This window comes from Nesoenas mayeri, assembly GCF_963082525.1.
Source record: "Nesoenas mayeri genome assembly, chromosome: 1".
Lineage (NCBI taxonomy): Eukaryota > Metazoa > Chordata > Aves > Columbiformes > Columbidae > Nesoenas > Nesoenas mayeri.
Window position 1 is genome coordinate 93,055,730 of NC_137541.1, and position 144,179 is coordinate 93,199,908.

The 144,179-nt window shown below is 42.2% G+C and overlaps 2 protein-coding genes across 3 annotated transcripts; both read right to left on the reverse strand.

Moving 5' to 3' along the window:
• Positions 1-16,087: 16,087 nt before the first annotated feature.
• PLCXD2 (phosphatidylinositol specific phospholipase C X domain containing 2) lies at positions 16,088-81,675 on the reverse strand. 2 transcript variants are annotated; one of them, XM_080363446.1, is made up of 4 exons: positions 81,509-81,675; positions 67,433-67,893; positions 66,062-66,303; positions 16,088-16,211 (listed from the first exon to the last, which is right to left on the reverse strand). In XM_080363446.1, the coding sequence occupies exons 1-4, from the start codon at positions 81,648-81,650 to the stop codon at positions 16,196-16,198; spliced, it is 861 nt and encodes a 286-aa protein (XP_080219572.1). In that variant the 5' UTR covers positions 81,651-81,675; the 3' UTR covers positions 16,088-16,195. The 2 variants fall into 2 exon arrangements, with proteins under 2 accessions (XP_080219572.1, XP_080219571.1); XM_080363445.1 differs by lacking the exon at positions 16,088-16,211 and adding an exon at positions 61,106-62,549.
• Positions 81,676-91,697: 10,022 nt separating this feature from the next.
• On the reverse strand, positions 91,698-119,330 carry CD96 (CD96 molecule; the record flags this gene model as incomplete). Its single annotated transcript, XM_080350650.1, has 15 exons — positions 119,236-119,330; positions 117,356-117,781; positions 113,061-113,170; positions 111,367-111,589; positions 107,035-107,090; positions 104,669-104,759; positions 104,147-104,323; positions 102,888-102,941; positions 100,979-101,023; positions 99,989-100,063; positions 97,181-97,258; positions 94,889-94,969; positions 94,147-94,236; positions 92,875-92,998; positions 91,698-91,806 (listed from the first exon to the last, which is right to left on the reverse strand). The coding sequence occupies exons 1-15, from the start codon at positions 119,291-119,293 to the stop codon at positions 91,698-91,700; spliced, it is 1,797 nt and encodes a 598-aa protein (XP_080206776.1). The 5' UTR covers positions 119,294-119,330.
• Positions 119,331-144,179: the final 24,849 nt, after the last annotated feature.

A 144,179-nucleotide genomic window follows, 5' to 3' on the forward strand; every position in this document is an offset into this window, starting at 1 on the left:
TTTCCAAGTGCATGTATAGTGTCAGCTTGGTAAGGAAAACGCCAGCGGTGAAAGATTCGAGCCAGCCTGGAGGACTGTGCTCAGGGCAGCGAGCCAGAGTATCCTGCATAGTGATCGTGTTTCCTGCTGTGTGGCCTTGTCGCTCTACCTTTCCCCGTTTGTTTCCCAAAGAGGAAATTTGGGGATCGCAGCATGTACCTGCTGTGCAGTGGTCCCAACGGAGGACTCAAAGCTCACACGACCCTCCGCAGATGTAAACCACTATCGCTATCACTGACTTTTCCCATCCACCACGGGGAAATGGGGTTCCTTGAGATCAGGTTCCTGCCTTGTGTATTCCCGGGGATATTTTATTTGGCTAAAACCGTTACTTTACCACAATAAAACCTTTGTAATAACTCATTAAATTCTGAAATCTGTATAGTAACAGTCACGGTACCGGAGAATATTAAAAAAAAAAAAAAGGCCTCATGTCCTAATTTACACATAAATAGATAAAAATACAAGCTTTTGAGACTAATTACTTTAATAGGCCAGAATCTAGATGCACTCTTCTTATGTGAAGCCCCCACAGATGTTTGATTACTTCATTTACTACTAATGTTGAACCTGGCTCTTCTGTTTTGTTCACTGAACAAGCAAGAAGGATTGCACACAGTTAAAAAAATAAAGGCATATAGGTGTAACAAATGCAGAGTTAAGGACATGCTCACAGCTGGAAGAAGCGAGATTGACTTTGAACCCTGCCACAGCCAGAGCCAAAAGCAGCCAGCCTTCTCTTCATCTCATGTGAACTTCCTACTCCTTTTAAGTGGGAAAACTGTAAGTAATAATCTGCAAAAACCTCCCTAGGGAAAATGATGCCTAATAGTATGAAAGGAGTAACTTAGCACTTGTGGTTAAACTGTTACTCTGAAGGACTTTCGATATGCTGGCTGAAATGTTCCTTTAGTTAGTTTCTACATAGTAGGTGAGGTGACAGCAAAGCTAGATCAGGGAGAAATATGTCTGTACCTCATATTTGTGCACTGGGAAAATTTTATTTGAGTGACTGTCATCTGTTTCTTGACAGCAAAGGAAAGAAAAATAAGGAATAAAGCTTATTTCTAAAATAACAAGAGGTGCTCAAAACCAGCCATAGCTGGGGCCCTAAAATAACTTGATAAGATGGAATGTCTAACAGACAAGAGTCTGAATATTAAAAACAAAAAAAAATACTGTCTTGGACATTTTATGAGTAGAAAATACTTAAAAATTGACAAACAAGTGAAACTCCAAAAACTAAAGAGCTGAAAACTCTTGTTGGAACAAAACCAGCAACACTACTTTTAAAGAAAGTCAGGAAAAAGATGGTGGAAACTTGCACGAGAGCTACAAGTCGTAGATGGGTTCAACAGTCCACCTAACTGGCTTTAACTGTTTTCATGGCAGTTGCATGGCTACCTCAAGTGTACTACATATCATAGCAGCTGAGTATGCAAGCAAAGTATGCAAGCAAAAGTTTAGTTTCCATGGTAATTTGTATAAGTAGAAATCAAATGTTGGAATGCTTGCAAAAAGTATGGTTTAATCGGGAGCATTGAAAATGGTAAAAAAAAATACTTCAGCGCCATGCTTCTGTAACAGGGAAGGAGAGATCTCTTCAGCCACTTCAGGACTGAGGTCACCTCTGAACAGGCACGTGCAATCACAACCGCTGCACTACCTGGTCCCTCACCTTTGCATATTTTATCCCCATCAGGTGCAGACATGACTGCATTTCTGTCGAATGAGCCAAGGCCCACTGTTGGGAGTCGGCTCAGGCTTTATGCTGCCTGCAGGAAGAGAGACAATAGCCAACCTGACAAAGTCAGTTGAGATAAAGCTACCTGTTTATGGCTGGGTGTAGCTACACCCAGTCTTTTCTTTGGTGGCAAAACTGGTCTGGTTTCTTCCCTTTCCTGCCTTAACTATTCATTTGGGTTCCCAGTCTATAGTTTGTGACCTTCTTTGGTGGCCTGACGCAGTTATTCATGAAAACCAGATAACAATTCAGGTGAAACTTCTTCCTTCCCTGCACTTCTTCCCCTTCTGAAAAAGGTCCAACAAGTAGTTGCATTAGAGTGGTTGATGAGAAGAGGAACAACAGAGATCTGAGCAGCTGTGCTTGAGACTGAGCCTCTCTTTCTTGAACTGGTGTCACCAGTACACCAATGGATTATTAATTTGCACTCTTTTTGAACAAACATGTCGCAACAAAAGAAGTTGTAAGGATTCAGTGCTTTCCAGCGTGTCACCAGAGCATTCTGAACCACTGCCTCAGTGAAAAAACACAGCTGTTGCTTGCCATTGCAGAATAAAACTACACAATTGTTTATAGCTTGAAAAGAATAACAATGGTCACAACCAGAACTTCTAGTGAAACTTCAAAGCAAGCAGTAACTTCCTCAAAGACATTTTGAGGCAGTGTACCAGGCTGGATTCTAGGTACTGAAAGAAACTTCATTATTAAGACTCATTGAGAATCTCTGCACAATAAAAAGGCAACCTGGAGCACGACTGCATTCATCAGTACCATTCCCATGGAAGACTCCCTCCCAGTAGTTACGCTGGTCATCCAAGTTAAAACCTAAATGTATATTAATGTAGCACACAGAAGAGAGGTATATCAAATAGTAATAAAATAATGTAAGCTGAAGTTCAACCAGTGGAGTGTTCTTCTGCCTTGGTCCAAAACTTTCTTAAATTGTCACACAAGAGCTATCAAGAAGAAACTGCCTTGGGAAAATAAGTTACATGAGTAATCAAATCTCATGCTTCAGGGCACAAGTCAATTGCTGGAAGGGTCAAGAAAGGAATTTCCTCACTCTCTTCCTTTGCACAGTTGTACACAATTAACTAGGTTGTAATTGCAAGGCAAGAAAGCGGTTAGGTTCTGCATTCCCCTGAATCATCAAGTGCTGGCTGCTTTTGCAGCTGAATTCAGAGCTCAAGGGACAGGTCTGGTAGGTGGGTTTTAGTTGCACTCCTGTGAGGCTTTGCCTGGATTTGCAGCATGCGTGTGAGGTCTGCTCTTCCTTCGATGCTGACTGCCTAGCTCAGAGTATGGCTGCATTGCAGAGCCACCATTAAAGTGAGGACTCAACTGATTTAGGTGGTTAGTTTTCTGTTAGTAATAAGCAGTTACTTTAAAAATGTCTCTGTCGATAAATTGCACAACTTGTAATGACTCATTTAAGTAGCAGCAATGTTGTAGCCGTAATTGCCTAAAGATATAAACAAGACAAGATTTGTTGGAAAGGTAACCATATTTGTTTAAGCAACTAGTCCATTTAGTGCAGTGAAAGATCATGCTATTTCTTCTTTAAATAGAACATTTTAGTAATCAAAAGGACTTTTGCTAACACAGGCCAGGTATTACTCTGCTTCAAATCACAAGAGCACTACCCTATTAGCTCATGTACGGCTATCTGTCTTTGCAACTGATTAATTGCTTCCCTTTGCTAGAATCAGCATGCTTCTGTGAATGGGGGTGGCTTAAGTGGCTTAATTAGCCAACTCTGATACTGCAGCTAAACTTGCCACAGTCTTACTAAAGTTTTTCTGTATACAAGTACATTTTTGATATACAATCTGTGAACAAACATCTTGAAAACTGCAAGCACGAGGTCTACAGGTAAAACCTTAGTCCATGCTCTTCACAGACGTTAAGTCAGTCGGCAAACGTTTGGCAGAAGACATGGTCCAAATGCCACAGCTACACAGGTTTACAACTATAGTCACAGATTAAGGCAGCTAATCATTTTCGTACTCTCTGTGGTGAGATGCAAGGGTGTCTTCATCTTACACTTGCTCTTCTTTTTTGCCAGCAAGCAATAAGCTGATTCCTAAATGCCCATACACACCTTAGTTTGGGGCCTTATGATTTGCCTCTGATGCCAAGTTAGGGAAGTTTCCTGTTCTCCTTTGGTCCCTATCCTTCTTTATCAAACCTGGATGCAGATATATATATCGAACAATGAACAATGTGATGGGTTATGTCAGTGAGATAGTACTTTCTTTAGTAGGGAATTAAATCTAAGAGCATTTAAGCCATTTGTCCAAGGTTACACAAGAAATGTCAGTGGGAGCAAGGTGTGGAACACAAGAACGCAAGATACTACTTTAATTTCACAGTTAATCTGTGAAAAGATAGATCTCCGTGTTGAAATAAACTCCTTTGGTTTCTTCCTCCTGCAAAATATATTCTGCCCCTTCAGGTCAAACTCATTTAATTGGTACAGAGTCAAAAGAGGTAAAACAATGCATTTCCACCAAAAGGATAGATGGTTGCCAAAACTTACTTCATTCTGTCCAGAGTCACTTGGGCTGGAACTGATGTAGTGGCTTTCATAAAGGAAAAATCTCCGCCTAACAAAGTTTAGATAAAATATATCTTCACAACTGATTTATGAAGCTGCCTTGGCTGACAAGTTTTTATTTGTGCATTAAGAAGGGTTCTAGAGGTTTTTTCTCAGCAGATGGCCTCCAAATGTGAAATTAAGTCCCATTAGCAGCACGAAGGATGACATGATATAGCTACTACTTTCTGGCATTAATAGGGACAGAATAAGATGCAGAGATGTATTTTAGCCTCAGCTTTGGGAAATTTTTCTCCAAATAGATGTGGGAATAAAAGCGACTGAAAAACATAAATTATAACCATTTTCTCCCTGTGTAGCCCTTACTCAAAACTGTCTTATGTACTTAGACAAAATGTACAAAACCCAAAGATAAACATCCTGAAGAAGCACTAATGCCCAATGCAAAATCAACCTAAACCAAAAGAGTAGGCAAGTGACAACCCACTATCTAAACTCCCCACTGTACCTTCAGCAAAATCCTAAAAATACAGCGAGGTAAGGGAAAGGATTACAGAATCAAGTGTGTTCAGCTCCTGTCAGAATGTGCAGGAGAAGGGGAAAGATGGACCCACACCTCCCTGCAGGTTTTTTAACTGATGTGTGCTGTAGGAATCTGGCTGCTGCAGCCAGGACAGCTTCTACCCTGGAAAGCTTGTTGGCATGCAAGGCATGATATGGCACATACACCTCCCATATGCCCACTGCCCAGAGAGGTGGTAGATGCCCGATCCCTGGAGACATTCCAGGCCAGGCTGGATGGGGCTCTGAGCAACCTGATCTAGTTGAAGATGTCCCTGGTCATGGCAGGGGGTTGGACTAGATGGCCTTTGAAGGTCCCTTCCAATCCAAACTGTTCTATGATTCTGTATCACATTCTTCCCTTTTCCCTTTATGTCAGGCCCATTTTGGGTTACCCTGGGGAATAACAATGGATCACCCTACAGGTAAAGCTTGTTGCCTGTGCCCGCTATTACGTATGCCACCTTCCTCACGGGTGCCATCAGCACGTCAGTAACACTATGGGCCTCTGGCAGACAGGGCAGGGGCTGAAACTGTGGCCTCCACCCCTTCAGGGAGGCTGCAAACTGCTGGAAGAGTTGTTGGCACCGCGAGCTTCCTCTAAAGAAAGTAAAGCACTTGGGTACTTGAGATTCAAAGCTCCACATGTCTCCAGCTGCCCAACCTGCAGTGGCCACAACCCCTGCGTTTTAACCAGAAGCTGAAGCTTTGTGGTGCAACACCTCAGCTAATGGTATGACGGTAAACTGTAACACAAACAAACTCAGCTATTGGGGGAATATGAGAGGTTTGGAAGCGCTATTTTACAGGAGCTGGACCACATAAAGCCTGCTGATTTAAACTCATATTGTTGTCTAAGTTGCTCACCCCAGAGCATCCGTCTCCATCCCGCAGCGCTGCTCCCGGCAGCCCAGGCAGCCTGTGTGTGAAGGAGCCCTAGATGTGCTCTTCAGCCTGGGCTTGCACCGCTGTGGCCACAACACCACGCGCTTCCAATGAAATTCCCACTGACTGATGTAGGATTAAACCCACAGGAAGCAATAAAATATGCTTGCTGATCCCAGAGTATCACAGGAAATTAACATACAACAATCTTTAACACATTGTTTTAATAAATTGTAATTTTGTACTGTAGTTTAAAGACCACTGTGAAGTCTGAGATAGCAAGCTGGGGGTGGTCTCGCTTCTTTTTTATAATGCCTTGTTTGCACGTTGTTTTTTTTCTTCCTTTCCCTTTGTACTACCGAAACCTCAAAACAGTCAGGGAGGCATCGCAGCGTTCATGAGCAACAACCTTCATTTTGGTTGCAAGCTCCCCAGACTGTCCTGTAAATGACAAACCCATTCTAACAAAGAAGAGAAATGCGCTATCTTGGTGATGCATTTTGCAGACAGGGCATAAATTAGGCAGCAATATGAAATGGGGACACAAAAGTAGCCCGTAGGAGCCAGGAGATTAATGCATAAAGAGAGGAGAGGGATGACAGCAGATCCTCATTAGACATAGGAGCAGTTTGGCATTAGCGGTGCTTTCTTAAACCTCTGAAGTTTAACAGGAGAAAAATGTTTCTTTATGCCTCAGATCTCCGCTTTAGTTAACGGAGGTTTCAGGTTCCCCCTCCCCCCTTCATTTCTGGAGAGGCTGCCAAGTTTTCCCAGAGCTAAAAGCAACAACTTTCTGTTAAACGTTACTTCATGCTTCTGGTATTAATCTAATAGCAGGCTAGATGGGGAGGAGGGGGAAGCAGCAATGAAAGCTGATTTCCTGCCATGCAGTGGGAAATCCATAGAAAATTCAGATCTAACACTAATTTTAACAGCTGGATGACTGCTTTGGCTTTTACTCGCCATAGGAACATGCAACTGCATACTTTTTTTTCTTTTTTTCTTGTTATGAAAGGAAAACAGACGTCAAACAAAAAGGAAAATAAAGAGAAAGCTCGAAATTGTAAATACCCTGATTAAATGATCCTATTCAACTATTCTAGAAATATCAACACATTTTGCAAATTGCCTCTCATTTCTGTTAACATTTCGAATAAGAACATTCATGGAAACAGAAAATATACAAGGAAATCATATTGCTAATAAGCACTTCAACAAATATTTACTCAGGAAGTGCTCCAGCAACCACTTTGAAAAGAGTCTTAGCAGGCTTGAGAATCACGCAGTCGAGACATCGAAATAAAACTCCCTGATGGAGGTGAAAAAAAAATCATGGCAAAAAGTGCAGATTGCGAACACTCCACATGTCAGAGACATGGCCATATCTAACATACCCTGAAGGACTGTTAGAAGCAACTCTCTCAAGCATGCAGCATGCCGGTGGGTAACTTCTTACATTCAGCCTCCATTTTCTGGATAACTTCTTTATTAGGAAGGGCTTGACTACTTGTTCTGATGATGATTGTTGGGAGGGTGATGGCCACAAGTGTAGTCCTTTATCTTGGCTATTAAAAAAGTGGGTTTTTTCCTCCTTCTATGTGTTTTGCTCAGCTTTTGCTCCACCTGTTTCTCAGACGCCATATGGCTCAAATCATGACATATTGCTGGTTTTTTTACATTGATGCAAAGAAAGCTTAATACAGTACACATGCTGAAATTGTACCCTGTTCTGTAGGTAAAGCAGGGCTTTGGCTTATTTGTGCGTGCTGTGTATACTAGGAAGGATCCTTACCGCAGATTATCTTGATGATAAAGCTTTACCTGCCCACTGATGCGTGCAATCCACAGAACACGGCAGCTGGTTTTTATGTCACTAGCTGCAGCCAGCTGTTAGACTGAAAGCGTTAATAACCATTTTCCTCAGTCCCAGGCTTGCATTAAACAAACTGGAAGACTCAAAGAGTCTCAGGGGTAGTAGTGATGGCAGAAAAACGCCAGAAGCTAGCACCCGAAACACGAAGTATAAGCCATGCTATGTGAGACGGGAGGCTTCTCATGGGGCAGATAAACACAAGGCTGGAACATTTGATAGCTTGAAGTACTGATGGGCAGGAGAGGCGAAAAATAAAAGCCTTGAAAACAAGTCAGAGAATGAGAAAAGTTGCAGTGGATATCACATTAGAAAGACGTTTAAAGAGATGGAGCTTTTTAGGGGTGCAGTACTGCTAAAAAGGCAGAGACATATAAAAAGAAAATTGTTTCCAGTTTCTTTATTCTGTGTTCATAAACCCCAGGACATTATGCACAGTTTTTAAGTCAACAGGACCATTGCCATCACTCCCTCTGTACTCCAAAAATTCCAGCTGGTATCAGGTTTTCCTTGTAATGGAAACAAGCTGGCAGAACTTCAAAGACTTGATAACAGCTTATACAGAGAAAGGACAGCAGTAGTTAGTTATACTTCACTATTAAAAATGTTGTCTTTTTTTTTTTATGAGAAGTTGGATTGATTTGGCCATGCCTAAAATAGTGCCACTTGTGTCTGCTTGCAGCTCAGGAAGAGAATGTGAATATGTAGCTGCACTGGATTTTTTTAGGGAAAGGCTGTCTAACAGCTCAATTTTTGTCAAATATGCTGTGGCCAGAGGCTACGAGCACCATGAAATAACCGAGCTCAGTCAGACAGCTTTTAAATGACTGAAAAACTGAAATAGGAGTTTTGAAGGATAGGAAAATATGAGTACCCTATTTATTTCTTTATTTGAAGGTGCAGAAATCACCCAACCCTGATAAGCATTGTCTTAACAGCACAAACACTCAGAAGAACCTAGGAAAGTGAATGAAAAAAGTTTGAGTAAGTGGAAATAAACCTTTAATTTATAATTGGATATAAAAAATTATAAATTTGCCATTGATGGACAAATCCAGTTCAAAAAATTGCCCCTCAGTCTTAATGTTACATCCTTTTCTTTTCACCACGGTAGGATTCTAGATTCAGTTTCAAGACTGTCCTCACTTTCCATGTAGTGCCAATGGCATCTGTACTACATTAAAGTGATGAGATCCATGCCACTTTTCAGAGGTTTAAGAATTATGCTGGGGCTCACAGTAACCAGAGGCTGAGTATCTATATAAATAAGGCATTTTTACTTCTCTAGAAAAAATGTTTCTCTCTTAAAAATATTACAGTCCCTCATTTTTTTCCTTCCTCCTCCTCTTCTTCCCTGATCATATGCAACTGAAGAAATGGCCTTTGTTAGTTTTTCTGGGCTGGCAAGAAGCCCAAAGATCCAGCTGACAAAAACCTCAAGTCAGCAAATCCGATGTGAGGAATGTCCTTTTCAGAGTCCTCAGTTCACAGTCTCGCTGCCACGGAGCATTTCAATAGCTCCACACAGAAGAGCCTTGCGTGGCTCTTCTTTACAAGGTGAATGATCCTTACTCTGTTCCTTGTCCTTAAGTAATTAGCTCTCCTTACCCACCCATTGCTGCCCGGCGTTTGCACGCTGAGCTCTAGGGGAAGAAGATGCAACAGCATCTGTCCAAAAAGAAGCTCCCATCAACGCGTTCAGGGAGCAATTGCAAAGCTCAGTGGATCAGCTCCTGTCACTCCCACCCCACATTATACCTGTGATATAGCATCACATACTTCAGAGGGAAGCAGCCCAAGATGGCTCTGTCGGCCTGGACAACGTACGATCAGCAAAAGGTCCCTGAGTTGAACACGTGTGTGCTGCTGTAAATCCCAGCCCGCTGCCAGATCACTTGAGTTTGCACCAAGATTTCTACCGTGAAACAATCGAGGACTTCACAGAAATGGCTGGATCATAGTGATCAGTAGTCAGAAAAACAGGTGCTGCAAACAAACTTAAGCGTCTATCACGTGCATTAGTTGGATAAGATGAATTTTGAAAATTTTTCCCCAAAGGAATTCAGTGCTTTTTAAGGAAATGAAGAACACAGTAAATAAAGATCTAACCAGGCAGCACAGGAAACTGCACTATGGCTTCACAGTGCAGAAGTGGTTCATCCTGGAATCAGGGCACTTCAAATAATATCAAAATAAGCACCCACTTCTCACGCAGTTTTTTTTCCTGAGCCTTTCCTTAGCTGACACAACAAGCAAACACTGCTCTTTCTGTTCTTTCTCCTCCCCTTTCCTCAGTAGCCCTTTGGTATTTACCTCCTCTTATTTTGGATTTCCTGTCTGTACCCTAGGGAAAGGATTTTCCTGTGAGAAACAAATGTCACACTGCTGATCTGCTTGGATGCCAACAGACCAAGCCTGTCCTCCATGGGAAGCAAAGCTTTTGTCTACCTGCTATCAGAATAGTACTACCGTCAGATTATTCTCTTTTTTTTGAACCCATTTTATTTGTAACTAAGTTTTGAGGATTAGCTTTCTGGTACCTAGTAGAGTCACTGTTTCCATGTATGAAATTAACAAGGATGCAACTGTTTTGGGTGAATGAAGACCTAGACTGGAAGAAATCTCAACATTACAACCAAGCATTAAGCATTTTGAAAGCATACCTACTTTCTATAGGGTCCTGCGTAGCACATATCTTTTTGGTTACTGTATTTAACATTTTGGTCTGAGAGGGTGAGAAAAGCAAGGGAGAATGCTCTATATCTCTTCTTCACATGTACAGAGAGCAGGGCAGAGCAACTCTTCCAGAAGCATCCAGATATGGAGATACTGAAAATATGAAGCTGTTTCTGAAATTACAGAAGGTGTTTTTTTCATGACGGGGTGCAGTCTTCCTGGCAATTCACACCCAATTATTCAAGGAAATGCAGGAAAAAAAAAAACAAAACCACGACTGCAACTGAACAGTGACAGTCTCAGCAGATGTGTCTATTCAGATGGTTGAGACATAAAACTTGCTTCACCTCAAACACAGTTTTTGAGCTTTTGTCTTTCCCCAGCGATCAAATAGAGCAGTAAACCATAAGCCTCTGGGCTGGAAGATGGCCAAGGCTGATGATCCCCCAGGCAGCTTGCTGACAGGCTTTGGAAGTGCTTGGGAAGGACAAAGGTGCCACCTCTCATCTCTGGCTCTGCAGAGGCCAGAAGACACAACACAATTGCTTTGTAAAGACAGAAAAGTAATTTCTGGAAGATCACTGGGGAATGTGTTTATGTGCATGCATGCTCAAGTACAAGGTGTGCATGTTATATTGAGCATATGTCATAGCAGCAGAGTGCAAAAGTCTGGCCAAAGAATGCGGTAGGATAAATTACTTATTGCATTTTCATTTAGAGGTCTTCAGGGTGTTTAGAGCTTAGGATGCTGAAAATGCCTTAGATGTCTTTGCTATCCTCTTGTGATGCACTATAAGAAATGCTAGTTTGCCATGATTGCAACAGCCTCACTGTGGCAAACAACAGTCTGTGGCTTTGAATGGGTTGTACTATATATCCTCAAGATGCTGTAGAGCACTGGGGAGTGTTTTGTGGCTTGTGGTATGTGCAGAATGGGTGATTTGTAGACCTTTGGGGTCTAACCAGCTATTAACCCTGTGCTTGGGAGGCACTGGACTAGATGACCATGGCGGTTTATTCCACATACAGCGTGTAGTACATCCCACTGCTTGCAATTTTGTGAGGAATAAGTAATTGCCTTCAGTATACTCTCACTTCAAAAGTTGACTAAAAAAACTTCTTTATTACATGTGAAAGGATTTCTGCATCCAAAAGTCTCAAGATGGGGTAACGCATTCTGGAAAGTTCAGAAAAGCCAGTGCTCCAGCCAGTGCACCACCAGAGACCTAGCTGCGGTTCAGAAGAATGCAATGCAATTATGTACAGCCTTCCTTCAGTTTTACCTTAAGCCCGTTTGCTTTGCATTTTCTGCAATGTAAGCATAAGAAGCGCCTAAACCTACACTTAGTGAGCATTCATGGCACTAATGAAAGTCAGATTCAGACAGTGCTTTAATAAAAGTCAGGCTGTTGTACAGGAAATTACATGGACCCTGCAGACACTTTCAAACCAGAGGAACTATCTGTGGAAGGCACTGTTTAGATGGTCTCGAACGTTGTCTCAGTTTCAGCCAAAACTCATAACGTTAGAAATATCTTAATGTCATGCTTATAAATAGACCATCAAAAGTCTTTTTCAAATAAAGATATGAGAGGCAACCTTTCTGTCACAGCCAGACAACTCATTCACATACTAAATCCAGTCAACAAAGCAAACACTGTGCAAAATATCTGATTTCTTCTAAGCAATGAGATAGATGAATAATGAAGAAAAGTTCATTTGAGGGAGCATGTGGGGGACACTGTAGTAATCAGAAAGATGAGTAAAAGTTAACTGTGATCAAGCTGATAATGCAATAAAAAGCAAACTTCCAAACCTAAGTGCAGTCTCACTTTGCTAAGTTCAACTCTGTAGCAAGTAAATATTCCTATGGGGAAAGCTCCAGTAGAATTTACTTAGGTCAGGTGGGCCTGGTTTGTGTTTTATTCTGACCTGGCCTTTCCCTTCTAATTGATGTCCATTTATGTTTTCTACACTGAAATCTGAAGTTGCATTCCCTAGAAAAGATCTACCTGCTCAATGACAGCTGGAAGTGGAGATCCCTGTTTCTTTGCCACTACAGTAATGAGGAGATCCATCAATTATCACGTTCTGAGCTGGTCAATACTTCTGCCTCATTTCTTTCTGGCAGATGGACAGATGATGGAAACTAGTACTGCTTTTTTTTTCTGATACAAAGTCTTCTGATTTCAGAGCAACTACTTAAACAGAAGTTCTCACTTATCAGTGAGAACTTCAGAGCTGGTAACACCTTGCTTGCTCGGAGCTCCAGGTGCCTCACCTCTGAAAACTCAGGCAGCAAGTATTTATTTTTGCTGGGACTTTCTTGATGCCTTCTCTGCGTGCTGATCTGATGCCTTTCTCGTTTCTCTTCCACGTGAACAATATTCAGCCACCTGCATGTTAACTCAGCCTGTTATCAAACCTTCCACCTACACAGTACATTCTTAAACAGCTTTGTACATACCCTCATTTTTGGGGTGGTGTCTCCTATTGTTTCAGCTATTTATTCCATAAAGCTTAATTGCACTTTACAGTTGACTGAAATGGAGGGTAGTTGTTACACCCACTACCTTCAGCAACACTTCATGCAACTGCCAGCCATCACAAGATGTACATTTTTAGTACCCAGGCAAGCCGTTGCATTTATGTTCCTCAGAACTATTCAACAGGACACTACCTACCAACAACAGGCTTTCTTGAAAACACAGATCTCTTCCCATAAAACTTATGGAGCTGCAGACCACCTTCTGCTATCTTCCTGCAGCAAAGAAGCCCTGTATTTAAATGCAGCAGCTACCTTTTCCTTGACAGAGGTAGTATCTAAGTACTACAGGGAAACATTCTCTTCCACTCTTCCTCCTGCCCTTCAAATCACTCTCCTCTTCCCAGCTAATTCCCTTTTCCAATTAAATCTGCCAATGGGCTGCTCTCTTTGCTGCAAGAGCTGGATTTTCCTTTACTGTAGACTTATAACTTTGTGGAACACAATTCAGAATTAACCTGTATTGTCAGCTAGCCTCAATGTGGTGAGAGACAGCATAGCCAGAATATCTTGGGAAAAAAAAAAAAAATAAAAGGGAACTTTTACCTTTCAGTCATAGCTGGCATTTTTGGCAATGAGTAGAAGCTGTTTTCATACTCTGGAGAGCTCTTGGCAATGCTACACCCATGTTCAAGCTCCTACTCTTTAACTGAGAAGATCTGGGGTTAAAACCTCTGCTCCAAGTTAGGCAGAACTACCTCTTTAAAGTGGGATGCATCCTTTGTCAAGTCAGTGTGTGATACCACAAAACAAATGTTCACAAATTAAAGCAATGCATTAGCATCCAAAAGCAGACATTAAGATAGCTAAGTTAACAAGAAAAGAAGTGTGTGTAAAAAAAAAAAAAGTAACATTTCAAACAATTGTCCTTTTACTCCTGCGTGGAATAAACACATGTCAAACCTCCAGCTCTGCTAAGGAGCAAGCATCATTCTCCAGCAGTAACAGAGCTGCAGCACTGACAGCAATGGAGCTCAGGCAGAAACCTTTAGGATTCCACTGTTTATACACTATTTCCAGACTTTTGGAGGTGCTTCAGATTTGAATCTCCTATGAACTGACTTGTGCCAACTTGGCACTCCCAACTTGTTCAGCTTTTTTTAGTGCCTTTGCTTCCTGGGCAGAGGCCTAAGGGTGATGAAGGGAGGACCACTGCCCTTTGCAAGAGCCTCACGAAGCACAGGATGATGCTCTGAGCACAGCAGCAAGCTCTCCTCCTTGTGGCATGGCTGATCCCTCACTGTGATCCTGCCCTTTGCAATCATCTCCTTTAGCACAGCTTCCCAATGCTCACCTCTAGGCTGGGCCACTTCCCAGGCCGAGGAACAATCTCTGTTTACCTAACAACACCATCCTGACTTAGAGAATGATGTCCTTTCTCTGGCCCATTTGACATGGAAAAATTATCAGTTTTGGAGCTTTTCCACTTAAAACAAAGAGACTTGTGTGAGCACCACTTGCCAAGACCTGCTCCATGGAGCACACAAAGGAGCACAGTGTCATGGAAATAAAAGAGCTGCTTCCTTGCACAAGCACAGTGGTATTCTTCATCCTGACAGTCATGCCCTGGCGGGAACCTCACCTGGCACCTATTTTTGTCAACCAACAGGTCATAACCTGAAGGCAAAACACTGTTGAAAACAAACACAAGCTGTTCACAGGAACAAAGAAAACTGAATGCATGAGCAGGCTTTGGAAATCCCATGGAAGATTTATCTGATGAGTGATGAGCAGATTGCAAAAATGCTTAAGTACTTCTGGGAAGTACCAGGTCCCACAACTGCTCTGTCCCAGGAAACTGACTCATCATTAGGCAGAAAAGTCATGCTCTCTCTTGCTGTCTTTCTCTGTGGCTTGATGACTCTTCCTTCCTTTCCTGGCCAGATCATGACTCCACATCAACAGGTGAAGCACAGGGTGTCTCCGTGCCAATTCATTCACTGAATAAGCCAATTATCCTGCACACAAGGTGTAAACTTGAGCTGTCTTAGGTGAGGAAGAAAGCTCATGCTGAATTGATAGCCTTCACTTCCTGGATGAGAAGTGGGCACTGCTGTAACTCAGAGAAGAGCAAATCCTCCCTGTATAAAGAAACAACACAGGTGCCTGTGCCCAAGGCGTGAATCCTGATTTCAAGTGACAGTTTACTTCAAAATGGTGAACATGCGCTCGGCCCAGGAGTGCACAGGAATATTTTGCACATTTTTGTTCTTGTCAACAGCCTTTCCTTGGCTGCTTGCTCTCTCCAGTAGGCCACGGAGCCCCTTTTTGGGCACCTGGACCAAGGCTGGGTGTTGCAGCACAAGCACTGCATATTTAAAACTTATACCTGTTGCAACTGAGTGTTCCTATACCTGAGCTGCTGTTGCTTGTAATGGCTTGTGCTGCAGTGCAAACCCACAAAGGATTCACACAGGTAACTGCCAGCTGGGAATTTTTGACATTTCAAGTGCTCAGCTCTCTTTTGACATTTGTTTTTGCTTGTTTGTTTGTTTTGTTTTGCTGTTTGTTTTTTTTTTTTTTTAAACACAACTTGATATGTTTCTAAAATAAAGTTTTAAAAAGTATGGAAATTATATCACATGGGAATTTCAGACCTTAGTACAGACCTCTAATCCCTGGGAATAGTGGTAAAATATGCCCGTAAACCAATGTCACATCTCTGCTTTAAAGCATAAGGTACTAATACTTCCCTCTGAAAAGGTTCAAATAATTTGTATCACAGGCATGTGTATTTTCCAACGCAAGTTCAGTAGCCCTTGGTGAAGTGTCCCATAAAATTCACCTTGAGGCAAGCATCCCATTTACTGAGTAGCTCAGCCTTGGCTTTTGAAATTGATAACATCCTAAACAATGAAATGGAGCCCTGAATGCATATGTTTGTACCTGCTCTTTCTACAGGAATATAGTGCTCCTCAAGGAACAGCTGATAAAGCATGGATCCTTACTACGCCTTAAAAATAGACAGTCCAGAGGAGAGTGAGCTTTTGCTATTCAGTCACGCGCAAGCTGGCAGAGGAGTTAACAAAACAGGCTGCTCTACCTAGCTGGCCCATCAACACATCGTCCCCATAACTAGCTGTGCCCTCTGCAACCTCTTGTTAGCCCAGATGGTCTAAGAAATATCAGCATCTCTTCAGAGCTGAAATGTAGAGAGTCCCAGTCAAGAAACAGCATGAGCTCACCTTCACAGCAATGTGGTGATCCTTGGTGTGAGTGACCCGTGCTCCTCGAGTTTAATTGTCACCTTCTGAATGCTGGGGTCAGGATGCAGGACTACATTGATGAAGACATACTAAACCCTCTCCGGCTCAGAGCTCACACACTGGGGCTTCTGGAAGGCAGAGCAACCATACAGACGGAGCCAAGTCACACTGATATTCTATGGAGACTATTTGGAGGCTTGGCCTCAATTAGCATATAAATGAAGTGATACACGCAGTCGCAGCTTGCCAGAACACGAGACAGAATAATCTCCCCAATTTGGCAGCTCTCTAGAGCATTTAGTTTGTGAATGAGGAGCCAGGCACACTTTGAAGCCAAGCTGGGTCCACAGCTTACAGCCAATTGACTTTACATGGCGAAAACAGATCTTGAGAAGTGGTGAAGCAGACCAGCACTTTTTCTGCTCTTAAACTAAGTTGCTATTACAGGAAACTGACTTTAAAGATACTCATCACTGTTCCAGTAGGGTGATAGCATTTCACCTATTGCATCCAGAGGCCCAGATGAGCTGTGGTATGGCCCTCTGGCTGCAGGCGTCTGGCCATGAACAGAGTGCTTGATTTTATTCCAAGTAAAGGAGAAGGAACTGAAAGTTCACAGGAAAAATGATACGGAGGAGATGTGACCACGTAGCTGCCGAGCTTAGACACAGACAGAAACTTTACTTGCAGATCTGTATTTGGGAAAGAATAAGGAGATGAAATGGAAGCAAAGACATTCAAAACTGATGCACAGAGCATAGATGGAAGGAGTACTGATGTTTATTTGTATAGCCTATGCAAGCCTTTTAAGGTATTTCAGTTAAGACAGAGGGACGAAGGCTTGTGTTTTTCTACAAATGCCTTTCGCATTTATTAGGGTTTATTTTTCCTTCTTTAAATATTTTCAATTGTCAGGGGCTCAGTTCAGACGCAAAAGCAAGGAAAGCTAAGCACAAAGGCACGCAGATTTTTTCCAAGAGCAGTGCAGTCTTGCTCCTATAGCTACACAGTCTACTTTGGGGAGGATCAAATTTCTAGGGAAAAAGCAAAATCAATTTAAACACAGGTAAAACGTAAAAGGAAAATCAGTGCGAGGCTCCAATAGTCTTTTTTCGTCAGACCTTTTAACTCTGCTTTAAATATACTGACTGGAAAAAAAAAAGATCCATTCTCCAGTCACATTAGCAACCACAGTCAAGCCTAGCTCAACTATACATGTTGCTGTGTCTTGTTTTCCATCCTGGGACAAATGTTTCTCTTTAAAAGCTTAAAATTACAAGAAAATCCTACATGTCTCTTTTAAGAACCTCTTTGCATCCTTCAGCTAGCTTGTAGTTTCTTTGTGCACCAAATTTGTTCTTTCCCTTGTTTTTAAGCTCCAATTTAGTGCTTTCCTACAACGCTGTTGCAGCTGCAATCTGGAACTGCATAGCTGGCTCATTCTTTGCAAATGCCCCTTGCCTGCTGTGCAGCTGGGGTGAGGTAGGTGCTGCGCTTCTGCCCGTTTCACCTTGGAGGCATCTGAACACATGGGTTCCTATAAAATCCATGAAGTCTCTACCTGGTCCTGGACTTGCTTTAGCGGTCAGGTAGGTACAATCCCATCTGCTGTTCACAGCTAGGAGAGCCACAATCTGAATATCCACTTTTTCTATGTTGCAAAATAGTGAAACAACCGTAATGAAAAGCAGGAATGACAATCTGCTTGAGCAAGAGCTGGGAACTTCAATAACTTGGATCAAAGAAATATGTGACATCCAGCTTGATTCGATCCAAATGAATTAATGTCACAAGACAAGAAACCTCAAAATATAAATACCCCTTAAAAAGCACCCCCCTTGCCCATTTCATTAATGTTACCCACCCCTAGGCAATCTACTTTCCTGGTAAGCCATTTCTGGCACAGCTATTGTGTGAAGGGTGGTTTCTGATATTGCACTCTGGAAAATATCCCATTCAAGTTTCAACAAGGGAGAAGTATTTCATTGAGGATTTAGCATTTGTTTAACCCACCCTAACAAAAAAAAAAAAAAAAGGAGAAAAGTGGTTCATCAAAAATGAGTGTAGCAGAATGAAATAATCCCATGAGTCAGGGTTGAACCAGAGTTATGATGCAAATCTACTAGTGACTCCAACTTGCATCTGTTCAAATTAAAGGGCAAATCTGCTCTAATCTTGTTAGGTCTTGCATATTCTAACAACACTACCTGAACTGGAACAGCAACATAATTTTCCAGTTGTCTCCACACTTTCTTGTGGTCAGAATCTAAGAGCAGCTCTTACAAAAATAGAGGGCTGCTTCCCAAAATTTTTGCTTTGTAAATACACTTCTTATTCATGCTTCTAGGCACATAATATCACCTCTAGGATCATGAACCTTTTATGACCATGACCTATAGTTTGGAAATTACAGCTTATTATTAAATGAAGATGCTAGCTCTATCCTGAACTCACCCTCAAAAGGTGCTATGCAGATTACTTCATTAAATCATGTCTCTGTTTCTCTTCCCCTACCTCAAAAAGCAAAGCAATATAGTTTAGTAGAGCAACAATAAGGAATATTCCATGGAGCTTTTGCTTGGTTTGTATTATCTCAGTGCTGCAAGGCCCCAGCTGTGCTCACAGACGAGGAGTCTTCAGGGGACCAGCTCTGCTTGGCTGAACCCTTCTGCATGCTCTGTAGCAAAATGTGACCATGCACCACAAACATCGTTGCATGGGTTTAAGCTACCTGTCTCAAATGAGTGAAGTATTAGGCTGGAAAAGAAGCCTGGCACTGAGCTACAGATACTCTTTATGGACTCCATTAACAAGCAAACAACTAACAACCTTCACAGCCTGGAGACATGTGCGCCTCATGGGTGTTGCACCATGGACAAGTGCCACACACGTCTCTCTTGTCTGATGTGATTTCCAACCTCTGACTCATGCCAATTTTAGTGGCTTCCCTTGCTGTCCAAGGGCAGGGAAGCAGCAGAGGCATGCTGCCAGGATTTGCACCACCATTCTAGGGACCACCACAGGGGCAGCAGCCCACCACACAGTCCCGTGGGTCATCACCTTCCTCTGCTCCCCTCAGTGGCTGCCAGAGCTGCCTCCAGTCCTGACCCCAAATCCTGCCTCTGGTGCAGTTTCCAGTTAGTAAAGTGTACGTGGCAAATGGCTGCAAGCCTTAAAGCCCCAGCTGTTTTTATTGAGCCTTCCTGTACCTATTGCTTGTAGAAATCAGCATTCAGGAAGGTCAGGAACAAGGTTGATTTCTCATTCAAAAGGAACTAATGTGCAAAACAAGGAACTTGGAGAAGCTAACAACCTTCTGTGAGGTTCAGCATGAACTACAGAGACCAGCTGCAAAATAACAGTTGGATTTCAGCTGTAAACAGACTGAGTTTTACAGCTAGTTTATATATCTATTTTGGTGAAGTTATTTATTCTACAGGAAAAATGCTATTTGTAAGGCCCCGGGACAGCAGGGGGACAAGAGGAGAAGAGGAAGTCCTGCTTATGTTGTTGGAAGCAACTTCACTTCTAGACTCAGAAAGGGACTTAAAATAAACATTTCACGAAGCTACAAATTTGGAGAATCTTCAAGAAAATAATGCCTTTTTATCCTTTATTTAAAAGAAAAAAAAAAAAAAGTCTCACAGCTCTGCCATCAGGATATTTAAAGCAACTTTCCTGCCTTTAACAGCATACCCTGTTTTTTGTTTCCTGGCTGGGAGTGGGGAAAAAAAGCCCACAGAGATACAGAAATTACAGCCCAAGGTAAATAAGAATAGCATGTGTTTTAGTATCTCTGTGAGGCAGTGAGGTAAATGGAATGAAGACTGGACTGAATATAAATAAGAACAGAAGAAAGAGAAAGACTGTCCAGGTCAAAGAAGCTGTAAATTCTGTGCAGACTTGATACAAACTGTATCTTTTAAATGAATTAATTTCATGCAGTAAGCTGCTGTTTAAAGGTAAAGTCCCCATTGAAACAAGGGTGGCCCTAACTGAAGGAAGCTTTTAAGTGAAAACAAGTGATATCTGCCATCTTCATCTAGTGTAAAACAAGAAATTACTAAAACATGCCATTTCTCATGCTATCCTATACTGTCCTTCAGAGAAGTCCATCTTCTTCCATAGTTAAAAAATGAAAAGCAGGCTCATTTGGTTTCTATAAAAACATTTCAAGTGAAAAACAAAAGATGAGGTATTTGGTTTTTATTCTCAGATTTCTCCAAAACACAAATGACGACAAAGCGGTCTGGAAACCTAATCATGAGTAACAGGCACCCAAACACCACCAAGACATGAAACATTTCCAGAAGCTCTGAAGCCTGTAGGACCCACGGAAATCAGCACAGCTTCACTGAAAGACCTGACTCATTCCTTCCTAAGATGAGTTTTGGGGCACCAGGAACCATGAGCTATACGTCTTAAGACTATGCCAGCTGCTGATTTGTCAGCTACTTGGTTTCCTCCCCTACCATGACCTTTACCACAGACATTTGCCTTTAAAAACAAACTAACAAAATACAACAACAACAAACTTTTAATCAGATCAAACAGTAACACAATAGCAGTAAGGAAATAATAATGAAAAAATAAAGAATCCTTTGCTCAACACATCCTAAGAAGGTGCTGCCACCTCAGTCATTCAAAAAAAGCCAGCCATTTATTCACAGCACAAGAGGAACATGCTGATAAATGTGCATTCCCCCCTCTGAGGGTTGTTATGAGTCACCACATCATCAAAATATATGTTGCCCCTAGGTGAAATTCTACCAAAATTAAAACTACCTTCATGTCTTAAAGTTCACCCTACAAGATACCAGGCACTATGCTCACCTTTCTTTAAATAGTTACCTGGACCTTAACAGGGAAGACTAAAATATATTTCTACTTCACACCAGAATTTTGCATCATAACTACAGAATTTAATTTGCAGTGTGCATATTTACAATTTCAATCAGCATATTTCAGCTTCTTAAGGTTTAATGACAGCCAGTGACCAGTACAAGTCCTATCATCAGCTTTTTGCTTTCAGATCCCAATTTTAACAAACGCCGCATTATTTTTGCCTCTGCCAAAGGCAGGAATGCTTATAGCAAACCAGGTTCACAGAAGTTCCAGAAGTTCTCCTCTTTGCACAGTCCCAGACTCAGTGTCACAAGAAGAGGTCATAACAAAATCACAGGAGTACTATGATTTTGAAATCAAGGTTTAATGAGCTTCACAGGCCAATAAAAACATTTCCCTATCTTTTTATTTATTCAGTACTGTAATTTCTTCTGCACTATTAGATTATTTATTCAGAGGAGTCTGTGATGCATTTTCCACCTTCAAAGCACCCATGCAAAGGCAGGCATACAGCTACATTGGAGTAACACAGCTTGGGGCCTGGTGAGAAAAGCTCTAAACCTTCTGCCTTGCAAGATAAAGTTTTGATGTTTAATTTGTCCCTTTATTTTTTGCGACATGGGGCAATTTAGGAGATAGGATTTGCACTTAAAGCATTTATTATTCCTTTAACATTAATTTAGGCTAATATTTAAAAATCTAATATTGTGTTATTTCCTCTAATTCTTGAATTTATTCTCTCTCTTGTATTAAAAATGACCAAAGTATTTTTCTTATTTAACATACAATAAATACCACATATAAATTGCTTTATTTCTGTCATTTGTGTTATACACTATATTTAATAATTAACCCTGGAGCATGCTCTGCACTCCATTAAATTTGATGCATAAAGAACATTATTTCCTTAGTGTTAGCAACAGAAACGAATATTAGAGTAGCATATTGAGAAATTTATTCACAGAAATACAAAGGAACTAAAAGCACTAAGTAGCAGGTTGTCCTTTTAGAGATTGATCCAAAATAAGTAAAAATGGTAATGGCAAAGTGTTAAAGTCTTCCTTTTCATTGGTTACTACTTCTAAGGCTCTATGCCTGCAACTGGGCTGTTAAATCTAATTTAATTAATGGTATATGATGCTTCCAGTGCCTCTCCAATAAGGAGCTTTTTGGTTTTGTAAACAAAGGTTTCCACTTACTGTTAAGTTTCAGAAAGTGTTTTAGCAGGATGCAGCCAGCATCAGTCAAAACATGGCTTTATTTTCCACAGACTGCTCTGCACTTTGTTTCAATTTGAAATGATGAACCGATAAACATACATTTTAAGACTAATGTAAGCCTTTTAAAAGCTTAATCTGAGATTATTCATCTGAGATAACTGGCATCTTTTAAAGTCACAGAAAGTACCTAAGCAATATTCAGCTCCCTTGCCTGAACAGCAGTATAAATATGGGTTAGATATTGATTTCTGAATAATTATTACAGATCTGCATCAGTTTGAGTAAGGAACTTAGACCTTATCAGTGTAATGGAAAAGAGTCAAAACACTTTCTATCACTGCACAAAATGTTTTCCCCATTTTCCCCATTTAGTCTCTGGCAATTAACAAAGTTTAATTAATCCCAAATGTCTTAGACATCTTTGTAGAAAGCCAAACATTTATTTGAACATCTTGTGCTCAAATGTCACATCTGGAAAAGACAGTATTTTGAAGTCTTGCTACACTTTACTTAGTTTTTGATTTGTGATATACTAGAAACAATCTAGATCTGCAGAAAAAGATTCCCTGAAGTCATCATTTAACCAGACTTCTGATTATGATACCCAAACCAAAGGCTGGGATTTTCTTCGAATTCAGTCACAGCAAACAAGTATTTAAAAAAAGGGTGGGAGTCTCTTTGCATTGTAAGAGTTGGAAGCATTAGTGTGCTCCCATTGCTACATTACCTACAATGACAGTAATGAATTTGAAAGACTGACAACTTCTACATCAGTGGTGACATCAACAGAATTATTCCCGGAAATTAAAAGATGAAGAATTTGTTTTCAAGTGTTCCAGTCCATGTTTTCTAAAGTAACTGTGAATATGGATCTCTCCAACTCTGGCAGATGCAAAACACAAAGTAGCTCCAAAGGCTTTGGTTTTCAGACAGCACTGAGGATTTCTCATCTGAAAACCCAGGCCCTACATGGCTGTACATACAGACTGGGGAACAAGAGGCTGGAGAGCAGCTCTGCAGAGAGGGATCTGGGGGGTCTGGTTGATGGCAAGTTGCACATGAGCCAACAGTGTGCCCTGGCAGCCAAGAGGGCCACCCGTGTCCTGGGTGCATCCAGCACAGCATTGCCAGCCGGGCAGGGAGGTGATTGTCCCGCTCTGCTCTGCACTGGTGCGGCCTCACCTGGAGCACTGTGTGCAGCTCTGGGCAACATAGGATAAAAAGGATATAAAGCTAAAAGAGACTGTCCAGAGGAGGGCCATGAAGTTGGTGAAAGGTTTGGAGAGGAAGCCGTATGAGGAGCAGCTAAAGTCACTTGGTTTGTTCAGCCTGGAGGAGACTGAGAGGAGACCTCATGGGGCTACAGCTTCCTCACAAGGGGAGGAGGAGGGGCAGGTGCCGATCTCTCTGGTGACCAATGACAGAACCCAGGGGAATGGCAGAAAGATGTGCCGGGGAGGTTTAGGTTGGACATCAGGAAAAGGTTCTTCCCCCAGAGGGTGGTGGAGCACTGGAACAGGCTCCCCAGGGAGGTGTCACGGCCCCAAGCCTGACAGTGTTCAAGAAGAGACTGGACAACACCCTCAGACACATGGTGTGAACTGTTGGGTTGTCATATGCAGGGACAGGAGTTGCACTCGATGATCCTTGTGGGTCCCTTTCAACTCAGAGCATTCTATGATTCTGTGGCATCTTTTAAAACACCACCAATGGGAAGACAACACCCATAGTCACTTTAGAAAATCATACCACACAATTTCAGACTCTGCCTTAAGCAGGGACTTCCTTGTGATCACCCATGTAAGGTTTGGTCACTCTACTCAAAGTAAATCTTAAGCAGCGTTTTTCAGTGCCAAAGGAGGGAAGGAGTAGTTGCACCATCTAACTGAGATACCTACCACAGGAGGTTACATTACAGGATCAATCCCTTCACGCACCCTCTTTCATCTTTCATATCAGGGATATATAAGCAAATGACACCAATAAACCTTTGGAAAAAGGACAAGGGAGTATCTGGGAGCTGTGTCATGAGAAACCTCTTTTGCTTCCTTTGTGAGCTGCCACATAGCCATCTGACATCCCCATGGGATAGGGGCAGCTCTGGTCCAAGAGAAATTTTAATTCCTTGGGTGAAGCAACAGCATGAGGTGGCCACCTCTGCAGATCATCGATGGCACAGGTTGCCTGGGGCAGCAACGGCCTGGACCCTACAGATGACCCCCATAGGACTGTTGGCTACCATGAGAGTACTCACCCCTAGACAGCTGCTGCAACAGCTGCTGACTGCACACCACTTCTATGATGTGGGGAATGGCCAAGTCCTTTACTCAAGCAACACTCTTGCTCCAAGCTGCCTGCCTGAGGAAAGGCTTTCCCAGCCTTGCCCCAGTGTTTTGGTAGGATGAGTGCCCTTGGAACTCAGTTGGATGTTGTAAAAGCTCTCCAGACATCCAGCCTGAGTCCCAGATTTTCTGGCCAGCTGACATTCACCTTCTGGAATGCTGTCAACCACCTGTCCTGGTTTTGTTAAAAAAGGTTTCTCTTTTAGTGAATTTGCCTGTAAGCTAAAGCTTTCATATTAGTTGCATTTTCCTGGAAAACCAGATACATGTTTTGGTAAAGCTAGCAATGGAATGCAAATGTCTCACAAGATGGGCAACAAGAAACAGGTGACCAAGAAACTGACCAACAGAGTATAACATCCCATTCACATGTATACTTCATATAAAAGTGGGAGATCATGAGGATCTCATCCCTTTTTCCTTATGGCTGACAACAGGAGAAGACCTTGCACATCATCCCTGCAAACTGAGGCCTAGTGACAGACTGAATCCAGTTCTGGTTGGCCACAGGATCCACTCCAGGATTTCGGGTGCCAGCCCAACATCTGCCAGAGCAGTTGCCAGGACTTTCAAGATTGGTTTTGTATATTTTATATTATTTTCTCTATTTTGTCAGTAGCATTCATAAAACATTTTTAATTTTTCCAACTCTCTTCTCTCTGTCCTTCTTCCCCTCCTGATTGCCTGTCCTCAGTGGGAAGGGGGGAGAGAGGAGGTTAACAATGCCACAGTTTTATTGTCACCCCGCAATCAAAACCTCAACACTGTCACACCATCAAATGTCCACAGAGATTTACCAGGTATCTCAGCCTCTTCGACCACCTCTCATGTCTGTTCTACCTTCTCATCCTTGCGGACAACTCTTGCATGCCCATGTCCTTCAAAATGACAGAGAAGCTGTAGAGAAGCCAGCCATGGACATGGGTGCACATGTGCATGTGGTGTCTTCTCCCAACTCCAGGACAACCCTGCCTTGTAAGCCAGGGGAAGAGTGGGAGGGGGCTGCTCAGCCACCTCCCTTTTTATTTCCCCGATATACCAGGGCTTACCATGTTTGCTGACATCAACCAGGAGTCCAAGTAATATGGTCAGACATGTCAAAAAGATCAGGAATATCTTCTGGAGGTGCAGAGAAAGGAGGTGGAGTGAGAAGATTCAGGTTAAGATAAATGGATAAGTGTCAGTATGTAAAGCTGGCTAAAATAATGAGATTCAGAACTGAAAACTGATCTTGCATAAGCTTTTCCTACACAAAAATCATCTGTCAGCAGAAATAACCTATGGAATGCTCCTATTGGTTCAAACCCTAAATTGGCAGCAGGTTTACCATGCAGGCGTACCTTAAGTTCTTTTAAAAATGAAAAGGTTGCTTTTATGATTGATTCTTTAATAATGGACAATACATTAATTGATCAGAAGCAGTCATGCCGGAGGCTGGGAGACAGTGGGCAGAAGTTCAGCTCACACATGCAAGGGATCTCAACTTCTGATTGGTACCAGAGAAGCTGGAGATAGACAATGTGAGCAGGCAATACTTTGCAGTACCAGACCAAATTCAGCCATAATAGAGTCCATCCTCACTCTTCTCTTCAGATTTTACTTTATTAATGAATAACAATGACAGATTAAACATCTTCCTCCAGTCTGTTTATTCCCTGTGCCAGTTACAGGGCTGCTTAAGCTCACAAATCAAATAGTCTTGGAAAACCACCTTCAAATACCATCTAACAAAGTAAAATAATCACATACCTATGCCAAATGAGTCAAATACACAAAATCCTTTCCAAGCAGAAGTAATGGCTTGCCAAAAAGACATAATCCATTTTAGGTAAGTTCTACTGCTTCTTAAAGAGAGGCACATATTCTCAAAACTGATGGCACTGGAAAGATTGAGACAGTCATGTAATTACCTCTGGATACCAGTCACTGTGAGAGATGGAAGATTACTTTTTTCCCCTCAGTGCTAATATCTTCTCCCTCAACCATATCATATACCCTCATGAAAAGACAGCTACCACCTATATATCCATTTGCCTTATTTACCACCTGCAGCAGCAGTATTCAGCATGAGGCACTTCAACCCATGTGGTCAATGGATCATCAGAATTCATTTGCAAAATGATCCATTAAGACAAAGCACTGCTTTATAAGACATAGAATCACATGCTTAACTGCCTTCTTTGAACAAGCAGAGGTAATTGTGAAGTATCTTGTATTGATGACTCCTCTACACATAGGCCAAAAAGGAGAAATGAGTCTGAGATGCATTCAGTATGGAACTGCAGAAAGCAGTGACTCTGCAATCAGAGCTGTTTTTCTTATATGAAAAAAAGAGATTACTCAACCAGTGCTGACTGTTTAAGAAGCAAAAAAGAACTTCACAGAGCAAATGAGCAATACGTTCAGCTGAATGTTGTTGCACTCCAGTGGGGAAGAATGAAGCTTTTACTATTAATTGCTTAATCATACAATTTGCCCCTCTTGTATAGCAAACCATTTGCATGGACCATTCAGAGACGGAGCCATTTGCCTACAGCCGAGACACAGCAGGAGAGTTATTATGCTCATGTGCATTAGACATTTCCAGAACATCATGCAAAGTTGTACAAATATGCAAAGAGGTCTCAGCTAGGATAAAGCTTCATTTTATTGCCTGATATTATGAAGCTGTATTTTCCTCCTTGCATCAGAATAGCTGTATTTTCCTCCTCAGGTTAGCAGGACCTAACAGCAAAATGATTTTGCTTTCCACAGGCTACTAAAGGACTTATGCAGTTACATAGCCTGCTGAGCTTGTATTTCAAATAATTAACCCCAAATTTTAAAAGCCACACAAATTAAAGAAACACCCCAAGAAGCTACGCAGCTAAAATTCTTGCAAAGTTTTGAGCCTGTGCCTCTCTGTTGCCTCTTCCACTCTTAAAGTCTCCTTGGGTGGTCATTAGATCCATTACTTGCATGCCAAGGGATGTGCAAGACAGATGTCACCTGTTTCTGAACTTGTTAAAAGGATTTAGGAAAAGCAGAGAGTATCTTGAGCTCTGGGACCAAGAGTGAGAGCTCACAGCTGAGGATTGAGAGGCAGATCCATGACATCTCAAGCTCTCTACAACCAGCCACAGATGACCAATGCTGCAGGACCTGAATGGTCTTAATTAGGATTTCTTGGACAAGTTGCATACCAGATACTTCACATGTTACTGAAACTGTCTGAGCTGATGACCATCTCTTTCTGTTCATGCACAAAGTGCAGGGCCTGGAGCTGCTGCTGCTACCAGCAGCAATACTGGTGTAAACCAGTTTGGGGAACCACGCTTCTAAATGAAGATCTGTCACCAGCGATGAATGCTTGGGAGGTGGTGGAGAGCAGAGGGAGTTCCAGTAGGAAGATAAAGGATTTATGTGGGAAGGCAGTGCTTGCTGATATGAGGCTTGAGAGCTGCCTGGAGGCACCAGTCAGGAGCTACCTGTGCTTTGTGCACCAGCTAGTAGGACAATAAGAACAACTGCCAATGCCAACAAATGCATTTCTTGCACTAAGTTGACATCACATGATAGCAACCAAAAAAAAGCAGCCAGTGAAGCAATTTGAGCATGGCCTTGCTTATGGCAGAGACCTCTAGAGCAAAGTGCTGTACAGCAAGGCAGTAAGAGAGCTCCCTGCCTCACCAACCCGAAGGCTTTTAACTTCCTGTAGAAAATTATAGCCTGTGACAAACACAAACTCCTGTGGCTAGTGGCAATTTCCTCAAATACAGTAGCATGGGATCAGAAAAGACAGTTAAAAAGAAAGCACAATTTAACATGGCTTTGTTTGTATTAGTTTACCAGACCACAATATTAATTGCTTGCAAATATTTGGAGATTGCAAAGTATTTATAAAATTGGTTGTGGCTACTAAAACACCAATCAATATTAACAGAATTATGAAATTTGGAATGCCCAAGTTAAGTGCATTTTGTTTCTTCCCCTAATAGTCCCTCTAGTGTGTTTCAGTCATATATTGTGGAACAGAAATGGCATCATTAGGATTACTAAATGAACCCCAGAATAAGAGTAGTAAATAATCCAAAAAATACTAAGCAAACTATATATAAACCATGTTAAAGTGACTAATGGCACATACATCTGAATTAAATTAGAGTTAACTTGAAATAATGAACTAAGCAAGCCAGGCCAACTTCATAGTCACTGTTATTTGTGGTGGCCAGCAATAGCAGCAGTCAAAAGATACATCCTTATTTGTATGCTCCATTTTTTTAGTTGTCACTGCAGCTCTGTATAATGAATTCTATCACATCCTACATCATCCAGACATATTGCCTAATACTTAAATATAAATTGCCACATTTCTTCTCATCTCTCTCCCATCCAAATCACATATCTCCTGTGTGCAGCATATTATTAAAACTTTGAAGGCAAAAGTTAATAACTGGTTTCTCCATAGGAAAACATTTTCTGCTATGAAGGGATGTATTATCTGAAGTCAAGCAGGCTGCAAAGTTTGCTGATGAGAAACAACGCCTCTGCCATACTCAACAATTCTGACAACTGTTAAATACAGATGATGACACACTTGAAATACCTAGTCTGAAACAAGATAAGATGAGTACCTCATATTAAAAACTTTCTTGTACTAACACCTGGTTTTGCCTGTATTAGCACCAATAGCAGAACAGCACTTGATACAGAAGAAAGTAGAATTGGACTTGTAACCTTTAACATGAGTCAGATGTGATTCATAGCCCAAGCTATGTCATTCTTATCTGTACTTGCTTTTTTATTATAAACAAAGGACCCTTCAAATACTGCCTGATGTGAGATCCTCAGTCTTGCAGTTACACACTGGCACTGCAAGCCTAGGACGGGGCATGAATGAAAAAGGCTGTTGCTGCTGAATAGGAAGGCTTGGTAAAGGCATGCCCAGAACCCCAGCCAAACCCACAGTGCGCCAAACACAAGGATCTCTCTACCTCTCCTGGCTTCCAGCCTGAAGCCACTCTGTTTCCTTCGCTGCCTTTTCTTTGCTGAGCCACAAAGCCACTGAACCGGGTGAAGGAGGCAGGCTGGAGGTTCAGAGTCTGCTCCAGCTCACAAGTCAAAATCCCCACACTCAATGGTGAGACCTGCCCAAGTTGACAACAGCTCTCCCGCATCCCCCTCCAGGATTTCTTCATGGACACAGCAACCTGCAAATAAAGCCCTAAAGCATCACAGTGAACAGACTTGTAATTGACAATATATTAATACCTCAATAATGTGACAGAAGAGGGTGATATGCAAGCAGAATGGAAGCTTTGTATGTAGCTTGCCAGTAGTCTATACAATAGCTTAAATGAAGTGAATATTGACAAGAAAAAAAAGTTTTGAAAGGTCAGTGGAAAGTCTGGGAAAGACTAAGAGTAAAGACCAGTAGCTTTTACTGCTCTAATGTGTTTGTGATGTAGCATTTTATAGGCAAGTGGAAAATACCATTCTGTCTTCAGATAGACCAGTGGTGTATTAGCAACCCACCAAACAAAAGCTGAGAGACTTTTTTGGTACCATGTGGATTTCTTTAACTCTAGCTTCCAGGCTTGCCTAGCAAAATGAGGGTTTTGCTTTGATTCAGATGATCAGTATCTCATGAACATTACAACACATCCAAGCAACTGCAAGCAGAGTCAAGTGCTTGCTAGCAGTCAGTTACAGCAGAGCTGTGAGTGTTGGTATTTATGGGATTTGCCTCTAAAGGCAATCGCAGGATGCTGCTGCACAAAGATGAAACCACATTGTTAAAACCAAAACACTTCACAAAGCTGCTTCCAGAGCAGGGCAGCATCTCAGAATTCTGACTTCAGAAGACTACTATAGCTGGTTCAATAACTGTGCAAATTCAGTCTAGAAAAGCAAAGCAAGTGATGAAGCAACAAAAGAATGTCACTTAGCATTTCAATGACAACCACTGGTTTTCAGCTTTACACATTCTAGCCCAACAAAACTTGGCGAATACCGTGGATTCCCTATGAAGCTCACAGCTCAAATGGCAGCACAGACTTCCCAAAGTCAATTTCCTAGCCTTGTAGTGTGAAAATTACTAGTGTTAGATCAACAGCAGAGCACACCAGGTTTTCTATTAATTGCCAATAGAAACCTTCTCAGGCAGGGGAGGGGGCTCCACATCAGGGGGCATTGCAAATTGAAGCCCACTGTCAATACTATTTTCTGTAGACACACTTGTATTGGTTTCAGTTAGACATTGTATAAAATACTCTTACAGGCAAAACTGACACCTGTTTGTCAGTTCAAAGCAATACGATAAGGCATCCCCAATTCTGCTCTAAAGCAGACAGAAGAAGGGGTGGTCTTTCCACATCACTGCTCCTACTCAGCTACAGCAGCATCACAACCGTGCCAAAGCAGATACAGTATCTTGTCAACTGCTGAAAAATGAGACAAAGAGGTTCCTGTCAACTTCTCTCACAATATAACTAGCAGGCACACTCAAAATAGATGAAGTTACTAGGGAGGGGAAGAAAAACTGTAAATGCAGGTTCATTCACAGGCAGCTGCACTCTGATGTTTGTGCCAACTAACACATGTTCAGGTAAAGCTAAGATTGTGACCGTATCTATGGTGTAAGCAGTTATGATCTGCACAAAGCCTGGCATTTGTTAAATGTTAATTTCCAAGTGTCTTGTTGTTTCCCAGTAATTGATTTCCAGTTTGTGGGGAAAGGCTAACATGTCACATATTCATCCTCCATAGCAGCTGTTGCCCATACAGACAATCTGTATTAAACCCCTCCTGAAAGAATTTTAAAGCTTTATTTCATCATACTTAAATCTCAGCAAGTAAATGGAATAAAATGCTATTTCTGCCCTGCCTCTGAGATGTGCAGAAGCAGCTCTTGGTCTTTTTGCCTGTTTTCCCCTCCCTCATGCAAGCTAGAGCACTGAGCCTTTCCCTACAGCCCCTTAATTCAAACACTGGACAAGAGTAATCACATTTCACACTTCATGGTTTAAACTGATCACCATATGGATTAGGAAAGAAACTGTGCCTCACTGCATATGCGACTATCACACAAGTTCATCGCTCTATTAGTGGTTTCTTTGCTGTAGTCTCAAGAATTGGGTATTTGCCACAGCTGGAGACATGGATGCTGGACACGCACATCTTCTCCTTGCTGCTTTATATTGCTGGCTCCATATTTTTGAAACTTGTCCAAAGCAGAAATCAAAATGACAGTTTCATTGCTCTGAGCTGAACATACTTCGTAGATATTTAACATATTGCACTTTCACACACTAATAATGACTTGCTAGGAAATTCCCTTGCTGTGCTAGTTAAAATGAACTGGAAGAGCGGCTTTGATCCTCTTCAGAGCTATTCTCCTGCATTTAGTCTTTGGGGCAGATTTATCATTTCATATTAAGACTTAACACAGTTACTATTAAGACCTTTAGCCATTTGAGGTATTGTTTTGGTGGGGTTTTTTTGTTTTGTGGCTCTTATTTTTTAAAGCACAATTTTTGTGTTTTATAACTATTCTTAGGGAACCTAAAATCTTAAAATTAAGCTTTTTTTTTGCATAGTGCCCCCTCCACAGTGTACCTGCCCAGGTGGCTGCCCTTAACAGCTCCAAAAGATCCACTGGGTAGAACATCTGGGGATCTTCTTAACAATTCCTACAGTTTTGGTGGGGAACATAACCACAGCTTCCAGGGCCTGAATCCTCTTCAGCTGCTGCCAGGCCACAGCAGTAACAGCAAAACTGTCTGAAACAGGGTAGGTGATATGAATAATTATGCCCCTTTTCTCCTCGCCAACCAAAAAAGAAAGCAGGATTTGGCAGAAACTTTCAGAAGCACACAGCAGCAGAGAAATGGAAGAGGAAAAGGGCATTGGACCCACTTCAAACATCTGTGTAGTCTTGAGTGCTTCATCTAATCAGCTCCCAAGCAACAGAGCCACCACCCCCCTTTGGAGAACATGTACAGAGGGAGTCACTCAGCTTCATACTCTACATCCTTGGCCCCTGTATCTCACCCCCTCCCCAGCAATTATTGTTCATTTCATCTCACTTCAAAAACTCCAAAGGACTCTCTCTCCAGCTTCATTGCTCCTTTTCCCAACTAGCTGTCTCCTTCAGCCCTCTTTCCCATGGCTGGAGTTCATGCTCCCTTTAGGAAGGCTGCACATACATCTCACACAATAGGCACCATCTCCATGACACTGTGTGCTGTCTGCACAAGGAAGAACTGCAACTTCACCACATAAATCCTACCATGTAATCAATTTGCATGCCAACATTTCTGGGTCACAGCAAGCACTCCTGCTCTGGGGAGCCTTTCATAACCAAATGACTTCAGATTACTCTGCTCTGAATAATCTACTCTGACAATGGTTATTGTTTATGCTTGAAGCTCCAGTCCAAACTGGAGCCTCACTGATTGCAGATAAACAGGCAGGTAAACACAGCCTCTGCCTGAAATGACTTGCTGCATAATCTATGTCAACAAACAGGCAAAGCAAAGAAGAGGAGTCTGAGTTCAGGAATGGGAAGCATGGGGTTGAAGAAAGGCAGAAGACAGCACTAGCCAAAATGTTGCATCACCACAGGTTAAAGGTTTTTCCATGTTTTTCTCCCTACCATTTGATAGCAGAAACACAGAACCAAGTGGGACATCATGAGTTCAGACCACATAGCTGTAGCCCTAGGCTGCACCCACACCATTCCTGACAGACTTGATCTACACGGTTTGAACAAGGATTCTCCAAGTTGCCTGTCCCAACTATTGTTACTCTCAGCAAAATAATCAACACATCTTCCATCTACCATGGACCAGAAAACAAATGCTTTTGTCTTTGCAAACAATTCATTTATTTGAAAACTTTAATTTATTTCAGTCTTACCTTCCCTAAATTACACAACCTTATGTCTTTCTCTGCACAGTGTAGGGCCCTGGCCTTTCTTCTTATTCCTTCCAAGCCCCTCCAATTGGTCTTGCTGAGGAATTACCACTATTATCTGCACACGGAATATGCAGATATATGCATGTCCTGTCACCTCTGTCTGCCTAACCTTGAGGAATAACTCTTTTTCACTATAATATATTCTCTCAGTCACTGCCATTTTTTAAATCATTTTCTGCAGAACTGCAACATGTCAATTTGTTTCCCACCTTGTAACCAACTGAGTGATTGTTTGCTACAATGCAGAAATTCACATTTATCTTTCCTGGACTACAATCTATTTTCAAATAACTCTTCCAGTTTCTCTCAGTTATTTTGCATTGGAAGCTTGCTGCCTGAGCCCTGTCCCCTAGTCTGAATTTTCTGTTATCAAATATATCCAATCATGAATCACTGTTCCTCCATCCAACTCATCAGGGAAAATACCAACTGACTTCAGGCCTCTGATGCATTCCTTCACTTGGATGATTATCCCCTGACTACCTCAAGAGCACTTTTCTGATCCACTCTTCTATTATACTGTATTTCCCAGGACCTATCAAGCAAGACAATACCAACATTTAGGTGGAAGGTTTGATTAATAAAGGACATATTCACACTGACTTGATCTTTTAAAGACTGATGTACATTAGTCTGGTGTTGAAAACAGACAGTTAAAATGCTTCCCTCAGCAGACTACTGTCAGAAAACAAGCAGATTAAAACACCTTCAGGAAGCGTGGATTTACCCAGTGGAAGGGGGAGAGTGGTAAGTGTCCTTTGCTCTCTCTCTGAAGATGTAGCCATCTTTTGCCCTCTCTTCCAAGAACCTATTCCCTAGTATCCGACCACGAGCCCTCTCTGAAGCAAATCATGTTAGCTATTGCTCAGCTATTTCAACCACACCCTCAAAGAATAGGCCTCATGATGTTCTTGAAGAGGACCAGAGAGGTTTCATTTGCTGCAGGCTTAGGGTACAACCAGTTTCAACAAAGCTAGGATCCAAAAAGAACACTAGAAGAATAGGAAAGGAGCAGGGACAAAAATACAGTGCAGCTCAATTAGAAAAACATCAGCTGATAGTATGAGTGATCGACATAGTCTGCACATGGTCAGTTTTATTTCCCATTAATTTCCAAAGAGAACACAACAGCATGATGAAAGCAGAGATCTAAGATGTCTAGATCTAAAATTATCATTTGACACACACAAAAAGCATCACATGAGTCAGAGAAACTTGAAATCTGGATTTCCAAAACTGCTAAATTAAACCCATTTGCAGCAAAATTCTGGTTTACTGCTCACAGTTGTACTATTCTCTTCGATGGTCAAGCAGGGCATTACATAAACTAGTCCTTGTTGACTCTAATAGCACCGTTTCTCATTAACACTGGTCAGTGGATCTTTGCCTTTGAAGAACCAAATCGAGCATGGTCATTTGATTTGCACAAGAAACTATTATCTTTGCCTTCAAAAGGCATTTAAAGCTGGACATCAAGGGAGGCACCTTGTCATAATGAAAACTTTTAGACCATTACATTCAGTTTCAAAGAGGCTTAAAAACTGTTTACTGTGATTCCCTGTGACTGTTTTTCCTTTGCTTATAAACTTCAGTGTTTCATAAATCTTACTATTTTATTAAAGCCAAAAATTTAACACCATTACATATTACTCCATAAAATAATATGACTGGCACATCACTTCCACAGTATAGGAAATGAACCATAAAGCAGTAAGTTGGTCTTTATGAGAGCCTTTTAAGAGAGCACAGCTTTTCCACAGTGAAAGTTCTCAGCAGCAAAACTGCCACTTCCACTGTGCTGCTTCTCTAGCAGGATTTCCTGCCGAAGCAAAGTATTCCTATTTTGGCCATCATCAGGAATACATGAGCTCTGCTTGCTAAAGAACACACTTTGCGCTATTCCGTAACTCAGCCACTATGTTGTGGGGTACCCTGAGTTCACTCTTGTTGAGCATCATCCCAGCACTGTCACACATCCCCACCCTCAGACAGGCTACAGAACACTTTGAAGCAGGTTTCTTCCCTGAAAGCACAAAGATGAGACTTAGATCAGCCATCAGGAAGAGGAAGTACCAACAGCAGGATCATCACCCAGCACTGAGCCTGCTCCACACAAACCACTGCAAAGCTTGCAGGAGTCATTTTTCAACCCTCCCAAAGAGTTGCCCTTTCTCACTGTTTATCTGCAGTCACACATGCCACCTGAAAGCAGCCACACCCAATCCCTGCAGCAATAAGAGACAAGAGCTCTGAAACCAAGAACTGCAATGAGATGCTTGAGAGTCAAGTTATGCAGGACATCTAAATTGCACTTCTCCTTAGCAGATCTGGGAAACAACTCCATCTAGCACTGGGAAAGCAGTACTAGGAAAAGTGTTCAGAAATGTGTTATAATTTGCATTTGTGAAACACAACCTTGTAAAAGGCATGTTCTTCCCCCTGCGCCTTTCACATTTTTCACACATTCACAGAATTTTTAAAGACGAAGGTAGCCTGAAGTCTATCCTTTTCCCCAGAAGATGGGCCATAGAATTACTATTAATAATGTTCATTAACTTGATGCATTTATATTAGATTCTTTCAGAAAGACACAGAGACATGTGTCTGTAGTTGCAGACAGCAAGCAGTGGAGAGCCCAGAGTCTCTGCAATAACCACTTCATACCCTGAATCACTGGGGTGGGGATTTGAACATCTTGACTTCACATTTGTTGCTAGAGGCACAATTTTTGCCCCCTGCCTTGTTGCTGATAGGACCCTCAGACAACTGAGCAATCTTAGCTCTGTGCTCACAGTATTTGGGGTATTACCTTTGGGCTTGCATGGAGGGGACAGTGCCCACCACCATTGCCACACTCTGCCATCTCCATTCCCCAACCAACAGGGCTCTGCCCAGCACATCATCACATGACTACTACAAATATTTTGGGTAAACATGCTAAAAGAGTAGAGCCTGTCCCCAGTACAAAGGTGGAAGGAACTGCCTGCTTCTCTCTTCCCCAACTGGTATGGTGACAAGGTGGGGACAGCACATTCTTGGAGCCACCAGGCAGAGATGTGGGGAGCAGGCAGGGATAGCAACAGACCAACTACATGCACAACTGTTTGCTCTTTAATTGCTTCTATTTAATTTTTTTTAATTACTTCTACAAAGCCTTATGGCATCTCTCTATCTCTTCAAGCACTGCCTGTGCTCCTCTCTTGCTACACAGGGATCTCTTAGCTATACTAGAGGCAGTTCCCAAGGCAGTGGGGGCTGAGGAAGCCCAAGGGAGGGGTAGCTACATCCCAAGGTGGCTTTCCCTGCAGCAGAGACATTCACAAGAGCTCCTCTACACAGAATCTCTGGTGCCTGTGAAAGGTTGCAATTGCCTCTAAGCTCTCTCTGGGGGACAGCAATGGCTTCTCCATCCTGTTGTTTGCTTTCATAAACCTTCGAAAAAAGTTAATGACATTGAGTACTTTCCTCCCTCTCTCATGCTTAACAGATGCAAAGAGTTTTCAGGCAGAAAAAGACACGCAGACACAGTAGCATGCCTGATCAAACAGCTCTGCATCCTTAGGAAATCATGTTACTTTTCACTTGCATTAACCACTTTTTGCTGCTAGTTTAACCTTTAAAATTTTGGTGTTATTGGACTCTTCCATACAGCCTTGCCTAGTTCTAGGTACAATATAGGAATCAGTGCTTGATTCACATTGCTTTACAATGCCAAAACATGTTTAAAAATAACTGTGTACTAAAACATTTCCTTTTACACAAAGGCTTGTAAGCCATTCCTCCCATTTCAAAATTAAACCTAAATTACAGATCTAAGCAGTTCTAAGTCACATTTACAAAAAGCTGGTACATGTGAAATATGCAACATTGGCTGTAACTGGCTACAGACTGGTGCCAGTTTAGAATATTTGAGCAAGACAAGAATAGACAGAGAGAAATAGCTCTCAAACCCCACTGAAGAACATGCCCTTTCCCAGGCCCTGTGTTCTGCTTAAAGCTCAGTCCATAATCATTCTCCAATCTGCTGTCAGCTGGTGGCCCTGCTGCCGGGGTGGGGGCCTCTGCTGACTCCTTCTAAAACAAGGTATGCTGGTCAGGGATTTCTCAATTCCACTCCTGCTTTGTCTCTCACACTTCATTTCCCTATCAAAAACATACTTAAAATCTTTGTCTCATGATTTTTATACCCGACCCTGCTACCCTCCTGGACCACTACAGCATAATCAAACACCAGTGTCCTTGCTGTCCTACCTGTGTTTCTGAGGACAATGAGCATATCAAGCAGACAAAGAGGTGTCTGCAAGAGTGATAATTTTAAAGTATATTCCCTCATGTTGCAGGAAGCTATTAAGGAGAGTCCTAGTCACACTCCTCCCTCTTCCCAGCAACACCTCTAGCAGATGGTGGCATTCCTCCCCTGAGGTTCAGCTCTGGGAAAGGCTCTGCTCTCCACTAAGGTTGTTTCTCCTCCTGCTTTCAGCAGCAAAATGTGCACAAAGCCCAAAATAACAGCTTTACTCAGTGTGAGCTGCACCATGAGGTCTGTACACAGGTGCCCTACAATAATGATAATATAACTATCAGCCTATTCCAAATGTCGTTCACAGAAGAGTGGAGAAGGCAGGTCATGGATCCACAGGGTATCCCACAGGTTGTGTTTCAGTGTTTACAGCCACCTCTTTCCCTCTTCCTCTGTTTTGTGCCTACCACATCTATCAGCCCTAGAACACATAGTAGAGGGGGTGGATCCACCAGCTAGCAATGGCAACCGAGAAGCACAGGACATACCAAATATTAGTACAGTCACACTGACAAAAGTCTCCTTCTGCTATCTGCCTCTCTGTGACCACCAGCTCAGACACGAGGTTTGAGCCTGCACAGTTTGCCAGTGCTGCACCATTGTTTTTTCTTCCTGGAAGTCTACACCAAGTCAAACTCAGACATGCTGGGTGAATTTGGGGCTGGTTATATCTCCTCTGCCTGTTCCTTCTTCCCAGATGGTACAATAAGCTCTTAGTGAAACACTGTGACTGGAGAGAAGGATGCTATTTAAAGTTTAGAAGTTAACAGCCTAAATTAAGTAATTAAGACTGGTGTGCTAAAGTATCTTTAGCAGTTAGGTAGATACTTTAAATACTTTATTGTAGTTAAGGCACTCAAGAATTGGTTTCTGTTCTCAACAAACATTCTGATGTTTTAATACAGTCCTAACAAGAATAAAAGGCTGAAAAATTCCCAATTTTAAGACAAAAATATTTAGTATGCAAGTTTCTAATTTCAGCAACGGGAAACATTGTCTTAAGCATTGTCTTCACTTTAAAATGCATCTTAAAATATCAGATATATTTCGATTCAAGTATATTCTCTACAAGCCTAATGAAGTATAATACCTTCCAACATGGTTGATTAGGTATCCAGCTAAAGTCAGAGGAAACTAATCACTCCAGTTTCTCTCAAGATCCACAATTTCATAGGAAGTGTTTCAATTTTAATAAAACTACATTCTCTAATTTACAGAAAACCTTTCCATCAGAACTTTCCCAAGCACATTGAGCTGTAATGCTGGACAAACCTTCCACTTGGGAAGGGCCTCATCCACAGCCATCAGTTACACCTCTAACAGTGGATACCAGTGTTTGCTGGGAGCATTGCAATTCACCCTTAGGCTGTCTGCATGCTCTTGGCAGACAGCTATTGTGTCTGCATCAATACAGCTGCTATCTGATGATCTAAATCCCACATTATTGTTTCCAAAGGAAAAGCATGCTTCCCCTCTTTCTTCTCATTTCCTCAAAAAGAAAAAAAATCGCCTATTGGCTGATTCAATAATCTAACAGTTAGTTGTTTCAAATTAACTATTCTGGTTGGAGTTCATATCCAATTTTGCTAAAGAATACATTTAATTTTACTACAGAATAAGGGTTTATTTGTATGTTGGACAAGATCCCATTCCCTAAGGCTACCACTCATCCTGCAAGCCCCCCTTCCATACAGCAGGCTGTTCTTCTCTGTCTGACTCTCAGGACTGGCTGAAAAGCAAGTGTTGGGTACCAACTCAGATATTCCCCTGCCAAGTGTCAAGCTTTGGGGCTGGTGCAGCCAGCCACCATCAGCCGTGACACGTTGTCTCCGGTTGCCTTGGGGAGATGAAGCCGTGCCCATCCAAGAGGAAGACGGAAGGGCAGATGACATTAAAAACAATCACTACCTTGTAATTAGTAGCAGCGCAATTACACACACTAAATACTGGTTTTGAGGAGGCTACATGGCTGCTTTATAGGAACCCTTGTACCTGATGAGCTTACGTGCCCAGCTCCAATGCACTGTGCTTATTAATATTTTAAAACAGTAAAGAACTCTCAGTGTTATAAAGGGGCATTGATAATACATCATTCAAACAACCTTCAACTTAGCACAGACACTTTAAACAATTCACTCACGAAACAACACATCAAAGGCAGCTTCTCAGCACAGGTCAGATGCTGAACGGAAGGCACATTCCATCCCATAAACATTTAAGCCACCAGTAATTAACTTATCAGAGGCCATGAGGGCCCTTTGGTCTGCCAGTGCCTCCTCCAAACAGACAGGCAGTGGGAGTGGGTTTGTTGGTATGCGCCAGGCATTTCAGGCATGAATCCCAGCCTTGTCCTGACATACCTCGGTACGTGGGCACAGCCACAACCAGCACAGAGGAAGCCTCGCAAACCATCTCCACGCTCTGAGAACGTGGGCAGTGCTCCGAGTCAAAACAGAGGCAGCACGAACTGCAATAACACCGGTTATCAGATTTCTGTAATACTATGCTAATGAAGCTCACTAAAGAGCCCACAGGGGCTGCAGGAGCAGTTCCGTTTCTGTGGCACGCTTCACCCAAGCTAGATGAATAGATTGGCTCCTCACCAGCTCTTTCCCCTGTGAAATGCCACAAGCCTCTTGCATACTCACCTTTGCACAGATGTATAGTTTCTTCACAGTTTCAGGGTACACAAGAAGATGGAGCAAATCCTACAGCTTGTCTTTAGGTGTAATGCAGAGGAATCATAGAATATGAAGTTGGAAGGGACTATAACGATCATCTGGTCCAACCTTTCTTGGCAAAAGCACAGTCTAGACAAGATGGCCCAGCACCCTGTCCAGCTGAATCTTAAGTGTCGAATGTTGGGAAATCCACCAGTTCCCTGGGGAGATTATTCCAATGGTGGATTGGTCTCATCATGAAAAGTTTCACTCTTGTATGCAGCTGAAATGTCCCCAGGAGTAACTTGTACCTATGTGACTTCTTGTAAAAAGGGAGTCTCCCTCTTTTTTATAGGAGAAATAAATCAAAATCACTACCCTTGGGTGCTTGGCCACAGGGAGCCACACAAGCCACAGCACTTCAAGGGGACTTTGATTACATTCAGCTCTCAGTCCTTCTTGCTTTCTCCAGCAACCTCAGGACTTCAGTCTAGAGCAGGTTCCTGAACAGGACACACATTTCAAAGTTACAACCATCACACAGACAAGTGTACTCAGTCCTCAGCAGTCACCTTCCCCTAACATCAACTCATCATGCAACACTGGTATAAAACCAGCACCAGCTATGACAAAAAGTTGCAGCAAAACTTCCAGGAGAAAATCCCTAACCCCGACATAGAGCCAGAGAGGCCTCAAGCATGACTCAAGATAGTCCTGAACCACCTGCAACTCCAACCAAAGTCATTTATTCCTACAAATGTTCAGATACAAACTAAGGCACTGCAGGAGAGAGAGGGGAAAAAAAATCATTAGCCAGTAGAGTTATGTTGCCCTTTGACAAGCAAATGCATTAGAGTAAGCACTTGGCTTTTTTGTAGCTCTTTGGTCTCTGGCTTTCAAAATCATTTACAGAAAGACTGAGAATGTGATTCACATCAAAAATAGAGGTTTTGTAACACTTCACATGTTCAGAGGTCTGCCAAGACTTTAACCCACACAACACTTACGGGGAACCAGTATTCTCCTCTATTCTACCACAAAGTACAAATATTCACAGCAAGTCTGAAGGCAAGACTCCTTAACTTTAAAATCCCTCTCTTTCATGGGGAATATTTTGAACAGAGAGAGCAGGAAAACCCCAAAGTAACCACTCAGGAAGAGTTTTACTGTACCATGAGAAAATTTTATTTTTCAGTAAAATCCTTTTCTACAAGACTCTTCTCACAAAATTTCAACCAGCTCAAAACATTTGTACAATCCAGGTAGCAATACAGAAACACAAGGAAGCCGTGGCAAATTCTAAATTCTTTATCAAGAACAGATAAAGACAAAGTTGCAGCCATGGTACAACTGAGCCCCCCCATCTGCTTCTGCTCATGATGCAGCTGCACTGACACGCACCATGTCATCAACATGCCTGCAAGCTCTTGTGGCTCTCTTGTGTTCAGCATCTCTAAAAAGCATTTTAGATGCTTCATGTTTTCATCACCTCATGAAGCAATTGACCTTGAGATGCAATGTGTTCTTAATCAAAGCCTCACCAGGATTTAGGCTTTGAAACTTTGGTTCACCTGAAGTCCTACTTAATAGAAAAGTTAAATATTTGCTGGTTTTTTTTTTTGGTTTGTTTGCTGTGTATGTGTGAGCCAAGAACCACCTGTAAGGATTTTGGCCTGTAATTATTTCTGAGGAGCTAAATCTCTTTATTAACTAGCATGAGGAACTAGCTTACAGAGTCCCATCAGCAGTGCCCAAGCAAGCAGTAGGAATAGTTCCACTACCCACTCCTTTTTCCTAACAACTGCTCTGGGCCTGAGGGCTCTCTAACAGCCTCTGCCCATGCCCTTCTCTTGCTCCTGCAAGAATTACCAAACTTTGCTAGATCTAAAAAAATGTTTATACAGTTAATGCTTTATGTAAGACACGCTTTAGTACATCTTTGCTTCTCCATTACTGTCCACTATACGTTCTTCACCTCAGCCCAGGTGTCAACAGGTTTCATACCTAACAAAGCACTGAGGGGCAATATTGTAGTCACAACACTTGTGAATAGGTAAAGTATGCAGCCAGCAGAGGTTTTCTAATCTGATGCTTCTCCCTTTCCAAAGGCTACATTTTTATTATAAAAGACACACCTCAATTGTATCACTTGACCAATATCAGATCCTAAGTCAATATTTATTCCCTAAAACTATGCCTGTTATTTGTCCATCTTAAGGTTTGCCTGCTAGTATTTTTAAGATGGAGAAGAGTTGTTCACAGAGAAAAAAAACCACACAACATAAAAATAAAGGGAAAATATAGCAAAAATGAAAAAAAAGATTAAATAGTCTCAGCTCACAAAAAAGTACTCAACTGTCATTCTCTGTCCTGCTTGGTTCCATTAATTTTTTTGTTTTCAACAACTCTAGCTATCTTGTACACAAATTACTTCTCACTGAAATTAAAACCATTTTCATCACAAGCAGTGCTGGCGCATCCCTCTGCTCCCCCCATCTTCCAATACAGTCACTGCCGAAGTCACAAAGCTCCATGCTGAAGGGCTGCTGTGCCTTTGCCTTTTTAACTTGAGGGACGTTGGGAATCTGCAACTCTGCCAGAAAACGCTCATTTGTTATTAACACAGCCCATATTTAGCCATGTGTCTCCGAATTAAAAAAGCACATACTTTCATCTTAACAAAGCTCCATCTCCACACAGCTGAGTCCTCGGGGACTGCTGGATCCCAGTTTGTATGGCCAAATAAGGTAAAGCAAGAATTTGAAAAATGCAAACCTGGCCCAAAATTGCCCACAGCTTTCAGGAGCTATTTGTGGATTTGTTAACCTTTTGTTAAACAGAGGGTACTGCAAGGCCTTCATTTTATTACTTTTCCCTGAATACTGAACTTCCAAAAACTTTTAGAACACAAGTGAGCTTTAAGGAGATGATGTGGTCGGAGAGCACTGAGAGTAGCAATGGGAATTGATAAGAGTTTCAAAGCTTCATCCAAAATAAAAGTGGTGTGATTTGCCAACAAATACCAAAAGGACATCCCTCAGATTAGAGACAAGCTCTCTCAAAATGCACACAAGAAGGAATCCACTGGTCTACGTAACACTAAATGTCTCCAAGGATTTTAATTCTAGCCTCTTGAACTTCACTACCTTCCTTCTGAAGGAGTGGGCAGAGATGTCTGTTTCTCTAACAGGACAAAGTATTAGGCACTTAAAGTAGAAAAAACAGGATGAATATTCTGTGTCTACATGTGAAATATCTTCTTTGCAAAGACTTCCTAAGGAGGAACTCCAACTTGATTTTCCTCTGTGCCTCTTCAACCATAAATACATTTCCTCTTGTCCTCCAGCTCCCTATGCTTCATGACCTGCCACATCTGAGGAATATGCAGCTGTTTAATGGGAACTCAGAGATTCAAGATGCCCATTATGAATGAGCATTGAGACTACAAGCATCTGTGATATAGGAAAAGCAAGCAGCTTCCTACCATTTCAGCTTAAGTATGCTGACATCGGAGTTGCTTAGCTTTACATACAGCAAGTATGACAAAACCACCATGGAGATAATGAATATAAGGACCAAGTCTTCATTCAAGGAGGTGGAGGAAACAGATTCTTCAACAAGCTGGAAGTGAAAGCAGAAGGTCAGAAATTATTTTTGCTGTTTGTTCTAAATGAGTTATGAGGAGCACTTAGCATTGGGCATTGTGTCACTGAGAAGCTTCTCTGGGCTTTCCTGAGAAATGAAGACACTGTCATACCATGAAGCGTTTTTTTTTTTATCATATCAGTATAATCTTCCATAAGGTGATTTCAATGCTAACTCCACACCTCAGCTGACTGCTCATTTTTGTGGAAGCGCTATACCATTTGAGTTATTTTAGCACTGCTTGCTAGTCTTATGCAGATATTGAGGAAATACCCTGTATCCATGCAGAACAAGCAGTTGAAGATCATTAGGGAGAAGCAGTTATTAACTTTCAAAAATCCATGCTCTACAAGAGATTAGCAACTGAAGCTTCAAATGGGCTAACTAATCTGTTTAAATATTGTCATATTAGCAACACTCAGACTACTTGTCCAAATACAAGGTGAAAGAGCAGCTTTAAAGGCTCTCTTTTTCAGGAAGTGGTTCAAAAGAAAATTTGGCTAAGTAGAAAACCAACAAGTTTAAAAGTGAGGAGGACAATGTTTTGCCACATAGCATACCAGACACCAGAGACATGGGCCAGTTTTAGCTTAGTGTGTGTTCAGACTTCCAAAACTGGAGACCTCAGCATACAGTTTTTTAACTGAAGCCAAGACTGTGGCCTACAGCAAAGAACCAAACAGCAATGCTGATGCAGCAGGACTGTCCAGGTTCTGAGTGACTGAAAGACTCAAGAGAAAACTCTAAGCAAAAAACTTATGAATTTTGGATAAGTCACTATAAGAGGAATTAAGATGTTCTTCCTCTATGAGCAAATAGCGTGGCACATCATGTGGCCCACTTGCAAGACATCTGTTGGTCATGCCAATGAGAGCTTTGAAGTAGGTAAGAAGATTAAGAAGAATGGTGTGATTTTTTTTTTAAATAGTCAAAACCATGAAAACAGAGAAAGGCCTTGATCTGAACACTGCCTGATTTTGGGGTCTTCCTCAGCCAAAATACAGTTCTCAGTTTAAAGAATGTAATGCTCTCGAGGTAAAAAATAATATAATGAGCCATCAACATGAGCCATCAGTGTGCCCAGGTGGCCAAGAAGGCCAATGGTATCCTGTCCTGTATCAAAAATAGCGTGGTCAGCAGGACAAGGGAAGTGATCCTTCCCCTGTACTCTGCATTGGTGAGGCCACACCTGGAGTATTGTGTTCAGTTCTGGGCCCCTCAGTTCAGGAAAGACATTGAAGTGCTGGAGCGGGTGCAGAGAAGAGCAACACGACTGGTGAAGGGACTTGAGCACAAGACCTATGGAGAGAGGCTGGGGTTGTTTAGTCTGGAGGCTCAGAGGTGACCTCATCACTCTCTATAACTATCTGAAGGGAAGTTATAGCCAGGTGGGGATTGGTCTCTTCTCCCAGGCAGTCAGCAATAGGACAAGGGGGCATGGGCTTAAACTCTGCCAGGGGAAATTTAGGCTGGATATTAGGAAGAAATTCTTTACAGAGAGAGTGGTCAGGCATTGGAATGGCCTGCCCAGGGAGGTGGTGGGCTCACTGTCCCTGGAGGTTTTTAAACTCAGATTGGACATGGCACTTAGTGCCATGATGTAATAAACAGACTAGAGTTGGACCAAGGGTTGGACTCGATCTCTGTGATAATGATTTTAATAGAGCTATGAGCCTGAATATCACTCAAAGTTGGAGGGCTCAGAGCTAACTTCACAGTAGACTTCAGCCATGTTCCACTCAGTGTAGGCTTAGAAAACAGACACACAAGAATCCCCTCTGTCCAGTCCTGTGTGATAGAGACACCGCCTTCCTTCCAACCTGATGCTGGTACAAATCACCGTGTCTCACGGGCAGCAGAGGCAGGATCCTTACAGACCCTCTCCCTGCTTCTGGCAGCTTAGGGCCTTGGCCTGCTACATCCTTACCCACCAGGGCCATAGCATGCCAAACTGGCCAGGATGCAACTCTCCTGCCCATGGCCAGCTGACCTACAGAGAGCAGGGCTCCATGGGGAGGCCTGAAAGCTACACTTCTGCCAGCTGGCTGATGGCCAAGGCAGCTCCCTCTCCAAGCCAAAGCAAGAAAATACTAGAGAGACTCCGACTACAGCTTGAAACTAAATATAAAACTATCGAGGCTTCCTCTTTTTTGCAAGGTTTTTTTTTTTAAACTGAACAAGGTCCTGTAAAGCTCTTTAAATCAGCTGGATAAAATTTGCACCTCTGCATCTAATGCAGTGGAGCTCAGGGGTAAAAATAAGGTTGAGCTCATTATTTTGTTTAGGTTTTGACTCACAGCAAGCCAAAAGCAGGACACTTCTAATGAACTGAAAGCCCCAGAGGTGTTGGAAAGCTTTAGCCACAGTCACCTCATATTCTGGAAGCATTTAGATTTTTTTAAACTGAATCAAGCTGAGGAAGACAACCAGGCCATAAATAAGGTCTCATAACATAATCAGTCATTCCCTATTTAGTCTAATTCAGGATATTAAAAATAAAGGCCAAAGGGAAATATAGATTCTATATATAGATTTGGGAAACAGGGAGAAAAAAGTGGATTTGACTTCTCTGGATCTCACATCAGACTCCAGGTCCAGGACAGAGCTGGCCAAGGTTTACAGCAAAACAGGGCTCCACCAAGTACAACCATGAGCTGCTGTTCTGGAAGCAAGCTTGAAGGGAGAGGAGGGGGTGGAGAGTGTTTGGGCAATGGGTGGCAGAAATACCTTCTTATAATTGGGTCATATTTGGAACCTCACCAGGTACGTGCCACCAGCAACCCCATGGGATATCCACAGAAAACTGCCAAGCCCAGTTCTTCAACTTATATTTCTCATCCTACCACATCACATACAACCCTCCTCAGGAAAACCACATCAAAACGTAACACCATCACCAAAAAAAAAGCTAGTCCTACTTCTGCTAGCTGGAGTATATGAAATTAAATAGATCTGATCTTTGTGTACATTTTCTATCTGCTTGCTTCAGTGCAGAACAAAACGTAACTTTATGCTTAAAATCTTCTCTGTAAATCCTATTCTCTTAATCAGGAAGAAGGACTGGAGAGAGAACATGTTTTCAAATGCTGTACTGGAAGCAGGGCTACACACATGCATAAAGTTCAGGGTGTGCTTTGTGACAAGCCTGGGATGTAGACTGACAAATTCTTCATACTCAAGCAGGCTAATGCTCTGTGTGCTTGGCTGAGGCCTGGACCACAGCATCCAAGTGCAAGTTTTAAATTACCCAGTCAAAACAAACAGATTTAGGGTTTGGCTTCATGCATTGTCCAGGCTGAACTTCAGCTGACTTTTTTTGAGACACACCTTCGTTCCCAATGGCTCTCCAGGCTCAGCCCCACTCACAGGGCTTGTGCTCCTCTCCCTTCGCATGCTTGGCCTCTTTCATCCTTGGATTGGGCTTGTCCAGTGAGTACCCTGGCTAATTCCCCACTGCCTGCCTTCTCGTGCGACTCATCACAGCAACACTCTCCAGAAGCAAAAGTGTTCGGAAACAAAACTGTCCCTCTGTAGTTTTCTACCCATCTTTCACAAAGCAGAGATGTGGAGAAAGGAATCGATCCAGAAAGAGTAATAACACTAGCCAAGAGGTATTAAGCACAGGAAAGAGAGAAAACCAGGGAAATGGGAGACAAAAAAAATCCCCAAACCAAAACAACAAAACACGAACAAAAACACACCCACACATCTAAAAGACTATTTTTTCTAGTTTCTGAAAGCACGTTTCTGGAAAAAAAGATCTTTAGCTTTGAGCTTAGAATACATAATGGCCAGCTCCCTGTGTTTGTACTCAGAGTACTTTGGGTCAGGGGTTCTCATACAGACAACTGGCCCGCCTGTGATAGGGCCTGGAGACAACACCACAGCTGTGACACTGGGAATTCAAAGCTCCATGACAAGGGACAACAGAGGAAAGCTGAGGACTGAAGATGTTTGCTGGCCCAGGAAGTTTGGGAAGCAGTGCTGCAGCTTGCAGCCATGCTCCTTCTGAGCAGCAAGCAGGCATGCTTTAGCTCACTGAGCTTCCCAGATGAGTTACAGTTACATACATGCCAGCTCATAGGCAGAGGAAATCCTCCTTTTATGGTTTCCATCCTCCCACTTGTTCCTCCTCCTTAGAAGTTTTCATCCTCTCAGTTGAGCCAAGCATCAAATTATTTCAATGTGGTGTCATGTTCTGAGAGAGCAGGGACCCTGGGGAAGCAGGCAGGGGTGTGGAATCCATGATTGTCACCTTTTCCCTGACTCAGTTGCAGGCTAGTCCAACAAGACAAATTAACTACTTTCAATTTGCAGCAATTTTTAAATGAACAAAGTTTTAAAAATCAAAGTAAGTATTTTCACATTCAACTTCAACAATTAAAGAAAATAGTTCTTTGCTGGTCACCTGAATATGTTTTACGAAGACATACGAAAGGCATTTTATCAGCTGCTGAGTAGTATTTACTCATGAAACTGTTCTAATTGCTTTGGAATGTGCACCCTGGCTGCTGGAACAGCTTGCTCCTGCTGATACACTGCACGAAGTAATACTGGTTTATAGGACACACCACTTTTATACAGCATTCATTCTTCATTCTCAAGGTAAACAGCATGAAATAGAAGGAGAAAAAAAGCAAAATCCACCTCATGAACAATGACTTTCCCAGAGCTGCCCTACATGTTTACAAGAGTATTGACTCATCAGCAAAATAAATCATTGCCATGACTGAAAACCTCACAGATCAGCTATTTAGTATCAAACCTATCTTGCAGCTGGAAATTGTGTGAGTAAAAATTTATTCCTGGTGCCCACTAAATCAGTGCTGGAGTCAATATGTAGGATGGAAGGAGTAGTGTCCCCTGGCCACAAGTAAGCTCTTCCATTAGCTTGCAACCTTGATCTTAGTAGTTAAGTAGAGGAGGTCTTGGTAGATCAAAGATAATCTACTCATTCTTGCCTTAATCTTCTATAACCAAAGTAGAGCTCTGGTCTGTATTACATGTGCCCAGTCTCAGTAACAACCTACAAAAAAGAGTAATAGCTCTATCTGCCTTTAAGACAAAGCAATTCCAAATACTGAGTCATAATTTGGAAGGTGCAGTGGTTTGAATGATACTTGGTCTATCACAAAATCCTAGTGCACTTTACCCAGCAGAATTAGAAAAGCACAGAATAAGTGCTGCATATATACTGATGTCTAAAACATGGAAAATAAAGAACAAATCACCCTGATCCTCCTAGCACCCACACAGAAGGGATCCACCTGTGTATCATCTTGGCACATACACCAAAATAGCCAAGCCAGTCCTATTTGGCTTGGGCCAAATTTTATAAACAGACTTGTAAACACCAAATGCGTTGAGCTGGTTCCATAGGAGGTGGAAGTGTCCCACTCCCACACAAAGCCTGAGCTAACAGAGTCCTTGGAAATAGCAGCTTCAGACAAAACCAGGCCAGACTTGGGGATAAGCAGCCCTGGCAACTGCTCAGAGCCCACAGGCCTGGCCATGACAGCCCTTCTGCAGTACTGAGTGGTCCCACACAAGATAAAAGCTCCAGCACATGTGGTAGTAACCTTGAGTTGTCTTCTGCAGAAAGAATTGACATGCATTGAAGTCTGCGTTTTGTGTGGACACAAGGGCTGTGGCTTTTTAAGAGCATGGTATTTGCTAAAAGGGCAGGTAGGATACCCATTTGGGAGCAGGCAGGTCTTGGAGAAGAGTGAGGAAGGGTTAGAGGCTCTCAGCCGAGAGGCGAGGGGGTTCTTCTCATTTGACTCATCCAACAAGGAAGCCTCTTGAGTTCTCTACCTGACATCCCACCTAGGTCTCCTCCACTCTGTGAGGGCACTGTTTGCAGTTCTCTCTGCATCTCCTCTCCAGATCAGAGATGTACAGGTATAGTCCTCAGCCTCCCTGACAGCTGCTGTCACACCTTTCCCCTCCTCCTGTCAGTCACATCCTGCCTCTCCTGACCAAAGCAGCAGCTCCATGCTCCTCTCCTGTCACCAGGGCAAAGGTAAACATATTCCGATTTCCTGTTTTCCCCTGCCTTCCGTCAACCAACCCACAGTTTACATTTCCTTTTTGTTTTCCCCCTACAGCCATTTTTTGTTTAAACAAGGCTAGTTTATTTTCTTATTGGAAAGCCCTTTCTGGCCTTGAGGCAGCATGAACTTCTCCCTGTTTTCTCCCACTGTGAAGGGACCCGACTTAGAGAGCTTTGAGGCTGCAGAAGAGATCTCCCCACTCAACCTTTTTAATCCTTGGCCTCTGTTGCTTTAGTCAACACCACAAGTGCCTCCTAGTATGAGAATCACCATTTGTTGCTTAGGAATTAAACATTGACTAAACACATCATTCTGCATAGGCCATTGAACTGGAAGAATGTTTAGCGAGTTCAGCAGCTAAAGCTTTATTAACCATCTCTGGTAACCTTCTCCTTGAGTAAGGCAAAGGCAACACTGGGGCTCAATCTCAAACCCTTTCCAAGTGCTCCTTCTTAAACCCACAGTACTTTTAAAGTGCTAATACCCCCCACAAAAAAGGTCTGCCAGCAGGTATATGCTAACTTATCTATCCCACTATGGTATAAAGTTCACAGTTCCACAATTCATGCCATTCCCAGTTCTCTCCAAACCAGTTTAGCACCAACCACAGCACATCTACTGCTTCTGCTGCATCAGTTTGTGCTCCACTCCAAGTTAAAAGGCAGATTCTTTTCCCTCCTTTAGCATACCTACAATGTTTAACAATGCTCTAGAGTACAGGTCATCTAAAGGTGTGTTGAAACAGAACAGCTAACTGACAGGACAGCAAATGGAGTTTTACAAACATCAGCAAATCCACTCATCCAGCAGGATGATACCAGGAGTCCAAAATAACCCCTGGGGGAGGACGCCTCCTCCCCAGGTATCAAAACCAGCATGAAATGTGTCATGTAATGACTATATTTTAAATAGAAGTCTGGAAAACTTGCTGATGTACCAGCTTCTTGCTTTCTGGCACTTAAAAGCAAGCATGGAGAAGAATGACTGGAAAACTCCTTGCATTTTCTGAATTCTCCTTTTCCTTTACTTGACACACAAAGGATAAAAGCACAGGACACAAGAACCTGCATTGCCCTCAGACTCAATGCTAATATATCCTGCGCCCATCAGATCAGGACGGAAAACTTTGAGCATGAGGTGGTCTTTCATGGTTGTTATTCAAGAACAAGAACAAAGACAACACAACTACCTCACTGCAACTGGACTTCGTCCCATTCCATGGCATCTTGCCAATGCTAATAATTTAGTAGGACTGTTAAGTGCTTTTGAAACCAAAAGGCAGCTTTCAACACTAGTCCTAGACCCATCGGCTCTGGACAGAAAAAAAAGTCAGTCTCACTGTCTCAACCTGAAGCCAGAAAGCCATACCTAATCTAATTAAACTCTCTTGGGTAACACGATGACACACACCAACTACCTCTGAGTTGGGAAAACAACAGCACCAGCATTGAGACGACTCACTGGTCAGACAACACATGTCCTGGCTGACACAAATCCAGCATGATGGAGACAAGAGAGATGTCTGAGCATGGGCTTGAGATTCCTAACATGCAATGCTACCAACTTGCCTTTCTTCTCCTGTCCCACCATTCACAGGAATCTCCAAGAAGAATAAGGTGTGGTGTCCTGAAATGTTAGAGATGGTATCTCAGAGTGTATGCTCAAGCCTAGCTTTGACCCTGCGGGTCCACATTCCCCAGGAAGGTGTGTCACACTCGCACCACAGGAAGAGCCAGGTGGGACATGCACCTAGGTGCTTTGCAGAAGGCATTCTCAAGTCTGTACGTGGGAGTTTGGTTTTGGTCTGTTTAGCCTAGAGCCTGTGTCGGTCTACGTATTTGCAGGCCTTAGTAACACCACAAGCGTCCCTCAAGCTTTAATGAACATAGTGCAGCACCTCTGTGATCTGGGCAGGTGTAATGATCACCACTGTAATTTTCAGCATATTAAAAGGTCATCATACTTTTCTTCCAAACAAACATAACGCAAGTTATTTCAGTTCATTGCTTTAAGAATTTTTCTTAATTTGTGCAAGGCTTGAAACCCACAAAGAAAAATCTCACTTACCAGTTTCCACAGGCATAAAGGGTGCATGAAGACCACTAAAACCACACTGGTGAGCCTATGGATCTACTGACCAGTGCCCCTTGGGAGGCTGGGGGCCAGCAGGACATACCTGTCTATTAAATGTTACTGTCTTTGCATCCACTGAAATGTAAAAAAGATTTTCCTTGCCACCTTTTCCAAAGTGGCCAAACCAACAATTCACAGCCAGCGGGACAAGAAAACAAGGACTTCAAGTTGACTGTTTGTCAGCCATCTACAGAAACACATGCATTAAGTGGGAGCTCCAGTGTCCTCACTCTCTGCTAAAAGCATTGCTGCAACAGCTTCTACAGCCTCTTCTGCTCCAAGAATCACAAGATAGTGATAGAGCAAAGAGCAAATTCATTGGCCAATTCTTTCATTTCACTTTTGGGTAAACACAATTTCACTATAATCATAATCTTAAGAACCTGCTTCCCTGGTGCATGTTATTAACACTGCCTGTATTATGCTTCAGCCTTGGAAAGGGAACAAACCTAGCCCCAAGACAGGAGGGAAGGAACTAAATGCAGAAGGGAAATTAAGCTACTCAAAAGTTCTTGTTCTTGGCAATAAATGAAAGAAAATATTGTAATTATCTAGTTTGTTGCCATAAACAAGCAATTTTTAGTAGTCTAGTTTTTAGTATTTTTTTTCCAGAAGATGGCAGTCAAATAACCATCTCAGAACATGATGCCCCTTGTGTACAAAACCCAGGAGACATGAAGATGGCACTGCCCAATCTCTTTCTAGATGGAATACTATGAACACAAATTATTACCTCCTAGGAGTTACCAGAATCCCCCAAATTACATTGACTTGCCAGTGTAAATGGTCTTTGCAGCCACCTTGCTTTTCCTTTGTGGATATACTTCAGGAAACCTAAGCTCAGTTTTGGATTCATTCTGAATCTTCAAGTCTGGAAGGATATGTCTTGGTTTCAAGTGTTATTGTCAGCATACATACCCAGCATACAGGGGAAAAACAGTCCTGATAAATCCCAGTTCATCACTCTATAAACATGTTTGCAATGTACAACAAAGGAGGCAACATGGTGAGACAGCTTGTGTCATTCATCCTCAGACAATCCTGTTACTAAAGGCAGTTTTCAAGACAGATTTATAGAGAGACAGAAGGGGATTATCTTCATAAACACATGCTTTTTTCTTTGCTTTGGCAATGACCAAAGCACGTTTTCCAGCAATAACCACTATCACAAAGGAGGAGTTGGCCACTTCTAATGCTTCACAGTTCAAATAATGCTTCCTCCAAGAAACAAAATTAGAAGAAAACTATCAGCATTTGAAATATTTAGGACTGAAATACTAGCGATTATTATTTATCTAATGAGAAATGCCTGGCACATTGTATTTTATTTGCTGTCAGTGTAGTCTTTCAAAGGATACACTCAGGTAAAATTCAGTACTTTTGTCAATGTGGAGCTGTATTAATGTATCAGGTGAACTTTGTACTGGATGTGATTCAAAGAGTAAAATTCATGTAATAATTTGTTCTGTCTCAAAAAAAACCCAGCCCCAAACCAGCTTTATTTTCCATTCCAAAAGGCAAGTTGTAGCACTGTCTCTACTGCATACCTTTCCTGTTCCCTTTCCACTGCTCCAGCCTCTCTGAGGATGCTTTTTTGTTTCTTCTTTGCACTTGTGACTTCAGGTTTGCCAGTTTCAAGCTGGAAGATGATCCAGGAATACCAAAACCAAACCCTGCTCAGTTGCTATGAGCAGAAAGAAAAAATGCTCAGTAGCATAAAGTTCAAGAAAAATATTTTTACCATCTTTAATTCTCATTTACACAGCTATCACCAAACAAACAAGGTATGTTTTCCTCCACCCAGTCTACCAGATGATGACTTTGATGCACGGAGAAACATCGCCTCAGGCAGTCTTATTTCCCTTTTCTTTAAGTGTATTTGCAAGAAGAAACATGATAGGAAAAACAAAACCAAACCACCCTCAGCTCTCAGTTTCTTCTGTACTTTGCATTCAACCCAAGAAAAATTGGTCTTAGAGTTACAAAAATATCTGAAGTGCCATGGTGCTGTTTGCAGTACAAAGAGAGAGGCTGGGGGCACATGGCCAGGCCTGCTGTTTTTCTGCCCCTCTGCTGAGCAACCTGAACAGTATCTGCTACAAACTGTATCAAAACTTCCTTGTGATTATAACAGAGACGAAACACCAAAGGCATCTACAACTCCGATCAAGCACCGAAACTACTCCTTCAAACCCAAGCACGAGATACCATCTGGGCTTTGCACGCACCTATCAAGCTTTTAGGCCATTTCAGTGAAACCTGCAAGCCTTTGCATGAAGACCAACTTGTTCAGCACCTTCTGAGTCACCACAACTCTTTCAAACGTTCATCCAGCAGCTAAAGTGTCTGCCTCAAGTATTAAGGGACAGTCTGCACTGACATTGTGTCATAGTTTCCACTCTCCACAACTGCTGTCTAGCTAACTTGATGCACTAGTGCCTAATGTACTGCCAGTTGTTTCTTTTCCACAAAGAAACTGCTCACTACAGATATGGTACCACAAAATCACCCCTGTACCAGTTCTGCCTTTAAATTAGAAGCCAGGCTAAGCAATGGCATCCTGCAGCAAACAAGGTTTTAATATTACTGAAAGCAAACAAAGTTATCATGAAGCAGACAGGAGAAACATTCACCTCTCTGAACTACTACCCAATTCACAACCATATGCAATTTCAGCCCATAGGTAATTACACTGAAAACTTTTTAATTCACAAATTTAGCAGTGTAAACAGCTCTCCCACAGGCACATGTTCTCACTGGCTGCTGAAAGGAATAGTATATACTCAGGCCAAATTCTTGTTGAACCCGCAGATACAAACCTACACAGCTACGTCTGATAGCAGCTTCTCCCTCAAGCACACCCTATATCATCCTGTAGTTCTCTCAAGGTACATTTATTTCTACTCCAGATAAGAGATAGATGAGAAAGGACATATAAACAAACAACCATTTTCTACTCTAAGCAACCTTTGCTTTTAATGTAAAGCAAATCTCTGAACTGAGGGAAAGCCGATTTTAAGTGTGATTATCTTAACAGCTTATCCATACAGCAAATTACCTGTAAAGGATCCTGGTCACTTTGTCTTCTCCAGAAGATTCCACTTCGTCTCAACTTCAGGCAATGGCACCGCTATCAGCTGAGAAGAGCAGCAACGAGTGTCCAATTCTGGATCACTGAGAAGAGCAGCTGGACTCACTAACCAGCAGTAGTTCAAAAATCACTTGGTTTCTTTTTCCAGCATTTGCTCACCTAAGAACTTGACAAATCAACCCCACTCGCTCCAGTGCCTGTCAGCATTTTGCTCGCCTTCCAGTTACATGTGGAATGAGAACAGCCAGCACCACACACCAGGTTTCAAGCTGGCTTTCCTTCAGATGGCATGGAAGAGTTTATCCTCCACAGCTAAAAATCTGTGCGCAGGTTCAGCAGTGTCTCCCAAGAGGCAAATACTAAGCCACGTGCAGTTCAGGAATGATTCTGTTTGAACAGCTAATCACAGCTTTGTGGCAACAGCAAAACTCCATATAAAGGGCATGCATAAATTTGTCTTAGAACACGTGTCTAGCTTTTGCAGTCTCATTATACACTTCATAAAAGGTAGCTACTTTGTACATATATGTGCATGTATACACACGTGTGCCTTCATCCAGCATTGCTGAAAGGCACACAGTCTGAAAAAGAAAAAATTCTATTAAGCCCCCTAGGGAAGCAATATGATTAAATCATGCTCACTCTTGCACCTGAAACCCCCTCTAAGGTATATGATTCCTAGCCTGGGGAAATAGTATCTGGAGGTAGAAAAAAAAAAGTAACACTTCTACTGCAAGTTATTTAACCAACAACATTTCTACAGGCTGGTAGCTTATGCTATTCACATTAGCCTTATGCTGCATTGGTACATATTCTGTAAAACCTAGTGGCACACTCCCTGCCTATGGCACATTTCAGACAGACTACTGAAACCACTGGCTACCTGTGTACATGAGTCACTGTTAATCAAGTCTGGCCTGTAAACACTTACCTCAAGGTAGGGACAGCAGTGATTAGGCTCTGAACTGCCAGCTCCACCTTTAGGATTAAACAAACAAAAAACAAACTACACACACAGTAGCCAGCAGTTACCAGTGCCTGAAAGCACAATGGAATTGGGGTCATCCACTCTCCTCTTCTCCCCACCCCTGGTACTCCCACATTCTCAAGACAGGCAATTTGAAAAATAACCCAAAAGAAGGATCATGCCGATCTCTCTGGGTTAGAAGCATCTGACATCAACCTAGGCTCATGGAAACAGTTATCACTATTTTGTTTCCTGATCAGGTGTCACCATGGAGCTTCATCACCTGTAACAGAGCAGCAGAAGCTGCAAAGAAATTGTACTTGCCTTTGAAAATACAACTGGATCCATGCATCAGCATGTTTTTACCCCAGTGCGTTCAGGCTGAGATGCAACTGTGCACACATGCAAGTGCAAGCACAGAGTTTTCTAATCATTCTGCACAACTACTTCCACAGAGAATTTCTCAGCACATCCTAAAAATAAGTATGTTGTCCAGGTCTGACTACCTGGGGGACACAAATGCAGCAAGATGCGGCACCTCAAAAAACAACCTTCAGTGACACTACACTGTATCAGAAAATAACTAAGCAACTGATGTCAATTGACTCTCAATGTAATCATGGTGTAGCAAAACAATCAGCAGTACAGAACATGTAATAAAGATGACAAACTCAGGTTGTAATTTTATTTTCAGGATCAAAACCCTCAATGATATAGATGTAGAATAAAGCAGAGATAAACAGATGTCAGCCCAAGTTTATCTGCAGTTCAAATGAGGTATCCTGGTTTCACAAAACTGAATTGGACAGATCGGTAAAGCACAAACTGCCAAGAGAAAGAGGAGAAACTGCAGAAAAACTGAGAATAGGTAACTCCTCTTCACCTGGGTCCTTTTGCCCCATTCCACAGTATGAACAGCACAAATTTAAGAAGTCCAACTGTAAAATATTTTTAACATTGAGCAAAATCAAAGAACCACCAAAACTGTTTTCATATATGTACTGATCAACACTTTTTTTCAGAATTAAGAATACATTGCAGTTTAAGTGAGATACATAAGTAGTTATCACAGGTCCAAAGGGTAAGAAAAGTACCATTTCAACAGACAACACACAACAAATACTCAGCAATATAAAATATAGTCAGCAAACAGTTCTAAAGCTGACATTCCTATTCCAGTCCCTACAATTAAAAGTTAAAGCTTGTTTACCTGATACGACTTGTAGAGAAATAAATACACTTACAGAAGCACACACACTTCTTCAGCAAGACTGAATCAGTGGGATTGATTTTTTTCCATACAAAATAGAGACTGATTTAACAATCTGAAACAAACAGCTAATAGGATTATTTTTGGAGTGTGTGACTAAGTAAATCACTGTACTCTTACCACAGCTAGCCCAACATATATGTCCTTAGCATAAAATTTATTTGCTCTTCAGCATAAGCTCTGGCTCTTCTACCCATCTGTTTAGTCAAAAACCAGACAGATACAGAAAAGCAAAAAAAAAACAAAACACACCACCCAAAAAACCAAAACAAAATCAAAACCCCACAAAAAACTACAAACAAACAAAACCCCACAAAAAACAAAAAAACCCCTTCTCCACTGCTGACAGGCCTATATCTTGACCTGATTTGATTTTTAAATTAACATTTGGGTCAGTTCTGTTCTTCAGATTAAACAGTTTCTCTGTAATTGAACAACCACTAAAAATTTGCCAGAAGTTTTGTCCCACGCAGTGGTCCTTCTTAGGGATGGGTAACAATATGCTCAAGTCTAGATGAAAGTCTTACCTGAAACTGCATATGGACCCTGTGTTAAATACTGTATGGTCAGGTAAACCTCAAGTCACATACACTGTCAGATGTCCATGGGTAACCCAATTTTAAAATCAAAACGGCCATGTCCTCTGTTTATCTGCAGAAGTCCTAAACCCTGTTCTATTCAATGACACAACAATGAACTTCAGCACCTGAGACAGGTATACAAATAAATTATTTCCCAAAATCTAGCCAGAGGAGAACAATAGAGAAGTATCCTGGCAGACACCTTACTTCTGTTTGAGCCAAAAAACCCTGCTCAGAAGTGCTTCTTCAGCTTTACAACACAGGCAATTTCTAAACTCCAACATATTAACTCAGTACCAACACAGCAGAAAACTGCATAGGTCAGGAGCAAAGATACCTTTTTCCTGTTATTCCTTCCTTCTCCAAAGAGCCTGTTCAGCAGAACAGGGGCCTTTCTGCAATCTGCATTTCTGCTCTGAAGTCTCCCAGCCTGGCATCTCTCACTGACCACAGCACCCCTGACAGCTGCCTTGCCAGCACAGTCTCCAGTGAGATCCTCTCCATCACAGCAAGGCACATGCAAGTTGCTATCCTTTCAGTTCATGAGATAAAATTGAACAGCAGGAATCTGCCTTTTGGTCTCAAAAAAAACCCCAAAACAAACAACCCTCTACCACAATATTATGACTCCCAGCTCCTATGTTGTCAAATACATTTCAGACAGTAGTTCCCAAATAAGGAGCTGAGTGATTGACAGTCTGCAAAATCTAGTAACTCCTCCTGGTTTTCACCTACAAGCACACAGTGAGATGCTAGAAATCTCACATATACTTCCTAACAACCTTCTCCCTGCTGCTCCCCATTAGGGATACGTAGAGGTACATACAGAGGTCTCCTGTGCCTCAAGTATAGCCTTGAATCACACATGGCAGCAAGCAGCGCCAGGAGAACTGGCATACCAACAGTGTGCTTGGCTTTCAGTGATTGCACATTAGGAAGAGAAACAACACTCAAAACACAACGTATAAGTAAACCAAACCTGTAATAACAAACCATACAAGTAATTATTCAAGAATATGAAATTCAAGTATTTTGCCTCAAGCAGCAACTAGTTTCCTGGTTTTTCTTCTCCCAGAACTTATAGGACGGTCAAGTCCTCAGACCAATTCTTTTGAGGGATTTTTCCACCTAAATTGTTTAAAAGTAAACCCTACTGCTTGGGGAAGACAGAAAGCAAGACAAGTCACAGTACTCAGATGCAGGTCTATGTTAACAGCACGGAAGCCCCAGCATTCACACCAATCTTTCTTTTCCTCAGGACTCTCAGCTGCATTTCTCAGTACCAGCTGCAGACACTGTCACCTGCCAGTCCTGCTCCACTCTGCTGCCTGAAACCAGGCTAAACGCTGCCGCACCTTCAATGTGGGCTCTGGATGCAAACTACTGTCCTACTTCCTTGATCCTCCCTTCCTGCCCAGCTCACCTTTTTATTTTTATAATGCCACAAAATAGAGTCCACAGCCCAAAGTCTAAGTCTAGGCCAGCTCTGGTTTGCAAAGTGTGAGCAGGGAATCTGGATAGGCTGTGGTGCTGTGTCAAGAGCTAAAACGATTATACCAGCAGCTTTGTTACGGGCTATAACGTGTAACAGAAAAAAGGTAGTTCATATTTCTTAGGACTCTTTAGGACTACCCTAAAATCAATTCTAAACACCAGCATTAAGGTTGTCTAGAGTATCCACAGGAGGTACCCTGTTGCAGGCAATTGTATCTGCCAATTGCCTCACTATTGAGACTGTCAGGTTCCTCACATAGAGGTGTAACACCAAGCTCTGCTCTGAAATGACACAAGTCTCTTCAGATAGGCAAAACTTACAGAAATGTTCTTTGTTCCCCTACTTCTTCATTAATCCTAAAGCCATTTTCCATTTCTCCTCCCTGTGCTAACAGTCTTAACACATAGCATGCCTTTGCCCTATTTCAACAGGCAAGAGCTAACAGCAAACATATTAGAAAAACTAAGTTTGTATTTAAAAATGTTTAACCAAAGCCCTGAGTTACAACCATCACATTTCTACTCAAGTATAACAGAAGGATTAACACCACAATCATTACTGTGCACACACAATATAAATATCGGTTAAGCCTGATAAATTTCTTTTGAGGTAGATATAATATATAGTACAAAATACATCAGGGTCAAATGCAAACATCATACTCACTTCACCTTCTCACCTTGTCCTTCAGTTCTGCAGGAAACCTTGGAAACATCATTTCTGCCTCATCAGCATTCAAACCAAGTTTCTCCAAGTTCTGAGCTTCAAAACAATTTGCAGCTAGAAGACCACTAAAACCTAGCCCATACATTTAAGACTACCATGGAGTTTCAGCTGTGGCCATGGGAAAAGTAGGTTAACACAATTCAGCTAAGGAAAATCCAGGTATTTTAAATAATTTTGCAAACAAAATAGTGCTCTTCAAAACAGGTTCCAACAGTTTCATTAACAAGAAAAAACACATTCTGCAAGGGTTTTCAAAAGAAGTTTTAAATTAAAAATTTGAGCTTTCAATTTTAATTCCCCCAAAAAAATGATTTTCATGTCACCAAAACACAAGAGAAAATGAGAAAGCTTGAGAAAGACATCCCTCCCACCTCCAACTCCTTTAGAAAAAGGATTCCATTAAAAAAATGCAAGGAACTCTAATGAAAATCATGCAACAAACAGATAAATGAGATTACAGTCTGCTCAGAACTCGGCCAAGGTTCACATGGAAGGTTTGCAAACCCTTAGATAAACTTGCCCTAAGTTCAGAGTTTGTGACATGCAAGCAAAGAGGTTTTGGATTTTTCTGGGCTGTCAGCCTATGATGGCAGACGAAGGATGATAACAAAATAAATAAATCTGGATATTCACTTCTCTTTTGAATAATGCATCTATAAAGACAATCTGTTCTATTACAAACAGCTTAGAGATTAATACAAATTCAGAATCACTGAATAATTAGTGCACTGACAGTTGCTTTAGGAAGATGATTGAGCAGAGAAGTATCTGCTAATCACTTTGTTTTAAACAAAGATAAATCAGGCCATAGGACTACTATCAGATAGTCAGTTAAGTATTTATAAGTACCAGCATGTGACTGCATTGGCTCAAGCACACATGGTCACATTTTGTTGTGAATCAACACAAAAATGAGTATGACCACAGAAAGAAGCAGCACCAATGCCTGCCTGTGCTTGCCTGACTATCACTTTGTCACAAGTGGGTGCAGGCTGGGGAAATTTCTTCCCTATGGCTGTGGCTCTCTGACTACAAGCACAACTTTTAGGTCCTATTTCAGAATTCACTGTCACATTGCAAGTCAAAGAAACTGAATATTTGGGTTTTAAGTGGTCCCTGTCAGTTCCAGTTCTTTGAATAGCAAGCATACTCCCACTTAGCCCACCTCTTTCCAGAGAAAGGACATCTGGGTGACTTTCCCCAAAGAAAACCTGATGGATGGGGAAAAAAAAAAAGTGAAAAGCAAGTGAAAGAGAAAGGTTGTGCTGTGGTTTCTCAAAAGCCTCAACAGGAATTCAGACTTTTGAGTTATAACCCTCATCATTCGAAGACTGAAATATAATCCAAATTAATGCCAAAAGAAACACACTTAAACATAGTTGCAATACATGTGTTAAAGTATTAAAGTAAAATAAAGAGGTCCAGAAGAGGAGTTTGGAGTCCAAAGATGCAGAGGATGTCCAGTCTTCACCTCTCAGGCCCATAGGAGAGTTCAGATAATCAACGCAGTGTAACACAGCTTCCTTCTGAACAATAGCAATATTATTCCTTCAAGTAAGTCAGAGGTAGTGTCTAAAACAGAGTAACAAATACAGCAGCAGCCTCCAGCTGAGCCCAGCTATGCCTGAGGTGGCCTGAGCAGAAAACCAGCTTGGTCGCACTGCTGCTCAGGGATCAGCAGCCACCCTCAGTTTGAGCCCTGGTGTGGAGCAATAAGCAGGAGGGACACAAGGAGGCAGGGTGAGCCTGGTCACTGGGGAGATACACATCATCAGCAGGTACCTCTGCACCAGAGGCCAGCCTCTCACTGGCAGTGGGCACCACCGGGCTGCAGCAGATGGGTGTTCCATTTAGTCAAACAGGTAGCAGCGCTCCGACGGCACTTTGTTCCACTAAGATCCACACATCACTGGGCATTTTTTTTAAATAAACAGACTACATTAGGTTTCACTTAATAAATAAAACATTTAGCGGAGTTTGAAGATGACCACTAAGGAGCACAAGTGGAACACAGCAATCAGGATTTAGATGAAGATTCATCCTCTTCTAAAAGGAGGTCGTTTAATGCAATAACTGTAGCAGCAAAGTCAACCAGCTCCACAAAGTCTGATGTAATTATGTTAACACCCATAACACCTGGCTTCTGTGCTTTCACCCAATTCAAAATCATGGGCAGGTTCCTAAAGAAATGGAAACAAAGAAAATTAAACTTTTAAAAAGATACTCTTCTTTATACATACTCTAACTTATTTCAAATACAACATGCTGTTTACAAATTATGTTATTATCTCACATTTGTGATCAGGTCCTGACTGCTACCCAAAATGCAACCAGCTAATGAGAAGAGTGCTTAACATAGCATGTTGTCACTAGCTATCAAGTAGAAACATTGGTCAGTCATCAATCTGAACTGCCATGCATACAAAACAACATTTGTGAACTCTATATTCACTGGGCAGACTGTGCTTCAGGATTTAATGCTGCACTACAACTTCCTCCATCCTAGTTTGTTTTTACCCAAATACATGTTGAACCAAAAGCTCAGTTTCACAGGAGACTTCAGTGTAGCACAAAGCAAGGCTCTGTCTGGCCCAAGATATTCCCCTGCCCATCTCTGCCTCAGGGTGGACAGGACAGAGGTTGTTGGGAGTCAGGGGGGGCACACTGCATTTCTATCAAACTTCTTTCAGACTCTAGACCCACCCAGAGCAACAGGATCAGGGAAACACATCCCAGAATCAAGCCCTAAGCTCTACAGGGCTTGAATATCCCAGCATACATCTCTGTAACCAAAGGTGAGGTGTGTCATGAATTTTGTTAAATGGAGTTAGAAATTCTACTGTGGGGAGAAATTTCAAGTCATTTCTTGGACAGAGTACAAGTCAGGAGACTGTACAAGCTTTTTTTTTTTTTTTACACTTTAACATGCAAACACCAGCGTTTTCAGCACAGTTAAGAGACAAATGAGTAAATATATTAGAATTAAAGTTAGTGCCATAATATGCACACAATATTACATGAGAGGATAGCAGGCAAGCAAATTGGCTAACAGGATAGGGAAGAAATAAAACCAAAAAACCTAGCCCTAAAGACACCCCACAGGTCTTGTTCCAGAAAAATAAAAAATCTCTTGTCAAGAACCAAGAGAAAAGAGAACTCAAGGGAAGACATAATTACTGTCCCAGTAAAGGGACACAGACTTTAGCCAGCTAAGTGTGAATGTTGCACATTTCTCCTTCAGCAAGAGCTCAAAAACACTTAAATATTAATATTCAGGACAGAATTTCCATATGAGAAGGCAGACATCTACACAGAACTGCAAAGACAGATTTACATATCCAAATCAGCTAGCATGTGTAAACATGTAAGAGCAATCGTGCTTTAGCAAACAGCAGCATCTATTTTGAATTTTCACAGTTTACTTTCAAACAAGTGGTAATGATGGGGCTGAGGGAAAGGGACAGAGCAAAGGCAGATACTTCTAGCCTACCAGTGGCTTACAGCCCATATCTGTGCCAGCAGTCACTTCAAACAAAACTGCTTGCCCATTTCATATAACTAGCTGTCCCTTTACTAGTTTAAAAATAGAAATTCAGTACAATCTTTCCTGTAATTGCAAGACAACAGTAGCTTTACTACACAATACACAGACAAGTTCCATCCCCTGCTTTCTGTTAGATATCCCCACCAAGCATATGTATTTGTATTTGGGCCATTCGCCAGTCTCAAAGCACCTGAGCACCATCTAGTGTCTAGCCTAATGCTGACCGCATACATGTGGGCAAAGCACAAGTCAGAGGCGAGACCTGAACAAACTGTGGTAAACAGCATTTGCATTTAATTACCTTTTCTGAGATTAATGTCTAAACAGGAATGAGACTGAAAACTCTGATTTACACTTGAACTGAAATTCCTCATCAACAACTTTTGTTACTGCAAAAGCACAACACTTGCTCTTTTTAGAAAGGATTTTTAAGAAAATAAGTTATATTGACTTTGGCTTCAAAATAATAATACTGTAATTACTTCTGAAGTAACAAATGATTCTCCCAAAGGGAACACAAACTGGCTGCTGAAGATGTGTGTTTATTGCACTACTTCATATTGAGCTCAGTTGCAGATCAAAGTAGACCACTTGTGACCACCTATACAAGTATAATTTAGAACTTAATAGTATTACAGCAAGATAAACTGCTAGTGACATCAAAACAGGCAATATTCCCAGGCACCAGTAGAGGTTAGGGGCAGACCTGCTGGAAGGCAGCACCACAGAGAAGGACTTAGGAGTTCTGGTCAACAACAGGTTGATCATGAGTCAGCTGTGTGCCCCTGTGACCAAGAAGATCAATGGTATCCTGGGGTGCATTAGGAAGAGTGTGACCAGCAGGTTGAGGGAAGTTTTCCTCCACCTATACTCTGCCCTGGTGAAGCCACGTCTGGAGTACTGCATCCAGTTCTAGGCTCCCCAAGTTTAAGAAGGACAAGGAATTACTGAAGGGAGTCCAGCAGTGGGCTACAAAGATGAGGGGGTCTAGAGCACCTTTCCTATGAGGAGAGACAGACCTGGGTCTCTTCAGCCTGAAGAAGAGAAGGCTGAGAGAAGATCTCATCAACATTTATAAATATCTCAAGGTTGGATGTCAAGAGGATGGGACCAGACTCCTGGTGCCCAAAGATAGGATAAGGGACAACAGGCACAGACTGAAGCACAGAAGGTTCCATCTGAATATGAGGAGAAACTTCTTCACTTGGAGGGTGACAGAGCACTGGAACAGGCTGCCCAGAGAGGTTGTAGACTCTCCTTATCTGGAGACGTTCAAAACCTGCCTGGAGATATTCCGGTGTGATGTGCTCTGGGTGAACCTGCTTTAGCAGATGGTTGGACTAGATGATCTCCAGAGGTCCCTTCCAACCCCAACCATTCTGTGATTCTGTAATATTAAACAGTGAGCCAACAGACCAGATCTCGCCAGCACTGTTACAGTTCTGGCAAGTTTTAGCAAGCAGGTTACAAGGTGATAATGCCATAAAAGAAAGTCACATGGAACCTATTCTGGTCATGCAGTTTACACTATTAAAAGTCATTGGCACACTATGCTACTCAAAGTGAAACCCTCTTCTAATGATCCTTCTCATGGGCAAACTAATTGTACACCAGTCATTGGCATAAAAAAAGTTAAATTGTTAATCTAATTGTTGGTTAAAAAACCCAACAAGATAAAATACTGCTCCAAGTCACACATCTTCAGGCATTACTGAAATTACTGAGACAGATTTGTACAGACAAATGCAAAACTGAGCCTGCAAATCGGTAATTTTCCTCTGTGGCACATAAGGGTTTTCCCTGAATTCAAGTTTAGCCAATTTGGAATGAACTGTTGGTTTGTAAAAACAGGTCCAGCCCATGTTTTATAAAATCATATGACATTTAGAAAGCGCTCCCATTATCAGGAAATATACTTAGTTACACATATATACACATATATACACAATATATCCTGTTACTTTGTTTCCAATAATGCTTTATTTTTAAAGGCTGCAAATAACTCTCGCAAGCAACAGTGATGAAGCAAAACTACACGCTTTCATCAAGTTTTACTTCCACACAAACATTTCAGTTTCCTGCTTACCCAGTGCCTCTTTCAACATGAAACATGGTAAGTAAAGAACTGAAATCAATACAGATCCTTACCTATGAACAAGTGTATTCTTCAGACCACGAATTAGATGCCGTGCAATGGTTTTCACTCGAGGTGTGAGAATTGCTTGAGAAACATGGAAAGTCCCATAACGACTTCGTTCCTCCAGAGTGGTCTCCAGGAACTGTATCAGTTTGTGCACATTGGTTGTATTAGCCCATGGTGCTGGCATTTTATTCCCTGGCCACAGGAAGGCATATTCCCGGAACAAAGGGTAATGGTAGAATATGAGAACCTAACAGAAGAAAAAGAGAAAGGAAACCCCAAAAATTCACAACTATGTTATTTAAACAGGATGTTGCATTGGTTTATGTTTATATGGTACTGCGGCAGCTAGCATAATAGTAAAAAGAGGACCAAGCAAAAAGAAACTACTCCTGAGTCACAAGAGTCAGTAAATTTGTTGCACTATCACCAAAAGAGATGGAGATCATTTTGGCTAGCTGTGAGGACAGAATTGCTTCAGGCTTTAGGGGTTATCAGTTTAAAATGAAAAAGTTGCCAAGAGTATACTGAAATGTCATTCAAAGAATTCAGCTTAAAAGCATTTCAAAGCACTGTCAGATAATATTACATTCATACTTGAAGTTAGGGATTTTAGCAGCTTGGCCATCCTCTGCATCACTCCTATTAAGTGGCTGAAGCATACTGGGCTGACAGGCATAACAGGATTCCACTCACACTTACTGCATGAGATGCCCAAGTCAGTAAAACCTCTAAATCAAAAGTCAGTATTTTACACCTTGTAAGGTGGTTCTGTATAAGAGGAGAGCTTAAAAATGCCACATTTTATTTTAACACCCAAACTTAGAAATGATTCATTTTGGATCCTAGCACTGAGAGCATCAGTTCAGAGGAATTCCTCAAAGCCCCATGTATTTTTACAGTTTAAGAATTATGTGCCATTGCTGAAACCCTGTTCTCAGTTTGTGTGTATGCATAGGAGCAGCTACAACAGAGAAGAGGCATTTCATCTTGCCACTACGGATCTGAATGGCTGCAAAGGAGCTAAGAAATTCTGTACCATACCTTCATCATGTTACAGCTTTTATGCTTCACTTGGTCCAAAAAGACAACAGTTTATCAAATCCTCATAAACACAAGCCAGCACAACATGCTCTTCCAGAAGAGAAACACACTTGTAAGGAGCACAAGGCCCAGAGGATACTACCATTTAATTATTTAACATGCTTGAGGACAGTCTTGGCACAATCAGGATAGAGGGGCTGTACATAAATGGAAGGAAACATGCAGATCTAGCAGGCTTTAAATTGACTGTCAGCAGCATCTCTGGTCCAATACCTCTGAGTGGGAACCACTCTTAACCTTTCGGGTTTGAAAAACATCACACATCCTTTCCCTACCTGGTGTTTCTTTTCCCACATGTACTGTAACGTCACATCTTCTACACATTCAACAGAACAAAGTTTGGATTCAAATGCTGAGCGGATCCTGTTGATCAAGAAGAAGTGATGGCTGTCATCCATGGCATAGAAGTGATTGAAATCCAAGAATACTACTTCCTTGGGGTGCTGCTCAAGAAAGGTGTTAATCTCCTTCAGTCCATCCCGTACTTTGATGCCAAACAAGCCATGTATGAAGTAAATCTCTTGTCCTATTTCCCCAGGTTTAGAAGATACACGAAGATCAAAGTAGCGGATTCCACCTTCCAACTGCTCTTTGAAAGTCAGATTTTGAGTCACTGACCATTTCTTCATGATCTTCTTAACCAAAGAAATTCTGGCCAAACGTTTGATGGCTGTGGCTTGGTCTGGTCCCACAGGAGATTTCTCATCAACCCAGTAGCTGAAAGAATCATGTGACCCTAGAAACAAAAGCCAAAATTGTTTAATTTTAGAAAACTGACTTCCCCAGGACACAAATACCCATGTGCCCTGTAAACTGAAAAAAAAAGTCCTACTTGCACAGCAGGGTCACACAACAGTTATGCTCAAATGTGTCTTTCAGACTAGCCTTTACACCTTAATTTTCCCCAACTGCACAAGAGCTATGCTTGAGGTTCTCAGTTTGAACTGTTTTCATGTGTGAGCTCTCAATTTCAATGCAAATCATGACCATAAGACAAACATCACTGGCAATGGGAAATGTCCTTCTTCTAACCTTCCTTCATTTACAAACTATCAATCTACCTCCAAAGCTTTACCAGAACCTAGTACACCACTGATTTGAGAACAGATTCCAGCTTTACTGAAGAAATCTGAGGCTTTATTTTTCATTCTACCCGATAAATCCAATCATGACATAATACATCAAAGTTCTTGGAACAGATATCTTTATTCATGTGAGGGCCAGAGAGATCCATACATACATGTGCCTTACCAGCGCATCTCACTTTAGCCCCAAGATGGTAAATAAACGATCAGTAGTTTGAATGGTGGGCAACAACCAGTTGAACTTACAGGAGAAACAAATACACCACCAGTTACTGTGTGGTTAGATACCAAGCTCATATCAAACAAGTTCATGAACATGATCTTCCCATTCTCCTGGAAAAGCTGGCAGCTGATGGTCTGGATGGGTGTACTCTGCAATGGATAAAGAACTGGTTGGATGGCTGGGCCCAAAGAGTTGTGGAGAATAGAGCCAAATCCAGTTGGCAGCTGGTTGTAAGTGGTGTTCCCCAGGCCTCAATACTGGGGCCAGTTCTGTTTAATCTCTTTATCAATGATTTGGATGGGGGAATTGGGTACACCCTTAGTAAGTCTGCAGATGACACCAAATTGAGTAGGAGTGTTGATGGTAGGAAGGCCATACAGAGGGATCTGGACCATCTGGATGACTGGGCTGAGGCCAGTTGTATGAGGTTTTAACAAGGCCAAGTGCCAGGTCCTGCACTTCGGTCACAACAACCCCAGGCAGTGCTACAGGCTCAGGAAGAGTGGCTGGAAAGCTGCCTGGAGGAAAAGGATCTGGGGGTGCTGACTGACAGCTGGCTGAATATGAGCCAGGTGGCCAAAAAGGCCAACAGCATCCTGGCTTGTATTGGGAATAGTGTGGCCAGGAGGACTAGGGAAGTGATTGTACCACTATACTTGGCACTGGTGAGGCCCCACCTTGAATACTGTATTCAGTTTTGGGCCTCTCTTCATAAGGAGGACACTGAGGTACTAGATAGAGTACAGAGGAAGGTGATGAAGCTGGTGAGGGGTCTGGAGCACAAGTCTGATGAGGAACAGCTGAGGGAACTGAGGCTGTTTAGCCTGGAGAAAAGGAGGCTGAGGGGAGACCTTATTGCTCTCTACAACTACCTGAAATGGAGGGTGTTGGTCTCTTCTCCCAAGTAAAAAGTGATAGGACAAGAGGAAATGGCCTCAAGTTGCACCGGGTGAGGTTTAGATTGGATATTGGGAAAAAAATTCTTCACAGGAAGGGCTGTCAGGCATTGGAACAGGCTGCCCAGGGAAGTGGTGGAGTCACCATCCCTGGAGGGGTTTAAAAGATATATTGATGAGGTTCCTAGGGACATGTTAAGTTATGGTTGGACTCAATGATCCTGAGGGTCTCTTCCAAACTTAAATTATTCTACAATTCATGTCTTTTACCTGGAAGTGTCTTTGAGTGACCACAGGTATGGTGAATATAAGATTTACCAAAAAATATGACCAATCAAAACCACCAGTCCCTGCCAAAATAATTCACGTCCAAAGCAGTTCCTGTAACACAACCTGTATCTTGGCAGAGAAACTGCATCACCAGTATAAAATTTGTGCTTACTAGAAAAAATACCTCCAACTGAAAATTCAGTAGTAAATGGAAGCAAAACTGAGAAATGACAAAACTCCTTCAAAATAACTGCTTCAGAGTCAATGAAACACCACTAGCTTAGCTAAGTCTAACAGAACAAAGAGTAATGGGGCAGCATCTCAGTTTACACTGTACCAGGGCAGCATAAAGCAAAGATGGGCAAAAGCTGATCTACCACAGCATTCCAGCCAAGAAACTGCAACCGCTCCAGCCATGGAGCTTCCCTGTGAAGCTCCAGCCTTGAAAAACACATCAGGAACTTTAACAGCCCCGCTTTCCTTTTTCCTTCAGGACAGCAGATGGGTTTCCCCATTGAGTCAAACCCCACTCTCTTCCTGCACCCTCACTATGCCACAGTACAGGGAAAGTATCTTCACCCCAGTCAACACAAGCATCTCCTCTACCAGCTGCCCCAGGGCACAGTGACCCTGCATGGAGCTGCCAGCACCTGCCTTTTCCCTTCTTGCACACCCCAGGGTTTCTGTCCTTGCTCCTGGGAGAATAATTTTCCAGAATTTTCTCCTCTACCTCAGTCCACAACTCTGTTAAAAAAATAATCCTAATTTATGATTTCTAATGTTAAGACAACATTTGAGGTGTCCACAGCCATCTCTACTCAAACCTTTTATTTGTATATCAATGCTCATTTGAAGACTGATGTATTTCCTGTGATGCAAGGTCAGAGCAGTAAACAAGATTATGACCTCAAGTGGATTATCTTGTCAGGATTTTCTTAATCTAGATTGAAGAACAGACTGTGCACAAACCAAACATCAGTCCACAACAACCTTAAATGTATCCTTTTGCCATTAATTTCAACTAGTTCAAAAGTATTGAAAAGGAACCATGAAGTTAGTTGTCAAGCTTACAAGCTTTGCAACTAATTCTAAAAAACTAATTCTGATCAACTCTTCATGAATTCGTCACAGTCTTTAAAAAAGCATGCCTCTTACATGGCTTTCCATTCAGTTTTCTAGAAAAAGAGTGACAAGTAACAAAGCTGATTTTAAAAATGTCAGCTTAAGAAACTATTTAATACATGTCACAGTCAAGTACATGAAAATGCAGCTGTCAGTTTTGGAGTTACACCTAGATATCTTTCCCACTCCCAAAGGTGTAAACCCAAACAAAATACACAATCAGACATCTAGTGAAGACACATCAGAAGAAGTCATGTTAAGCCTGGCTCATACTGCAAACTTCAACTTGGACATATTTGAGTTTCATACACCTCCCCATACAACAGAATGAGCCTTTCAAGCTTCTACAATATTTGGAAAGTAGATTTCAATCATGAGGGGGTCATCTTCTGCCTCTGAATGAGTTACTTTGCACAAAGAAGTTGGGGGGGTTGTTTTCCTTTGTGTGGGTGGTTTTTTTTAAAAGTTTTCAGTCCTAGGCATTTTCATTTCTCCCTCTAGGTCACCATAGAAAATTGTTTAACATGCTAGAATAAGGCTAGAAAAAACATTTAATTTTGATTTTAACTAAGGCTGTGCAGTTGTCTCTAGAGAGCTGTCTCTAGAAGTCATTCACACTATTATGCTCCCTCAAACAGTGTCACTGATATTATAAATCTGACAAAGGAACCACAACTTTATCTGGCAAATATTTTGTTGTCAACTCCGAGTTGTCTAAGCAAATCTGAGCCAAGAAAAAAAGCTTGTTTTCGTAAGTCTGATCACTTAACTTCACAGTTAGAAAAGCCTTTCCTTTGCAGATTGTCACATACAAGGCACATTTAAGGACACAAAGAGCCAATTTCTCCTTGCACTATCACAAACCAAATTCTATTTGTAGTTCTAGAAAGAAAACAAGTCACGAGAACATTGCAACTTTTTCAACACATACTTTAAGAACTGCACTCCTTAACAGGGCAGCTGCTATTTGAGAAACTGAACTACATGTGATATGCTTCTATAGCTGAAGAAGATCACAAACTCCTGCCCTGTGGCTCTGCTCTAAAGCCCAAGAAATTGAACTTCTCACTTACAATGAAGTCAACATGTATAACTAGATATAATCAAGCAGAACATGAAAAGGAACATCTGAAAAACAAGCTCCCTTTTTCATAGTTGTTAGAAGACTACCTCCTAATGATAACAGGTGACCATCATCAATACTGAGGCTGGAAAGACACAGCAAAGTTCAGTTAAATTTTCAGTGGTCATTTACAGAGGACTAGCCACCAACTGTGAGAAATATCTAAGCCAATCCTGGACCCAGAACATTTTTACTTCAGGAAGAAAAAAAAGCAAACTGAAAGCCTGAAGCAACAGCACTAGATATTTGTTGGGCTGAGGGCTGAGAGCAAGGTGAGGATCCATGTCATCCACCAGGCCCTTCTTTAATTTAAGATCACGGTGTTATGCTACCCGCTCAGCCGCTAGCTTTTAATATAGCTTAGCTGTGATGGTAAGCTACATGCTAAGCTGATTGCATCATGATGTCAAAGTAATCCCTGCTCTCCTTTGCTCTATCCCCAAACTCCATGAAAGGCCTTAGCCAGTCTGTAGCTATGGCAAGTGCCAGACTGGTTACTGATACAGCACAGCTTCTTTTTGAAAAAGTGTAACCTAAGCCTACTCAACTCCATACAATTTAAAAGGCAAAGACCTACATGAAAAGCACAGAGCAGACCAGCCCCATTTTGTTAGCAGCTCAGTGTTAGAGCTGCTAACCACATTCTCAATTCATTCCTAACACAAGGATGTGTGAAGATATTCAGATCCCATAATATTGTACAGTAACAGCTACATGGCCAGCAGTTTCTGAACAGAGCAAGCACCACAAAACTCTCATAGCAACATATACAAAAAGAGTCTTTTCCATGTTTTAAAAAAAATCCTTTTCCATCTGTGTTCCCCACCATCCAAATGGCATGCATGTCTACAAGTTAGACTAACCACTTTTCTCAGGGAAACAAGCTCAAGAAGTCTTGTCAGCAAGACATTTCTGATACTACCTGGCACCTTAAATATAAATAACACCCTATATTGATTCAATAAGTCCATTCCTTAAACCTGTTGACTGTGAACAAAGCAACTAACAAACCTAGGTATTTATAACCTCCATCTTACAGACTGAGAAACCAAAAGGCACAGAAAAGCCAAACTTTATTGTACTTTAGGCAAACAGAGGCCAAAAGCCCAGTCTGAACTGCCTCAGGAGCATGTTCTTGCACATGCACCACACTTGTTGAGTCACTGTACACAAGAGGTGATTAGCGTTTGGATCGCAAATCTTACTGAGCTGCTCCAGTGACACGGCATCAGTCTGGTGCTCAGCCCTTCCTGAAACCAAGCTCGGCACAGGAAATAAAACAAAGAGATGATCATTTGCCAATTGCTTCTAACAGGCTGAAGATGCAAAGCATGAAGCCACAAGCATTAAGTTCAAGTATGAAAGAGGCTGCACATTCAAAGGAAAAAAACAGGGGACTGCTAATCAGCTGGCAGGTCTTGCAGAACAATAAACAATGGCTACTCTATTTCAGCTTCATTTCTTTCATCTGACAAAGATTGGAAACTTCAAGGAAAGCAGACACATCCCCTCAAATGCCCAGATATTTAACTATCAAAAGCTATGATACAGTTAGAATAGTATTAGAGAGCTATCTTCCAGACAGCAGATTGTTAAAATGATGGATAGTCCTCTTAAATTTATCCCAGTAAGTGCAACTGTGGATTAATTTTTGTTCATATCTTTAAAGCTCTTTTTATTCTCCTTACACTAATTTCTCAGCTTAATTGTATGTTAAACAGATCACTTCTCAATTCAATTTGTATGTTAAATAGACTGCATTTAACTGTTCAGGATGACTTTTTTGTTGAAGTCTTTGTGCCAACTGTTAGAAAGCAGCCTTGTATCATCACACCTGGAAAGTGTAACCTAAGCCTAAGCGTAACTTTCCAGTGTGTATTTGTCATGCTACTCAAGTCACAGTCAAATTAACCCATGGTGAGCTCAAACAAATGACACTCATCAACAAATGTTATTAAGTTTTGAATGTCAACAATTAGTACCAATATCATTTTGTATCTTCTGTTTCTACATCAGTATTTTCTGTTTATACAGTTGCAGCACACAGATAGGAATGAGCATCATCTCAAACACTTGTAAATTTACCTTCAAGGGATCTTAAAAATATGACCACATGGCATGCAAAGTGCAGAGATCTTCCAACTTCGAACACACTTGTGCACTGCCAATTACTTGCAAATAAGACAAGAACTCATGTTTTTTTCCAGATACAAGCATGTCTACTAGCATATCATTAGCCTCCTCACTTGCAAGGCTGTGGAATAGTCAAAAGCAGCAAAGACATTTTCTGCAAAAATTGGATAACTAAGAAACAACAAATGAGAACACATGAGCAGGAGAGTGTACTGTCAGCAAGTTTAACTAGATCAGAATAATTTCACTTGATCTTCACATTAATGAAATATTAACAGGATGAATAAATGCAAGAAAATCTTTTGTCTTCTGTTAAACATTTGCAAGAAGCAAGGTCAACATACTGTACCAACTGCCTTAAAGGGTCATTTATGGTCAAAGAATCACCCTAGCTGTAGTGACACCAAACTTCTGAGAGCAAGCTTTCCTCACTAGACAAAATACATTCCCCATGTATTACAAAACACCACACATGACATAGCATAGCAATCATTACATAGCCAAGACATCCAGAAGTACAGTAATCAAGCTGCAAAAAAACAGGATGCAAGTGCTAGCAAGTTAAGGGTGTCCCACAAATGGTCTTTTAAACCAAGTGTCCTGTGGGTGCCAGAATGAAGGGAAAAAAACCAGGATGAACAAAAGTGCCTCTCAAAGCCCAGAAGTCCTCAGGATTCAGGTCATTAACAATCCAGCTTTTCCAATCAAAAGATTAACATCTTAAAAGCTCTTTACTAATGAAAAGTGAATCAAATAGTTCATATTAATTTGCCTAACAAAAGGAGAAAAGGTAGGAATAACAAACATCCTGTTGATAATTTATTATCTAAAACTTTTTAGATTAGTATTTCTATTTTAATAGAATCCTATAAGAATCCTTTAGGTATTCTTAATGCAGTCTCATTAGGGAGGACAAAGCCTAGTACAGACCAAATCCTCTTAGGAAAACTTCCTCTCCCTGTCAAAGAATTACCTTGATTTCCCTCACTGCCTCTTTCAAGGTGGGAAGAAGAGTAGGGGTGAATAAAAGGGGTACAAAGAGAAAGGGGCTGCTTAAAACTCTCTCAGACACGATATCACATGGCAGTTTGCTCTTCTTTATAGCAAGGAAGAGTCTGTTTGGCACTGGTTGGAGTTACTGCCATTAAGTGTTTTTGTGATTTAGCAATGACTCCCCATTTACCAGCAACCCCAGCTTGTTGCACTGGGAAAGCAGAAAGTGCCAGGACTTCTCTACCATTTCAAAGCCTGAATGGATCCATCTGCTCTAAAGTGAAAAAAACTCTTCACTTTAGAGTCCTGCACTCCCCTTTCATGACCACTCAGAACTGTGTAGACCAAGGGCTTATCCTCTTCTGAGATGGCTCTAGGAAAATCTTTTTTTTTCATTACACATACTTTCCGTTGTTTTACATCTTTTATGGAAAAGCAGGCAAACCGAAACTTTCACACAACAGAGGAGAACAACCACCATTTATATCAACATTATGATTGGTTTCCTCTGTTTGAAGTAACTTATTTACCAGGCAGTTAATTCACTCTCTAGGGCACAGATTTTAAAAAAGAGGCAGAAGGCTTTTCCTGATTAAAAAGATTCAGATCTTCATATACTGTCTAAAGAAAGTTGGGTGGCATTTCAAGAACAATTTGATTTTGGCTAAACAAATGACAACAGTCCTTTAAAAAGAGAAACCCTAATATGTAAGGCTGGCTTTTCCAGGGAAACTTCTGCACAGATCCAGTTTCTGCCACACCAGTTCAACACATAGGGACCTAAAAAGGTAATACTTCCATCAGGTATTTTCATCAGTATAGCAGTCCAGAGAGTTTAACAGCCTCTCACCAACAAGACTTGAAATTTGCAGATAAAATGAAGTAGACTACCAAGGTAGTAAAATAACTTCTCCTTTTAGGACAAGTTCCTCCTGAAAATTCTGCAGAGATCATCTCCAACATCACCATATTTATGCAGATGTTTTCTTCTAATGGCTGGTAGATGCCAATTAAACTGGGAGGGAGAATAAAGCCTGGTGAATCAGCACATTAACCTTATATATTAGGCTTAACTATGGGCAGGGCTGGTAGGGCTGCTCCTCATTAAGACTGCCTGCTAGCTGTATTTGTAAAGTTCTGTTTTCCAGGGCTGATCATTCTGTAGGCCTTTACCACTTAGATCAAAACCATTACGTTTCTGCCTCAGGCTTTTTGGGTGATCTTCTTGGCAAATAGCAGAAACAGTGGCATGTTGTAGTACCAAGTTTCAGCTACAGTCATTCTGACAATACCATGAACAAATGATGGAAAGCTACTCAATTAAAAGTTAGTTAGAAAGTTAATTTTTCAAGTGTGTGTATGTGTGTGTTGTGGGGAGAATCAAGCAGCGTGACAAGTGCTGTAGTTTGGAGGAGAAGATCAACACCTATTTTAGAAGGCCAGGGACACATCTCTTCTCAGAGATCAGTGGAAAAACAGACATTTCAACAACTATTTCAGCTCTCCAATATAATCTTATTTTAGTCATATTTAAGCAAAGACTATTTTACCTTAAAAAAAAAGCTTCTGAAACTATAAACCTCAGGTTTTCCATCGGTTTTAGCTACCTATAACCCAGCATCCCATGGTCAACTCTCCACCAATCGTCCAGCTTGATACAGGCAGGAGCAGCATCATGTTGCAACTGTTTCGCATTTCTAAGCAATGAGATCCTGGCCATCCTTCCACATATCTTCAGAGGATGAGCTAATACATGAGAAGATAACAGAGGAGGCTCTGTGCACCATCAGAAGCTATGACTGAAGAGCTGCTCTACCTCTCCTCAGATGTGCAGGCTGCTCTGCCCACGTGTTCCACACCAGCCAGATGTCCTGCCTAGCATTACATACAGCTCTAGGGACACCAGTTATCTGAAGAACTTATGGTGGAAGAAACTTTCTTAGTGTTTTGAATCGGACTCAGATGTACCAAATTTGACCTACAAACATTTATATTTCAAGATTTGGAGAAAAAAACAACAAAACAAAAACCACCAAACAAAACAAACAAAAAACACTTTACAATCTAGGAAATGAATTGGTATTAATTGACTCTTTCAATATTGTATATCAAAGTACTGAACTACAACATTTTACTTTTTCCAAAAATTCTGGGTTTTTTTCAGCTCTCTTTCCTAGAGACACAATTCAAATTGAATTAGTTCGGATTCAAATTAAGTCATTCCCTTAATTATTTCCTCAACAGCAGGTTAACTAACACTATATGAAAGAAAATACAATCCCCCATGTTTTCTAAACATGGCCATCCTACATCTTCATTCCTACCTACATCTGCAGCACTGTGACACACCAGGTTAACCATAACCCTCCCTCAGGACAGCTGGATGCTTCAGCACCTCTCCTGGGGTTTGTCCAAGCACACAAGCAGCTTTTTTGGGAAACTTTTCTGGCAGGAACCACTTCTCAAAGAAAATCCCCCAAACCATTATCATCAACATCAAAAAGCCTTCCATCAGGTTAGCTTGCTGAATGCACTCATTTACGCTTGTAGGACCAAACATCCACCAATGTAGGAAAATGGGAATTCTGGTCTTTTTTTAGGTGAGGGGAGATGGAAGGAACAGAGGAGGGAAGGGAGGGGACAGAAGTGGCATTTAATTAGCTACTCGTATTATAAAATGGCATCCATAACTATTCTGGGTGCTCCTGCAAGAAGAAGATTACTTATCCTCCCATTTATCAGTGGATCCTTATCCAAGTAATCTTAATTTCCTCTAAAAGGAATGAAAATCAACACCGGGGAAAAACTCACACCTATCCTGACCAAAATCTGTGACCAATCCAGAAATGCAGTTTGATCAAAACCAGCAAGTATTCCCTTCTGTTATGTCATGGTTCTTTACTATTCAAATACAGGATAACCCAGGTGAGATTAAGTAAATGGGTTATTACAAACACCCAAATGAAAACAGAACCCCCTACTCTTCCGCTCATCATATTCATCCAGCAGCACTTTGGAGGCTGGACTAATAAAACATGCAATAAGCAAATGCTGATAATTGGCAGTTAACATCTGCTAGATTGCCTTGCTGTCTCAAGATAACAGGCACAAGCTTATCATGATCTCAAAGTGCATCTTGAGACAAAAAAGCGTTTCAGCTGTCCTAACACAAGTATTCATGTAAAAGCTCAATCAAACTGGAAAGTGGTGCTGTATCTTCAGAAGCAGAGAGAATTCTCAGACTTCAGCACCTAGTTTATTGTGATACTGCCAAAAATACTCAGGCAAGTAGTCAAAGTGAAACCATAAGAACTGGCCACACCATGGTGTTATGAATTATCAGCATGCAGGTACAAACAAGATGCACACTAGGCTTCTCTAGCAAATTCATTAAACAGCCGATTTACTTCAAAAGCAGACTAGTGACAGCACTGCAGCTATTTCTCACATTCCATTTCTCCATGGGAAAAGAAAACTAATAGACACAGATAAAGAGATGACCAAAGAAAGCAGTGTCTCAGTTGTACATGATTTCATGAAATTGTTTGAAGCAAAGCAGCGAAGACATACTAATTTACAATACATCACCCTGCCAAGGGTCATATGTTCACAATCAAAATCTTTAAGAGTTCATTTTTAAACCCACATTTAAAAAGGATTAGTCTGGAGTAAAATTAAGAGAAAACCCTCTCTAGTTTCACACAAGGTCACCACTTTGTTGAAGATGGTTCATTTGTTAACTATATTGTATGCATGTAAGTTGACGACATTTTAGTTACTTGATATCTGGCAATTTGTCATTGAAAAAATTCTGTCTCTCAACACATCACACAGGAAACCTCTTTCTCGAGTAAGACTACGCTAGCTTATTATCTAGTCTAGAGTTTTTCCAATAGAGAAAACAGAAAAGTCTGAACTCTGGAACTGGCTGCACCCAAACCTTGGAGGATGACCCTGAATTCTTCAAAGTCTCTCCTCTGTTTTGAGGACAGAGTTAAATCAGCATGTAAATACCAAAGTTGTATACCTCATGAAATACCCGTCTTAAACATTACTTGTAACCAGTCATTTCTAAAGACTGAGGAAATAATTTTCTCTGTCCTCACATAGCATGTTTCACACAACATAGAATCATTTTGGTTGGAAGAGACCCTCAGGATCATCGAGTCCAATGCATGTAACAGCTCAGGGAATCATAGACTAGTGTACGATAAGAAGGAGCCCCAGATGTCACAGCTACCTTTTTTAAAGCCATGGAAAACAAGTAGATCTGAAAGCAAAACTGTGTGCAACAGATAAAGATGCAGACCTCTACACAGACCATCCTTAGCCCCAAGAGAGTTACTAAGACTTTCCCTTCTATAATACCATACGATGAATTAAATCTGAACAGTTTATTTTCTGCATATACTATCGTTTCACTTTAAATAGCCACACGTCATGCCAACTTTTTTTAAAAAACTAGCATTTTATGGCCTTCAAAGGCTGCATTTTGCCAAAGTGCAACTAGGTTAAAACCACCCCCAAAACCAACTAATCAAACACAACAACCACCACCACCAAAAAAGCCTCAAAAAAACCAACAACAACACATACAAAACACAACCACCACCAAAACCACAAGCCAAACAATGTTTAATGCTGACTTCAAATAAAGTTTAAAAAGTTTAAAGGTTTCAACTGCTCTGGCACATTCATTAGAGTTCCTTTGCTACTCCTATGCACAAAGAGTGGTTGGGAGGAAGAAGCTGGGGGGGGAGGTGTGAAAATAAAAAAGAAGTTGAGTCCCTCAATCTAGCAGTGAAAACAAATGCATCTGGAGATGGACAAAAACAGGCCACACCTGCCATATACACATATAGTTATTAAGCACAGACAAAAACGCTTCTCATTTGACCTCAAGCCTCCCTTTCACCTCTCTTTTGAAGGCCTTCATTGCTGTTCAGTATCTGTAAACAGATGCCTCAACTGCAACCAGGTTTGTACAATCCTTTCCTTGCACACTGTTAGCAACATCACCGTGGAGCCCAAAAAGGCCCTCAGAACTCCACTTGGACAAAAGAGTTATTGGACTAAACTGAAAAAAAAAATCCCCAAACATCTACCCAAGACATTTTTTTCCTACTCAGAGGTTGCACAAGGTATGTGCAGGAAAGAGGCAAGAAAATACAGCAACTTGAACTACAAATACACATACATTGCAAGCTTTTTCAAAAAAACACTACTCATTTTAAAAAGTGTGGCATCACTGAAACAACTTACAACTTCTCATTTTTTTTTGTTCTTCTGCTACAAACATTGCACAAACATTTTAAGTGACAGCAACAACACACCTAACACAAATAAGTATCACAACCTTCTGTAAACAAAGTTTTACAGCCCTTAGACTGCTACAGCAACAAAAATTTGATTACTGTTCACTAAAACAAAGAATGAAGTTTCAAAGTCTGCAGCCACTTCAGATTTTTATGAACACCAAACTTTCTTTCTGTTACTCCCTCCCTGTTTATAAAAATGATCTTGCTACTGTTAATGTGGGGGGAAGGTGTTACTTTTGATTAAAAAACCACATTTCAACTGTATCAAGCCTGTATCACTAATGACCAGTCTAACATCCAATATCAGAATGAAAGGCTACAGTAGTCACCCCTAAAATCTTCTCTATTGACATCTACAAGCAATACTACATTTTTTGCTATTTACAGATAGAAATTCTTCCTATTACTAAGTAACTTCAGGGTCATCTGCTGTCTTCCTCATTTGTCAGTTTATCCATCTGTAAACCAGAAGTGATGACACTCACCCTTACCAATTTGTTAACACAGAAGCTCTGTGCTGGATCTGGGAGCTAGTTATTTTAAATTCTGCTAGAGAAGCGGGACATTTAGTAAGTATTCACAGTATTTTAGTGTCTTCAGTGTAACATCATGCATAGGGGTGCTTCATGACAGTGCTGTGCTCTTTGACTCCCTGACAAGCTATATGCAGGTTCGCCTACAAAAGGCATTTCTATTTGATGAACCTCCAGCTGTTAAATTCAATGCAAACAAACCTTTCTTCCTACCTGCTTTCAGCCTTGCTTAAACAACGTTAAAACCTTAAAGCGGACCTCCAGGGATCACAACCACCTTTTCTTAAAGACAATGAAAACAAGCAGGTCAACGGGTTAGAAACTCCCAGCTGTATTTACAGCAGATTAAGCGCTCCTTCCCCTCCGCAACGGACGGGATTCCTGTCAGCCCTTAACCGCGAACAGGCGCTGATGCCTGAGGACAGACTTTCCACACGGCCACCACAGCTCAAACACCCAACCTCTGTCCCCCGAGCAGGGACAAACACCTCCCGGCAAAGCCTGCGGCGACAGCCTCGGGCACAGCCGGGCTCGGCACAAGCGCTTCACCAACGGGGAACACCAGGGCGCCGACTGCCCCCAGCGCCAGGCCCCGGCGGTGGGGACAGGCCCCAGCACCCAAACAACCCCCGCCAGCCCCGCCCCGCCGCCTTACCCGGGATGGCCAGGTTGGAGAGTGGGTAGGAGTGCAGCGCCGCTGGCAGCGAGCCCATCCAGTCCGCGTTACTCTCCGCCATAGGCCCCGCGGCGGCCCACCGCCGCCGCCAGCCGCCTTCCCTCCCGGCCGGCGGCTTCATCCCCGGGCTGGGGAGCCGGGCCGGGCCGGGCCGGGCCGGGCAGCAGCGGCTAAGGGGTCGACGGGGCTGGGACCGGGCTGGGCCGCCCGGCCGCCTTATGTAACAGGTGCGGCCCGGCCGGGCGCGGCACCTTCACGGCGGCCAGCCATTGGCTGTCCGCTGCTCGCCCCGCCCCCGCGGTTGTGCGGCTCGTCGCGGTGTCGGTACCGCGGCCCTTCTGTGAAGGAAGGGTGCATCCGCCGCGGAGTGATTCCGTCCCGGAGTGATCCCTCCGCGGGACGGCGGCTGGCACAGCCGTCAGCAGCGCTTGTCTTCTGAGAGGGGATCATATCTGTGCTCCTACATATCTCAAGGGTGGGTGTCAAGAGGATGGGACCACACTCCTTTCAGTGGTGCCCAAAGATAGGATGAGGGGGCAATGAGCACAGACTGAAGCACAGGAGGTTCCATCTGAATATGAGGAGAAACTTCTTCACTTGGAGGGTGACAGAGCACTGGAACAGGCTGCCCAGAGAGGTTGTGGAGTCTCTTTCTCTGGAGACATTGAAGACTTGCCTGGACACATTCCTGTGTGATGTGCTCTGGGTGAACCTGCTTTAGCAGGTGGTTGAACTAGATGATCTCCAGAGGTCCCTTCCAACCCCAACCATTCTGTGATTCTCTTTCTGCACCATCTGACCAATGAAACCGGTGTAGTGTTGGTCCAGGTGAGAGGAGAGGAGAGTAACAGCATGGTCTGGGACTGGAGAGATGTCAGCCCAAGTCTGCAGGTGGCACCATGCAGGGCTTCTGCAGCCCCACTCACCTGAAATTCAGAGCCTTCTGAGCCAGCTGCACTGTTGATGGCACTAATGTCTCCGTTCAGTTTAATGGAGTTTTATAGACGGTCAAAGCAGACTATAAACCAAATAATATGATTCAAGCAGAACAGGAATTGGGTTTTTTTATGAGAGGAACTTGAAGGACAAACCTGGAGATGAAGCTTGAATAATATGCACATAGCAACAAATTATGAAATTTGGCAAAGACTAGTGGTATATTGTGAACTTTATTGAACTATGCTCATTAAACGCTCATTTTAATACAAAACCACACCTCCCCATCAAAGGCTACCCACCTCCAGGAGAAGACCCCTAATCACTAAACATGCATAGAAGATTTTGTTTACTGTACCTTTTAAACCAAGGCAAGAAAAGTTCAGACCAATAGACTTTGAGCAGGCATAAATATATACAAATGTTAGGAATGGTTAAAAGTTGAAATGTATAAACATGTAACTCAGCCTGCTCTGAGTGTGCTAGCTTTGCAAAGGATCATCTAGCGTACTTTTCTGCACAGAACTGCAAATAATGCAAATATTGATACCTCAGCCCTGTGTGTGAATTGTTGTCTTCATGGCTACCTTGCATAAAACAGAAAACATCTGTGAGTTTGGGTTCTGGTATTCACTCTGCTGTAGCCCCAGAGAAGCTACTACCCCCAATACAGAGGGGCAATGTCATGGTTTCACAATGTCTGCTGGTTAGTAAGTTTATTAGCTAGGAGTGATTTATGCACCACACCTGACAAGAATCAATACCACAGCAGAAGATTTAAGGAGCAAGATAGGGCAGCCTAAACAGTAATTCCTTGTCCTTGACAGTCTCACATTCTGCCTTACACTGCATTTAGCTGTTGGGTAAAGCATTTTGTCCAAACCAGTTTCTGGATTTGCTGTGATACACAAAGTAGATCCTCTAAGATATATTTTTTCTCCCCTGTGTTATTACATATCTTTGAAGGATAATGCTTTGTGAGCAAGTTCTCTTAACTGCTCCTTACAAATATGTACAAATACTATTTCCATACTCTTCACATACAGACAACCAGGTATACAACACTGAGGTCTACTCTATCATATGCTAGTAAAAAAAATCCAAACATTGCTCTGAAAGATAATTTTTCACTGTCAGATTACTGAAGGTGGAATACTAAATGCCAAGGATATATATGTCAGAAGCCCTTGATTTTGTCTGTGAGGAAGTATTTTTTAAATAAACATGTATTTTTCAGTTGACGTATTAAAATTTGCACATTATTCACAGAATGCTTCCTTTAATATACAGTAAAACTGCTATAATTAAACTATATAAAGTATACATAAACTTGATGTATTTGTAAATACATATGTCAACTACTTAGTGCTAGAGTTAGGTTATGGTTGGACTTGATGATCCTGAGTGTCTCTTCCAACCAAAATGATGCTGTGATTCTATGTATTTTCACCTAACACAACCAGAATTTATCTCCTTCCATAAATCTGCATTTTCCTTTTCAAGAACGCAAACAAAGACACTTTGCATTTAAAGCTTTGATATTGGACAATCTAAAAACAATGCCATTTCCTTAATAGGTTTTCACAAAGCACTCCTGACCAGGGATTCGTCATGCTCAAGGAGGAACATGGAGGGCAGGTTTGGTGTGCATCCAGCTGTCCTGCACCCCTGTTTCCCCTTCCCATTAAGACCACCTGGTACACTTGCCTCTGATGTAGGAGAGAATCAGCCATGCTATTCAAAGCCATACCTATGGGATCATAAACATTTTCTCTTGCAATTAAACTTATGGCATCAATCAAAAGATGGATTGTTACGTGGGAGCTCCAGTCTGTATCCCTGCAAGTTTATCTCCTTTAAATGACTACTTTATGTTCCTTCACTCTCTTTCTCACATTCCCATCATCGCAGCTTGGGACCACCCATCAAACCAGTATGTGTGAACTCCTTAAATACATTTGGCAACCATGGCTCTTTCAAAGTGTAGCTTTCTAGGATGTGAAAGCTTTGCAGTACAGGAGTAGCCATTTCACTGAGGCTGTTGTGTTCTCAAGGACATCTTTGTGTCTTGTGGGCAGTACTTCACTGCGGTCAGTGCAACTGTAAACACTGAAGCTGTAGTCCAGAGCCAAAACTAATCAGGCTGAGTGCTGACACGATACTCACAGTGTCCTTGCCAGGCCCTATCCTGCATTTCCTATCTTTCAAATGACATAAAGAAGATGGAGCGTGTATGACAGACAGCAGAGTCTGAAGGGGAATACGCAGAGTGCGTTTTGGTATGGGAAAAGGAGTCTAATCATCTGTACCATGAAAGCAGGTCTTAGCAGTCCTCTGCCATCAGATCAGCTAGAAAAGAGAGGGTCTAAAGCTAGAAGGGGGTGGGTCTCAAACGTGCTCCCTTCAGAGTCTCCCAAAAGTCTCTGACCCTTTACCATTGCTTTTTAATAGAACAGGAGTGCGTGACAGCATTGGGGTGCTTCATCACTACCACAGCACAGCGACTTTCTCACTGTTTCACAACTACTATCAGCATCCCCACTCTACAATGTGCAGCATGAATACATGCTGGCTCTTGTGGTTAAGATGGTTTTGAGACCTCCAAGATGCAAAGGATGTTTAGACTGTGCGGGAAGCCAGCAGCTCAAAATCAGAACGCCGAGGGAAAGAGGAGGTGCTTCCGTTCAGCACTGAAGGGTGAGATTTCAGCTGGGAACATCAGATGCGATGCACGGATACTTGCTGGCAGTAACCACTAGCAGAACTTTCTTATGGTCCAAAAATCCTTCCTATGCTTTTCTAGAGAAGAAGAGCACTTAGTTGCCTGTTCCCTTTCCCAAAACCTCAACTTCTTTCCATCTCTACAAAACTCTGTAATCCTGTTCTGTAACCCTACAATGATGAACATTAATTGCAGTGGCCAGAGGGAACAAATCTGCATTAATAATACAATTTTATTTTCCACAGACTAAACCCACAAATTATCTAGGGTCTTGTCACTTGAGACAATTCAAATGTTCCACTTCAAGCATGTGTTTAAGTGGCTGTAGAAATGAATACTTAAGCAGGCAGGAAAACCTCATACTATAGACAATTTTTTAAATTCTACATCAAGGTCAGTAGGTGGTTGTATTTTTCTGCATTGCTGGAGAATTCACATATGAATCACAGCAGTGAGGATGGCCTGACTAAAACTTTACTATCCACTTTTCCCCAGAGTAGCCGTATATATGCCTTATGTGGACTTACTGAAAGGGCTTAGCTATTCCTTTGTGCTTTGGTGCAGAGTACAAGCCAATGTCACAGGCAGCCCAGACAATCTTGATGCTCTGGTCCCATTCCCACACCCCTAACCCTCCTGTTTTCAAATACACAGTTAAAAGATGAGCTGTGTGGATCAGGCTGGTGCTATTTAAATGCTAAGAGACATGGGGTTTTCACTGTTAGACAATTCTAAACACAAATGTGTTTACTTAGCCCTTGGACTGCGGTATACAGAATATACAGCCAGAACAACAAACTTTTCAAAGTGCTTTAAAGCAACTGAAAACAAGTTGATAACAGCAAGTGCTACAGCAAGCTTAATCTCCTTCTCCTTACTATGTTAAGCACCAAGATAACATGTCCTATTATTCAACAGGGCACGTTGCTACTGTTAAAAAGCTTTGAGTTAATATTTTCAAAATCTTCCATTTCAGTCCAAGATCTACTGTGCCATGTAAATTCCAAATCCTTATGTGCAATTTATCAGCAGACAATAGATCAAATAAGTTATTCAAACAGCTTCTGTGTCATCTGCATATTTTAAAGGTCACTTTGCTACTGATGAGAAGAAAACTGCAGGATTCACTCTCACAGAGAGAAGCTAATTGCTCAACATTTCATGTAAGTATACTCAGACTCTTCCAAGCTGTTCATTACCATTTTTACCCTGACTGCAATGGAATTATTTAACATTTAAAACCACCGAACACACTCAATCACCAAGCTCTGGAGACGTCACTGCATTTGAAACACTGCTGCTTCAAATGCGGTAGACCAAATAGTGGTGTTCATGTCCCATTTTACGTCAGGTCAGGAAAACACCGTGACTATCACAGCACTTTTTGCACTTCCTAAGTTCATTGCAAATACTTAGCTGTCTATCATGTCATATACTCTTTATAATATTGACTTCTCCGCTTTCTCTGTCCACAGCTCATAGCCTCAGTGTCAGTTCATATCAATGTATTACCTACTTCTCTCTCTTGCTTTTGCTTGCCTCTTTAAGCCAAGCACTGGCATCTGTGAGTCGCCTGTTTGACAATACCGAACTATTCAATACTTAATTTACACCACATGAGGGTGTTTCAAGCTGTGTAGGATGCCAGAGTTAATTTGGAAGTCCTCCTGTTTGGAAAGGAACCAAGGGGCAAACAGACACCTTTTTTTTTCCCCCCACTGATTAAAAAACTTATTGGGGCAACCTTGTACAGGAGACTTCGAAAGGAAAGAGATGTAATATCACATGCTAGGAAACAGATGGAAGAGGAGTTTTAAAGACATAATCCGATGTTCCCTGAAATCAAATAATCCTTGCTGGGGACTTCCCTGAGCTTTGTCTTGTCCTTAAGGAACCATTTTAAATATAATATGATTTCATATTATTGCCATTAAAATCTCCTCAGACAGGATTAAGTAATCATTATCCCCCTGCAGAGCTTTTTAGAAGCTTTCCATTGGCTTACTGCTCAAAGTTAATTGCAGAGTCAGGAAGAATTATCTGCTAACATAAACAATAAATGAAACAAAATTTCTGCTTCATATACTGCTTCTTCTGGAGTTAAAGTGTACGCAGATCTTTCTAATGTTTGCCTGCTCTGATAAGTGATGGCTTTAAATCTAGCAAAGACTATGCAAGGTAACTAATACCCTGTCCTGTTTAGCGGGTATAATTTTGGTGTGCAGCTTTTTAAAACAAACACATATGTGAAAATGAAGCCAGAGCACTTCACAAGGCTTTCAACACAGCTGCAACGAGGCAAACATCTCCGTAAATGAGAAAACTCTGGGTCCATGTGAAGATGGGTTGTTTCCCCAGGAAATCACAGGCAGCAAAGCCTATTATCAGCAACTCTTAACTAATGAATCAGGCCTTGGGATCACCAGGCAGCCTGTGCTCTCTCACAGCCGGCTTCTGTGATGGCCAGAGCATGCTGTGCAAACTATAGGGGTGCTTCTTAAATAAAGAAGCCACGCTTAATTAATTTACAAGACGGAAAGATACCTTGTAAAAAAAGCTACTGCAATACTGTGTAAGAAAAAAAAACAGTGAGGCAAAAGGTAATGAATAAATAAACTTAACAGCAGAGTCAATTATACTTTTGAGCGGCATTCTTCATTTTATCAGTGCTGGGGAACACTGGGGATCATCCTCCATAAGTGCTCCAAAGACTGGATGTTCTTGTGTTGCTTATTTTCACATAATTATTACATATGCATTACAATTTTTTGAAAATTTTGACGTACAATACATCTATACTAAGAAATAATTGATGATGTTAGTTATAACTGTTTAGTTTCTTACTTACAATACATGTATTAATTATTAGTTAGATATAAACTAAGCACTCTGCTTCTAAACAATGTATCACTTAATCTTTTGTCTCCCTCTTGTCATGCAGAAGGATATAAAACTTGAAAAATATCCCCTCATTTTGCAGGTGGTCAGAAAGTATTTATCTCATGCCAATTGGTTAGTGATGGGTACGTCTTTTATAACTTAATCACAGTATACATGAATTTGGCAGCTTCTCTTCAGGAATTCAGGATACAGGTAGAGGCTTGCCAGGACCAGGGCATCCTCACAGCTGTTCCCTGTGTGTCAGAGAGGTGGAAACCAGGCAGGGGCTGAGGGGGCCCACCTGCCCTATGCACCCCAGGGGCTCGGGGCTGGCAGCCCTTCCTATGCCCCAGGTTGCAGGGCCCAGCAGCACCAGGACACAACCACAGTAACATGAACTGCAGAGGGCTGGAAAAGGTCACTCCCTCCACTGAATTTCCCAGGCCCTGCCACTGACTTCACCAGGCATGTTCGTAACTGAAAACAAATACAATTTTCTTGCTTCTATCCATAAGCAGATGAAAGCCACTTGTACGCAAAAAGACCTTGCTGCTTAGCTTTCCAGTGCGTTGCTTTTACAACTGCATAATGCACGTGTTAAAGACCATATACAGCAAACCCAGGTAATGTCAGAGCATTACATTTGTGTTATACGTGACCTCAGATTCTGACTCAAGTCTGCTTTACAGGTTTCATCGTGCCATGGAGTTGCATTTAGGGATGCTTCAAGCCTCTTTTAAAAAATCTTTTCTGTACCTACACAGCAAGCTTTGAACACCTTACTCTTACAGAAGAGCTTTTATGTGACACTCTCATACCCATTTTCAGACATCTGATAACTTAGACTTCCATCTGGGCCAAATTCTCCCAGGGTTACTGGAATCCAAGTCCAAGCTCAATGATTTAAGCCACATACTGGGGAACCTCATGCCAAAAATAATGGCTTGAAGGGTTAGTGTTTTTTGTTTGTTTTTGTTTTGTTTTGAGGTGTGTTGTTGTTTGTTTGTTTTTGTTTTGTGGAGTGGGTTTTTTTGTTGGTTTTGTTTTGTTTTCTTTTATTGCTGGTTTTGTGTGGTATTTGGTTTGGTTTTCACTTTAAATTAAAGCAGGGAGGGGTCGATTTCAAACCTAATCACAATTCTTGAGTCACTGTATGTTACATGCCTGTCCTGGTGAGGACCAGACGAAGTCAAACAGAAATATAAACTATTCTACACTCAATTTAGGTGGAAAAAAAAAAAAAAATTGGAAAGAGGCTGGCAGGCAGGAATTTTCTCTCTCTCTGCCTGGGGCCCAGCGGCCATCGACTCATGTTCCCTCCCTGGAGCTGGCAGGGGCGGTCAGGAGTCCTCGTTGTTCCCGCCCGTCACCCCCGGCCTGCCAGGGGCCGGCAGGAGCCGCCGCCCCACCCTGGCACCCCCTCTGCGCTGACTCCGGCCGGGTCCCCTCAAGCGGGGCCGGGCGGGAGCGGGCCCCGCTCGCCGCCGGCTGCGGTGCTGCGGCGCCACCTGCTGGTCGTCGGGGGGAGGTACCCGCCGGTACTTCCCCAATGTAGGGGAGTGCGAGGAAGACCTACCTGTCCCCCCTGGCTCCTCAGTCAGTCGCCTGGAGATTTCTTTTCGCTGCTGATCCGGGTTTGTGGAAGCAGCAGCGTCCTTCGGGGATGGATGGGTCAGGGACCGGGACACCGCTGCCGGTAGCTCGCTCCTGGCAGCCTGGATCCCTCAGCAGGGAGTGGTGGGAATCACGACAAGCCTGAGTGCTTCTCAAGGCGCCCTGCAAAGCCTCAGTGTCAGAGGGGACATCACTCACCAGAAGCAAGCAAGGGGCTTAAAATATCTGAGATGATAAAATAATACATCTTTGACAGGTATGCTACAGACGTCCTCAATTAATGACAAGGAAGAGAGTCCTGGCTCTCCACATCCCTTGGAATATGGCTATCCAGCTGTTTTGTCTCCCTCTCTCTATTTTTTTTCTTTAAGAACAAAAAGCTGCCTTCTTTTGCAGTGACTGATGGTATAACGCAAGTCAAACTACTTTGCTTCTACAAACCCACACAGACAAGAAGCTCTCAAATTAATATTGAGCCTTCTGTGCATGCAAAACCTGCACAGTTTCATAAGGAGGAGAGTATATTCTGTTCAGCACAGATATTGTCTTAGCGACGGGTTTAGAACTGCTCGTGCTATAATGTAAATAACACAATAAAATACTTTTAAAATGTCTGTGAGATTATTCTTTCCAGTAAGTGATTCATTCATCTAAAGTCCCGGGAAATGCAGTGCTCTGAACCCTGATACTCATCGACCAGCACTTAGCAGTAAATAAGACAAATCCCATTCCTAAATCAGAATATCAATTTTAAGCCTGACATAATTGAATTTTAGTTGATTTGCATTAATTACAGAAATACCATTGTGGTAAAAATATGTTTTCAACTAAGCTTGGAGGGACAGTTTCTTGGCTGCCAAAAAGCATTGTTCCTGCTGTATCTCTCATGCCTTGCATTAGTGATCACCCAGCTGCTGACCTGGCTGAGAACTGTGCAGTGGCTTAAGCTGATCCCACCCCCAGCACAGTCATTAAATCATTGGTGTCAGTGCAAGGAAATAGGCAGCCTGGGCAGGATAAGGGTGAGTCTGGACCATTCCTTCTGCAGGTTTAAGCCACCTGGGAAACTACCCCTGAGATCCTGAAGAATGTGAAGGTAGCAAAGGCCAGACACTCATTAAGAACAAAGGAGAAGAAAACTATTATATTCCTTTTTTTTTTTCTTCACATGTACCTTAAATATAATTTCAGAAAAGCACATACAAAAGTAATTATTGTTTCAAAGGCACGGCAGTTCCAAATGGACTGGCATTTTCCAGTACCCTTGCAGTCCTTATTCACTTCAGTCCTTAAGTCTTTGGTCCATAGGTGGCTTGTATATGAGTCCAAAGTTAACTTTTTCTTCTGACTTCACCAATGCCAACGGAGTCTTCTTCATGAACACTTCCACTGTGCCCTTTCATCTCACCAACCCTCCCTGCAGTCCTGGCCACAACCTGGTGATGACAGATGCAGACTATTTTATTTCTGCGTAAGGTGCATATTATTTTTGTTTGGATTCACAGTGATAAGAAATTGTATATTGGATCATACTAGTCAATACTTGCAGAGGAAAAAAATAACAATTCTAAGAATGGCTTGTATAGGTATCAAAAAGCTTGTGTTACGCTAATGAATCACACGTAATCATGGTGTCCATACGGCAGAGCTGTCATCTCTATACACTTAGAAAAACAAAAAGCTTCAACACTCTTCAGGCAGGCTGGCAGAATGATGCGTTAATCTGCTCCCATTAACAAGACAGCAAATTCCCAGTTGATCACCCAATTCAAATTAAGCACGTGTAATCTCTCTGTGACACTCACAGTGGTGTTAACATAATGCATACATAGAGATAGACAGAGTGAAGTGAGTTAAGTGTCCTCAGGAGCTCTCAGCTTCCAACATTAATGTCATTTAGGCACTCTGAATTTTAATATGGGTCATTAACACCAAACTCCTGTAATTACTATTTTAAAGACAGAGCCTTTTAGCTGTGTCAGTCTTCTGCGCACTACACAAGGGGTGTAGGTGATGTTATAGGTTCTCCAGTTCGTGGCAGGATGGGGGTGTCCCATCAGACTCCACCATGGACGTGTACTTTATCGGAGGTGGTGGTGGCTTGAAAGACGGAGGTCTGTTCATACTGAAACAGAAGAGAAAACTTGCTATCACACAAAAGCTGTATAAAAGACTGTTATAAAACATTCACAGGAGGAGATAGATGGACACTAAATCGTTATAAGAGCACCTGACATTTGCTCTTACATACTGTGACTTTCCTGTTTCTGTTCTGCAGCTCTAGTGCACCTCCTGGTACCCATTTGGCTTTCCCAGCTCCCACCTTACAATTTTACTTTATTCATGCTTTAAAAGAACAGATCATGGTCCTGGTGAACTATTCAAAACTCTTGCAGAGATCATTTGCTCACTCTAGTCTCTGAAGGTATATTTAGAGGCTCATAACTTTTTTTTTTTTTTGGTCACTTTATAGGCCAACATAAAGAGAGGCCCCACCCCAAATCAGTGAAAAAAATCAATCCCATTTTTACCTTCAATATAGAAGATTTGTAGTCATGTTTCAAAAGGGCTTTCTAGAACTGCAAATGATTCATTGTCACCATGATTTTTCAAACATTTTAGTTATGTTAGTAAGATTAAAAATAACTGGCTCTTAGATACTACTTTCATCAGTAGATCGTCAAGTGCTTTGGTAGGGAATTAAACTTTGGCAATAATTACAAACTCAATGCTTCTTTGACTGGGATTAAGTTTCAGGTAGCCTACTTTCACATATATTATTCACAACTCAAATAGTGTTGCCCTAGAAGTACGATTTCATTAAAACATGTCCTCAAGTAACCATGCAAAATGAGAGAGCAAAAGCAGCTGGCAGGGAGGCTAATAGAAGTGGGGGGCTCTGGGGAAAAACAATTGACTTGTATTCTTCCCTCACACCCTGAAGCTGTACCGTGGCTCTTTTTTTTAAAGTTTATTTTATAGAGAACCCATAGAACAGTTAAAAGGACTGAGAACACTCCACATTTCATATTGCTGTATGAAAAAAATTGTATTAGCAATCCATGTGCTTAAAGGCCTTGTGCACTACAGATAGTCTCAATAAAAATGTGTAAATCCAAACAGCTGGGTTACAGTTTGTGTTGTCCTATGTGCCACCACTCCCACCCCTGTGGTTCCCCTCCTTAGTACTTACATCTCTTTCTGGTACCGACACCATTTCCTGATGCCTAAAGCTATTAGGAAGCTGCAGAAGAGGAGCAGGATGGCCACCACTGTTGGCCAGGGGAAGTGACTGGATTTCGTGTTCTTTGTGCCGCCTGGAAGGGACACACGAGACAGAGCTCAGCCAGATGTCCGCAGGGGAGGAGGAAAATCTGAGCTTGCTGCCTGTGGCTCGCTGCTCCCGACTGGGCACAGTGCTGGTGACAACGCAGCCCCAAATCAACACCCGACTGCTGGGTTCCCAAGCTGAGGATCCCAAACTCTGAGCATTACAGCTCTGTTTCATGGACTTAACCCACTTTTGTTCTGATTGGGTTTGTGGGCTGATTTCAGCCACCCGTCAGTTCACATGACGATATTATTCGGGCACAGCCCCTCAAGCGTTTAATCCAAAACCCGTCAGTTTTCTTTATTCCCCCATGAGCTTCTCTGAGAAGAGGAAGCATGTCCCGTTGCAGCCGAGCACAGCTGCTCACTCCAGCCCTCCTTCACACCAGCTTATTTTTCACACTGCTGACACCAAACCCTGCCAAAACATCTGGCCAAGGGTGCAGCCACCTTTTGAGGTGGGGTCTCATTGGCAGTGAAGAATCCCCACCTCACTCTGGCTGCCTCTCCCCACCAGAGTGTTGGGATCCCCCTGCTGCCCCCTTCTGCACAGCCACCTTTGGGGTGTTGATGGCTGAAAGAAGTGCCCTCAGGGTCCTGGCTATGGGGAGGAAAGAGAGGAGGAACACGGTCCTCCTCCAGCTGCTGCTAGGGGTGCAGCATTGGGCTGGGTTTCAGAGAGGGCTGGAGCACGAAAGTCACTGGGCGATGCCACTTCAGTGTCACCTCTTGTGTGCTGGCATCATGACACATTGCAAGGTTGGTCGTACTGGTACGTCACCCAGCCTGGGTTTGAGCCACAGTGGCAGCCAGTGCCACAGCCAGGTGCCAAGTCCACCATGCTGCATGAACTGTGAGTGGCATCTGGGGCATGGGAGTGTGACCAGCCAAATTTTGCTGCTGAAAGAAAAGGTGCACCGGGGCATTGCTTGTGGGTGGAGAAACACGTCAGTAATGCCTGCGACAACCCGCGATGTGTGGACACAGCAGCCATGACTCTCCTTTTCATATCTTTTCGCTTTTTTGAACTCCCCTGCTCAAATGTACGTGATGCTTCAGGTTTTGTGCTTCTCTGCTTTTCTTGCTTACTGCAACAGCATCCTGAAAGAAGAGGATTTGTTTGATGATGTCTCACCAGTGCTATTGAGGAGACTGCTGGTAGTAAAGAAATCTTTCTCTTTGGTAACTGAAATTGTCTGGTCTGTGATGATGAAGGACAAGTTACCTAAAAAGATAAGGGCACAAAACATTTTTAGTAACTTGTTTTGTTTTGTTTTGTTTATTTGTTGTGTTTGGTTTTTTTTTTGTGATGAAAGTTGTGTTTTGAAGCCAGCTATTCACTCTGCTGAAGACTGGGAATCAAATTCCAGAATCAGGGTGTCAAAATTCACTCGCCAAGATGCCTACATTTTTGACCTACAACATGACAAAAAATGTGCTTTTATCAAATTAAAGACTATTAGAAGAAAGACAGACTATTAGAAAATACCTATTAAGCTGTTCCAGCAGGCCAGCATTGAGCTGCACAGCAGTCTGGGAGAATGATAAGCTTTTTCCCTCTTTGATGGTAATGAAAAAGCTAAAGATATTAAGTGGCTTAGTGGCAACACAAAGAGTCTGCTTCTGCCGTGACTGAGTGAAACCTCAGTCTCCTCTGTCAAGTACTGTGTCTGAACCACAAAAATCATCTTTCATGTTTGTAGGCAGATATTTTGCCTTTCCTAATACAGCTAAGCTACCTATGTTTAAGATCAGTGCTGCCTAAGGATACGTTCCTGTTTTTTCTAGCCATCTCTGTGTTTGCATCTTACGAAATAATAGCTAAAATATGCAACTAGACAATGGCACAGTGTTTCCAGAGCTGCCACAACACTTACAATGCACCAGGGTTGTATTATCAGGGGAGCGTGTGGCATTCCTGAGGCTTTGAGGGGATTCAGTGGTGGAATTGTCCAAATCTGTACAAAAAGAAATAATATGCTTCAATTATCTCACAAGCCTGTACGTGACTGCTTCATTAGGCTCAACTGTGTTTATTTTATTCCCTTCGCTTTTCTCTGATGCAAACAACAAATGAAATAGCTGAGATACCTGAAAGTCTGTAGTATAATTGCTGATTTCTAAATCTGAAAAAAACAATCCATTGTTTAAATTATGTAAACGAGTAACTGGACAGAGCCGGGAAAACCTCTGTCTCATGAGATGGTGTTTCTGATTAAAAGTGACCACACAGGCATGTGTGTGTATAAAAATAAATAACTATATGTATTAAAAAGTTTTACCAAAATCAGTCCAATTTTAGGGCACTCTAAAAATTCACTTGAGAGTTTTGGACATTAATTCAATTCAGTTGTCATTTTCTCCTTGTTTATTGGGTGTTCAATTTTATGCAGATAAGCATGGGTAGATATGACATTTTAAAAAGTTATATTAAAAAAAAAAGGACATACACTTGGAGATCTCATAATACTGTGCTCTATACAGCATGCTGATGAGCATTACTTATTATCTCTATAATGCCTTGTGTTAGAGCATCAGAGGATTGAACTAGTAATGGTAACCCCTGTTATATGAGGCCGGTGGTGCTGGGAGGGCACAGGAACGGGCTGGTAGGCCTCAAAGGCCTCAACTGCTCTGAGATTGCCCTCAATGACATCCACAGGCCTGAAGACCCTCAAAGTCCTCAGGTGGTGGCCAGGAGGGCATGACAGTAGGGAAAGCAATGAGTGGTGCAACGCACGGTACCTCCCACAGATCCCAGCATAATTCAGCACAGTTTCAGCAAAGATCAGAACCAGCAAGTCATGCTGGAGGAGGATTGTGAAGCATTAGAAGCTGCCACAAGGTTTCGGTCTAATTGCGTGGTTGTGTGCTCTATGCTGCCAAAAAATATATTCAGAAAATGGAAAGCGCCTGCTGCATTTGCACTTCAGCTAGAAGATGGCTGTCATACAAATGCAAAAGTGCATTGACAGGTTCTGCCTGTTCTGAAAGCACAAAGACAAACCAAAATGTTAAAAAAGAAAGTAACTCCTATCTTTCTCCTGCAGAGCAGAGATTTTCTAAAGGGAAAGATTTGTGAAAAAATGTCCACCCCTAGGGGTTTTTTTTTATTGATTTATTGATCTTTAATGAGGCTGCCTTTCAATGTTCTATTAGCCAGCCTTTATTGCCCCATATTATCTCATGACTTCATTGCTACTTTGTGATTTTATTCAGCTTCTCCAGTAATTTATGTCATCTATAAACTACCCTTAGTACTCACTACATTTGCCAAGTAACTCTCTCAATTTTAATATTATGAAATTAAATACATATAATAAAACTAGGATACTCAAACGCTTTTTGTTCTTCTTTTGCTGCTGCAAATCCTTGACAGCTTGAAAGACTCAAGCCTTTTTCTTTTAACTCAGTGCAACTCAGCAGGGGAATTGCTTCTGTGAAGTATTGACAAGCTGGTACAGATTACACCACCCGACTTTTGGCCTCTGCTTGGACACAATTTTTCTATGTTCAGTAATAATTTTTGCATGATGTGGTGACTATCAATGAGCAGCTGAAAATTAGCACCACAGAGCTAATATTCTTGGCAGAGGTATCACAGACTGAGGACCATGTAAAGCTGAGTACCTGCTGCTGTACTTTTTGCAAGATAATCCAGATCCCTGTACATTTGCAACCCAACACTTGCTAAATTTGTGACACATTTGCAGCATCTGTATTTAGCATCATAGAATCACCTTGGTTGGAAAAAACTCTCAAGATCATCGAGTCCAACCATAACCTAACTCTGGCACTAAACCATGTCCTTAAGAACTTAATCTGCATGTCTTTTAAACACCTCCAGGGACGGTGACTCCACTACTTCCCTGGGCAGCCCATTCCGATGCTTCACAACCCTTTTTTTTTTTTCTCCTAATATCCAATCTAAACCTCCCCTGGCAGAACTTGAGGCCCTTTCCTCTCATCCTATCATTTGATACTTGGGAGAAGAGACCAACATCCCCCATGCTACAATCTCCTTTCAAGTAGTTGTAGACAGCAATAAGGTCTCCCCTCAGCCTCCTTTTCTCCAGGCCACACTGCCCCAGTTCCCTCAGCCTACATTTAGCTACATAGCTCCCCTGTTAATAGTCCTATGAAGCAAAGGAGATGCATCATCTACTCACGTGCTGTTGCCAAACTCTCAGTGAATGCTGTGGTGCTGGTATAGCTTTTTGTCTCTGTGGTAGAAATCAGTGCTCCTGCTGAAAAACATACAAGCTTGTGAAAATTGCTGTAGAGGACCCTTTTACTTGTTAATTTTTCCCTCTTTCTTCCCTGTTTTCTGACCAAAGAGGTCAAAGGGTTGTAACCTGCTACCTGAGATGCTGCCTTCCCTCAGACATGCACCACAAAATTCTGAGTCTAGTCTGTCACAAGCTGAACTCAAGAGGAGTTTGGTGAGATAGATGAACAAACTTTGAGAAAACATATGGGTCATTTAAGCATGCGTTTTTGGATTTTCAGTTTCAGCTGAAAATCTGTTGTTCTGTGTGCACTGGCTTGCTTCGACCTGAAGGCAATAAAGTCTTATAAACAAACCTACATAAATCAGAATTTAGACAGGGTTTTGCCAGCTCCAATGAGACAAAACTGTTTTCCGAACAAGAAAAGAGAAGTTTTGAAGACGTTAGTGTACAGGAGTCACACCTGCGATGCCTGGTGCCAAATACCAACTTATTTAACATTTTCCTTTAATCTTTTTTTGAAGTGCTAAGTATTCTAGACCTGAACTAGATATTTATCTGATATTCAGACACAGACAGATGGTAGTTAGCAAGTAGACCTCTATTTTCCCAAGAGGACTATTTCACATTTACTAAAAAGTGTCTGTATTTCCTAACACCTGTCACATTTCTGGAAAAAGCATCATTAAGCCATCTGAACAAACCTGAGAAGGTGAAATGCAGCAGTAACCCAGCACTCAAAGCCTGAGCTTCGTTGGGCTCAGAGGTAAAACTATTGTGGAAACTAAGCAAAGACCAGCCTGCAGCATTAACAGCCTTGGTTTTGTCTCTCCTCCTCCTTCTCTGGTCTATTTCTGTGCACTCTTCCCTCTTATCAGTTCCCAGCTGCCTCTTGGATTTCATTAAAAACTTGCAAAACAACAGGAACTGAGTCAAACCCCTTTTTTACAAGGATAGACTTGGACTTGGTGTCTTGAGTCAGCTGCAGCCCAAAGGGGTCTGCTCAAGAAGCTGCTGGTGGCACTGATGTGGGAAGCAGCAGTGAGCCAGGAGGAGAAGCACTAACCCATGGTTGGCACACCATGACTGCCACACGTCAGGGGCATTGGTTAAAAGGCAGATGTTTCCTGGACTGTTTACAGAAGAGAAGTGGCTCAACTCCAGCTCACACTGTGACTTTGACCTCGTACCTCTTTAATCAGTGGAGATGTACGATCCAGCGAGGAGAATCCCCTCTGTTCACATCGTGTATTTACAGCCTTTGTTGTGAAATTGTTTGCTGAGACAGAAGGGCTTTCAGTCCACTTGGACAAACACTTTGCTGCCCCTCTGTCAGCCAGGCTGGGCAAGTGTTTGTGCTTTGGGGATGGGGAAGGCAGCATGAGAAGCAGCACACTTTAATCCCAGTGCTGCTGCAACCTGTGCTCCTCCCCTGGAGTATCTCGATTGTCATGCCCCAGGGCTTTATGTTGAGTGATTCAGCTCCCAGATAGCACTCTGCTGGGGCAGGACCAAGCCTTGTGTTCAGTGCCTTCTGCCAGCATTACCCCACACACTGCCCATCACATTACTTGCTCATCTCTGGGTAAATGCTGCTATAGCCTAATGTAGGCTACTTTAAGTGCAGGTTGCAGGACTCAGTTACACAGCTTAAGGAGGATGTTCAATGTCCCATAGACTAATGAAATTTAGTCTGTTGCAATAGATTTTTTTTGGGGGGGGGATGGAGAGTGTGTGGAGAACAAGGCTGCCACAACTACCAATGGTCAAATTGTTATTTAGCTGCTTCAGTGGTGGATCAATTCCAAGCCAAAGCTTCAGCGCTGCTATGGAAGGGAAGATGGCATCTGACAACAACTTGTCACATTGCCTCTTCCCCATGCTGCCTGTGCTGCCATTTTGCATGGCTCTTTTTGTCTCCAGAATAGGAGTGTGTGCCATGCCTGTGTTTATTCAGACCTCATAGCAGTGATCACATACCTTGCTGTTGGTGAAGGCAGCCCCAATACCTGCCTAACTGCTGCTTAAAACCAGCCAGTCCTACAGGGATCAACAGCCGGGCTTCAACGTGGAAAGAGACTTCAAAGAAAACATTGCTCACAAGCAGGCTGTGCTGCAAGAAAATGCACTTTGCTGGGCATCAACCCTTTATTTTGGGATCAGAACCCAGCCACTCAGCAGGCAAGAGCTTCCCCTGCTCTCCGTTCAGGCTGCTGCCTGCTTCAATGTGCATGAACCTCTTCCTAGGGGGGGGCGAGGTTAAATCCTTTCAAGTGAGTCACCCTGACCTCCCCTGGCCTTGGTGTCATCAGCCCGGAGAACAAATCACTGAGCTGAGTCACCTGCTGTAAATATTTTGTTTATCAGTGCTTTGTATTTGTACTCCCATGCTCAGATGTTTGGGTTGCACGTTTTCCTAGCTCTAATGTAATTCTATTTTTGTATGATATTTAATTAAATATATACAAGGAATATGTATTGTAAAAATATATACACTATGTGTATTCACTTGTTGAAATTACTGCACATATCCTGAATGGAGCATTAGAAAAAAAATAAATTAAGACATAATTTTCTCATACATTGATATTTGAACTGTGGACTTCCCAGTGTACAATGCACTCAGAAAAGAGCTTCAACAAACATTAAATTGTTTGCTACAAAAAATGCAAGATGGTTATTGTGTTTATGTAACTTTCTCTTACACTCCTGAGGTAATACAGAAAATATTTTGGCTGAATTTATTACGTTGTGTTGTGGAAATAGAGGCCAAGCTTGCCTGACTTGTGAAATCCAGAGAGGTCAAAGATGTCAAGTGATGCTCTAAAGACAAACAGATTACACAGTGTCACATTTAGTCAATAAGATCTTTTAAAAATTATATTAATAGATCATAAAACAACCCAGACCAAAGAGCTTGCAGTAACTGTTGGTTAAACGTAGACTCCATGGCAGGATTTCTGTTATCATAGTTAAGGTTAAATGTTCAGACAACATCCCAAAAATTCAAGGGGCAATCAGAGACAGCTGACTTTATCAACACAGAGCCTTTCATATGGGTTAGCTGTGTGTGTTATTTATTTACACTTTTTTACACAGGGTTCAATTTAACTGCTATGGGGTGGATTACGCACTTGGTGGTGGGATGGTGGTGGTCCCCTGCCTATCCAGGGCCTTGCTAGAAATGGTTCTGACAACACGCAGCAGCCATATAAGCCCAGGAGATCACCTACTCTTGCAGATTTTCCTCTCAGTTATTTAAGATAGTTTTATGTGGTTACCCATATGTATGCTCTGGTAAACAGTGTTATTTATCTTATGTCACTAATGAATGGGAATGATGTGCTAATATTGGGTCAAGGAAAAGTGATGGTTTTAACTTTTCTGCCACATGCACGTCTCATAATTTGTCATAATAGGACAAATTTATTCATAGTTGCATAGGGTTTTAATTTGATTTTATAAAAAGACATAAGAATAATATGTGATATTCAGCATGCATTTTACATGCTGTCCTAATATGACAGTTTTAGCAAGATTTGTGTCAGATCTCTTCATATGTAACTCCATAGGTCGCAAATTCCTGTCCAGCAGCACACAGGTTCCATCCATACCAGAGCACACTGACCTTTCCCCAGCACGCCTCTGGCTCTGTGTACATGACATTTAAGCACAGGTCAAGCAGAGATCATACATCTATTGATAGAGTAATAAAGAAGGCTCTTTTTTCCCCGTTACCTGAGGTAGTCATGACAGCTGATGGAAGTGCTGAATTTCCAAGGCCTACGACAAATCAAAGCAAACACTTTGAGAAAGGTGTTTATTTTGCTTTAGAAAAGTGGCTCATTCAAGGGTTCAAGAGTAAGAGTGCATCACACTTAATTTCCAAATAATCTTTCAATGCAAAACCCAACCAAGTGATCCAAATAGAAGCAAGAAGTACCTGAGGTAAATGTCCTGTGAAATCCCTAGAGAGACAAAGGTTTGGGGGAAAAAGGTTTGAAGCCTCGGGCACCTCCAGTCTGAACCTCAGCTCCAAAAGCAGAAGTGAGTTACATGGTTTTATCCTATACACAGGCACCTTATTGAAATAACACATGACTTGGTGGTGGCACCTGCATAGTTCTATCCACAAGGCATTTCAGAGACTGTAACCCTGACAGGAAATTTCGGGGACACTTTGCACAGAAAAGTGCAAGCTGAGTCCTCAAAGAAGGGGAGAGAAAGGGAATTATTCCTTGTAATTAAAGGACTGTTATCTAGCCAGCAAAGCGCAGAAGAAACACTGTCCTGCCCAAGCAATATTATACATTCTGGGTAAGAGAGTTGTCTCATTTTTATTTTATTTTTTTTTTATTTTTCTTTTTTTCACAATGGTTCAGGCAAAGTATCCCCTGAGTAGATTAGGAGGAAGGATTTAACCTCCCCAAAGGGTACCATGAAGGAGGTGAACCACGAAAGCGCACATGTCTCATTAGAAAAACCTCTGGGAAAGCAGGCCAAGTACCTCTGGGTGGTCAGGCATGTTGAGAGAGTGTTGGACAGGGAGTGACCCTCTGCAGACTGTATCTCAGCATAAGCAGATAATCATCAACTTCGCAGCTGCTTTCTTTTGCAAGCATTTGTACCTCCTTTGACTGTTTTGAGCATTGCTCTTCCATTTGCATTGCATCTTAGCGTATCTTGTGCTAACAAGAATTTCGTAGGAGATAGGTCCTCAAGAGGATCCCTTACCAAAAATGTAATGGGTCTGAAACCAGGAGTAGTGGGGCACCTCGAGGTGTGCCCAGATCCCATTATGCTGGTATGTCACTACAGTGCATTCAAGGTGAAGCAGAGTGGTGACCTGACACAAGCTGCAGGGATTGCTTTGAGACATCACCTTGCAGAAGCCAGTGAAAGAAAAATTCCCCTCCCTCTGTGACACCCAGTACCTGGGACGGCTTTCTGGTGCCCAGCAGGGTATTGCCCAAACTCCCAGGTCTTGCCATAACCTGCACTCACAGAAGTAAGCTCATATAGAAAATAAGACTTCTTCCCATGCTGTTTGTCTACAGCGTTTCTCAGGTGCACTCATGTAACGCAGTGCTGGAAAGCAGCTGCCCCCCGTGCGGACCAGAGCGAACAACCGCAGGAGGTGTGTCTCCAAAAGGCTTCAGCTGAGGTGCAGAGGGAACAATTTGTCTGTCTGCAATAAGCTGATAATAAGACAAACTTGCAGGGGCAGAGAGCAGATTTACCAAATTTACACAAATTAAGAAATATCCCTTTCAGTTCTTTAATTGGGCAAAAGCGTCGAGGATCTTGGCTGTATGCTTAAGCAGAAGGTAGAATCATTAGTAGGGCTGTTATTTTTAATTATCAGTTTGATGCTGAAAGAGCTATATTCAAATGCCAGCTGAAGAATCAGAAATAACATTAAGTGCCCCTCAAGGCTGGAGTTTAATTATGCTTGGGCTTAATTATGATAGATTACATCACTAAAATATCTGCTTATTGTAATTTCTCTGAAGTCATAGCTGCAGAAAAGGGTATCTCAATACCCATCCAGAAACACATTTGCAAAACCATTTCTCCAACAGCTTTAGGAATGTGTAGCCACACCTCTAACATAACCCAAGTTATTCTGTGCTCTAATTTATCCTACCTTCTGAAGCCATGGTGGTAAAAGCTTGGGATGAGGCTTCATTAGACTTATTGTCTGTGAAATAAAAAAATAAAAAAGATGAAAGGAGTTCTTAAAAGTAGCTAGGCTTTTGTTATAAAGGCTGAAAATTTATTTTGGGGGTTGTGTCATGCTGTGCATTAGTACGGCACCTTCACAGAATATAGTTGAGAATTAATTTAATTCTTTCTTTTCTGTCACATCTAATACATTAACATTTTTATACAGATCTATCTGGATCTATCTTAGTGCTAGTATAGCCTGCAGGCAAGAATGTAGACTTCTTTAATTGACATCTCTCTGATTTGAATACATTTCTACAAAACTGCAAATTGTGTGAAATGAGTCATTTTGGAGAAAAATTATTATTTATCTGTCTTTCCTCTGAAGCTATGTTTCCAGGGGAGTAAGCTCTGGTTTTTAATGCAGTCTTTCTTTGTGGAAAAACATACCAACAAGCGTATCCAGAGACACAGGTGAACACAGCTGAGCTGCAAGCAAGTCACCTAAGGGTCCAGCAGTTCATTTGTACTATCTGTGCAGCAAGAAGCACACATAGTAAAAAAACCCAACCGAACAAGTGTAGTTGTGCATCTGCACCTGAAGGCAAAGCATGCACAAGAGGGTGCTAAATGAAATTAACCCTTCTTGCTGGCCAGCCTCCATCCTCAGGAATGCCATAAACCTCTGGACTGTCATGTCTCTGGCTTTCACCAACTGCTTGAGACCGTATTTCCCCACAGTTCCCTAATCTCGTAGGTAATTCTTATAGTACAGGTTATGGAGGAGGTTCTTTATTGCCCAAAATGGTTTAGGGGCCTTTTGCAGGTTTCATTGATGATGTGCAACATAGCCCTGAATCCAAGGGTTTGATTTTCCAGAAAGCTGCATTGCACATGCAGACTTTCTACCAGGAGTGTTCAGTGAGAAACACATGATTATGAAGTCTTACTGGTACTGTATGGCTGAGCTAGTGTATTTTTGAGTATGGGAAGTGCAGCAAGACGCTGCCTAACAGATAGCAAGCATCTTATGTTTGTGCAGGAGTTTCTTAGCTCATTTAGAGACTTGAACAGAGACTTGAGCTAAGAAACCACAAAGTTGAAGCTATGTGACAAACTTGTACAATAAACCTTCCATATAATTGGCATTTGTTCAGTATTTTAAAAAACGGAGAATACATGTATTTGGTGTTATTGGCATTTTATGTTTCAGATATGTCCTGTCTATGAAAAACATACCGAATGAAACAAATATTTCTTCTGATGAAATATTCAATTTTTCACTCCCGAGGAAGGAAAACAGACATGCACATGAGAATGTCTTATGTGCCTGGTGGGTCTCTTGCAATATCAGTGTTGATCTCAGCTGATAGAAACCTTCACTGTCTTGCGAGTCTTCTTGTTCAACAGAAATTTCTTGGGGAAAGAAAAAAAAGAAAAGCTGCAAGACCCTTTTATTATACTCTAAACTATAAATCAGAGCCGTGCAAAATAGTGACACTGAAAAGCAAGCTCATACAGCAGCAGGTTTCTTTTCTGAGACACTATGAAAGATTTGGCAAGAGCAGTGCAGTTATGCCAAGCTACTGTTCCCATTTCAGGGGGCGATGACCACAGCTATTTGCCAGCTGTTCCCTTTGAGGTCTTATCCTCCCCTTCACCCTGACAGGTTCCCCACAGCAGGAGCAGACAAGCAACTATCTCTTTTCTTTGGAACTGCTTCCACAGCTGCAACATTGCCCTATGGACAGGTTGCTTTACCTCCAGGCTCCTCCATGAGGCTCACTCTGTCCACGTACCACACAAGGCTTGGCTTGGGAAATGCCTTCCTCACCACGCAGCTCACATTAGGCTGTGGGCAGCAAAAGTCAATCGTTAGCCTCTGGCATTTCTCACCCAGCTGCCAGCTTCCAAAATCCCTTACAGACAGAGCTTATTCACTCACCATCCTGCTTGGGAAGGAAGCACTTGCTTCCTCTTCATTGCATTTCTTTCTATCCCATTTTCCTGGTTGCTGACACCATTGAATGAGAGCCCAGGGACATCCTCATCACCCTGGGCCAGGTTGGGGTGTGACAGGCCTCCAACACCCTCCAGCTCTGTGCTGTGTCTGGAGAGATGTAGAGGGACCCTCCACCCTCCCGTCCCCAGCCCAGCACCTTGATGACAAACACCCATGTGGAGAAACAGTGGAATCAGCAATGGGCAGGCTGTGTGTGAGGGCAGAATGAGATGCCTCCTGATTGCTGTAAATCCTTTCTTCATTTGGCAGATAGAGACAAAACCCATGAAAATTACTGCCTAGCACAATGCTATGTTAAATATACAAAATTAGACACCCTTGTAGAGGGCATGATGTGTAAGAGGTTTCGAGAAGTCACAAAGAATTGCATGCTTTAGATTCAGTAGTCCTGGCTGTATGCCAATTGCTCAGAAAAACTCTGTACTCAATTTGATTTTCCAACAAGCAACAGATGGGAAAGACCTCTAAATCAAGGCTGGATAAAAGGGCTGGGCACTAGCAGGGTGGGACATCTCATCCTCACACTGCCTGGATGTTCCCAATTATGTTTACTTAGCAGCTTATAGCACTAAGAGAAATTGCCTTAACCATTTAAACAAAATAAAAAAAAAAGAAAAAAGCATGTGCTACTCATGCAGTACAAACCCTCTTGCACCCACTTTTGAAGAAATTGGTTCACACATTTCATTGAAAGCAAAATTGATGCATTTCAGCAAGCAGAAATCAATCAGTCAGTATGAAGACTGAAACTGCCCATCTGAAATGCTTTCCTTGTCATGGTAAACAACCTTTGAACTCATAGTGTAATTGCTTTCCCCTCTCTTCATTAATCCCTTATTTTTCAGGCACTTTTAGTTCATAATATTTTTATAAATACATCCTATGAAGAAATACAAATCTAGCATCCAAAGTAGATTTAGGCCATGCAAGAAAGGGAGGAAAAGAGAACGAAAGGAGTTGGTGTTGGTTTGGAGGTGAAGAAGGGACAAAGGCTCTTGGTAGAGTTTCACCTGCTTGGTCCCATGACAGCAGCACCCCTTGGTCTGCTCAGCAGGACGGTGCAGGCAAAAGCCTGCAATGTCCAACATTACACCTGGAAATTGGCCACCAGGAAAATTATACCGGTTTTGCAGAACCAACTGACTCATGGCTTGTCTGAAGCAGGTGGATATGGTTAGTACAACGTTCTGCCTGCCTAAAAGCACTGCTTCCAAGGAAAACTTTCTTAATTTGGGTTTCTCACGGATCAGAAGCTTCAACTTGGATGGATGCAACAGGAAGCAAAGTGCCATAGCTAGTAGTCAGAGTGGTCTGCTAGTCAGTTTTATGGGCCACAAATATATTTTATGTTAAGAATGGCCAATGTGGTACAGCAGACCTTTAGGTTTTGCCGTTACCAAGCATGTGATAAAAGACAAAGGCCCCAAACCACATGTGTAACTGCTCAGGCCTAAATAGGGGCCCTTAGGCTTAGATCCAGCCATGCCATTGCATCTGATTGCTCCAGCTGAGTTCTGCATGCAGCACAACACATTATGCCTGACATGACCATCACTTTTCCGTCGACACACAAGGCCATGTTGGTGCCCCAAGCACTGCTCCCATAGGACCTGCTCCTCCCTGTCCCCAGGAGGGCTGTGTGGCAGGGGGGGGATGACACTGCCTGGCCCCTCGGAGCAGCATCCCAGGTAGTGGATGGCCTTCTTCAGGGGGGATTTTAAGCAGTGTGGAGAGAACAGGTTGAGGCTACTGGGTGGTAGCCAGCAAATGGGGAGGGAAAGGGAGCATCACAGCCCCCTGCAACACCACCTGTCCTGGAGACTTCCCTAGGGTTAGAGCAAAGTCAGATTCTATCCACACTATGGAGAAGCCCTTAGCTATTTCCAGTTTGTGCTCACTGAAGCAGTTCATTGCTGTGGAGGTGGGAATCTCTCAGAAGAAAGGGCATGGATGTCTGACATCAACACATTGACTTGCTTGTCACCCTGCGAGCTTGGTCAGTTTGGAGATCTCACCTATAGCTGATTCAGCTTAGCCTGCTTGGCCCTGCTGGGATGGCATGATGGCAGTCACAGGCATTACTCTTTGCTCCAAAATTGCTCACCTTCTGCAAGGTGCCAGCTGAGCCCTCCTGCAGGCTAACAGAGATCTCAGGGTAGGCTGGAAAGCAAACAAAAATGTGGCAGTGTAATGGATACCAAAAGGTCACAGTAACAACTTCTAACGAGACTTAACAGCCTTGTTTCATAAAAAGAGTGGAAGCTAAATCGTGCATCTACCTACGCACCTAACAAGATAAAAACTTGCACAGCTCCGATTTGAGGTCAAGGAAGTGGTTTACAAGCATGTATCAGCAGCTGCTACCACAAGATTTGCGATGTATTTCACTGCCTATCTAAACCAACTCTCAGGTGGCTTTGCTGGAGAAATGAGCTCAAATCATTCTGCAGTCACAGCTCTGGCAGCAAAGCCACCCTTCCCTGGCTTGCTGAAGCAAAACACTCCCCAGTTATAGGTTCCTCCAGGTGTTCGCCAGTCAAAGTCATCTGCAAAGGCTTTAGCCATCCCCAAAGACATTGTCTGACCTTGGTACCAGCTTTCCACATCCTGTCGCCTGGGCAGATGTGTGACAGACTCACACCACAGACACTTCCTGCCTTGCCAGGAAGCCCAGAGCTCACCTTCATGTCAAAGCAGCGCATCTCTGATGGACACATCCACAAGAAATGGAAAAAGCGTTTTCTTTTGTTTTAGTAGCATTTTGGTTCTAGGTGCATCTGACTGTATAGGTAAAAGCTGTCAGGTACCATAAGCCTCTCCAAGTTGGCATTTCTAAATTAGCCATTGGGATCACTAGTTTGCAGTAATATTAACTGACTTATTAAGTGAGGACTGTTTAAACTGTGCTAACATATAGCAAGTCCCAAAAGCCTTGGATAAATTGTGCTTCTGGACATTTCTGAGCCTTAAAACTGGACTGGAAAGAAGTGCAGCCCCTGGATTGCTTAGGAAATATGTAATTCTTCCCTTCTAACTTAAACCTCACTTAATCTCTACCATTAAGCATTCTTTTTTTTTTTCCTCCTAACACTGTCAATTGATATGGGTTCGCCTCAGTTCATTACATTCCCCTCTGACCTGAACTGCTCAGGTGTCCCTGTTGTTTTATACAGGGAATCCACCAAGGACTCTCCTGCCTTCTTTTTTTTTTTTTTTTAATTTCCAATTTTCTGCATAGCTTTCCTGGCAGATTATACTTGGGAGTGACCTACATTTAAACATCATGACCTTAAGTTTTTCTGGACTTAGAGTACCTTTTTAGGTGAATTTTGTTGTTGTTGTTGTTGTTGTTGTTGTTTTTGTTGTTGTTGTTGTGGGTTTAGGGCAGGGAGGAATTCTTTCTATCAGAAAATGAATGTCTTCAGATTTTGTCCTTGTTTCTGCCTTGCCAAAACTGTACAGATGGTAGTGGGGCTGGCAGAAAACAACCATACTGTTTCAGACATGAGGAAAAGTCTGATAAACTGTATGTTCTAATCTCAGCTAAAAGTTGGCTGGGAGGCTGAATAACATCTAGTCTAGTATCTGTATCTAGTCTAGTACCTGCTCCTTTTCTTTTTTTTTTTTTTATGAGAACATATATGCTTTTTCACATCTGCCTTGGATGCTTTTGTCTGCTTCTCAGAAGACATGTTTGTTGTGTAACTATTCCGGCAGGCAGCTTTCAAGCACAGCTCTGAATGATCTAATAGATATTTTCCATTTAACATCTCAGCCCCTGTTAACAGTTTGACATTCATTTGTCTTACTAGGATATTTACCAATGTTTTGGGTCTAGCAGAAATTCAATATTTAGTGTAGCAGTTTCTGCTGCTAAGCTTTTACTCTCACAAAAAGGAGAAATCAATATTTGGCAAAGTTAGACATGAAAAGGCCATACATTTTCTCAGAAACTTGTATCTGAAAGAATTCTGTTCTAGAAAAGAAATATTTTTAAAGCATTTCAGTCCAAAAGTATCCTCTTAAAAAAAGCTCTCTAGATTCAATGTCTGTTTTTACTCAACCTATCAAGACTGTCAGCTTGAGAAACTTGTTCATGCCTTCCCCATCCTCTCCTGCCCAGCTCTCAGTCGTACTCGGGCCACCTCAAGCATCTGTGGGGAAGTGCCACTGCCACCCCTCAGACTTGTGCTGTCTACGGTGTGTTTAGCCTTGAAGCATTTTTCAGAGGGAATGTGGACAAGGAGCTTTCCCCAGGTGACAGTACCTTCCTCTCCTCCTCCTGCCTATTACAGCACCATGGTACAGCAGCTGCCCATTGTCTCTGCCCTTCTTCCATGCCCTTCTGCCCGTGGGGTTCAGTTGCATGAGTGTTTGGGTGATGCGGGAGTGCTGGCTTGCTGAGATGAGAAAATCTCCCCAGGTCTCAGCTGGCCTTGGTCCTCTAGCTATGTCCTTTCTAATGTCCAGGACAGCAAATATAACCAGTATCATGTGCTGTTAACATTGTATGCACTTACTATTACGCTTTAGATCCCATGCTGGCCATTTGAGGCTAGTTCTACCTGCTAGGACATAACCATTCATTTCTTCATTCTCTGATCAGCTTTGGCACAAGGAACAAGAGAGGTGCTGTCATTGGAAGTGGCTGCTTGTCTATGCCCAAATGTCAACTGGAGATTTGTGGGTTATTGTGGCCACTGTCTTTGCCTGTTCTCTGCCTGTTCCTGCTCTGCCAGGGCAGGGGCCTGTAGGCTGGGGCAGGGGCGGCTCTGCACCATTTGCTCTCAGGTGCTGCTCTCCCACTGCAGCACAAGTGAGGTAAATGGAGAAGAGCTTGTATGATGCAATTGTAAGCAGCCTGACCTCAGCAAATGGTAATGGAAAAGAGCGAGACTGCATGCAAAGTAGTTATTTTACCTGAAAAATATCAGACACAAAATGGCTAAGAGCACAAAAATGCACTTCCTCAGAGATCTGGACTCTATCGGCTTGAGGTCTGAGAGACCTTCCTCGGTACCCACCACAAACCATCTTTCTGGGAACCCTTCCACCTAACCCTGCCTTCAGGACACCTGCGAAAGAAGCTGATGGCACAGCACCCCAATCCAAAAGCAGCCAGCAGTTACTGGGAGCATCACAGGCTGTTCACCACCAAGGCTCACGGTTGCTTTTTCTTGTTCACCTCTTTCGCATTGTGCTAATCTTCTAATGTGTGTGCATGCACAGGGGACTGCACGTGATGCAGTAGTTCAGAGAATAAACCAAATAAAGAAACCTCTTAAGCTAACAGGTACACAAACCAAGGCAAGAGCATCAGCAGAGATGGAGGGAAGAGAGAGTTCAAGTATGTTAGTATACTTGAATGATTACCCGGGCAACACTGTAGCTATTTAATAAATGTTGACTTTTAAAAGTAAATCTACGTCTGAATCATGCAGACGCAAGAGGAAATTTCAGATTACTAACTTCTATTTTTATTTCTCTTGTGTCAGAGACCAACAGCCCCCAGATACAGGTTTTGTTTTTTTGTTTTTTTCTCTCTGCTCTCTGTTGGCTCTTTCTTTGCACTCAGAGCATCAGCCTCGCATATCCATGCCATCCCCAAGTCACAGGCTTCCTTGGGCAAGCAGCTACAGTCAAACAATTCTAAAGGATTCTTGACACCCACTTTTTAGCACCCATTCATTTTAGGAACATTGGAAATATGCTTTCCAGACCCATTGCTATACAAGCAGAAAATACAGCTCAGTTTTCCATGGGTAGCACTGCTCTGACTTGGTTGTACCTTGGTGGCTGTACAGTGGTTCCTAAGCCTCTAGAAAGGGAATGGAGCAAATAACTAAAGATGCAGAAGGCTTGCAGCATGAAATGCCAGTTCACATGTTTGAATTAGATGGGCCCTGCCACTTCTGAATAGTTTGAGACCATTAGGCAGGACCTCATTTTCAGAACCAGAGCGTTTGGCAGCAAACTTCACATGCTTTTGAGGATGCAACTTTACAGCACTAGTTCCAAACTGCTTTAGCTTGCTGAATTTTGGCCATGATTTCCTAAACACGAGCAGCACAGTCATTTTGTAACTGGGGCATAGAGATCTTGATCACCGAGGTGCTTAACTGTAACCTGGAAAGTGCCAACATAAGCTTACACATCAGGGTGAGATAGTGGCAGTGTGCATGCCAGTGGTGTTAATATATGTGTAATGGATTTACTATTTTTGATGCCAGAAATTGAAAGAGTGGCCTCAAATTCTTCCTAAAAAGTATGTGGTTATTTACTAATATTTTAACTCATCGCAGCTGAAAAAAACCCAATGTACATATCTATATATATCAAAACCCCAGCGTATTTCAAAAGCTGTTGCCTTCAGAACCAGACAGGAGTGTTATCTTTCCATGTGCAAGTAAGCGGGCAGTTGGCATAAGCCCCTTACCAAATACTCTCACGGTGGTGCTGCTCTTCCGGACTCTCTCCGGGTGGAACATCACGTGGCAGGAAAACACCCTGCCATCATCCATGATTTTGGTGGGGAAAATCTTTAGAGCATTATTCAAGCCCAGGCAGACTCTTTGCTTGTATGGCACACTGCTGTTCCTGTATACTGCAGGGCGAGAGGGCTCCTTGGTCACAAGTTCCTCTTTCCTGCCATTTTCCTCCTGTGAAAAGAGTGACCCACACAATGTGTGAAGACCAGACACTCCCCATAAATAGTTTTGTAGACCAGCACTATTCCCACTATTAAAATCTTCGCTTGCACCCCCAGCATCATGTAATAGTAAGTGAACACTTGCAACATCTATTTTTTTCCAAATATATTCTCTCTCAGAACTTCAAAACCAACAGCGGTCATCATCTTGCTAATCAACTATAGAGTAAATAGCTGTGTCCCATGAGCCCTGGTCTCTGTAGCCCACAGAGAGGGAAACAGAGCTGCTTTCTCATTGTAGCAATCTTTAAGTTCTGCTGAACACCCCGTTCAGTTGCATTTTACATGTAATTCAAAAAAAAATCTGTGCTCTTTTAGATTTTAAATAGCTAGAACCTGATGATAAGAGCTAAAAGTCTCTTAATGCCCTCATGCACCCTTAGATGTAGGTGCTGCTGGCACATCTTGGACATCTGTGCCTCGGTGCATGTTTGCAAGCTATTCTCTAAACTACGTATGGCGACCCACATATATTATTGTGCTGACCTTTATTTTTTTTCTCTTCCCGTTCCTCTGCTACTTTGTAGAGTGAACTAACAGCACTAAAAAGTGGTAAGGACAAGGACGTCCTTAAGAATTTTAATATTAAGAATGCACTGCAAAGGAGACATCTAAATAGATAATGAGCAGGAACAAAGGGCTAAAAAACCTAAAATATTTGAGAATCATCTTTAAGAAAACCTCAACAGTTACAGCTCCTCAATGACAATAGGTAGAAATTAACAGGCAAAGGTTAAGGATACTGCTGCCTGATACTTATCTTTACATGCTGAAATTAATGCTAAAAGGTTATGTTAAAACATGCATACAGATATTTATGCAGAAAGTGAGATACAGTACAGAAATATAATTAGCTTTATATCTCACAGCAATTTGCTTAAAAATAGTTTTTATGTGGTTAGCTAGATAACTGGGTTTGCCTGTCTTTGGTGTGCATCTGTGACACAGAGGTTAACAAAAACAACAACATTGTAGTTGCCTCCCCCTGCCCTCCCTTTTTCTTTTTCTATTTCAAAGCAGCCTGATATCTCACTACCCTATGCAGTAACCATGTATTTTTCAGATCCTAAAGCTTCACTACAGCAAAAATCCCTGAGAAATGCGACACAAGGAATATATTAATCCTGATACATTTGCTAAGTTCTTTGCTACTTTCCACAGACCTGCTCTGCATATACTCCTGAAAAATTATAAGCAATTAAGGTGGAATTTTCCCTCTTTATTTCTTTAACAGCTATTGTTTGTGGTGCCTTTGTTGCAAAACCATGTTTGTACTTTTTAGTATCACAGTCCAACACGACTGATACCTTTTGTTTAGAAGATTCTGCAGAACATAGTGAAGTCTAAAATTTCTATTTCAATCCACAAAAAATACCCCATAGTTCCTTCTGAAATTTATCCTGGAGATGAAAAATACTTACCACTAGCCATTTCAAAGGGTAATTGGACAAATTTTCTGAGGTCATGTCCTCAAGGCATGGGATTTCTAAAGTCTGGTTTAACCGCGCTTCCTTCACATAGTGCTGCTCCTCTTTTGCAATTGCAACAACAAAAACAGCAACCAAAAAGAAAAGCCCAAGAAGGAAAATCAGAAACGTGGTGTTCATTGTGCTTTAAAAGCCAATGCTGACTAGCCTTCTGTTCAAGGAACAGGCATTTTTTTTTTGTTAGAAGGGAACTGCAATTTTCAGTCATTACCCATAGACACATTTATTAAGTGAAAGACCTGCATCTGATTCTAGATGCAGTTTCATGACTCCAGTTCACGGCTTTAAATGGATTTTTTGGCAACTCATAAAAAACTTTGCTTAACTGCAGGATCAAGATGTCTCATTTTGGAGATGAGACTAATTCGAAGCTTCAATTTTTCTCTCACAGGTTGTTTTTTTTTTTTCTGCAGCAATAAACCTTCACATCAATTTCATGCACCTGTATTTCCTTTTCTCTGAAGATATCTGCAGACCTCCTTTTCACTTAACAAATTGTTCAGCCTGTCAGGCAGGTTAAGATTAACCCCGGTTTTCAGTGTAAGTGCTCCTTTTGTTATTCTCCAACCTGCCCGCGAGCAGAAGCAGAGAGCTTGTCACTCTTTCCTTTGTCATCAACTTAAAAAAGGACTTCAGCATCTCCTGCCTTACCCATTCCCAGGCCAGGGCTCCAGTCCACCTGTGGAACGGCAGGGTGATGCACTGAACAGAGCACAGATGTGGTCCAAACACTGGGTCTGTGTGCACATGTGCATCTGAGCAGGAAGAGCAGCAGTGATGGCCAGAAGATGCTATGAGTGCCTTGGTGAGCACTGATCTCTCTGACCCTCAGCCCAGTGTCGGGTGGTAGCCCCATGCAGCCTCCCTGCTGCATCCTGCCTGCCTGCTGCTGCGCTGCACAGACCTGCCTTCCCTCTTCCCTGCAGGCAGGCACCAGCACACACCAGAGGGAAACTCTTGAACTTTTCTCCTCTGGTAGCTCTGGCTTGCATATTGAGATAGAAACAGTCATGTTATTTGGCAGTAGGGACTTTCTGGTTGTTGCCCCAATTACAATATGTTGACTGTTATTTCTTTTCTGTCTGGCACCCATGCCTGGAGTGACAGAGCCAGCACGCAGCCTGTGCCACAGGGGCACGAAGACAAGCAGCACCCAGAGTGCTATGCAGGAGACCCAACAGCCTAACCAACTTATCTCCACTCTCCAGCAGAGTGAAGCAGACGAGGAACCAGCAATCACAGTGGGACACAGGCTACATAAGCCCTAAGGGGGCTGGATAATGTGGAAAGGAAAAGGCAAAGGAAACAAATCTGTATCCTGTATCTTCCCTGGGAAGAAAACGGCACAGGAGACTTTGCTGGGACAAGATACCGTGTGAAAGTGCCATGCGGCATTTGATAAGTGCAAAGATGAGTAGTCACCCCAGGAGCTCAGTCTGCAAACAGCCTCTGTCTGTTCTTAGTCACACGTCCTCAGTTCTTATTTCTGCCACTGTCTTTGATTCCAATCTCCATTAACAGCCTGTTGGCTAAGACCTTCTGTGTTTGTCAGCCCTACAGTAGGCCTGCTGCTGTGCAGGCTTTTTGCAGTGTCTACAAGTTGAACACATCTCAATTCACTTCACTTCGATGTAGTTGGGAGCTGTACTTCACTAGTGACTAGAACCCTTCTCCATCCCACTTGTAGGCTGGATTAAGGTCTTTTGCCTTCTTTTGAGTGGAAGTGGTTCATTATAGAAGATCTGGTTACCTTAAAACACAAATCTGCAAGAGATGTGTTGCAAACTGAATTTTTCAGTTCTCTCTAGCAAGCAGTTTTCAGTCACACAGCTTGCAGCATCACGCCGTTGCTGAAAAACGCCACAATGATGCTGATGTGAACAGGAGCTGCCCATGTGTAGCATGTAGACAGCAGTAAGAGCATTAAACATGCCAGTATAAACCAAGGGCATCAGCAAGAGAAAAGGAGCAATGCCCAATTAGCACTATTACTATATTGAGAAAGACACAGGGAAATTAAAAAAAAAAAAATCACATGAAGAACAGAAGAATGGGAGGTTTTTATCTGCTTATCAGCACTGTTTGTACCTTGCTGTTCTTTGCTTGGTCCAACCCCTCTGTCCTGTGAAGTGCAGGAAAATTCCCAAAGGGGAGCCTACTGCAGCACACCCCTGTACAGCAGGTGAAGTCGCAGCTTTGTCCTTGACAGAGTTATCTAGTGTATACTGTTTAAACACACTCATCCTCTACAGGATGTGCAGAGATACTGGCTCTAATTTTGCCTTTGTAAGTTCATCAGGGCAGGAAGGTGCTGCTGGGTTACCCCTGAGGTGTTATGCCTCTGGGATAACAGCACCGAAATGCTTGGAGCCATCACCACGCAGGGGCCATCAAGGTATGAAGCAGGAGCTTGAGTTAAACATCACTGTGGATGAGGCTTGCACAGAACCTTCTCCTGCTGCAGGACCAATGTTATCCACCATGGTGACCAAGGTCTCTCCTGCCTCCAGTCTGGCCTCAAGATGCAGGCTGAAGAGGCGGTGGGAGCCCTTTGCTACCCCTAACATCACCTATGGCAATCCTGGTCCTAACCCTTGAACATTAGAAGGGGGGTGGTTAGTAGGTCGAGAGGGGTTCTCCTTCCCCACTACTCTGCCCTGGTGAGACCACATCTGGAGTATTGTGTCCAGTTGTGGGCCCCTCAGTTCAGGAAGGACAGGGAACTGCTGGTGAGAGTCCAGCACAGGGCAACAAAGATGATGAAGGGAGTGGAGCATCTCCCATATGAGGAAAGGCTGAGGGAGCTGGGTCTCTTTAGCTTGGAGGAGCCTGAGGGATGACCTCATTATGTTTGTAAATATAAAAAGGGTGAGTGTCAGGAGGATGGAGCCAGGCTCTTCTAAGTGACAACCAAGGACAAGGGGTAATGATAGGACAAGGGGTAATGGGTACAAACTGGAACACAAAAGGTTCCACTTAAATTCGAGAAGAAACTTCTTCTCAGTGAGGGTGACAGAGCACTGGAACAGGCTGCCCAGGGGGGTTGTAGAGTCTCCTACTCTGGAGGCATTCAAGACCCACCTGGACACATTCCTGTGTAACCTCATCTAGGTGTTCCTGCTCCAGCAGGGGGATTGGACTAGATGATCTTTCGAGGTCCCTTCCAATCCCTAACATTCTGTAATTCTGTGATTCTGTGATTCTGTGATGTGCTGCAACTACAGTCCCAGGTACAAGCAAAGGGGGCGTGTGGGCCTTGCAGCTCTGAAGTGCAATTGTGCCAGGTTTGTTGCATTTACTTTAATCCTTCTTGGCTTGTTAACAGAAACCTGGGTCAGGAAGAGGTTTCTGGGGTCACCAAATCCAGTCTCCCATGTGCACAACAACAAGCTTGCCAAACATCCCTGTCATGCTCCATCTTCACAGTAGTTTGGACTTTTGCCCTCACTGCTGGCATTAAACAGCTGTTCCCAAAGTTGCTGCACTAATGGTTGCCACTTTTGTTTAACTTGTAGTCAAAACCATTCACACTCTATTTAAACCTTTGTTTCTTTGCCAGGACAATTTAAATATCCTCCCTGGAGTTCATACTCTCCCCTGAGGCTTACTTACCAAGAGCAGTCATGTTGCTTCCCAGCTTCCTTTTGGGTGATAGAAGCAGCCAAGTCTCTCTTTCCTGTGATTGTCCTAAGCAGTCTCCTGCTTTGCTCCAGTTTGGTTTTGACAGTGAGTACACACATCCCTCCATTGAGCTAACACCCAGCATGCTCTGTAGATGCCAGCCCTCAGCCTCAACCAGACAATAGTGTTTTCTCTTTCTGGTGGCCAGTGCAATGCACCCATAGGAGCCGCACAGCACAGTTTGGAGATCCAGCAGTCTCGGTCCCACCTTATCCTGAGCTGCTCTTCCAGTCTCCTCCACAGCATGTTTCTCCAAAACAAAAATGCAGAAACTGCCTATCTTACCACTTTTATAATCTTCCTATCTAACTTCACATTCCTCAGAATAAAAAAAAAAAAGAAGGTTTTCTAATCACAAGCTGGATAACAACAGTTAAAGAGTGCCTGGTAAATAGGAAACTGTGTAGTCAGGAGCATTTGGCAGCACCATTGCAAACCCCAAACAAGTCACCATCACCAACCAAGGAACGTTAATCTGTCCTGATATTGCTCCCACCCACCTCCTTGCCCTGTTACAAAAAAGCAACATCTCATTCATAATCACTTACCTTCTGCCTGGACAATAAGTTGAATTTTTGCAGCCTTTGTCCCATGCGGGAAAGTAGCAAAACTGCACTCATACCACCCACTAAGGGAGGTGGTAACATTTTTCAGATGCAGAGCCCACCAATTGCATTCAATTTCGGCATTTGGATTGGGAGAACACAAAGTCTCTGTAACATCCCAGTTGCAGCACTTTCTTGTACTGAAGGACACCGAAAAGTTGTGAGAAGCCTCAGGAAAGGTGAAGTAATGGGTGCCATAAACGGGGTGATAAACAGCTATTCTGGTAAGCTGAGTGTCATCAGTCTTGGACCACTGTGTCTGTATTATATAGGTGATGTGTCGTTTTGGGATGCTGCACACCAAAGTCACATCAGTACCTGGCAAAGCATGGACCAATTCTGTTTGTGCAATGACATCTTCAGGCTGGCCTTAAAAAAACAAACAGGACCTTTTTCAGAGCAAGTAATGTTTAAACAAAGCTTTATCCAAAGCCACCTTTGACATAATTTGGTACCTTAGCCACAGACAACTATGAAGAAGCTACAACTGTAACAACAGGCTTTCCAGTGAGGAGCTTTTCAGCAGATCTCCACCAGTACGGACTGTGGAGAGAGAATTGGGAAAACTAAAACACATTCTTATCTGGAAGAGGGTGGGAAACCCCCGTTGTGCTCATGGGAGAGAAATGGGAGCTCTGAGGGCCCATATGTAAACAGAAATCTTTCAAGTGATATAGATAAAGCAGAAGCTGAGCCCAGTTATTCCCCAACTTTATTTTTCCAAATCAAATGTTGTCCATTGGCCCATACTTGTGCTCCATCTGAAATTTCACAGAGTAACTCCCAGACATTTAGACGTCTGATCGCAACCAAAAGCATGGTGGTGTCCACTTTCACCTTTGAATGACTTCAGTGAGGATTTCTTCCTCAGAGGAAAAAAACCCCAATAGTCCCATTTTTCCCTAAATAATATTGCTTTCCTGCATGTGCATGTCTTGAGGATTCTAGTTTTTTCTCTGCATCTGGGAACTTTTATTTTCTATGCATACACGTAGGAAATATTTTCCTTCCTTTTAAAATCCAGTTTGACTTAGTGATGTAGAAAATAAGAACAGCCTATGCCAGATTTCGAGATGCATCTTGCCATATCCATCAAATACGTGAACTTTTTCCTTTCTTAACTGGAAAATTGCATACCCTACAAAATTCTTCTTCCTAGCTGGTGATAAGTACTTCTGTATTCAATATGGTCGGCCTGTTGGGGGAGGGGTTATGAGCAGCTAGGCTTTGTTTTGGTTTTCCTCAGATTGTTTTTGCTTTAAATTCTTTATGATGGGGATGCAGTTCTCCTTAACTTTCCTGAGAGTTTTACTCCCGATGACAATCTCGTTTCTCAAGCCTTTAACACAGCATGTAGGGCTGGGTGGGAAAGAGGAAGGAAAGAATCTATTTAAGGGCTTGCAGCTGTTCAGTATATCCTTACCTTTAAATGTTTCAAACTCTTTTTCTCTCTGCATACACAGTTATGTGTGTGTGTGAGAGAGATTTTTTTATTTGCTCTTTGAAAGCAGCTTTCCTTTTTGCCAGTTGCAGACAAGCACATGTTGCCCTAAATACAAGTGATCTCATCTCAGTAATTATTCTGGTGAAAAGAGGTGAGGCATCTTGAATAAACTAATCTGCTAGTCAGCACAAGCCGTTTACTCCTTACTAGCTGCACCTTATAACCAGGGTTATTAGAAAGCTGTCAGGAAAGAGAACAATATTACCAATACCTGCAGCTTGCACTAATGAGACACACTGACCCCAGCCTGCACAAGCCACCCTGCCCCTCGCCACCTTCTGTCCCAAGCTGAGTCAAGGTGTCCCACTGACATGCTTACCTGCAATGCTGGGCACTGAGAACAAACAAAAGAGGGAGAAGAGCCACCTTTTTTCCATCTTCAATTGATGAAGTTTTGGTAAATACGTAGCTCTCTTGGCCTGCTCCCGACAGCGTCTCAGAAGAGTAAAAATGCTCTGCCCCGTGCAGACAGGCAGATGTGCGACACAGTCATGCTCATCGCTTCAGCGTGACTTCAAAAGAAATGCTTCATTAAATGCGAAAGCCTCAGTTTCCTGCCAGAGCGATAAAATTAGTACATCTTGTGAACACTTTACACGGAAAACACTACCTGTACTCTTCTTTTTTTTTTTTTTTTTTACTTTGTCTTTTCAGATAAACACATAGTAAGCAGTTTACTGGGTTAAACTGTCTTGAAAACTTCTCAGGTATCTGAAGCTGAATATCTGGTACAAAGCATACAAAAAGCCCGATTTCCTCCCTCTCCCCTCCTTCATTTCCTTCACATGTTATTCCAAAATTGCTCAAATATACTATTTTCCAGAGTCCCTATGCTCACTGTCTATTAAGAAAAGAGCAAAATAACAAAACCAATCTCCCTAAGTTAAAACAGAGTGACTTGAGAGTTTTCCAGATTCACCTCTTTTGTTCCTGAGAAGAGAAAAAGAGACCATTAATTATTTTCTGCAAGATGAAGAATCACAGCATCACACATGAGAACATCACTTGATGTGGTCAACCCCCGCACCTCGCTGTGTTCAGCTGGTAGGTTTGGTGTTGGAGAATGGCTCCTGCCAATCCCATGACCTGTCATTATTGCAGGTCACCTGTAAATCCTTCTGAATTGTTCTTCAAACATACTGCATTTCCATAAACTAAGCATATGCCTGTCAGCAAAGCATCTTGTTGCAGACAGGTCTTATGCAAATTGGACCTGCTGCTGGCAGCTTTTCTCAAAGAAACAGATTTGAGTTCTTACTTACCACACTTCTTTCCTCAAAACTAAGACAGCAGGGCAGGACACCTCATATATGCAACATGGATGTATGCAATCTACAGGCTCTTCCTAGGATGGGATGGGGTGGGTGTTCGGAAGCCCAGCTGGGCAGGAGTCTGGTTGCCCAAGTAGCTGCTTCCCTTGGGGCCTGAGGACAACCCACCCTTTGGCATCAGGGAGATCAAATCCAGGTGGGCAAAGAAAACGAGTGGCCTGGATGGCACAAGCCCTTAAACAAGCACCTCTCTCCACCAGCAGTGCCTTCCCTTGGGTGGCTGGTCCAACCTTGGGTTGGACTCACTGGTCATCTCCCTGTTTTGTTCACTACCAAATGCGAAGAACAACTATACCACTTCCCTAATTTGTGCACTTGCAAGCCTTTGGTAGCACATTTCAACAGGCTAAGGTCTCTGACTGGGACAGCTGGTACTGCTGGCCAGGTTGTGGTCAGGCCTCCAAATATGTCTTAGAGGATAAGTGCTGTTGCACAGTTCCCTTTTTGTTTACATTGCTCCTCTGCCTGAGGAAACACACTAAAAGCAGTTGTGGTGAATGCACTGGATGCTCAGGTTACTGCTAAGGGGGATTTAATCCCCAGATCTCTGGGGATTAAATGTCTTCTTGCCATTCAGAAGCCTGACAGAGAAACATCTCTCTGGGAGGATCGAAAACTCCTGAAGTTGAGAAAGAACAGAATATTCAAGCCACTGTAATTGACAGCCACAGAAGTGAGTAAAAAAAAAATAAATAAAAAGGTAAATGTTCTGGTTTCCAGAAGTGGAGCTTATATTACAGAGACTATAGTCCAAGAAAATCTGAGTTCAGTCTAGAATTTGGGCTTTCATTCAGGAGTGCCCTTACCTTAGCTTCTCCTGCTGATCAGTTCATGCAAGCTTTGTACTATGAGAGGCTATTTTGTGCAACATGGGGAAAAAACAAAAAAATCTCAAATGAGTCTTTTTGTTGATCTGAAGCATATATCACTATTCAACAAGACAGCCCAAGTGCTATGTTGTGTATTCAACAGCCACAGAAATCCCTGAATAGCTTGTTTGAGTTACTAGATCTCTATGTCTCTATGTCTATGTCCCTTAGACTTTGTTTCCCCCTCTAAAATAACATCCTAAAAATATACTGCTGCCATGTTGCATTGTGTTGGCTGAATGTGGCCACCCAGCAATTTTGCCAAGCTTAAAGATGAAAGACAGACAAGAAAGAAACCTCCTAGTTTGATGGATTTTTGTTCACTTCAGGACTGTGTTTTGCCCCAATTCTTAAGCCCAAAGTCTAAAATAGTCATTTACGCTGCTGCTGACGTTGATGTGTGTGAACAACTAAGGCCTGCCTATGCGTTCAACATCAAAAAATACTTTTGAGACATGCTACTTATCTCAGCCTACTGTCAGGGAGCTGTCTCTTCCCTGGAGCAGGCCACAAGGTTCTGTTCATAACAAAGCAAATTATTATGAGAGGTTTCTCCCCCACCACTCCTTTCCTGAAGAGCTACTCACAGGCAGCTTGGTAGGTGCCACAGTGGGATGTCACACACCAGGTTATGGATGGTGGGGATGAGAGGAGGTACTGACACAGGCCCAGGGGCAGCGGACCGTATTGGTAGCTGAAGGGAAGACGTACCTATAATGGGCTTTTCTTTGGTGGGGCAGCTGCAGGGATGTTTTTCTCAGACTTGGGATGCACGGGTTTTTCCATCACACTACACACGCCTTTCTGGAGAAGCACAGAAACCGTCACATGGCTGGGAGGTTTTAAAGGAAAAGAAGCTCTGCCCAGGCAAAAGACATGTCTGGGGATATGTGAGCCACAATGTTGTCTTTTGAGCTGGACAAGCAGTTGGCCTGACTGCTCCTCATGGGTCCCTCTGTCCCAGGTGGTGGAGTTGCTGGTGGGAACCGATGGGGTTTGAGCATCCCCTGGGAGGGGGCTCCGGCAGTGCACTGTAGCCTGGGGCTCCGCCGGGTGGGGATCCTCTAATTACTTTATTTTCACCACTGAAGGAGGCATTTTGAGCACTACAAATGACACTTTCCATGGCAATCATCCCTATTATTTGTCATGCTCACAAAACCCTCAACTGCAATACCATTCTTCTACCTCAATTACGGTAAGCTTCACCTGAAGAAGCAGAGCTGCAGTCAGACCCACAGAAAAACAAATCTTGATCTTCAGAGACAAATTCAACTATTCACAAAGAGAACCTTTTCAGAAATGCTAGTGCGCAAGCTCTCTTTCTGCCAGAGGCAAGGATGATTACCCTTGCAGACTGGTGTCCTCTAAACATTGCTTAAAGAAAATGCTGCTCCCCAGTGAAAAAGAGATGGAGACTTTGAAGCAAGAATTTCATTAAACAGTAAACTAACCTTTCAGGTTTGTTGGGCGCTTGGCACGGAAACTGCCACTTTGTCATTGTGATTCAGTTTTGAACCTCTTTGAAAACTGTACTAGTGACTCTGTAGCTGGCAGGCAGCTTTGGCCACAGCACCTCGTGGAGCAGGGAACAAGTGGGTGGCAGAGGCTAAGGGGGCAGTGTGGCAGAGGACAGGGCACTGACGTGACGATGAGATTCCCACCATTGTTTTTTCCAGTGACCTCCTGCTTCCTCCATCTCCCCATCTGTAGCTCTTGTGCCTCTCACCTGCTTGCAGCGCTGTCTCTTCTGTGTGGAGAAGAGAGAGGAAGGGGATTTCTCACTCTGCTTCCTCCTCCTCCTCTCCCACAGCTACAGGCTCATGTCTGATAGGCTGTGTTTGACATAACGCAGTAACGCAGTCCTGGTTTCAGCTGGGGTGTCTAAGCAGCATGGCAAGCTGCAAGCATGCTTCACTCTCAACAACAATTTTTCCAGCTGAAAGATGTTTAAAGATCTGAGCAGACCCTTCATCCCTTCTCCCTCACTGACAGCTCAGAGTATGCTCAGCCTCGGCCACCTCTCGGCTCCAGTCCAGCCCACCCTGACACCAGGGCTGCTCCATCACCTTCCCCAGCTTCCCCACTGCTCCCAGTCCTGATGCCAGCAGAATTCAAGACGGCTCTTTCTACAAACATTTCATTTACCATTACACCCTACATATAATTTGAGGCTGAATCCAACTGGACAGTAGCTCTTTAATTATGCCTTTTGCCCTTCCCACTGGTAAATATAGCTTTCTTCACTTTGTAAACAGCACACTTGCTTTTGAGCGGCCTCACCTGAGACTACAATCAAAATAAATGGAAAGGCAAGGGCTACAGCCCTTAAATCCTCCCTTCTTGCTGTCTGTGGGAAAAATCTCTTAGAGACCACTCTGTGTTTATAAAACCTTTCAGATGAGGCAATAGGGTGCCCTTTGGGAAAGCAAGGGGATCACAGAGAGTGATCTAGTGCTGGGTTCCTCTGTGTGCACATCTCTGACTCCCCATTTATTTGATATAACAAATGGACTGCAAAAGCTGGTGGTAGTTTTTCTACTTAGAAGGTCTAACTTACAGTTCATATTTCAGAGAATTTGGGGGATAAATGGAAGAGAATTGGCTCCCTCAGCTGCGCTGCCATTCTAGCCACAGGTCTCTGTGGTCCTCTGCTCCCCTTTAATGCCATTTCTGATCAATGATGGTCCATCAGGGTAAGTTGTTCAACATCACATTGTGCAAAGTGCAAGTTGCTGAAAAAGCTGAGTATAAAAATTGCAACCAATAAACAAAACAAAAATAAAGCACATTGACCCAATAACTACACTCCAAGGAAAAACTACTGTGTGAAAACCAGCCAGATATTTCAAAAAAAATTAAAGACTCTCTGGAGTCATTATTTTAAAAATGAAATAGAAGACACATGTGAGACCAGCTCTGCTTTCTCTGTTTGCTTCCTGTTTTCCAAATATAGCACAAATCGTGCTTTCCGCCCATTTTGCACAGCATCAGCTAAAGGCTTTTCACTTGTACATCTCATGTTCCACATTTTGTATTAAAGTGTTTCTAAGTAGGTTAATAACTGTGTAACAAAATAAAATGGCACACATAGCTCTAAAAAAGGCAATTGCTAGGAAAAGGTAACCCACTGCCAGTGTTTGGGAAACATCTGCTCACGTTAGACTACAAGGTCAAGGTTTCCACTGAAGCCTTCCAGAAGGGCCATGTCATCCCCTGGTCACTTTGGCAGGAGTTTCAGAGACAGTGCTTGGAGCAGCTTCCATGAATCACGCCAGCAAGAGCAAACAGAATGCTTCTTGAGAAAGGGATTTTCACAAACACAGCTTGTGGGGCTTTATCTTGAGGTCTGCCTGAAAGAGGGAGTTATCAAGGCAAGAAACAGACCACTCAATCAGAAGTAAAAAGCGTAGGTTCACATCCAAAGTGCTGTAAACCTACATGGGCTGTAAGCTCATTTTACTATGCAGACTATCTCTAATGGATTTTGTTCCTCGATTAATTTAAATTCCTCCATAGTATTGTATGCAAATATCTTCTCGCACACACACAGACGCCTGGCCAGAGCTCAGCATAGCAGACTGGTTAGAATTCACCACTGAAGAAACACATCAAATAGAAAAGATTAAAGGTGTGAAAGTTAACTTCAGATACAGTAGCAGTGTCAATTTGAGGGCAGCAGCTGCCTTTTCGTTATAAAAGAAAAATCAAATAATTTTCAGCAATAAAAGGCCAAGTTACAGTGACAGTGAGAACCATAACTTCGATTTTTTTTTTTTGACAGAAAGCTTTGAAACCATCAGACATTAATGAGTTTGTTTGCAGACAGTATCTTTGTGCCCCTATAAATACCTTTCAAGCTATCAGCATGTCAGAAGCAAGCACAGGAAACCAAGATATCTCTCCCATCACATCTATCATCTATTAAATTGTCCAATACACCCTAATTCCACATCTCTTTAGAAAAGGTGGTGAAGTACTAATAAGAAAAGCAAAGCAGAGGTTGTTTTTCATGTTGAGCCTGACCCTGCAGAGAAGATACTGTACCTCAGTGAAGCCCATGTTTGGAGCCTTGCAGAGCAGGACCCCTCACCCAGGTCCTGGAATGAGAGAGGGAGGGTCACTTCTAGAAGGCAACACAGTGCTGAGTGCACCTTGTATGAGGGCAGCATAGGACAAGTGCATTCCTAAATCTGCATGTCTCAATAGAGTTAACAGCCTGCAGTTAGGTGGGACGAATACAGCACAGAAGTAGCTAGAAGGTAAAAATGGATAACATGAAACTTCTTGGATATTTCGGCATAATTATATTTTGCAGATCACAAGCAGAGTAATATTTAGCTATTCCACATGTGAATCCTTTTGGTTTGCTCTGTGCTTGAAGGCACAATGTGAACCTGCCCCAGGGAGCTGGTGAGGACTTGATAGCGCAGCAATGTGCGCTGCAGACCCAGCTCCTTCCAGGGAAATCTTGGCCAAATAACTAAAGAATAGGATAGGGAATTAAGATAGTTTTCAGCTGAAAACACTTCTCTCAGCATTCAGTATGACTTCCCGAAGTTTCAACCACTACTAAAATTAAGGAAGATTTCTATTATTTGGTCATTTTGTAAGGGTCAATTCCCACGGAGGGAAAAAAAAAAGAGCAAACAACAACAAAACCCAATGGTCAGTTTCTAGTTGAGTCTGTCACCTCCTGAAACAATACTAGGAAGAGCCTGCACTGCTTCTCTTTGCTTCAGTGAAACACTATATCCCAACTAATTGGGATTTAAGAGAGTCACTGATCACACATTTCTTGCCCAAAGTATGGAGAGGGATGATCATGTCATGAAAATTGTTCTCAGGTGTCACCTGATCTAGAGTTTTGGTTGAGAACAAAGAGTAGGCTGGCAGTCCTCTCCTCCCAGTTTGATCCCTTGTCCCAGACTGTATTTCCATCCCAGTCACGGATGTGCGACTCACCCACTCCCAGGAGCCTGTTCCCGACCTACCAACCCACTGGCACTGCTCTACTGAACACCGCTCTCCCTCCTGCCTGAAATGAGGTTATGCTTTAACTTCTCCACAGCTGATTAAGCTTAGCAATGCTGCTAATGGCAATGAAATCATTTGAGACATCTACCAGAGCATTTAACTTCTATTTTGCATGATTGCCTCCATTTTCAAAATGAATGTGCAGTGACTTATTTGGTTTAAGGGCCTTACCAGAGCACTGCCCAAGTTGATGGGTGGCATATGGGCACTTCCAGACTGTGTGTCCCAAAAAGAACACCATTGTGGAGACAAGGGATGTCACTTGTGTTCCTCAGGTCTTGTTTCCCAAAAGGCTGAATCCACCTTCTGCCCTTTGGAAAAATCAATGATTCAGTAAATTAATTTCAGTCTGTTACTATAATTGGATTTAAAAAAAGAAGCATCTTGCAAGACTTTCCTTAAAGTCAGTAAGCTGGAGAATTGCACTGTGACTGAGCACAAATCAAATACTTCTAACATTATTTGACATTTTAATTACAAATGAGGAAAAAAATCTCTCATTACAGAACTGAACCAAGTTGTCTTGTTGTGAATCAGGCTCTCCAGAGGACACTTCCCTCCCCTACCCCCTGCTCAGCCGCACAGCAGCCGAAGCAGCAAACATCATGCAAACTAAGGCAGCCACAGCCCTCACCAGTCATCCTTTCTCCCTTCAAAATTACACTGACTCACATGGTGTATTAATAGTTCTCTAGCAGATGCTACTGTACAGCAAAGAGCTTGTCAGGAAGGAAAAAAAGCCCACCGCAGAGTTGCACGAAAAAGCAAGTTTAGAAGCTCCATAGATCTGTTTACAGGAGGTTTGGATCAAAATAATTTCAAGCTCTTTTCAGTGATTTACCTGAATACTCCAGAGACACATTTGGCTCACAGTGCCTCTGGAAAGTCTTGGCCATGGTCTTGCAGAATGCAAGAAAAAGTATTTGGGTTGGAGATCGGTACAGCTGACCAGCTGCTCTGAGCACAGGTACAATTTTAGAAGTATGATTTAATATCTTGTTCTACTAGCAATGCCCACGGCTAAAAGGGAAATAAAACTAATCTATCCTTATTAGATTTGGGCTGTAATCTCATATCACCCTCAGATATTGGACTTCTCTGGCAAGCTTCCTGCTTTGCACTGGCTCTGCTTCCCAGGAAGCTGAAGAGGGCAAGATGGATAACAGAAGAAGCGTAAGTGCAAAGAAAATTCACATGTAGTTCAGTGGTTTGCACAGTACGAACACTTAATAACCCATAGAGGAAACAAAAAGGGAAAGAAGCAGTCTATGGATGTGGTCCATTCACCCAGAAGAAATATTTTATTATACCAATAGGGATGATGCCCATGTCTAAAAATCCTGGGTGCAATAAGCATATTTCTTTGAATCCTAGGGAAGATTACCCACTTTTCCCAAACAGAAAAAGTTCACACGCAGCTTTATGTGGTTGGTGCCTACATCATATACCAGTTGCTCACAGGAAATAACTAGGATTATTTTTGTATCACAGTATCACAACATGTTTGGGTCCTCAAAAGATCATCTAGTCCAGTCCCCCTGCTGGAGCAGGAACACCTAGATGAGGTCGCACAGGAACATGTTCAGGTGGGTTTTGAATGTCTCCAGAGAAGGAGACTCCACAACCCCCCTGGGCAGCCTGTTCCAGTGCTCTGGCACCCTCACTGAGAAGAAGTTTTTTCTCAAATTTAAGTGGAACCTCTTGTGTTCCAGCTTGATCCCATTACCCCTTGTCCTATCATTGTTTGCCACCGTGAAGAGCCTGGCTCCATCCTCATGGCACTCACCCTTTATATATTTATAAACATTAATGAGGTCACCCCTCAGTCTCCTCTTCTCCAAGCTAAAGAGAGCCAGCTCCCTCAGCCTTTCCTCATAAGGGGGATGCTCCACTCTCTTAATCATCTTTGTGGTTCTGTGCTGGTCTCTCTCCAGCAGTTCCCTGTCCTTCTTGAACTGAGGGGCCCAGAACTGGACACAATATTCCAGATGGGGTCTCACCAGGGCGGAGTAGAGGGGAAGGAGAACCTCTCTTGATCTACTAACCACCCCCCTTGTAATACACCCCAGGATGGCATTGGCCTTCCTGGCCACAAGGGCACAGTGCTGGCTCATGGTCATCCTGTTGTCCACCAGGACCCCCAGGTCCCTTTCCCCTACACTGCTTTCTAATATGTAATTTCTCAACCTATACTGGAACCTGGGGTTGTTCCTGCCCAGATGCAGGACTCTACACTTTCCCTTGTTAAATTTCATTAGGTTATTCCCCGCCCAACTCTCCAGCCTGTCCAGGTCCCACTGGACGGCAGCACAGCCTTCTGACATGTCAGCCACTTTTTCAGGGAAGTAATCTGATTTTTTTAAATGGACAAAATATTGAACAGAGCAAGTATATTAGCCATCTTATGCTTAGAATTATTATACATAAAAATAACAAAAAAAATAGCTTAGGTACAGTTAATCTTGCTTTGATACAAAATGCAGAATTCGATCTCCTGACAGGCTCTCCAGCATGTTTTTCTGCGATTTTCCATTTTTCAGTTGCAGTTTCCAGCAGTCTTTCTCTATGGGTGACTTTTCCTTGTCTCATCAAAATTGTGTTTTGCCACTCCTTGTTCTGCTCCTCACGCAGCAGCTCAAGTAGATGGGCAGTTCCTCTGGCAAGGAGACCCTCAGACCTAGAAGAGAGTTACCTCTCCTGCCACCCCTCAAAAGGCAGGGATGACCTCCTGTGATGTTATTTAAACCCTTCACACCAATTCTCAGAAAAAAAGCTTTGCCATCCATTGTCTCTACAAAAAGACACAAGTTCCCTGCTAACAAAACCAGCTTTTTCGTAGGATCTGAAGCATACCTAAGAGGTAAACATTTACTAACTCGCATTTTCTAGGAAGCTGGATTTTGCTGCCTGCATTCAAGCACCACAAAGGAGCCTATATTTTCTTTTTTCTGGTTCCCCATGCTGTGTACTTTCTCTTTGGGAAACTGCCAAAGTCTGCCTCAGAAGGCTGTTATTTTGCTCCAAGAGACCCCAAAAAAATAAAAAAATCAATCTATCAATCTGTGGCTTGGCAGCATCAGACAGAAGATTAGGAATCTCAAGGCAGATTATAAATACAATCCCCTCAATTAACTTCTCTGGGATGGGCTAAAGGCAGTTAGATCCTTGTTAAGTCGATTATTAACACAGATGGTCAATGTGCATATTTTTTATGACAAATCTTATTAATTTCATGTGCAAAGCAGTAAACCCAGAGAAAGGCTAAGAAGCAGGGCTGCTGCCCTACCTGCCGGGGCATGGAGGACAAGCTGCTGATGCCGTGGGAGCAGTTTGACGTGGGTCCTTCTGCCATGTGCACACAGTCACCCCCTTCGGCCCGCAGTGCTGGGGCTCTTCCCAGCCCCCTCGTTTTTCGGGGCTTTGAGACCACATGCCCTGCCAGTCCTTCCTGACATATTTTATAGACCCATCAGTAATGGAGAGGGCTCTGATTTATGCAGCTGGTGTTGGCTTATTTTCTTAAAGCCACTAGTTTGCACGCCAAGGCTAGCACTCTCAATTTGGAGTGGGGAAAAGGCTGAGCAGGGCATCTCTAGTGTTGCCTTTCACAAAAAAAAGTCTCATGCAGCTCTCAAGAGAGAAAGCTCAACAGGCACCCACAGTCCCTACAAGCATCAAAACCTTGTGCCAAAATTATTCTGACAACTTAGCCCTAATGCAGTTTTGCTGCCAATGCGATCAGCATCCTCAGAAAGCCCTTTCATAATACCTCACTGCATTTTTAACAACTGAATTTTGTCTGCCTTCCTCCAGACTTCTTCAGGATTTGGCCTTAAAATGATAGCAGCTAGAGTTCATCTCACTGCAGAAAACAGTTACTTGTCAAGAGGATGGAAGGTAAGTATGCAAGTCATGCTTTTTGGGTCTCAGACCCTACAAATAAAGGCCAGTTTCCCCTGCTGATCCATTTCATGCCTGTGAGGCAGCTTCCTCTTCTGAGTTAGGGGATCAGCCTCTGTATTTGAAAAATGAAGGTATTCAAAGCTCTGCCAAAGGGGAAGAAAAACCCAGCCCTTAACACTGAGGGCTGATTGAATTCCCCTACAGGAGTTCAAAGGACAGAAGCTGAACTGTGACCCAGAAAGACTGGAATTAGTTTAAAAACATCCTGTTCTATGACACAGCACTATATCCATGCTCCTTGCTCGGCAATGATTTATTAAAACTCCTTCCAGCCTGAACAACATTTAAAGGCAGCTAAATGAGCAGTAGCACTGTCAGGCAGTACCCTGCACTGTCCTAGTGAGTAATTAAAATGGTGCCAGGCAAGTGTCTGATTTAACCTTTTGTCAGACTCCTGTAGTGCATCACGTCATACAGGATTCTGGCAGCAATCGCTGATCTCCAGAAAAAAGAGCCCCAAATTGTTCCCCTGTGAAAGGCCAGCAGATGTACCAGCTCCGGCGGCCGATGTACTTGGCAGAGCCTGAAGAGTGAGGGGGAGCAACCCAGTGAAGAGAGAGAGGGTCTGGCAAGCAGCTGGAGACACCCCGATGCTCTCAGCAAGGAAGACGGCACGTCAGCCAGACCCACCCGTGAAATATGTGACTGGCTAGGAGCGGTGACAGCTTAAAGCCGAAACTCATTCTTGTGTTCATCCATCTGGATAAATATTTGTTGCTGGTATGTGTGCTCACCAGTGGGAATACATGATTAAAACATCTATAATTTGCAACGCCTTCAAATGCATTCAAGTCAGGCTCAGTTCTTCAGGGGTAAATAGCATTTATAAATCCTCAGTCTTCTTTCTAACTTCAGGTATTATTGCAGGTGAAAAATCAGAATATTTGTACTTTAACAGCCTGTTAGGAGCATGCTGCCATTTGATGAAGATTCTGATGTTTAACTGCAACCCCAAGTCAAGCTAATCTTCCTAGTGAATATGTAGTTGGTATAGATTGACAATGGAAAAAGGCAATAAGTAGTTTTTGTGAAAAGGTGATCTATCTTATCTTACTCATCTTTTTGGTCTCTGGCACTACTTCAGCACATTTTTGGTCTGCTCAACACTCCAGCTTTACAGGATTCAACATCTGACATGTATTACCAGGGTTCTTACCTTATACTGTTCAGTGCTACAAGTGGCAATCTTTTCTTTCTAACACCTCTTTCTTCTGCTCTCTCTCTATAGGCTAAAGTAGCATCGGTCAGACCAGAAAAACAGGAAGCCTAATTACTGGAGCTGTGCAACTGAAATGATGGAGTTTCTTAAAACTACATCAGAGATAAGAAGCTGCCTAATAAACAAACAAGCAGGCTGTCTGTAGTCCATCAGAGAAGTAATCGAAGACTGGGTAAGACACATGGGGTACTTTAAGACAAGGCTGTGCAGACTTGGAGAAGTCCAATTACAGCATCTCAATTTATACAGCATAAATTTAAGACAGGGCTGAAGGGGAACAGATCTGGAATGAAAGCTGAGCACTTGGCAGAAGGCAGTGATTGACAAGGAAATGCACAGTTCCCTCTGTAAAGAGCTTATTTAATTTATACAAAAGGAAAGCCCAACTCCAGCCTTCAGAAAATAATTTCTGCAGTGCTGGACCCCACCAGGTGCAGTGTTGCATTTGGTACTTTTCAGCCATTCTACTTGAATAAAAAAAGTTGGGGATGACAAATACAATACTGAATCAGATCTGTGCTTAAAGACAGCTGAGTAAATTAGGATTCCTGGCTGGGGAATAGGAGGAGGTAGAAGGGGCAAGGAGAGCCCGCTGAGCACTCGTTATCACTAGCTGGTGATTGAAAGTGGCCAGCTTCAGCAGAGCTCATCAAGCTGCCACCATGCTGGTAGGGACTGGTGGGAGATGCAGCTCCTGGGGAGAAAGCATCAGCCATGGCTGCATATCAGTGCTTGGAAAGTCCAGCACAGCCTTCTAACAAAGTTTGAAGCATTCATAATTAGAGAAGCAGCACAGTCATGAAGAATTTATCCAGGTTAATTTCTACCATGGCTTTCCAAAAAATGCAGACAGGGCCAACCAATCTTTTCATAATCTAAAAAGTAAACAGGAAAATTGAATTAAAAAACAAACAACCCAAATAAATAAGCAAACAAAACAATCCACATATATACCTTTTATCACAGGAGCTTTAGTGGTACAGGAAAACAGAATATAGCTCTTGAGCTGGTCAGGCTGAAACCAAAATACCTGCCCCCTGCTCCCCATGCACTCTGTTATCGTTATAGTGCTGCTTCTGGGACCAGATGCTTCAAACTCCTGGATGCCAAAGACAAAGATGAGTCAACAACAGGATCCTGATCATTGCACCCTATGAAGGGACATGATCAGCCTTCATCCCAGCCCTCAACATCCCACAGCTGCTCCCTAGTTTCATCAGGCTGTTCACTACCATTGAACTTTTCCCCACCTCTCAGCTAGGATACAGACAGCTGCTACCTGTAACATCGTGCTACCACACTACAGACATTTAATTACAAAAAAAAAAATTAAATTAAACTCTTTAGAGACTGCATAGACCTTCTGCGGCCAGGCTCAGCTGAACACACATGGCTCTGCTTGTCCCCTATCCAAGGCAGCCATGCTACAGACACCTTTCCAGCCCTCCTCTTTGCCATCAGTACCTAATGAGTTGCTAATGAGTAAGACAAACATTTTGGAAGGTTAAACTTTTTTGCAGCTGGTCATGTCATTCCTCCACAATTAAAGGTAAATGTCTCAAAGGTACTTAAATCCTTGTTTGCTGCCAAGACAACTACATGTCTTAGAATGGTAGGCTTAAATCTTTCAACAGAACTCACATTGCTGTGCCTCCATCATTTATGGGCTTTCCAGAGATATAGCAATTGTTATGCCTCAGGTGAAACAGTGTAAAACAAGAAAACCTCCCATAAATCAGAAATATTTTACCTCAGGACAGGTAGAATCATTAATAACAACAGCACTGTAATACATGGTAATTAGATTTTTAGCAAGTGTTTTCAAGGAAAGAGACACAAGGCTGTGCCACAGCCTTATTACTCAAGGCTTTGTCTTCAAAACAGAGGTGTGCTTTAGAGATATTTTGCCTGGCAGTAACTTGTCCCACCCCCTCAGCAGGGACATCAGCTGTCTGCTCTCACATTTTTGTTTGCACTAGTGGCACTCTCCAAGCTCTGCTCTCTGCAGGGCCAGGTTGAGATCACACAGAATCAAGGAATGTCAGAGATTGGAAGGAACCTCAGAAGATCACTTAGTCCAATCCCTCTGCTGGAGCAGGAACACCTAGATGGACTGCCTCAACTTACTTTCAGTTCTCCTGTTAATTTATTTGAGCTCTCCTTGTCCCATACTGCTTTGAAAGCCAGATGATATCTCACTGCTGTTTACCTTATGGCAGCCTCCCACAACTTTCAAAACTTCAATTTTCCATCCTTGGTGTTTGCTACTGTGACCTGGGAAGTCATTAATAGAAATTGGACTTTGAATTATTATTATTAGTTCTTTACAAGGATGATTTCCTCTTCTGCTTCTTCAAGTTAGGACTTTTTAGCGTGGAAAGCTTGTTTGTGCGTTTGGTCTTTGCAGAGGACTTACAGAAAAATCAGCTTCGCTAAACTTAGGCTCAGCTCTGTCCATGTGCATCTCAGGGAGAGTGTATGCTCCTGAATGACATGTACTGACCTGAGTTATTTTATTAGCATTTATTCTATTTTGAAGCTTTGCTCTCAAACCAAAAACCTACAGAAAACAAATCCATCAAACCCTCCATCCTCTCAGTGCTTTGCAGAGAATTATCTCCAGGCTCTCAACTAAGTAGGGGGTAGCAATGCAGTCAGGTAGCCCCATCAATGCCTGCTGGTCTATCCAGAGAGATTCCTAAACATATTGTGCCTGAGGTCAGGTCACTGGGGAAAGAGCATCCACCTGAAAAACAAGGGCAACAGCAGAGTGCTGCTCCTCACCACCTACACTGCTGTATCTATGGTCAGTAAGGCATGTCTAAGCGGAAAAAAAAGGGTTGAACTGAGAATCATCTCCCATCCTACTAAATCCTGCCAGCACCCTCTTGCTGACTCTGCTTGACGGTAGCAGGAACTACACATTAAAAAAACAAAACAACAAGAAAAAAAATCCCAGACTGCCTTTCAAGCGGGGACAGGTCACTGGCCCTGATAGCATCAGTGCAGTGGGGTGGGTTATATGAGGACAGCAGCGGAGGTGTGGTGGGAGCAGGTACACAGGGACACGCTGAGCCCCGCAGTCCCTGGGAGAGGCACGGCTGCTGAAACAAGCTGCTGGCACCACGAGGTGGGGACATGGAGTAAAAAGAAAAACAAAACCAAACCATGTGTAAATAACCCCTTTGAAAGCATGCCAGCAATTTCTTTGTACACAAAAATCAAAGCATGCCTTACAGGAAAGCCTTGCCCACCCCTCCCTCAGTGCTGCCCTGCCTGCTGAGCTCAGGCTGTCTCTAAGCCTACAGTTTCCTGGTGCCTTTGTTTTTTAACTCATGGGGTTTAAGCCCTGTTAGCCCTTGTTTGGGGCTTCGTCCAGAAAACGTGGCAGAAGTTGTTTTTCCTCTTTCCAGTTTATCTGGTGATTGGGAGGCTCCATCTCTGAGCCTACCTATTAATTATTTTCTTCCTGCCTGTCATTTAGCAGCCACCTCTGCTGGTTCAATAGACATAGTGACAGTGCATTTTCAAATGGCTTTAAAATTCAAATTGACTCAAATTTTCCTGAGGTAATTTACCCATAAACTGCTAAGGTAAGAGCATCAGATTGTCCAGGTATCACCGAAGCTAAGAAATAAAGCTGCCTTGAGTACACAGGGGCAAGCTCCATGTTGCTCAAGTCTTGAATTGCTTTTAGTTCAAAAATTCACCTGAAAGCAGACACAAAGCAGAATATCTTCCAGTCACTGCCGGCTAATGTATTTTGCAATGTATTTGATTTTAATACCAGAATATTACAGTTTCCAGTACTGAGAGATAATAGGCAAAACACAAGGGTTTCCATGGGACACTGGTATATTTTTTCTTTTATATTTGTTCTGTGCTTTTCTTTGGTGGTACAATACACTTATATGCCATTACCATAAATTCAATTGTTTGCAAATTCTCTCTCAATTTTCTATCCTCTGGCAATAAAGCTGCATTTAGAAAGGGCTGTCTTTAACAATTGCTTGCCATCCTTTTATTGATGGATTCTCTGAACTTCTCATCATACTTTTATTCTATTATCTGTTTAATGGTTTTCTATTTCCTCCAACATACACAGCCCAAGGAATGTTTTACCACAATAGATGCCACTTCCACTCTCTACCTGGGTATAGTCTGGGGGCTGCAGAGGGAAGAATGGGGATTTCTTCAATTTTTTTCCATGAATTAATTTTTCAAATGTACTCTACTTTGATATGCCAGAACTTTGGTGCCTTGAAGAGTCTTCTTGCGTATTTCTCCTCTCTCAAATATAGGGATTATGCATTGAAACTCACATTTAAAATTCTACTAACATAACTGTTGCCTGTTTAAAATATCTGACTTGTATCACAAAGAACTCAAATTGAACAATGTATTTTGAAAGTTAGTTCAACCAGATTTAGTTTACTAAATGTACCCAAAGACATTGTTATTACTGCTGAAATCAGGGGATAGATGCCTAGTTAATTATCATTATTTACTTTTTATTTCAATCTCTCTCATTTAATCTCACTTCCCAAACACGATGTGCCTCAATTAAGAAGGTGCAAATGTTTCTTAGAAACATAATGGTCTATAGATATCAGTGAGATCTGCAAGGGAAGAGAATGTCTTTCACAGAACCAGCTGATACAACTGTAAAAAAACCCATGAGCCTGGCATACTGTTGTGCACATGAGATTTCTGGTATAGAGCATAAGAAACTATGAATAGTTTTAGTTATGATATACAAAATTTCTAACAACAGAATTATAGCAAACTTCAGTTTCACTATTCTTAACTTACGTATTTTATTAAGCCAAATTCCTCTGTTGTTTAAAAAACAGAGTTGAACAATTTCTAGAGAAGTGGTATCTACTCCCTCTACGGTTTCAACAAAATCCCACATTCTGAAGGAATAATTTCCATTCATTAAGCCCTTTAACATCCATCCCCCCAGATACCAACAAGGTCAGCCCTTTCATGACAGTGAAGACATTTTACTGTTGTTTTGATGATCTTACATGGAGATAGCATTGCAACATTTAGGGAAAATTCATCAATTTTCTCTTATGTATATAGCAGGCTATGTGTTTCTTCAGGCGGCTCCATTCACCCATGGTACTCTAGGAACTGCTGTGTAATGAACAGTAACATATAAGCTATTCAAGGCATTTTCAGGATAATACTGTCCTATCAAATGCAGCTTGCAGAAGCTGTTTTCCATCTAAATGAGGTGCTGAGAACAGAGATTGGCACCCAAGCTCCCGAACTATGGAGATTTCCACTTGGGTCCATGGGAAATTCGGGCACATGAGACTGGTGTCATCAGCCTTTAGAGGACCCATGCAATGCAGGGTTTCATTGGGAGGTTTCCACCATGCAGCATATAGAGAGGGGTGAGTCCTGGCGTTTAGAAGGGCACATTGGCCAGCACACTTACCGCTACACATGAAATGTTGTCTACTTAAAGACCGAGTAGAAACAGTTACGAATTAAATCCGGTATATTGATGAGGTGCAGTGAAATACCTATAATAAAAAAGGGCAATAAAAACCCAAAAAAAGTGCAATTAAATATCATCTCAGTGCTAAATGGTCACCAGTTCAATTTGATAATGCTTTAATTTTGGATTAAGCATACCTAAATGGCTGAAACAAACTAGAGGTAGCCATTAAAATAAATATTCTGCTGTGGATATTTGCCAGTTTTGTTTGAAGGGGCTTTTGTCATTGAAACATGAAACTAAGGCACACACTATATGTCTTCTTCAAAAGTTTTCATAAAAAATAGCTGAAGGCTGAATAATTCTCCATAGCATTGTGGTTGAAGAAAAAAAAGTAAAAACCAACCTTTCTCAAGGAACACATGACAAGGAGAAGAAAAATAATGGAATTAAAAAATGAACAAACAAACGAAAATACCACACTTCTATGTTTTTTTCTAACTCACAACAAAATGGTCTTCCATTTAATGAATTTCAATGGGGCTGTGTACAGGGGCAAGCATCCTCGGGGCCCTGGGGGCTACGGCATATGTTTAGCAGAGGAACAAGCCATCCAGCACCCCTGGGCCAGTGGCCCCAATGCTGCTTGCTCAGAGCAGTTACCAAGCAAACAGAAACTACCGCTAAAAAGAGCAAATATAATAATATAATAGTAAATGGTAGAATAATAGTACAACTTGACTGAACAGGTTTGAAATTAACTCACCCTCTGTGGAACAAGCTGGGTTTTATTAACAGATATGGGCATTCTGCAGTCATTTAGAAGATGAGTTCATTTACAGGACAATCCTGCAGGACACAGACTGCCTTATCACAGCTTAGCTTCAAACTGCACAAAAACTGACTGACTGAACCCCAAGAAACTGAATAATCCTTCAAAGAGTAAGACTAGACTTTACCAGGATCAGAATTTTCTGTTTGACCACAAAGAAATTGTCTTATTTTCTTTTCACTGTTCTTCGGCTGAGAAAATCATCATCTTGTCATGAATTTACAGATCATTTCATTCATGCAACGAAGGATGAAAAACCCAGGAAGCACGATCTCTTTGTTTGAACTCAATCATTTATTCTACTCAATACCATTCCAGGCTGAAATTAAATATTTTCCTCTTCTTCACATAAATAAAATGCGATCCAACATATTATGCAGTTCTAATCTATTTTGGCCAGCTACATTTTTATGCTGATAAAGGAAAATTAATTTAACCATATATGCACAGGAATATCATCACATTGTGCATGGAAGATAAAATCTCACAAGGCATTTGGCTTGTAAATGTAGTTTCCAGGAGGATGTTCATTTCCAATTGCATTTTCCCCCCAATAGATTCTTAATTTGCCTTGTTCTATATGGTTTCCAGTTATCGTTTTGTATGGCAATAAAAATCAGTGAAGCAGCAAAAGCTTACAGGCCTATGCCTAGGTTTGATTTATATAATGAATGGTGCAATATCGTTGGTCTGCATAATCGAAATTCATTCAGCTCCCACTGTTTATAATGTGGTTGTAAAGTGCATTACCTATTTATTGATAAACAATCATTTTATTTGCAATACTGCTGGAAAAAGTAAGGCGTTGCCTTCATTTTCTTATTCCACACAGGCTTTATAGGTATAAACTTGTAAAGCTATGTAAAACCTGTTTATTACTATCACTTTCTGCTTCAAAGCCTTAAAGTAGACTCTCATCTCTTTACAAAGCACAACCAGTTAAAAAACACAGTCTGTGGGAAAAGGTCGGAATTTTAAGACCTGAAGTAACACTCATCTATATGTAAAAAATCTGAGCAATGAGTAAATTCAACAGCTGACCCGAATGTGTCTCAGATACCCTGCATTCTCCCCCAGCAGGAATGCTGCAGCTCCAACCACTTTCATGAAGTTCAATTTTCCCCTAATCAGAGGAAAAACAATCAAAATGTCATTTTCTGAGACATCTCCCCTGTAAGGATTTTCTTTTAATAACATTTGTTTAAAGAAAACACTGAAGCCTCACTCAAAATATTCTTAACTGTCTCTTGCGCAAATTTAATCAGGTGTATTAATCCTGTCATCAGGAAAAATTGCATGCACTTTTCTTTTTTTTTAAATTTTTCTCTCGTCTTTAGAAATGCTACATGCTGTATTTATATCTGTGATTTTACACTCACATTTTCCCCTTTATTTTCCCCCTTTCCTGATGGTGCAATTAAACAAAATCGTATTTTCCATGAAAGCTGTATTAATTCTGGTGAGGGTCATTAGACTGACAGCTTTGAAATAAAGAATTCTTCATTTACCCTACAAGAAAGCAGCATAACAATAACATGCCTTTATCCTAACCCTGAATGTACCAATTCTGAAGATGGGTCAGAGTAAATACAGTCTCAAGGGCCCGCTCCAGTTCATGACATCTCTCCAGGAGTGTTGTAAGGATCAATACTATTTCTTGTACAATGAGAATTCAATAACGTGTCCTTTCCTATAAGGATGCACCTGTCTCCAAAAAACTTATGTCACACTGGCCAAATCTAAGTCACTGAAAGGTGATCACTTTAATTTATGTCTGGATTGGACTAAGTATGTTTCAAGTGCTGGTTTAAAAAAATATGTGGCATTTTACTGCACCAGAACATGGACTTACCACATGAAGGTTTCAGCAGGTTTTACTATATGGTGGAAAAGCCAACCAATTTATTGCACTTAGTTCAAAGACTTAAACTGGAGGTCTTCTGGGGTGTCTCAGGCCAGCACTTAGACTTGGAAATCTCCTGCATTGTGTCCTCACCTTGGGATCTGCAATCACAGCTTCTTGATAAATGATGAAAATGGGAATTAACACCCTTGGTGCTTAGAAACAATTCTGAAACATGCTGCAAGGATAGGGTGAAGAAAGTCATATTGTTCACTGCTTAACCACATTTCTTGGGGGGAGGAGAGGCGGTGGTGAGGGGAGTGGATACTTCCCTCTCCATAGCAACTAAACTCATTTTTCAAAAGCATCGACCGAAGCATTGAACATGTGCCTTAACAGAAGATGTTTTGCAGTGCTAGCAGCAGGATTTCTCTTTCACTATTTCTTGGGGACAAAAAAAAAATAAAAAAATCAGTTCTTTAATAATTCTTCAACAAGAAAGCCTAGATAATGACTCAGTTATCCTGATACTTATCTCTAGAAATGTTCCACCTGTGAATGCAAGGCAGGTACCTTTATGAGTTGTTACAGCCTCGTATCTCTTGACATCTTCTGACCAAACATCCTCTCCTTCCAGCAATCTGGAGGATTGATTTATGGTGTTCAAAAGCCATTCCTGACATATATGGAGTCATTGGTATTGGCACACTGTGCTATTTCAAATGGACCTTACTATTTTTGCTCTCTCAAATGTAGCTGGCTATTGGATTTATGGTCCCCTATGAGGCAGCTTCAGCTGCTACGCTCACAAGTGTACACAGACTGTGCTACTTGCTTATTTACCTTTGATTTCTTGCCATTGAATGAAAGATTTAGGAGGTACATCGTGGACTGATTGATGCAGCAGGGCACCACACCGTTTTTTTCAGGTGCCAGGTCGCACTCATGGGGTTTCCTGTTGGGTGTTCTTGTGGTATTTGACTTTAGGAACCTGGGCCAGGGACTTCCTCTCCATGCCAGCAGCGATGCCCTGAGGACAGGGAAAAGCCCCAGGCATCTGAGAGGTGGATACCAAGAGCAGAAAGCCCTGAGACAAGAAAACTTGAAGAACAAGCTGCTCTGAAAGCAACCCTGTTGAGGAGCCACCCCACACTCCTTGGTCTCAGTGCTTATGACAGAGGGAGCTGCAGACAGGGCAAAATGAGAAAACCAAAAATACATCAGAGAGCTTTTTTTTTTAGGGTCATAGGTGTGCCTTGGTGGTTCATTTCACAGTGGTACAGTGTCACCAGCATAGGTGGGAAGCTGTAGGTTTGCTCCACTGTAACTGGCGTCATGCTGCAGTTGGATGTAGTCTATGAGGTGTCAGAACTGAGGCTGGGCCAGCCCATGGTTTTGCTAGCTAATGACATCTGAAGAACAATTATTCCATCCAATTTTCACCCATCTCACCCACAAATGGGAGGGAAAAAGGAACTGAGTTTGCTTCACATAAACTCTAAATTTATGATGGTTTTAAAAGTTAGAAGAAGCTGGAGCTTGAAATGGTATACAGTAATTTGCTTTTTCACATATTGAAAAGTAACATTCTTCTGTACAAATATTTTTCTTTGTCAGATTAATCTAAAAGATGAATTTCTAAATTACTTTGGTCATCTTTAATTTACTTAGACTATTCAAACATTCTTTTGAAACTTTTCATTAATCTTTTGCTAACATTTAATGACATCGAAAAAAGTTTTTCTTCTTATACTTCCCAAGTACTGAAGCCTTTTTTCCTTTCCCATCCTTTATTTGATTTTCTCTTTTGAGTCCTTACATCTTGTGCATGCCAGCTTCATTGACCAATGTGTACACAAGAAGCTATCTGTGATTTTTGGCTCAAGGAAAACAATACAACATAACATATTTAGTGCACTGTAAAACTGAACACAGAAAATTATAAGACAATGGGTAGAGAATATACAAATTTGAGGGAACATATTTGAATGTTTAGAGCTTAAACAGAGATATCTTAGATTTGGGATTTTTTTCCTGGCACTTGCTCTTCTCCACTCCTAGAGAATACAAATCATTTTTTATAGTTGTCATTCAAATTTACAGCATGTAGATTTATTTGTGCTTACCTTTCCTCCCCTTTTTTAACTACCAAACTTTATTGCTTATAATACAAAACAATCCTTAAAAGACTTACCAAATTCTAAAAAATGTATTGGGACAATTCTTCCTCCCCACCTCCGAATAATTAAAAAAGTCCACAACTTTAATAAACTCTGCCTGAAATTCAGGTACATTGATGTTATTTAGCATGCAGTTCTCAAGACACTCTAGCATGTACTAAAAAAAAAATCTAAAAATCCGGCTTTCAATAATGTGCCAAAGTAAATAACCATTTTTAATTTAAAAAAGAAATGCCATGAAGAGACATCAGTGAAATTTAATGGTAGAAGTTTTTACATCCTTTTAGAGATGTTTTTGTAGGAAAAAAAAATAGTTACACACAAGAATTATTAAAACCCAGTGGGTAGGTTTCTCTCTCTCAAGTCAGTGGTTTACTTATGATTTACAAGACTTTACCCAAAGCAAGAATCTGGCTTTTGTAGCCCATTTATTTGCAAATTAAAATGGAGATGATGAACGTACTTAAGCCCTTTACTGGCATAATAACAAAACGTATAAGACTTCCTCCCCTTCCCTGCAACTATGCTGACTGACTGAATGTGCTGTCAATATAGGAGATGGTCACAGTGTAGTTGTACTTCATTTGCTTTACTAAATGTACGTGAAGATCCATGTGTGTCCAGATGTGGTGTAAGACTAGGGAGCAACAAGCTTGGGGAGCAAGCTGACCAGCACATAAGATGAAAAGAAAATTTTATGGCACCTAATTACACGATAAACTAATGACTAAATACAAATACAGAAAAAAAATTGGATTTTTAAAACTGCAGCTGTGATTCTACAAAGGGACATTTTGATTTTCTCATCCCAATGCTATGGAGTTGACCCAGTGAATATCATATCACAGCCTCTTCTTACTGAATCACAGCATCTCTTGACTTCTGAAAGCAAAAAGGAGACACATCCACAATAAGAACTGTTTCCAATGAATAATTCAGCAAGCTCCAGTCATGAAACCACAGCAAGCACTGCACGGAAGATAGAGTATTTTCCCTGCCCATCATTATGTATGTTCATGCCACAGGGATTTTTCAATTATTGAACAGTGTAAAGTTGCCTTTGTTTGTAGAAAATGTCAGTTTGAATTGTGTGGCTTCTACACATTCATTTATGTTTGCCAAAGGCTACTTAATGTTAGCTTCGTTTTTCACTTCTCTGCTACACGAAGTTGCAGATCAAAAATACCGAATGATTATTAACATTTTATGAGGCATATTAAGTCGGATACTTTAACTGTCAAGACATTTCCAATAATTTCCTCTGATATTTTCTTATCAGAAAAAGCCCTAGTAATTTTGTTTTTATTCACCGACCTAACCATTTTCAACAACAGCTAATGTTACAGAAGTATAAGTGTCAAGAGTAACAAGAAATGAAAGGTGAACTAGCTAGTGTTAAGTTTGTAAGCTAATATCCCAGAAAATATTGCTGCTTTTATTTAATTCATATTAAAATTCAACCCACAGCTTAAGAAGGAGCTGTCTTTTCAATTTAGAGAGGATATGAGAGCAGTGTTTTGAGCAGGCAACAATATTCTTCATGTAGATATACTGAGCTTCAGTTTAGTGATGTAAGTGACTGATTTTAGCTAGTGATGACAGGAATGAAGGAGTTCCTGATATCTGAGCTTGGAGGCAAGCATCCACCATTTCCTGGGGCACCAGCAAGAATGGAAATACAACTTGTAAATTACAGTTATGTGTATTGTGTGGCAAGAGCTATTGCATTTATTTGTGAGTCATGGGGAAGAAACTCAAGTTTGTTTTATAATTATAATGGTGTTATCAAGTCTGTGCTGGTTTGTAAATCCAGGACATCTATGTCCTTAATTCCTTGGTTCCAGGATTTTAGCAGATCCCCAAATAGTCTCTGCACAGAAGAATCAGTGGGCTGGTAAGACAAAAGATGGATGTGAGGCATGGTGTTGACCCAGCTCCTGATCTCCATCACAGCAAAACACATGACATTTCCTCAGGAGGGAATTTTGGAAAATGCTAGATTCCCCCAGGAAGATTCCTACAATGGGTAATCTCTGTGCTTCAGTGCATTGATTAGCATCCTAGGTGGGGATCTGGCTCTCCCAGACACTTCCCAGGCAGGTCCTGCTGCAGAATTGACCCAGTTCTGCACAGGTGGGACTCTTGGAAATAATAGAAATAGTTCCTGCAGGTGAAGATACGGTCACCATCTCTTGAACAGTTAGGTGCTTTGTAGGTATTTTAAGATAATAAGAATGGGTACAATGCTGATGCAAAGGCCCTTACAATGGTGAGTCCCGTTGCCATCCAGACTGCAAACAATCATCCTACTCAAGAGATTTGAGTTCCCACACAACCATTACCCTTACACGAATGTTCCAATACACTAGGAGATCTTAAATTTTGTTTGTTTGTTTGTTTGTTTTTGTTTTTGTTTTGATTTGTCTTTTTAAGCACTCTGCATCTGCAACAACTGAGTACTACAGGATTGTACATATTACACTCATCTGGATGTTTTCTCCACTGGTTCAGATAAAGACTGTGCATACACTACAAGT

What these genes read in the sequence shown, in the direction of transcription:
- PLCXD2 (XM_080363445.1), bottom strand. Translation starts at nt 81,650, where the DNA reads ATGAAGCCGCCGGCCGGGAGGGAAGGCGGCTGGCGGCGGCGGTGGGCC. An exon ending in TGTGGGAAAAGAAACACCAG is followed by an intron (nt 66,304 to 67,432) that starts GTAGGGAAAGGA and finishes TTCTTCTGTTAG; the next exon opens with GTTCTCATATTCTACCATTA. An exon ending in AAGAATACACTTGTTCATAG is followed by an intron (nt 62,550 to 66,061) that starts GTAAGGATCTGT and finishes CCATTTCTTTAG; the next exon opens with GAACCTGCCCATGATTTTGA.